This window comes from Saimiri boliviensis, chromosome 7 (genome assembly GCF_048565385.1).
Source record: "Saimiri boliviensis isolate mSaiBol1 chromosome 7, mSaiBol1.pri, whole genome shotgun sequence".
NCBI classification, from domain to species: Eukaryota; Metazoa; Chordata; class Mammalia; order Primates; family Cebidae; genus Saimiri; species Saimiri boliviensis.
The window spans coordinates 36,807,816-36,950,689 of NC_133455.1; the positions used below are offsets into that span (position 1 = coordinate 36,807,816).

The 142,874-nt window shown below is 42.1% G+C and overlaps 4 protein-coding genes, 1 long non-coding RNA gene, 1 other non-coding gene and 1 pseudogene across 11 annotated transcripts in view; 3 read left to right on the forward strand and 4 right to left on the reverse strand.

Moving 5' to 3' along the window:
* Nucleotides 1-10,668: 10,668 nt before the first annotated feature.
* On the reverse strand, nucleotides 10,669-10,740 carry TRNAD-GUC (transfer RNA aspartic acid (anticodon GUC)). Its single transcript has one exon. It is a non-coding gene; the product is annotated as a tRNA-Asp (tRNA).
* Nucleotides 10,741-11,168: 428 nt separating this feature from the next.
* On the forward strand, nucleotides 11,169-49,557 carry LTA4H (leukotriene A4 hydrolase). Of its 4 annotated transcripts, none has more exons than XM_003929587.4 (19): nucleotides 11,169-11,410; nucleotides 17,835-17,965; nucleotides 20,374-20,494; nucleotides 22,724-22,792; nucleotides 24,507-24,611; nucleotides 25,672-25,724; nucleotides 27,241-27,313; nucleotides 27,575-27,715; nucleotides 28,947-28,970; nucleotides 29,402-29,472; nucleotides 30,537-30,648; nucleotides 31,322-31,466; nucleotides 33,090-33,193; nucleotides 33,782-33,852; nucleotides 38,828-38,882; nucleotides 44,473-44,568; nucleotides 46,916-46,998; nucleotides 47,686-47,790; nucleotides 49,286-49,557. In XM_003929587.4, exons 1-19 carry the CDS (start codon nucleotides 11,252-11,254, stop codon nucleotides 49,401-49,403), a joined length of 1,836 nt encoding a protein of 611 aa, XP_003929636.1. In that variant the 5' UTR covers nucleotides 11,169-11,251; the 3' UTR covers nucleotides 49,404-49,557. The 4 variants fall into 4 exon arrangements, with proteins under 4 accessions (XP_003929636.1, XP_010338482.1, XP_074258491.1 ...); XM_010340181.2 differs by lacking the exon at nucleotides 11,169-11,410 and adding an exon at nucleotides 12,757-14,111; XM_010340180.3 differs by lacking the exon at nucleotides 46,916-46,998.
* LOC104651655 (uncharacterized) lies at nucleotides 39,866-53,815 on the reverse strand. Of its 2 annotated transcripts, none has more exons than XR_745094.3 (3): nucleotides 53,661-53,815; nucleotides 50,103-50,270; nucleotides 39,866-41,157 (listed from the first exon to the last, which is right to left on the reverse strand). It is a non-coding gene; the product is annotated as an uncharacterized LOC104651655 (long non-coding RNA). The 2 variants fall into 2 exon arrangements; XR_745095.3 differs by lacking the exon at nucleotides 39,866-41,157 and adding an exon at nucleotides 46,932-47,019.
* Nucleotides 53,816-53,963: 148 nt separating this feature from the next.
* Nucleotides 53,964-82,729, forward strand: HAL (histidine ammonia-lyase). Its single transcript, XM_010340179.3, has 21 exons — nucleotides 53,964-54,058; nucleotides 54,299-54,639; nucleotides 55,312-55,372; nucleotides 55,479-55,506; nucleotides 56,154-56,228; nucleotides 56,320-56,392; nucleotides 56,489-56,555; nucleotides 56,840-56,877; nucleotides 57,504-57,629; nucleotides 60,055-60,194; nucleotides 60,606-60,653; nucleotides 61,402-61,549; nucleotides 62,445-62,540; nucleotides 62,637-62,695; nucleotides 64,891-64,971; nucleotides 68,795-68,860; nucleotides 68,937-69,102; nucleotides 71,609-71,743; nucleotides 79,428-79,536; nucleotides 79,636-79,705; nucleotides 81,041-82,729. The coding sequence occupies exons 2-21, from the start codon at nucleotides 54,393-54,395 to the stop codon at nucleotides 81,179-81,181; spliced, it is 1,974 nt and encodes a 657-aa protein (XP_010338481.1). The 5' UTR covers nucleotides 53,964-54,058; nucleotides 54,299-54,392; the 3' UTR covers nucleotides 81,182-82,729.
* A 6,168-nt stretch (nucleotides 82,730-88,897) lies between these two features.
* Nucleotides 88,898-114,236, reverse strand: AMDHD1 (amidohydrolase domain containing 1). 2 transcript variants are annotated; one of them, XM_010340178.2, is made up of 9 exons: nucleotides 113,944-114,152; nucleotides 106,780-106,886; nucleotides 104,015-104,079; nucleotides 101,063-101,340; nucleotides 96,709-96,934; nucleotides 95,166-95,290; nucleotides 92,321-92,414; nucleotides 91,592-91,752; nucleotides 88,898-89,672 (listed from the first exon to the last, which is right to left on the reverse strand). In XM_010340178.2, exons 1-9 carry the CDS (start codon nucleotides 114,078-114,080, stop codon nucleotides 89,651-89,653), a joined length of 1,215 nt encoding a protein of 404 aa, XP_010338480.1. In that variant the 5' UTR covers nucleotides 114,081-114,152; the 3' UTR covers nucleotides 88,898-89,650. The 2 variants fall into 2 exon arrangements, with proteins under 2 accessions (XP_010338480.1, XP_003929635.1); XM_003929586.4 differs by having other exon boundaries at nucleotides 88,899-90,298; nucleotides 113,944-114,236.
* A 532-nt stretch (nucleotides 114,237-114,768) lies between these two features.
* The window catches only part of CCDC38 (coiled-coil domain containing 38), a 58,153-nt gene continuing 30,047 nt past the window's right edge, over nucleotides 114,769-142,874 (forward strand). The window contains exons 1-5 of the mRNA XM_003929585.2: nucleotides 114,769-114,933; nucleotides 122,249-122,299; nucleotides 130,051-130,151; nucleotides 132,044-132,209; nucleotides 140,354-140,418. Coding sequence (XP_003929634.1) covers nucleotides 122,263-122,299; nucleotides 130,051-130,151; nucleotides 132,044-132,209; nucleotides 140,354-140,418 — 369 coding nt within the window. The 5' untranslated portion in view covers nucleotides 114,769-114,933; nucleotides 122,249-122,262. The remainder of the gene's footprint in view (nucleotides 114,934-122,248; nucleotides 122,300-130,050; nucleotides 130,152-132,043; nucleotides 132,210-140,353; nucleotides 140,419-142,874) is intronic.
* Nucleotides 115,981-116,624, reverse strand: LOC101048221 (ubiquitin-conjugating enzyme E2 D3 pseudogene; annotated as a pseudogene).

A 142,874-nucleotide genomic window follows, 5' to 3' on the forward strand; every position in this document is an offset into this window, starting at 1 on the left:
AGCATTTTAGGTTTGCCTTTTCTCATGAAAATGTTATTTGTAAGCGCAAATAGGGATAACCTGCTCTGTTGGCAGAACAAGAGAAACTGGGCTCAAAGCCAATGAATATGACGCAGAACTAGGACTTTCGAAAGTGAAACACTGCAAACACTTATCAAAACCTACTTGTGCTTTAAGCTATCAGAACAAAGGTGTAAGTACCTGCTGTGATGAAATATCACTGGCTACTTAGTAGGAAAAACGTAAGTGGAGCTGGAATCTCTGAGTCACACAAAAAACTGGTATAGCAAAGCTTGCAATCAGGCTTACCTGGAAAAGCAACGGAAGTGAATGAGGGAAAATAAAACACGATTAAGGCCAGCAGCTGTAAATAACTTTTTCTCTTAACTTGAAAACAGCTTCCCTCCCTACTTCATCTACTTTTTAATTATTTTTATTTATTATTTATTAATTTTCCCCCCAGATTAGTTATATTGCATTATACTTCATCAGCTTTTAACCCCTACCCAAGCTGAGGTAGGAGAAGGGTTTGAATTTGTGTCAACAACTATAGAACCAGGTTGCTGCAATGCGGCGAATGCTTCTGGCCTGGTGCACGGGTCTTAAAGGAAATCTCCTGGCAGGGTGCAACTGTCTAAATGTCAGAGTAGCATATCAACACCCAGCTACAATCTGTTCACCGAAAGACGTGGACCAGAATGTCCATAGCAGCACCATTCAAAATAATAACTCAGAACTGGAAATCACCCGAATGTCCATCCACAGTTGAATGGATAAGTAAATCATGGTATATCCACACATGGAACACTATACAGCAGTGAGAATGCACACACAGCCCAGACGTACACAGAACATCATGGAGGAATCTCACAAAAGTAATGTTGAGCCAAGGAGCCAGGCATGACAGTAGATACTATATGTGTCTGTTTATGCAAAGGAAAGATAAATAGCCAAATAGGTCAAGGTAATATGCTATTGGAAGCCAGGCAGTGGTTACCCCTAGGAAGCAGGATTTATAGAGACTGAAAGGGAACTTAAGGGAGGCATCTAGTGGGGTGGTGGTAATGTTCTGTTTTTGATCTGGGTGCTGATTGCACTGGTATGCTCAATTTATAAAGTTCAATGAGCTATACACTTATATGTGTACTTTTATGAATGGAGAGTATACTTCAATAACAATGTTTTTAACAGTGTTTACCACTAGTGAGGGTGGGGCGGTGGGCAAGGGCATTCTATATCACAAACAAACATATTGCCTGGTGGCATCACAGGACAATGGTGGGTGCAGAAGGTGGCATTTTCTTTGCCCCAAAGTCAGCACAGAGTGAAACACTAAATACAAGGATACCTGGAACCTCATGTGAAATCTCATTGGCTCGTTTACATATTTGTTCATTCATACAACAGACATGTGCAGAGAGGGAGAACAGACAGTCTACCAGACACACCATCTAGCAGGAAAGGCTGACAAGTAAAATGACAGTGAATGCAGTGTGGTAAATGCTTTGTTGGGGATATCACTAGGGTATTAAGGGAGTACTGATTTGGGGGTCTGGGGCAGTGGACACCAAGAGAAGGAGTCCTGACATGTTTGATTAACACTTGAATGAATTTTCTCCAATGCCAAAAGTATTTCTTGAGCCTCTAAGGCAGTGATCTCATTTAAAATGCACACAGATCACCTGGGGATCTGGATAAAATTTGGATTCTGATCCAGTAGGTCAGGGCAGGCCTGAGATCTGCATTTTCTTTTTTTCTTTTTTTGAGATGGAGTCTTGCTCTGTCACTCAGGCTGGAGTGCAGTGGTATGATCTCGGCTCACTGCAAGCTCCACCTCCTGGATTGAAGCAATTCTCCTGCCTCAACCTCCCAAGGAGCTGGGATTACAGGTGTGTGCCATGTCTCAGACTCAGCCTCCCAAGTAGCTGTGATTACAGGCGTGCACACCACGATGCCCAGCTAATTTTTGTATTTTTAGTACAGACAGGGTTTTGCCATGTTGGTCAGGCTGGTCTCAAACTCCTGACTTCAAGTGATCTGCCCACCACGGCCCCTCAAAGTGTTGGGATTATCGGTGTGAGCCACAGCGCCCAGTCAAGATCTGCATTTCTGACGAGGCTTCTAGGAGGTGCAGATGCCGCTGAACCTCAGACCCACTCTGTGAGGCCTAAGAGAGAAGGCCACGTGACGGGGGCACTGGCTCCAACTCAGGACAGCCTGACAGCCTATTTGGTTCAGGCCAGCTCCTCCCAAGGACACAAGCAGGGAACCTGCATAGGAGGAGACACAAGTGGCTGGGGAGGCGTTCCAGACTCTGTCTGCAGTCAACCACAGCGTGGGGTGGGGCACCAGAAAGGCATCTGGGAGGAGACCACTTACACCGTTTTACAAAACTGGCAGAACTTTGTCCTTCCTTCATCTCTGGCCTTCCCAGCTGCCTAAACCTTTTCTTGACATGAAGAACAGACTGGAGATGTGAATATAAATATAGAATTCATGTACATAGTTGCACAAGGAAGAAGAAATTTCATAGAAGATAGAGAAACTGGTCAGGATTGCCTCAACCATGTTGTCAGGTGAATATAAAAAAGGCATCTGAAATCATTTCTTCTATTTGCCCACACATCGAAGGGAGGAAGAGAAGGGTGTCAGGCGCACCTTGTTCCCTTAGGGAGGGAGATTCTACTAGACTCTATCCTGGCTGAATGATGTGGGGGCTGAGTACTGAAGGGCAGGAGGAGAACCCTGGCAAAGTTGCGTGGAGGAAGAGTGGGGGCAGGAAGGGTGTGCAGGCTCAAGGAAGGGCAAGAGAGTGCGGAGAGGTAGGACAAACCTTGGTTTAGCACCGCTGACGCAGGGTGTGTAGAGCCATTCAAGTGGAAGCTGCAGAGCCCCGCGGGGCCCGTGGTAGACAGTATGACGTCCACAGGAAGTCAGCAAGCGCTGTTTTTGTTTGTGGTTTGGGGTTCCAGTAACCTTTATTTTTTTCATATCAATAAATAACCTTTGGACTCGGAAATATATTCACATTTAAATTCAAAAGGCTTTCAAGATGATTGAGTTGAAATATCTACTTCTCACCCCTGCTCCTTGGCCTTCCTTCTTCTCCATCCCCACAGGCAAACAATACCGTGAGTTTCTTGAAAATCCTACCAGAAATATTATATGTAGATATGAACTTTTTTTTTTTTTTTTTTTTTTTTTTTGAGACGGAGTCTTGCTCTGTCACTCACGCTGGAGTGTAGTGGCACAATCTTGGCTCACTGCAACCTCCACCTCTTGGGTTCAAGTGATTCTCCTGCCTCAGCCTAGTAGCTGGAACTGCAGGCATATGCCACCACACCCAACTAATTTCTGTATTTTTAGTAGAGACGGGGTTTCACCATGTTGGCCAGGCTGGTCTCAAACTACTGACCTCAGGTGATCCACCCGCCTCAGCCACCCAGAGTGCTGGGATTACAAGCGTGAGCCCCCCACGCCTGGCCTATATGAACAATTTTTTAGAATAAATTATCTTCCCCCTTTCTGCGCAAAACAGTGAGTTATCCATAGTCAGAATTTGGTCAGGCTCCCTGACCATGCTGCTCCTTTATTTTCCCAGATGTCACTTGTCGTCCAAGACTTGGACTTCCTTGGTTTTCCTTCTTCATGGAGGCCATTCCTTTCCAGTCTCCACGGCTAGTGTCTCTTCTTCCCCCTGTGCCATCCACATGCTGAACTCTCAATGTGTATCTCCAGCCCAGTTCTGGCTTTTCTTTTCCTTTTTTTTTTTTTTTTTTGAGACGGAGTTTCACTCTTGTTACCCAGGCTGGAGTGCAATGGCACGATCTCGGCTCACCACAACCTCCACCTCCTGGATTCAGGCAATTCTCCTGCCTCAGCCTCCTGAGTAGCTGGGATTACAGGCACGCGCCACCATGCCCAGCTAATTTTTTGTATTTTTAGTAGAAACAGGGTTTCCCCATGTTGACCAGGATGGTCTCGATCTCTTGACCTCGTGATCCACCTGCCTCGGCCTCCCAAAGTGCTGGGATTACAGGCGTGAGCCACTGCGCCCAGCCAGTTCTAGCTTTCCTTTTGGACTCATATTCATATTGACGAGGGAGACCCAGACATCTCAGATCAACTTCCCTTTTCCTAAGACTATAAACTTCCCCTTTTCACTCCTAAGACTGCAAACTGAAACCCTTTTCATATGTAATTTCTAAGACTGAAAACAGAGACCCTTTTCATATGTTAAGCTATGAACCTAAGATTCTTCCACGTGTAACATCTAAAGTATAAGCCTATATAAAGAAGGAACCTTCCTTTGTTAGGCGAGCTTGGATATTAGGCAAATATGCCGCCTGGCTCCCGGCCGAATAAACTCCTTCCTCCAATATTTGGTGTTCGAGAGATGCTTCCCGAAGCCACTCCTGCAACAGCACGTCCAACTGCCTACTCGGTACTTCCACTTGAATCACAGACACCTGAAATTTAATGCCTGAAAGACTGACAGTGGGCACAGTGGCTCAGGCCTGTAATCCCACCACTGTGGGAGGCTGAGGCAGGAGGATGGTTTGAGGCCAGGAGTTCATGACCAGCCTGGGAAACATAGTGTAGACCCCGGTCTCTAAATAAATAACTAACTAAAATAAGAGAGAGGGGAAAAAAAAGACTGAACTCCTGAACTTACCCTCCCCCACTCTGGTGTGCTTCGCCCACAATCTCTCCTTCTCAGCCAGTCCTACTACATTTTCCTGGTTTATTGGGTCAAAAGTCTTGGCATCATCCTTGACTCCTCTCTTTCCCTTATACTCCATATCTAAACTGCCAAAAAATCCTAGTAGCTCTGCCTTCAAAATTTATGCTGAATTTGATCACTTTTTACTAATGCTACTGCAGACTCTTGGATCAAAGCCACCACCATCTCTCACCTGAGAATCATTCTCCCAGCTGTTTCCCATAATAATCATCAGTAAAACGCTCTAAATGGAAAAGACCTACTTTTTTGTCTTTTAAAACAAGGGAAGAAGGCAAGAGAGTGCATGGGCTTGGGAATTTATTTTCTCGCCTTCTGTCTACACCACCTCTGATCTGTCTCTCATGCTACCACAGAGAAATCTTTCTAAGAGACAAGTACTGACCATGCATATCCTGGTTAAGAACTCAGTGACTTCGTGAAGTCTTGAAGGTAAGTTCCAAGCTCCTTCCAAAGGCATGTGAGGTTCTTTGGAGTTGAGTCCCTCCTTACCCTTCAGGTCGCCTCCTGGGTCTACCCGACATGTCCTCACTTTACTAACTACTGCAGGTTGCCAGTCAGGGCATTTTCTAGGAAGAAGGTGGAGAAAGCAAAGAGGAGCAGCATGTTTCTGGAGAAATAAGACATAAAGGAAGAAGTGGAGTTGTGAGATAGGCTGCTTTGAAGGTGCAGTCTGAGGACAGAGTGCTTTGTGGGAAGAATGAGGTATGAGATGGGAACAGTAAGCAGAGTCAAGATCCTGACAGACCTGCTGGCCACAATAAGACTGGTCACTTATCGGCCGGGCACGGTGGCTCACGCCTGTAATCCAAGCACTTTGGAGGCCAAGGTGGGCGGATCATCTGAGGTTGGGAGTTCAAGACCAGCCTGACCAACATGGTGAAACCCTGTCTTTAAAAAAAAAAAAAAAAAAAAAATTTTTTTTAAAAAAGACTGGTCACTTATCAATCATGAACACTGCTATGGACGAATATACAGAAATAAGTTTGATTTAGCTGGGCGTGGTGTTTCACTTCTGTATGTGGGTTGGGCTATTTCTCATGGCCCAATAATGAGATGCAGATGAACTGGAGAGGAAGAGTGTTTTTATTTCTGTAACCAGAGAGAAGGCCTGGCAATGATCACCAGACCAACTCAAATTTACAACGTTTTCCAAAGCTTATATACCTTCTAAGCTATATGTCTAGATTAAGTGTGCAATCATTAAAAATATAAGTAATTAACTTAATCTGTAACTAAGGTCTGAGTCTTGAAGACCTTCCTGTGGCGCCTCAGTAAATTTACTTAATTTAAATGGGTGCAGGTGCTGGGGTGATTGTCTTTATCTTGTCTCCTGCTAAATCATAAAGGTTTGGGGAGTTCCTTTAGACTCCCAATAAACTTGTTTAAGCATGGTTTAAGGTTCAGGAAAGTCCTAGGTAAAATTCTGGGTTGGCTTCTGTTACACTCCAGACTTTGTATAAAGGTACTGGTGTTGCAGGAGCGGCCACAGGAAACAGATCTCTCAGACACCGAATATTGGAGGAAGGAGTTTATTCGGACCGGGAGCCAGGTGGCATATTTGCCTACTGAGGAGTATGTGAGGGTGCTGTATTAACTTGGAGGATTTTGTACCTTCAGAATTGTTCTTTTCTGGCCGGGTGCAGTGGCTCACACCTGTAATCCTAACATTTTGGGAGGCCCAGGTGGGTGGATCACCTGAGGTCAGGAGTTCAAGACCAGCCTGGCCATCATGGTGAAACCCCATCTTTAAAAAAAGGAATTGTTCTTTCCCAAACGATCTCTAGTTCTGACCCCATGCCTTGATTCCTGCAAAGTCCACCTGAAAATCTGCCCACCTCCCATTCTCCATGCTCAGTCCTACCATTTTTCCTAATAATATTCCGCTCATCCTTCAAATCCCATCTCAAATGCTGTATCAGTCATGACGTTATTCTTGACCTTCCTCAAATAGAACTTGTCCCTCTAGAACTTCATGTATAGTTTTCCTTGGGTCTTGATCTCCTCTTAACACCATGTTGTTTTAGGCCATTAGTATAGCTGGGCCCTAGAGTATAAATTATCCAAGAGGTAGAACAGAGCCTTCCCCAATTATTTTCTCAGTAGCACAATGTAGTAGAATGCATTTAATAAATATCTGCAAATTACATTGAATATTTCAAGAAAGGAAAGGTATATGTAAAGGAAGGGGAGAAAATGTGCAGTCTTTTTGCCCTTTTAAGGGAAGTATTTGTGCAACAATTGAAATTTCCTGTAAATGCATTTCAAAACATGATCTTTGCTAATGTTGCCATGCCTTTTGAGAGGCCTAATTTGGTGTGACCTGTTTTGCTGTACAAACTGTGGTTGCTTCTCATTTCCCAGGTTGTCCTAAAAGCTCTTGCTAACACAAGGAAGAGTAACACTAAAGTTGATTAAAATAGACAAAATAAAAGCCAACAGCAATAATCATATTAGCTAACATGTAACAAATGCTCAAACTGTGCCAATCACAGTGCCAAGCAGTTCCCATACTTTATCTCATTTTATCTTTTCAACAACTCCACAGGCCACAGGTACCTCAATTATCTTGAGGGGATTGAGGGGCTAAGTAGCTTTTCTAGGCGAACAGCAGGGCTGGAATTATTCTTGTTCATATGGCTCTATAAATACAGGAATTAATTCTTTTCATAATATTTTATATATATCATCTTTTTCTTTTTCTTTTTCTTTTTTTTTTTTTTTTTTGAGACAGAGTTTCGCTCTTGTTACCCAGGCTGGAGTGCAATGGCGCGATCTCGGCTCACCGCAACCTCCGTCTCCCGAGTTCAGACAATTCTCCTGCCTCAGCCTCCTAAGTAGCTGGGATTACAGGCACGTGCCACCAGGCCCAGCTAATTTTTTGTATTTTTAGTAGAGACGGCGTTTCACCATGTTGACCAGGATGGTCTCGATCTCTTGACCTCGTGATCCACCCGCCTCGGCCTCCCAAAGTGCTGGGATTACAGGCTTGAGCCACCGCGCCCAGCCTAGATCATCTTTTTCATCTTAAAGTCTCCTTTGGTAGCTAGACTCTGATATTTTACCCTTCTTTTGGTTATCATTATTACTATTATTTGTAGAGACAGGGATTCACCATGTTGCCCAGGCTGAACTGCCTGCCTCAGCTCCCCAAAGTGCTGGGATTACAGTTGTGGGCCATTCTGCCCAGCCTTACCCTTCTTTTACAGATGGAGTGGAAAGCCTCACTTTTTGAAGCACTCTTCATTCACCATTGGATATCAATAATACTCCAACTGGTTGTAAATTGGGAATTTTGTACATTCTATATTTGGGGTGAGTGGTAGCTTAGAAAACAATTCCTACTGTATATTTATTTTTTGATGAATATATTAGTGGAAGAATTTATTTGTGGTTATCTGTGGATATTTTTATTTAAACACAAGTGGCATAAACTCTGTGGGTTCCTGGTAATCAATAATAGAAGATGATGATATTGACATTCTTTTTATTAAAACAAACTGTCCTTCTCCATACTAGATAAAGAAGGTGATTTGATTGTGTATTATTTGAGTAAATGAATTCTATGGTATCTATTGTATTTGTCACCCTAGATTTGGTGACCTCAAAAAATGTTTGCAGCTCTGGGTGGTGACTCACACATGTAATCCTAGCACTTTGGGAAGCCAAGGCAGGTGGATCCCTTGAGCTCAGAAGTTTGAGACCAGCCTGGGCAATGTGGCAAAACCCCGTCTCTACAAAAAATATAAAAATTAGCTGGGTGTGGTCATGGGCGCCTGTAGTCTCAGCTACTTGGGAGGCTAAGGCACAAGAATCACTTCAAGAGGTTGAAAGTGCAGTTAGTTGTGACTAAACCACTACATCCAGCCTGGGCAACAGAGCAAAACCTTGACTCCCCCACCCAAAAAGCAAAACAAAACAAAACAAAACAAAACAAGACCCAAAATGCAAATGTTGATCACAGATTCTTACACCCTATGAATTAGGACCTATGCATATGTAAGGTATTAGATTTCATAGTTTGGAATATTTTTATTTTGTTTTCCTTTGGCCTGCAGGGGCCAACACAAGGAGATGCAGAAATACAGCAGCTTTCTAATTGTTATTGCTGGAGCCAAATTTCACCACCTCTGATAGAGAATTGAACCATACTGGCATGCTCAATCCATCAACTATCCCTCACACCTCTGAAATCTTTACTTTCTTCTTCTTCTTCACTACCTTTTTACGTGCGGGTCGATCCTTCTGCAGAAACTTTCCTCTTCTCTAGAAGCCCTTTCACCTCTGTATCTAAACATGTTAATTTTTCTCTTGCCCTAAAAAGCAAAAATTAAAAAAACACTTTCCCAATGCTGCATTCCTTTCTAGCTACCCCTTAATCTTCCCATCTCACATTGGCCAAGCAACTTGACTGGCTTATGCTCCACCTCCCTCTTCTCTTCATTGCTCAGTCCACTGCTCTCTGGCTTTCTTCAACCAAATCACAACAGTCAACAAAACCACCACCTTCCCCACTCTCATCCCACTGCCAAAATCTAGAGAATTTTCACTTCTTACTTCAGTGGTCCTCTGGACTGCATCTGGCGTTGTTGGTTGAATCTTTCTGGTTTATTTCATGGGTTTCTCTTCTAGCCCTTTTAAAAAAATTGAATTCTAGTGTTTTCCCAGCTTCCGACCTGTTTTCCTTGCCCATCTCTTTACACACTCTTCTTGGGTTGAGCTTACCCATTGTCATAATTTCATCCACCACATTATGTGACGCTGTCTTATCCACCTGACACCTCCCCAGAGCTATGGACTTAGATATGCAAGTGATTCATGGACATCTCCACTTCGACTCCCATAGGTTCTCAAATTTCGTACGTTCAAAATTGAATTTAGCATCTTCCCGTTAAATCTGTTGGATTTAGTTTGAATATATGTCCCTACCAAATCTCATGTTGAATTATAATCTTCACTGTTGGAGGTGGAGCCTGGTGGGAGATGCTTGGGTCATGGGGGGTAGATCCCTTGTGGCCTGGTGCTGTCCTCGCCACAGTGAGGTCTTGAGATCTGATTAAGTGTGTGGCGCTGGTCCTCCACTCTCTCTCTGTCTCTTGCTTCTCCTTGGGCCGTGTAAAGACCTGCACCACCTTTACCTTTTGCCATGATTGTAAGCTTTCCTGAGGCCTACTCAGAAGCAGATACCCGAGCTATGCTTCTTATACAGCCTGCATAACTGTAAGCCAGTTAAGCCTCTTTTCTTATAAATTACCCAGTCTCAGGTATTTATAGCAATGCCAAGTACAGCCTAATATACTGCCCTCTTCATACAGACTACTATCTCTGGTTAATGACTACCCAGCCACTGAAGCTGGGCCCCCTTAGGCTCCTCTCAATCTGTGAATCCACCTATGAAAGTTTTCTTCCATTCATTCCTTACCCTCTATCCTAACTTACCTATGTCAGGCCTCCAGCATTTTCTGATTGAGCCATTTTAAGTTTCCTAAATCTCCTGCTTCCGGTTTTGATACTGCATTTTATAATATGAGTCTGACCACGCGTATCAGTCCCCTGATGAAAAGTCTTCAATGGGTCCCCCACTGATGCACCCAGGATTAAAAGGCCAGCTGTTTAAGGTTTTTCAAAACCTAGCCTCTTCCAATTTTTCCAGTTTTAATTTTGAGGCCCAACCCTAAAGGCAAGGCATCCTTCGGCCCTCCTTCACCTGCCACAAGGGGCCCAGAGCTCAGATAGATGTCCCACCTCTGCACTCCCATTGTGGCTGGTGCATAACTTTTATAGAAAATCTTTAGTTTCTAAGATGGGAATGTTGGCTTTCTCCGTTTGAGATCTGCAGGGTCTCGGTATGTATGTAATAAACACTTAAACTGACAAAGCAGCTCTTTAAATCTTGAGCTACAGCTGAAAGAAAATAACTGTCGCATCTCCCCGTCGGGGAATCGAACCCCGGTCTCCCGCGTGACAGGCGGGGATACTCACCACTATACTAACGAGGAACTGCCTGTTAGAAGGCCTTCTGAAAGACCTTTTCTACGTTTTCGCTCCGCCCCGCCCCGACCTCGCTAAACGCAACGACCAATGACTTTGATTTTCTTATGTTTGCCACTACATCTTCCACCCAAGTTGAACAGAGGCAAAATGGTACTGTTCAGTTTTATCTCCCTCTCTATGTCTCATCAATTCCCTCAGGCCACCCTTCTAACTGCCCTGACTCTCCTCCTCTTCTCCAGCTCCTGGAGCACTCTCAGCCCCTCCCAGCACCCCTAACAGACACGCTCCCAGGTAGCCAAGCGCACGCTTGCCGCGCTGCACCATGGAACTTGTAGTTCCTTCGCCGCCATCACCACAGGTTTCTCTGACTTTAAGAAACTTCCTTTCCCGGCGTGCACCGCGAATCCCTCCTCTTTTTTTTTTTTTTTTTTTTTTTTTTTAATCTCATTCCCTCAGGTTCTCTCAATCGAAGAGTTTTCTGGTGTGGGTCGCTGTGCGGCGTGATCCCCCAGAGCCATGCCCGAGGTAGTGGATACCTGTTCGTTGGCCTCTCCGGCTTCCGTCTGCCGGACCAAGCACCTGCATCTGCGCTGCAGCGTCGACTTTACTCGCCGGACGCTGACCGGGACTGCAGCGCTCACGGTTCAGTCTCAGGAGGACAATCTGCGCAGCCTGGTATGGTGGGGCGCCTGCCCAGTGCCCGCCTCTCCCGGCCCCCCCGCCCCTCGCCCATCGTTCTTCTTCCCTGCGGGCTCCCGGATCTCCGGCTCACCTCGCGGCGGTCCCTGCCCAGCCCCACGTCTACATCTGCTCTTCCGTAGCCTCCACCCAACTCATGTTCGGCACTTCGTCTTCAGTCCTCAGCTCTCCCACAGCAATCCCCTCTCAACCCAACTCACGCCTCTGCATCCCTCCCCTCACCCGCCCGTTTGTACCTAAGTCTCCTTAGCTCCTTGCCGGGATCCTCTCTCTAGTCCCTACGGCGCATCCGAGCGCCTAGTCCACTCCTCTCAACTCACCCAGCCCTTAGGTGTCACCTTTGCGGTATCCTCGTAATCCTAGTTCCCGGCTCTAATTACTCCATGGCCTCCTCAGTGCCTCGGCCTGCGGCCCACAACCCCCATCTCAGGCCCAGGAAAACCCAGCCCCCTGCGCACCTTCTCGGCCAACAGCCTTACCCAAGCCTCGGATCCCATGTACTGTCGATCCCTGATCCCACGGTTCCCTCCCTGGAACCCTTATTTCAATGCACAGTTATGCAGGGCACCACCTATCCGTCTCCTTCCCAGTTCCCTGGATCTCCCTGCTAGTCGTTCTCAAGCCCCTTAGGATTCCCAGCCCCGGGCAGGCCTCTTCTCTCCGCTCTGCTTTGAAACTTCAGTTCCTGCTTGCTAACTTCAGGGCGCAGCTCTTTCTCTTCAGGGTCCTTTTTACCTTTGACTCTTATCAGCTTTCTTATCTTCTGATAATTTAAGGACGGGTGGGACATTCAAGTTTTCTAAGGATGATTCAGTACGCTTTATTAATAGTTGGTTCCAAGGAGCCAAGTAGTTATTTCACTTAGAAAACACGTCTTTCTACAAACTCTCTAACCACTGGAATGAAGAAAGAGTGTCGATTCATGGAATGTTATTCAATGATTTTACCTGTATCATTTAACCTGTATTTAATATTCCTGCTCAAATTGTATTTGGTTTGTACCTTTCACCTGAAGAATTTCATAGAAGAGCATTTTAGAAATAAGAGTGTCATGAAAAGATAGCCAAGTTCGGCTTCTTCACCAGGGCAGGATGCTACACGTGTATTTTACACAGTATAGCATGGTGAAATCTCTTAAAGCACATCAATAAGCAATCAGATCAGATCAGGCAAATAAGAATTGGTGGGTTTCAGGCCTCTTTTTCCTATTTGTGTAATAGATCTGCAATTTGATTTCATTAATACGAACTAATAAGTACTTAACTTTCTTATTCTTTGTCCTTTAACATTTTGCTAAACTCATTTATTTGAAAAATAGGTTGATTCCTCTATATACTGATATGTAATCACCAAAAGTACTATACAAAAGAAAATAAAGGTATTATAAGTAAGAAGGTATCTATTTCCTTGAACATTGCACTTTGGTCTTCTTGAACTACCAGCTATCTTTAATTGCAGTAGCAACTTCGGGCAAGACTGAAGTCCTACTTCAATGCAGTTTCTCCTCATTAAACGAACGAACATTTTAATAGCTGTTTGCTGCTTAATATGGCCTCACACTCACCTCTGTTTTGTAAAATAAAAACCTTAAAAAAATTACTATTTGAAGTTGAGGTGTACATGTGCAGGTCTGTTATATAGGTAAACTTGTGTCATGAGGGGTTGTTGTACAGATTATTTTGTCGTCCAGGTATTAAGCCGAGTACCCATTAGTTATTTTTCCTTATCCTCTCCCTTCTCCTACCCTCCAACCTCCAATAGGCGCTAGAGTGTGTGTTCCCCACTGTGTGTCCATGTGTTCTCATCACTTTTGTAAAATAAAAACTTTCCCTCTATTCTATAAGTAAGCAAGAATCAGGATGTTTAAATTTTGAAAAGAATATCCCAATCTAAAATCCTGCTCATTGTTTTAACATTCCCCAAATCTAGAGAAAAGTAATATTTTAAAATTATGATTTCTGGTTGGCATGTCTGTTTAGCAGATTGAAGCCTGGAATTATAAGAAGTTAGATTTTATACAAGGAAGGCAGTTTATAGTACAAAATGACATCTGTTTATAATTGCTTGCTTACTTATGACAAAAATCTTAGACCAGAAGCTTATCCTTATTAATTAATATTTATTTAAAATTAACTTGTTTCTTTCCTCCAGTAAACTATGGACTCTTGAATGTAGGGACTGTTTCATAACTCTTTGTATCTCAAATTCCTACTATAGTCTATTTCTGGCATGTAGAGGACATTCAGAAGTTTGATTAATGGAGGAATTCAATTAGAAAACAGTGTTTAAGCTTAACATGGGCTACAATGATAATAGTGCAAGCTGTATTTCAGAGGTGAGATGGGAAGACCCATGCAGTACCAGTGCTGAGTGAAGAGAGACGTCATGTCTTCTTTTCCTCTCCATTCTTGGAGTCTGTGATGTTGAGGAATTGCTTAATCAGACAAATTCTCAGCTTTCTAAAATTCTTTTCAAATTTTGGTTTATTTACACTGACATTTGATCCTCCCAATTGATGATGACTTTGAAACATTTGTTTCTTTTCATTGAAACTTTCAGAAATATGTAGGTGTTCTTTTGGTTTGTGGCTCAAAGAGGTTTTAGTGTCACAGCCAAGGCAGAAGCCAGCAGCTGAACAATAGGTGTCTCTGACTGCAAACCGTCTTGTCTTCACTAAGTAAGTGGCTGATTGGGAATCAAATCGAGGTGGTTTTTAGTTTTAGTTTTGTGTTTCACCCATAAACCCATGTTTCCTCCCCCCTCCCATCATATCCCTGTGGATAGAAAGTAGAAAATGTAAATACAGACATCATAATGCGGCATAAAGCTTTTTTTTAAAAACTCTGCTTTGTTCTAGAAAGAATGGAGACTGCTTGAAGCAACATATATAGTATAAGATAAAAAATAATTAAATAATTTGGAGGAAGAGAGAATAAGGATAGGAGAAACAAAATCCACATCATAAAGCCCTCTATACATTAAAAGAAGTGGGCCACAGGGTTGACACGGAGCTTCCTACTAGCCTGTGCAAAAAAGGAATCAGATATATACTCCATCTGAACTGATCAGCTGCCAAGAAGTACAACTGATTTTTGGAGGGTTTGGGGGGCGGGGGGCAGTGTTCAAAGAGTATACTGTGAAATATAGCAAATTATATCCCATCACTAGTAGAGCTTTCTCTTTTAACTATATATCAGCATCTTGGCCTTGCACGTAGTTGATGCTTAACAAATGTTTCTTAAAAAGTACCAAATCCAGCCGGGCGCGGTGGCTCAAGCCTGTAATCCCAGCACTTTGGGAGGCCGAGGAGGGTGGATCACGAGGTCAAGAGATTGAGACCATCCTGGTCAACATGGTGAAACCCCTTCTCTACTAAAAATACAAAAAATTAGCTGGGCATGGTGGCCCATGCCTGTAATCCCAGCTACTCAGGAGGCTGAGGCAGGAGAATTGCTTGAACCCAGGAGGCGGAGGTTGCGGTGAGCCGAGATCGCGCCATTGCACTCCAGCCTGGGTAACAAGAGCAAAACTCCGTCTCAAAAAAAAAAAAAAAGTACCAAATCCAACTTGTCCACTCTCTAGTTTTCTGTATTTTTCTTTCTTATTATAATTTTTGACCAATTTTTAAAAAATAATGTCACTGAAATTTGAAGGGGAATTTTCAAAAGTAATTTGCAAATGATAGTTGAGGCTTAGGACTTGAGATATACAGCTTAAACATTGCATTTTTTCTTTTCTCTTGGTCTAGGATCTGCTTCATGCATTAATTGACACCTAGTATTTTTGAGACACAGTGCTAAAGCCTGTGACTACAGACCTAAGTAACATTCTCTGTTTTAGAAGCCTCAGTCTAATGGAAAAAGAAATCATTATAATGCAGTATAATAAGTCTTATAGGAAAGGGTAGGGCCAACTGCTATAACAAACACAGGGGATATCAAAAGGTTTCATAAAAAAATAGTTGTCCCTATGACACTGTGACACTTCTGATTCTGAACAGATTTGGAAAGTTAAGGCAATATAGAAAACACAATATGTTCCACTGGGAAATGACTAAGTTAATTTATCTATATAAGCATGAGTTGTTATAAATACAATGTACTCAAGTTTTTAAAACAAATTAGCTATTTTGAATAGCTATTCAGAACTAGGTATGAAGAGACTAGAGAGGTACTAGAATATGAAGAAGTAACCCTATTATTTTTAATAAGCTATAAACCATATCCTCTACTAATTTATAGTAAGGATAACAGATGCAGTACCCTAAAAGAAAGTGTCCTGAAATAAATAATTGCCCATTAGGAGGGAAACAGATGGTACTCTCATATCAACTTCAGCCTTCTTAAAAAAATAAAAAAAGGAAAACAAACCAGGATGAAAATTTCTTCCCAAACAAAAATTGTTGACTCCAGGGAGGTGGGAATCAAGTTTAGTGATTGTCCTTGTGACAATTTTTAAACTTATTATGCCTGGTTAGCTAATATAAAAGAGGGGCAGCTTGGAAATGGCGGGTTCTTGGCCTTATAGCCAGGCCAGATTTCAGAAAAGGAAAAAAAAAAATGCCAGAGGTAGGGAGATCTGATGGAAAGCAGTTCTACCAGTCCAGGGCCTGACCTGGGATAGCAGTGGAAGGAAAGGAAAAGTTATGAAGACATTGTGAAAGAACAACTTCTAAGTGGCTGCATGGGATTAGGAACTGGGATCATACCTTAGGTGACTGGAAGAATTCTTTTAACAGAATCAAGAAATCTGGGAAGGAAGCTGATTTAGGGAGTATAAAAGTCATGTTTGGAATTTTTAGGAGCCTATTCAATGTGAGGTGCTATGTCCCATGGGAATGTTGAGCAGGCAATTAGACTGCGGTCCTGGGGAGGGTATGCAGCTGTAGAAATAGAATGGCAGGCATCTTCACAGAGATACTAGTTGAAGATGTGGGCATGAGTAAGAGCTAGGGAGTGAAGGATATGGCAAGAAAATCAAAGGACCGGGCCTGGAACATTGGGATATAGCCATATTTGGGAATTGGAATAAATAAGGGGAAAGGAAAAAAAAAATAGACAAAAAACCATTTGTGATTTATGTGTCCAGGCAAAGAAGCGAAGGAAGGGGTTTTAACCAGATGACATGGTCCATAAGGGCTGTGAGTAGACAGAGGTCAACGTTATTGGACAGAAAATACTTTGTTGATTGGGGTGGGGGCTGCCCTTTCCCTAGCAAAGGAGCTAGAAGCCAGATTGAAGAAGGGGAGAGGGAGAATGATTGATGAGGAAGTAGAAGAGGCAGCCATAGATTGTCCTTGGAGGTTAAGAAAGGAAGGAGGGGCTGGACGGGGTGGCTCGTGCCTGTAATCCTAGCACTTTGGGAGGCAAAGTTGGTGGATCACCTGAGGTCAGGAGTTTAAGACTAGCCTGGGCAACATGGTAAAACTCCCTCTCTACTAAAAATACAAAAATTAGCTGGGCATAGTGGTGCATTCCTGTAATCTCAGCTACTTGGGAGGCTGAGGCAGGTGAATCGCTTGAGCCCAGGAGACGGAGGTTGCAGTGAGCCGAGATTGTGCCACTGCACTCCAGCCTGAGCAACACAGTGAGACTCCCGTCTCAAAAAAGGAAGGGGGAAAACTAGAATAGTTAGTGGGTAGATCCATCAAGTAGAATTTTGTTTATGGTTAGGAACCTCAGTCTTGTGGCATAGAAATGTTCAAGATTCTAGGATAGGAGATTAGTTGAGAAATAATTAAAGGTTATGATTTCTAGGGCTCAGGATTTAGGGGATAGAAATACTCCGACACTTATTGCCACTCCTGCCCAAAGCAGTTAGTTGACATTAATTGGCCATGGCAAGTAGATAGGGCCCCCCAACTCTCTGCAGAATCATTTGGTCCAAGTTGCCATACCAGGTTGGGCTTTTTCTAGATATACAGCAACAGTGATACACAGTCTGCTGATTTGCTTAACAAATGCAAAGGTTGAAAGTACACGGAAGTTGGACTACATGAGTTCTAGGAAGGAATATATTGTGTAGTATATTGAGGAGCCAGAGTGAAAGAAACTTAAGTTATAGGTAAAGTTTTTCGTAATAGAGAAAATTTTCGGAGACAGAAGCAAACGTATTTTGATTTAGATTTGACTGTTACTTTAAAGCCCCAAATTTGTGTGACTGTCCTAGGGTTACTTAACAATATATATGCAAATCTTAGAACCCCAAAATTTTCAGGACGCTTAGAGTCCGAAAAAATGAGACCTAGACTAACTTTTGACTCCTTTAATTCTTGTAATTTCACTCTGTATTTTACTCTCCACAAGCAACTAGTTGTTGTAATCTGTATCTAATACTAGTTTTTTTTTTTTTTTCTGGTAAATAAAATAATTTTCTTACTATTTAAAAATACTAATTTTAGGTTTTGGATACAAAGGACCTTACAATAGAAAAAGTAGTGATCAACGGACAAGAAGTCAAATATGCTCTTGGAGAAAGACAAAGTTACAAGGGATCGCCAATGGAAATCTCTCTTCCTATCGCTTTGAGCAAGTATGAATGTTGTGATCTTTCTCTTTTATAGCTAAATAGTGGGGGAACATATTTTTAACTAATATAGATGTTTTTCCTTTTTAAAATTTAGTTTGTAAATATGTAATGATTGGTATACTACTGCTGATCTGTTCGGATTACAGTTGGTACAGCAGTTACAATTTTATATACTGAGGATACTAAAAACATTGTTTGTCTATACTCCTCACAGCAACGACTTTGGGAACTGTTAGTTTTTAAATGATTCATCCTTTCAGTAATACCTAGAGTGATGGTGGGGGCATGCCTCGTAAGGAGGCATTTCAAGATAACCTGGGCAACTTTTTTGAGACAGAGCCTACCTCTTTTTTTTTTTTTTTTGAGGTGGAGTTTCGCTCTTGTTACCCAGGCTGGAGTGCAATGGCGCGATCTCGGCTCACCGCAACCTCCGCCTCCTGGGTTCAGGCAATTCTCCTGCCTCAGCCTCCTGAGTAGCTGGGATTACAGGCACGCGCCACCATGCCCAGCTAATTATTTGTATTTTTAGTAGAGATGGGGTTTCACCATGTTGACCAAGGATGGTCTCGATCTCTTGACCTTGTGATCCACCCGCCTTGGCCTCCCAAAGTGCTGGGATTACAGGTGTAAGCCACCGCACCCGGCCAACCTGGGCAACTTTTACAAGCTGTGCATTCCTTGCCCTTGCCGCAGAGGCCAGCTGCATTTATGAATGGGACAATGATAATGCCAAAGGTAGAACTGTTATGGTGTTGCAATCTTGGGATAAGTGCTTTAAATGCATTCTTTTTTTTTTTTGAGACGGAGTTTTGCTCTTGTTACCCAGGCTGGAGTGCAATGGCGCGATCTTGGCTCACTGCAACCTCCGCCTCCCGGGTTCAGGCAATTCTCCTGCCTCAGCCTCCTGAGTAGCTGGGATTACAGGCACGTGCCACCACGCCCAGCTAATTTTTTGTATTTTTAGTAGAGACAGGGGTTTCACCATGTTGACCAGGATGGTCTCGATCTCTCGACCTCGTGATCCACCCACCTCGGCCTCCCAAAGTGCTGAGATTACAGGCTTGAGCCACCACGCCCGGCCTAAATGCGTTCTTTTATCTGAGTCTTACAGTGACCCTGTTGGTATGATCTACACTTAAAGATGAGGAAAGGGAACCTTACAGAAATAACTTACTCAAGAAAGCAGCAACCAGAATTGTCCTGTATATGCCACTTCTTGATATATTGGGGAAGGGAAAAAGGGTGAAAACTAGTGGCCTAGAACAAGGGTGATCTACCCCAGTTATTCAGTGGCCAGTGTTTTCATGCCTTCTCTTTCCTTTTAAGAGAAGGGAAATCCTTAAGTCTAACTTGTGAGGTAGATGTTATTCACCCCATTCCACAAGGAAACGGTGGCATAGGGAGGTCAAATAATTTGCCCAAGTTTATAGTACCAGTGAGTGGTAGAGTCAGGATCCGAACATGGGCAGGGCTGCTGGTCTCTAAAGCTCTTGCTGTTACCTTATTATCAGTGCTTCTCAAGCTGTCTGGGATAAAAGACTAGTTTTTATCCTCTTCAATCTGCCATAGACTAATACTTTTGTAAAATGCAATAAAAATGAAATAGGAGGAAGAGATGAAATACAAGCACACATTTTTTAATTATTAGATTCAATGGACATAAAAATGACTCTGAAAGTTTTGCAATGCTGACTCTCAGTTGAATCACACTTTGCAGACTAGCACTGCTCTCTGTCATGCTGTGGCACCTGCTGCTGTGGTAGTTGAAACTCCAAAATGATTTCTTTCACTTTTCCACTCTAATAAAAGATTAAATGACGCCGGGTGTGGTGGCTCACGCCTGTAACCCCAGCACTTTGGGAGGCTGAGGCAGGCAGATTACAAGGTCAGGAAATCAAGACCATCCTGGCCAACATGGTGAAAACCTGTCTCTACTAAAAAAAAGAAAATACAAAAATTAGCTGGGCTTAGTGGCACGCGTGTGTAGTCCCAGCTACTCAGGAAGCTGAGGCAAATGAATCGCCTGAACCCAGGAGGTGCAGACTGCAGTGAGCCGAGATTGTGCCGCTGCACTCCAGCCTGGGCAACAGAGTGAGACTTACTACCAAAAAAAACCCAAAAAGATTAAATGATATCACAGATGCAAAGTAAGTGACACACAATGGGGAACTCAACCCACATTATGCCTTTGCTAGCAATTAGCATGGGAGATGTCAGAGGACCCAAAGGCAGGGATTTGGGAAGGAAAACTGAGAGGAGGCTTACCCACTGAGGATGCAGCATTTCTGGAGCTTACTGTCAGTCAGAGAATGCATACTATGTGACTTATATTATTCAGTGTATGTATTATGAGTTTAAATTTTAACTAGATGGAATTATACTCTACTAATACAGTTATTTGTTTCATACAGAAATCAAGAAATTGTTGTAGAAATCTCCTTTGAGACCTCTCCAAAATCTTCTGCTCTTCAGTGGCTCACTCCTGAACAGACTTCTGGGAAGGAACACCCATACCTCTTTAGTCAGTGCCAGGTAAAAAGGATTCCAGAATGATTTCTGATGCAGAAAATTCCCAGCACATAGGGTTGAATGAAGCAAAATGAACAGTGGTTTTATGTTATGTGGGTTTTACCTAATGTAATGTTTTAATTTATCTTACAAAAACATAGACAAATTATGTGTCTGCATTTTGTCGTTCACTGTGAATACACTCATGCATTATGCATTACTTTAAATAAGAAGCTTCTTTCAGTTTGCAAATATGTCTACCTACATTGGACTTTCTAGGTCTGCTTAGAACTTGGCAGAGAGTAGGTATTCAGTAAATAGTCAGAAAATGGAAGGAAAAAAATTAATAAATAACAGGTACTGGTTATGAAAAATGCTAATAGTAAAGAAATGGAAAGTGAAAGACTTAATTTCCAAACGTTTGCCAGACGCCATTGCCCAGAGGTAACCACCATTGAATGTAGTGGTGAATATGGTAACCACCATTGAATATGGAAAGCTATGGAATGTAGCTTTTCCATATTTTTCTTAAACTTTTACAAACATATTATATAAATATATTAGTTGTACCTTTAAAATTGCATGACTTGAACTACTTCTATTTTCTGTTTTAAAATTAAGGGTAAAGAGCCATACAATTAGAGACAAGCTGTCACAAGGATAATGCATTTCAGAGTGCCTTCTGAAAAAAAAAAAGACGTACTTTTCATAATAATCAAGTAATTTATAATTAAAGGAACTGACTTCATTAAACATTTGCTATATTTCCAAGCACTGTGCTAGGTTCTTTGTATGTTTCATCCTCCCAGCATTCCTGTGTGTTAGGCTCAAATTTGAATACAAGTCAGTTTTAAAAAGGAATTACCCAGAGTGAGACTCCATCAAAAAAAAAAAAAAAAAAAAAAGGAATTAGCAAATGAATCAGACCTGTTTACTTTCTGTGGCCACTTGAAACATCTTTTTAATGGAAGAAACCCTCAGTTTAATAATCTAAAAGAGATATAATGTTCTACATAAGATTGCACAAATTATACAATCTGTATCTCATGAATATCTGATTTTCAGGCAGTGTTTCTTAATAGAATGTCTATTAACTAAAGTTGGCAAGAAATGCAAGATTTGTGAGTCATAAAAATGTTAATTTTGAATATATTCCATTTCTTATTGGCAGCAATGTTGGCAATATTGGAAACAGATTTCAGCTCAGTTAATTATTACAGACCAGGTATAAAATTATAGGTTCTCTTTTTTTTTTTTTTTTTTTTTTTGAGACATGGTCTTACTGTGTTGCCCAGGCTATAGTGCATTGGTGGGAAATTGGGTCACTGCAGCCTGTAACTCCTGGGCTCAAACTATCCTTTCACCTCAGCCTCCTGAGTAGCTGGGACTATGGGGTGTGCACCACCATGCCTAGCTAATTTGTGTGTGTGTAGAGGTAGGGTCTCACTGTGTTCCCCAGGCTGGTCTCAAACTCTGGAGCTCAAGCAATTCTGTCATCTGAGCCTCCCACAGTGCTGAGCTCTCACAGTGATAGAACTAATGTTAATAACAGATTAGTATGGCAGTAGAGAAACACTTTGCCTGTGATATGAATGAATATGTCTAGATGGTATTGAGAGAGACTGTTCTTTCTGCCTTCTTTGCATCTTTGTTTTTACTTTCAAGATTTGCTGCAAGATTGAAGTGTCAAGACTATAGCAACATTTTTCAGGCTGTGTTCATTAGGACACTGGCATCCCGTTAGATGTTAAACCAGAGAGAAATGGGTTTTGTGTTAAAGTAAGTGTAAGAAACAGGTTTCTTTATTGTAGGTCTTTTCAGAGACTTCCGGAGTGTAATGTTCAGGGGCTCTGCAAGACATCAGTGCAGTATGCCATGCTTCTCAGATCTGTTTTACTGCAGAGCCCCTTTTGCTCAGGTTTCTAAAAGCTTCTCACTGGGCACTACTGTCACCCAGAGCACAAAGTAGGAAACACTGCTTAACAGTTTCTCCATGCTTCAGCTGAAATGTGAGAGTTAACCACAGATTAAAGTGGAAAATCTGATTTTGAAAAATCTAAGAATCTATTTTTGGACTTTAAAAGATCCCAAGAAATGAGACCTATTTTAAATAAATAAATAAATGAATAAATAAATAAGTGTGTGTGTGTGTGTGTCTAAGTGTCTAAGAACAATGCTGCAATTTTTAATGATTTCTTAATGACTTGATTTATAAGAGAAATAACTATTTCTTCTTGTTTCTCCCTCTTTCAGGCCATCCACTGCAGAGCAGTCCTCCCTTGTCAGGACACTCCTTCTGTGAAATTAACCTATACTGCAGAGGTAATTATTACAAATTATTAGCTGAATTAAATGATGCAAATCAGCAAATACAGTATAAATGATAAGCAGAGATACTAATTGAATTCTTACAGCTAGAATTATTTATTTATTTATTTTCCTATTTTCCTCCTCCTCTTACAATTATTTTTCTTAATGAAATTCTACTGAAATATATAAAAAAGAGGCTGTGGCAGTCATTCTGAATCTCTACTTTAAAAGCAGTTTTAAACATTTTAACTGTGGAAAAAAAGGAAATGGAAACCAATCTGACATTTAAAAAGGAATTCAAGACCTTGTATCTAAAAATAAGAACTTAGGAACAATTTTTATTTAACTTTTAAAAATTGACATTTGCAGGATTCAGGTTTCTATAAGTGCATTCTGTAGCCATATAAACCTAGTGGGCATATATTCCAGACTTGTCTGTATACAATTCCAACTTACTCCTTTGGTAGGTAGCACTAATCCTTTTTGGAAAAGGTGGACTGTAATTACAAAATAATCCATATACCAGAGGCTAGACCTACTTAGACCAAGCAAATAGAATGAGTACCAACCCATACTTATGGGGCCTTCTTACTTCCCAAATCATCCCACAACCAAATTACACCTAGGATAGTGCAATGATGTATTATACTTGGAGGCAAAGAATTCCAGAAGTTCAAGGCCAGCCCGGGCAACATAGCAAGACCCCATTTCTAAAAAAATAAATAATGATGTGACCCGTGAGCAAGTTTTATGACCTCACAACCTAAGTTGGCTCATGTATATAAGTATCACCACCTAAATGAAGGAAGGTGGCTAAACCACATTATTTCCTGAATGCTTTTGTGCTTTAGAATCTATAATTGTTGTAGCACTGGTTCAGGAGCTCCTAATTCTGTGCCTGCCTCATCAGAGTTTTGCATCCTGAGCCATGCAAAAAGAACATGAAACTCTAGCCCCTACTGGAATGTATTCTTGCTTGATCATTAATACTTGGGAGAGTCCTTTATTCTGGCATTCGTCAGAAATCAAACTTTCAGAATCATGGAGCTAGGATACACAGTTAAATGACCTATAAGGGTCTTTTCCATACAGATTTCCAGAGAAAATTGTTTGACAGTTTTTGGCAATAAATTTTAATTTTTCACAGCTACTACTTTTAAAAGGTTCCTCTATTTGTAACTCCAAGTGTCAAACAAAGTTGTTCAAAACTCTTCTGTCCTACAGTGAGTATAATGTCCTTTTGAATCTGTTTCATGAGTGTCGGGGGAGCAGGGATGGTGGCCGCCATTAATAGGTGTGGTGCTGGACTCTTATTTATTTCTTGCAACAAGCCTTTGAAGTTTTACACTTACTTGATGGGGAAACTGAGGCTCAGGGGATATATTTATTTGCCCAAGTTTGTTCAGTTAGTTAGTAGGTGGCAGAACTGGGATTTTAATCCAGTTTCTACCAAAACTCTGCTCTTAATGTACATGGGTGAATGGATAGAAATTCATGTTTGCTTTTAAAGAAGCCAGTTTTCCATATTGCTAATTTTACTTATAAAACCGATATATATATATATATACTTTTTGTATAGATATATATACTTTATATATATTTATATACTTTCTGTATTCAAAGTCTGTTTATTAGTCAAGGGCAGGAAAAGGTTATTTTACGTATGTAGTTTAAGACACATAGAAGCTTTTGTTTATTACTAGAAATGATTTGTCTCCTTGATTAGGTGTCCGTCCCTAAAGAACTGGTGGCACTTATGAGTGCTATTCGTGATGGAGAAGCACCTGACCCAGAAGACCCAAGCAGGAAAATATACAAATTCATCCAAAAAGTAAGGTCCTAGGGTCTAGATTTTTGTTTTCATTGGCAGTAAACTGCAATTAGCTTGTACACATCCAGAGGGCAAAATTACTTTTGAAATATTTCAGAATTTTGAGAAGAGCTTTTGGTTTTTATTTTCTTCATTTCTTTTTCTTTTGTGCTTTTAAAGGGTTTTGTCCTACTTACCGAGTGTTGCGTTGAAGAGAGGGTTTGTTGTAGAGACAGTAGGGAGCGTACCTGTTTTCATTTTCCCTCACTCCAGTCAGGGGCTGGCTTCCTGTTTTTTTGTGTTCTTACGCTTTCACCTACCCTGGTACGATGGTGTAGGCAAGTGGCTGTTGAGAGTGTCTGCAGATGGAGGAGTCAAGAATGAAAAAGCACTCAGTTACAGTCCTGGTAATTAGACAGGTATCTTTAACCTTTAATGAACAGCATGTGTATGGATGCGTGTGAGAGGGGGCGGAGGGGGAGAGAGAGAGAGAGAGAGAGAGAGAGAGAGAGAGAGAGAGAGAGAGAGAGAGTGTGTGTGTGTGTGTGTGTGCGAGTTTTCTTAATTGACCTCACAATGGATAATTTGGCTTCCACTGCAGCTTCTGTGGTTCCAAGCTCCATAACTTTGGCATCTAATTACTGTCAAGTTACTCTGTCTCTACAACATGCCAATAGTGCTTTGAAACATAAAGGAATTAAAAAACAAAACATTTTAAAAATCAGAAGGAAAAAGACAAGCACACAGGAAAAGCACAGTTGCTTCCTGTAGATTACTTTTTCAGACATGCTTAAAATGCACCTTTTAATAGTATGTGCGATCTTGTTTTTCACATGTGAGAAACTTTTGTTCTAAGTAGAATAAAAGGAAAATAGATGTTTTGAACAATGTTTTGTTATCACAATTTCAAGCTATATGTTACAAATGAGAACTATATGAGAAGTATAAAAGGAAAGTATCCCTACTAATATTAGAAGATTTGAAAGGGAATTTACTTACTTTTAAATCTGAATTGACTTAGCGCGTGACACTCATGAACACTAATGGAAGCCCGGCGTGTGCGTTTGCTTGCCCTCTTTAGGTGCCGATTCCCTGCTACCTGATTGCTTTAGTTGTTGGAGCTTTAGAAAGCAGGTGAGCTTTTGGAAAAATTTTCAAGTTTGTGAAAAGATCAAAACTTAGGCATCTTGAATATCTCTCAAGGTTAATTGGTTGATGATTTGCCTGTTTCTTCAGATAATCAAGCAGACAGCTCTAGAAAAATTCAAATCTAAATATAAAATGTAGGCAACAAATTAATTTTACATTTAAAAATCTTGACTAGTTACCCCTTAGATTTTTCAAGTATTGTAAAATGAGCATGCTGTTACCTTTAGTTAGAGATCTGGATTCTCTTGTAAGCTTCAACAAGTCACTCTTAATCTCTGTTTCCTTATCCTAGAAATGATAATGTCTTACATTCCTACCTCATAGGGTGGTTATGTGAAACAAATGAGATAAAATATATTAAAGCACTTGGAAGCCTACAAATATTAAAGATACGTAAGGTATTTTATTAATGTTTTACCAATAGCTAGAGTGTCCTTCCTTCTTCATTTTTTGTTTGTTCTTAGTTTTAAACACACTTAACTGTTAAGTGTGCCATTCAGTAGTGTTAAGTATATCCACATTGTTGTGAAACAGATCTTCAGAAATTTTTTATTTTGCAAAACTGAAACTCTGTAGCATTAAATAATAGCTCCTCTCCCCCACCTCCACCGCCAGCCCCTGACCGGCCACTCTATTTTCTGTTCCTGTGAATTTGACTACTTTAGATAACTTACATAAGTAGAATTGTACAGTATGATTTTATCTTTTTGTGTCTGGCTTATTTCATCTGGTGTAATGACCTTAAGGTTTATCCAAGCTATAGCATCTGACAGGATTTCCTTCCTTTTCTATTTGTTTCTTCTTATAGAAGAGTATTCAACCTTTAAGTGCATATCAAAGTTTATACCCCTTCCTTTTCTGGAATAGTCTTGCAGGCTGGGCTCAGTGGCTCATGCCTTTATTCCCATCACTTTGGGAGGCCAAGGTGGGGGGATTGCTTGAGCCCAGGAATTCGAGACCAGCCTGGGCAACATAAGTGAGCCCATGTCTCTACAAAAAAATCAAAAATTAGTCGGGCATGGTGGTGTATGCCGGTAGTCCCAGCTGCTCAGGAGGCTGAGGTAGGAGGACTGCCTGGGCCCAGGAGGCAGAGGCTGCAGTAAGCTGTGATGGTGCTACTACACTCAGCCTGGGAAACAGAGTGAGACCCTGTATCCAATAGTTTCTTATGAGTTGTGACTGGATTTCTATAATTGTGAGATTGAGGGATGAAATGAGACTCCCAAGAGGTCTTATAAGAGGCAACAAACTAATTGGGGACACTTTGCCTCTTGATTTTCCTGTGGCCTAGCCTGTACCTCCTTAGAGAGCTGCATATCTATTGCTGCATATACAACAGCAGGTTTGCCGCTCATGCCATTTAACCTCATCCCTTTCCCAGAAGCATGTGGTAAATGTACTCTCACTGTAAGGTTTTGTCTACAAGACGTTAAATACCTTTTAGAATCAGATGAACCATTTGCTGTGAATTTCTTTTTTATTAAGCTTTTTAATCTTGCAGGCAAATTGGCCCAAGAACTTTGGTGTGGTCTGAGAAAGAGCAGGTGGAAAAGTCTGCTTACGAGTTTTCTGAGGTTGGTCATGTAGTTTTCCTTTGTAACATTGTGATAGAGAGTAGATTGAAGATTTTCAGTGTGAAATGTGATAGTTTTAAGTGATATAGGGAAAAAAATCAGATTGTCTTTTATGTAGATTTGCAGTTGCTACATTGTTTTTATCCTTTTCATTTAAAGTAAGCATCAACTTGTAACCTTCATAGAAAGCAGTATATGATTTTAAGAAATGTACAATGGTGATAATTAAGAGATAGAAACATATATGTGTTGATTTTTCAGACTGAATCTATGCTTAAAATTGCAGAAGATCTGGGAGGACCATATGTATGGGGGCAGTATGACCTATTGGTCCTGCCACCGTCCTTCCCTTATGGTGGCATGGAGAATCCTTGCCTTACTTTTGTAACCCCCACTCTACTGGTAAGTGTAAATATTTATTCATTTGATTGAAATTGCCATCTTTCAAAAATAAACTTAGCTAGAAACAACCTTAAGAGTCCTAATAATATGTGTGTGTGTGTGTGTGTGTGTGTGTGTGTATGTGTATGTAAAGAATCTTAGAGTCCTAATAATGTATATACCTATAAAAATCTTTTCTCTTGTACATGTAACCCTTGTTTCTAATTTTATTGTTTATTGTGGTTATCACAATTTCCTTTCCTTTTTGTTTTTGTTTTGAGATGGAGCCTGGCTCTGTCGCCCAGGCTGGAGTGCAGTGGCATGATCTTGGCTCACTGCAACCTCTGCCTCCCAGGTTCAAGCGATTCTCCTGCCTGAGCCTCCTAAGTAGTTGGGACTACACGCACACACCACCACACCCAACTAATTTTTGTATCTTTAGTAGAGACGAGGTTTCACCATGTTGGCTAGGATGGTCTCAATCTCATGACCTCATGATCCACCTGCCTCAGCCTCCCAAAGTGCTGGGCTTATACGCATGAGCCACCACACCCGGCCTCAATCTCGTTTTTGAAAGGAAAATAATCAGGCCATTTGGGGAAGGAGAATATTATGTTCATGGTATTTGGGGATGTTGGGTATGGGGGTGCTGTGTAACAACAATTCATTGATAAATTATGTATCCAGACAAACAAACTAAACCATTTACACTTGGTAAATTTAAAAAAATTTAGATACAATGAAAAAAAAATGAGTACATCATGTATAGGAAAGGATTAGGCCCATGGCACACTGCTATGTTTAATATGCCTGTGAGCTACTTTAAATTCTTCCTAGAACCAAATGAGTGATGAATTAGCCATAAAATAAGTAAAATACACCACAGGACACACAGGACACTCTAAAGTTTTATTTAATATATTTTGGGTAATAGGAGAGAAAGTGATGGGTAAATAAGAGCAGATGTAAAAATGGAAGTAGAAGGAATGTTTCATGGAAGTTAGACACAAATAGACTGGCTCTCATTGTATTGCAAAAATTCCCTAGAATTAGGGCAAGAAAGAATGATGCTAATTTTTAGTTCTGTATTTTTTTGTGTTTTCACTTAATGTTTCTTTTAACCTCTTTGATGTGCTGTAGTAGAAATGCAGTGAACCACCAGTGCCAGCATACTAGGTGTTTAGGTAGGCAATGTTTTAGGTAGTTTGTAATTTGATTACTAAAATACTAACGTAATTTTCTTTTGTTGTAGGCAGGAGACAAGTCACTCTCCAATGTAAGTTTAACTTTTTCATTATGGCTTTACTGTCATGAAGTGTTACATCAACTGATTTTAAAACGCTCTTTGCATTTTTATGTTAAAGATATGGTTATAAAAGACAATTTGGGGACTCTTGTCACATTATTATATTAACAATTAGATTTAATAGATTTAAGGAAATTTTATGGTTTGATCTTTTCATATAATTATGAAATATATTTAATGCAGTGATTTATCTAGTATTTGCTAAGTAATTTTTGTTTTCTAATTTATGCCATATTTGTATGTGTGTCTTTGGTTAAATTAAAGATTTTTGCTGAACTAATTCCCTGAAAGTCTCAGCTAATATTTTTTAAAAGTTGAGTAACATGGAGTGTTTACAGAATGGGTTATTTTAGGTTAAGATAATCAGTCTTACTATTAATTACTTGCACTGTTTTCTGTAGGTCATTGCGCATGAAATATCTCATAGCTGGACAGGGAATTTAGTGACCAACAAAACTTGGGATCACTTTTGGTAAGATTTTTGTTACGATTTATTTATTGGTTCTTGTTACTGATTTTTTTTTTTCCCCCTGCCTCCTACCACTCAGAATTGTTTTGTGTATTTCTCTTGTTTTTCTTTGTTGTCATCTCTTTGGTAGGCAGGGATTTTTTTTTTTTTTAAATTGGAGACAAGGTCTCACTCTGTTGCCCAGGCTGTAGTGGGGCGGTGTGATCTCTGCTAACTGCAACTCCAGGGTTGCAGTCCTCCCTCCTCAGCCTCCCAAGTGGCTGAGACTACAGGCACATGCCACTGTGCCTGGCTAATTTTTGTATTTTTTGTAGAGATAGGATTTTGCCATGTTGCCTGAGCTCAAGCTCAAATAATCTGCCCACCTCTGCCTCCCAAAGTGCTGTTACAGGCATAAGCCACCATGCCCAGCCAACAGGATTTTTTTTTTTTTTTTTTTTTTTTGAGATGGAATCTCACTCTGTTGCCCAGGCTGGAGTGCAGTAGCATGATCTCGGCTCACTGCAACGCCTGCCTCCCAGTTGAAGCGATTCTTGTGCCTCAGCCTCCTGAGTACCTGGGACTACAGGTGCATGCCACCACACCCGGCTAATTTTCGTATTTTTAGTAGAGATGGGGTTTTGACATGTTGGCCAGGCTGGTCTCGAACTCCTGACCTCAGGTAATTCGCTTGATTGGCCTCCCAAAGTGCTAGGCTTACAGATGTGGGCCACCGTGCCCAGGCAACAGGGATATTTTTAAAAAATTCTGTAACACTTATTATACTGTTAGGTTCAGTCTAGGTGTTAGGTTTATGTTTATCTAGTTCCTGATACAGTCACACTTTTAACATACGGGCATGCAAGAGCAGAACCAGGGCTTAACTTTCCCTGCTGCCGTCTGCTGGGCTGGGCTTCCCATTGGTCTGGATTGACTGCCTGGGAGCCAGATTTGGCTTAGACTGTAGTGGTCATGCCTTAAAACTGCTTTCCTCTGTAGAAAAGCCAAAAAGAAAATATCTTCTTGATTGAAATGTCTTTTCCTCTCTGCTGTGTCTGTGTTTTTATTAAAACACTTTTTTTTTTCAGGTTAAATGAGGGACATACTGTGTACTTGGAACGCCACATTTGCGGACGATTGTTTGGTGAAAAGTTCAGACATTTTAATGCTCTGGGAGGATGGGGAGAACTACAGAATTCGGTAAAGGAGTCAAAGTTTTAAAAACCTTCATCTGAAGTTGTATAGGTGTTAAAAACTGAGTTTTTGTAAAAGCATCTTTACTATGTAGCAACCAGAAAGTTCTTCTTACAAGTGTGGAAAGTGAAGTCGATGCTGGTATAACCCTGTATTGATCCCATGCCATTTGTTGTTCTATGTAAGGTAGTTTTGATGACCTGGTCTAAACTGGGAGCTATGGGACCTCACTGGTCTTTGCTGTTAATATAGCTGTTTGCCTTCCTTTCTTCCTTCCTTCCTCCTTCCCTCCCTCCATTCTTCCCTCCTTTAAAAAAAAAAAAAATATATATATATATATATATTTACTGTGTTTGAATTTTATTTGGTATATTTATGTCATTTTAAAGTCCTGTTTCCTGAAAGTCGAATTTGCTGACCAGGCATTAAATCATTTTACTAGTCTTTTTCTAAGAATAAAGCCTATATTATTGAGCAAGAAATATCAGAACATTATGTAAGCATTCTATTAGATTTCCGGAAGTATATGCCAACATACCCTAGTATTCCAGTCTCCAAGTTTAAGTTCTAGATTCCCCTAAAGTTACGCCACTGAGTGAAGTAATACTTCCTTATTAGCTTATTTGTGTGGTGATACAGTCTTTGTATACAAATATCCGTCTAATTTCATGTCTTGCAGGTAAAGACATTTGGGGAGACACATCCTTTCACCAAACTTGTGGTTGATCTGACAGATGTAGACCCTGATGTAGCTTATTCTTCAGTTCCCTATGAGAAGGGCTTTGCTTTACTTTTTTACCTTGAACAACTGCTTGGAGGACCAGGTAAGTAGTGGATATTCTATGATTTTTTTATTTTTATTTTTGAGGGTAATGAGAATTAGGAAGAATTGTAAACTATTGTTTTGTGCCATTTAATACTTCCAATTCATTCTACATGTAGCTGCTGAAGAAATCTGTATTGTTTTCTAATGTTTCTCTCAACCTAAAACCATTAATAACCCCTAAGGTTTAAATTATGCTGGTTCATTTAAAAAAAAATCTCATTAGTTTTTGAAATTAGGATAATAGTATGTACTCCCTGAAAACATTTCTATGGTACAGAAGTTTATAAGAGTAGCAAGTGAGAGTCCATCAACCATCAACCCCTTTCCACTCCCCGGGGGTAACCACTGTTAGCAGTTTGGTATGTATGGCTCCAGATCATTTTTTTTTTTTTTTTTTGAGACGGAGTTTCACTCTTGTTACCCAGGCTGGAGTGCAATGGTGCGATCTCGGCTCACCGCAACCTCCGCCTCCTGGGTTCAGGCAATTCTCTCTCAGCCTCCTGAGTAGCTGGGATTACAGGCACACGCCACCATGCCCAGCTAATTTTTTGTATTTTTCGTAGAGACGGGGTTTCACCATGTTGACCAGGATGGTCTCGAGCTCTTGACCTCGTGATCCACCCGCCTCGGCCTCCCAAAGTGCTGGGATTACAGGCTTGAGCCACCGCGCCCGGCCCTTTTTTTTTTTTTTTTTTTTTTTTTTTTTTTTTGAGACGGAGTTTCGCTCTTGTTATCCAGGTTGGAGTGCAATGGCGCGATCTCGGCTCACCGCAACCTCAGCCTCCTGGGTTCAGGCAATTCTCCTGCCTCAGCCTCCTGAGTAGCTGGGATTACAGGTGTGCACCACCATGCCCAGCTAATGTTTTGTATTTTTAGTAGAGACGGGGTTTCACCATGTTGACCAGGATGGTCTCGATCTCTTGACTTCGTGATCCACCCGCCTCGGCCTCCCAAAGTGCTGGGATTACAGGCTTGAGCCACCGCTCCCGGCGGCTCCAGATCATTTTTAAGTGTAAATTAAGCAGACAAATAAATACATATAATTATTTTAATTACAAAAAAAGATCATACTATATATTGGTTCTGCATTTGTGTTTTGTTTTGCTCAATATTTCACATACATCCTATGTCAGTACATACAAATCTGTCTGACACTTTTTCATGCCATCATGCTATTTCATTACAAAGATATGCCTAGTTATGTACCCATCTCCCATTGGACATTGAGGTGTTTTCCTTGGTTGATTGACTTGGAAGGCTGTCTGTCACCTGGATCCATTCCACCTGTTGAGTCTTATTTTTCTCCTTTCTAGTCATATGAGGGTTAATTGCTTTTAGAGCGTGGGTTGTGCTTTCCTTTTCTGTGTCTTCATGTGTTACCCCCTTATCTATAATTAGAAGTTCTCTTCTCCCTTCCACTGAATTACGTATATTCTTCAAGGCCCAACTTGAGTCCCGCCTCCTTTTCTGAACATTCCTTCACTCTAAAAGTTTTCGTAGATTTCCTTATTCTCTGAATGTTCTCTGTTCTCTGTGGTTAATAGTACAATGCCAAACACACACACAAAATGTCAAATAACTACCTTTCTATTAATTGATTTCTTTTCTTTTATACTCTTAGAGGTTTTCCTAGGATTCTTAAAAGCTTACGTTGAGAAATTTTCCTATAAGAGCATAACTACTGATGACTGGAAGGATTTCCTGTATTCCCATTTTAAAGATAAGGTTGGATTTTAAAACCTTTTCTATTTTTCATGCTCAGTATAATCCATTTATTGACTGATTAGGTTAACTTGAATTATCTAATAGTAGTATTGGTTCAGAACTTGTTATAGAACTCGATCTCTTATTGCATATTTTTTCTATCTTAAATGTGATTGCAACTACGTGAACTGTAGAATTTTCCTATTTCAGAGAGGTCATCAACAATAGAATTTGATTGTAAGTCAATAAGTCTATCGGTCATTAGAATTTGATTGTCTATAAGTGCTTAATTTTCCTATTTTAATTATTTAACAGCACACTAGTGATTAATATAAATTTTAGAAGATAGATGAGGTGATGGATATATTAATTAGCTTGACTTAGTCCACATTGGATACATATATCAAAACATCACATTGTGTCACATAAGTATACACAATTATGATCTATCAATTTAAAATATTAATTTTTTTAAGAAATTTAGAAATTATCTTGATATGGCAGAGTAGACAAAATTATATATCTAAGGACTTAGAAGTTTGTTTAAATTTTTTTTTTTCAACAGGAAAGGGGATTCTGTTGTAAACTGTGAATTCTTACTATTCACAGGTTGATGTTCTCAATCAAGTTGATTGGAATGCCTGGCTCTACTCTCCTGGACTGCCTCCTATAAAACCCAAGTAAGTACTTAACTGCTAATGCTTCCTTCTCATTCTCCTAAATCCTAGAGCTGCTCAAAATATCAGAAAGAATAATATGCCTTCCTGAAACTGTTACTAGTTAATGATGAGAGCAGAGTTCTTCAGGTGTTTTGGCCTTAGCCCTGAGGCCTAAAGAATAATTCCCACAGTTTTTACAAATATGGTTTTTCACTTCAAGTAATTATTGAGTGGCTCCTTTCTGCACAAGGATTGTGAGGGCTTTAGAAAAGAATAAGCTATTGTTTCTTCCTTCAAACTTTTGCAATAAAAATATTTGTAAGTATTATGTTAATTACAACACTGTTGTAAGTTATTATCCCCATTTCCCAAGGAGATAAGTTAGATTTAGCTAGGTAAAGTATCTTGCCCTAGGTTGCATAGCTAGTAAGTAAAAGTTGAGACTCAAACCCTGGCAAATTTATTGCCTCCAATACCTCCTCCCCTCCCCTTCCCTCCCCTCTCCTCCCCTCCCCTTCCCTCCCCTCTCCTCCCCTCCCCTCCCTTCCCCTCCCCTCCCCTCCCCTCCCCTCCCCTCCTTTTTCCTCCCCCCTCCCCCTCCCCCTCCCATTCTGTGGCCCAGGCTGGCATGCAGTGGTGTGATCTCAGCTCACTGCAACCTCTGCCTCCTGGGCCCACGTGATCCTCCAACCTTAGCCTTGCAAGTAGCTGGGATCACTGATGCATACTACCATACCCAGCTGTTTTTGTATTTTTGTGAGAGGCAGGATTTTACCATGTTGCCCAGGCTGGTCTCGAACTCCTGAGCTCAAGCGATCTGCCTGTCTTCGCCTCCCAGAGTGCTAGGATTATAGGCATGAGCCACCGCACCTGGCCTCAATGTACTGCTTTTTATACCAAACCTTCTCCTTAAATCAGACCTGAACCCTGGTCTTTCACAAGTTGTGTGAGAACACTGACTATGGCATGTTCCAGCCTCTTGTTGCCTTTCTTCTGGATCACTGAAATTGCCTACCAGCTTCTCTTAAACAGGCCAATGTTTAATTGATGTGCAGGGGAGCAGCAGAAAAGAAGCTAGGAAACAAGGCCTAGTCATGCTTGTTTGTAAAGCACTTTAAATAGCCAGGCTAAGAAGGGTTTCGTTGAGAAGTTATTGGGAGTTCTGAGTTTGGAAGAGATGTGATCAGAGTTGCCCACTAACTGGGTGGTCCTGGTTATCACAGACTCTGATGGGAAACAGGAGCTCAGTCAGGGAGGGGTGATTACAATAGAATGTTTCGAATTTTGTTTTGGAAAGACAGGTGGCACAAATTATCAATAACCCCCTTTTTTTTTTTTTTTTTTAAGGATGGGGTTTCACCATGATGGCCAAGCTGGTCTTGAACTCCTGACGTCAGGTGATCCACCCACCTCGGCCTCCCAAAGTGCTAGGATTACAGGCGTGAGCCACTGCGCTCAGCCAAGTAAACTTTTTTAACATCTAAAAAAGGTATCAGCAAAAATAATACTTTAGTTTTTTTTTTTTTTTTTTTTTTTTTGAGACGGAGTTTTCGCTCTTGTTACCCAGGCTGGAGTGCAATGGCGCGATCTCGGCTCACCGCAACCTCCGCCTCCTGGGTTCAGGCAATTCTCCTGCCTCAGCCTCCTGAGTAGCTGGGATTACAGGCACGCACCACCATGCCCAGCTATTTTTTTTGTATTTTTAGTAGAGACGGGGTTTCACCATGTTGACCAAGATGGTCTCGATCTCTTGAGCTTGTGATCCACCCGCCTCGGCCTCCCAAAGTGCTGGGATTACAGGCTTGAGCCACCGCGCCCAGCCCTAGATTTTTTTTTTTCCTAGCACTTCAGTGTTTAAGAAGTGCTGTACATTGTCTTGTTAATTCTTAAAACAGCCTTACCAGAGATTATGAGGACCTGAAGTAATACAAAGGCAGTGGGAAAAGAAAGGAGTAACTGAGAGAAGAGACGTTTGGGGGTTAGAATCTGTTGGAAACTGGCCATGGGGAGAAAAAAAGAAATTAAAAATGACTGAGCAGAGATATTGTAAAGATTCAGCTCAGTCCAGCATACGTTTCTTATCAGGCACTAATATGATGAATAAGAAACTCACAGAGTGAACATGTATGTATCAAGTAATTATTAATATAAAGAAAAGTATTTTAAAAAATACCTAGTAAGTGTTGCAGGTGAGGAAGCTATTAATTTTAATGGTTATGGATTTGGATATCGTCTTGGAGATGACTTACAAAAAAGAATCAAGAAGTAAAGTTTAGAACCTTAGAGGATCTCCATTTGAGAGCTAGGACAGAGGAAAGATACTAGCAAAATAAATGGAAACTTAAAAAGAACTTTCAAAGGTTAGTTCATTGTTAAGAAAGCTGTGGGAAGAAATACTTTAAAAGTGGTACAGAGAGTTGTCCGCGGTGCAGTGTGCTGTACAATTATGTAAGGAGTCTAAGAATAAAAGCATAGAATTTGGAGTTTGGAGTCTTTTCAAAGACGCTAACTTCAGGGACCTGATAAGGGCAAAAGACAGTTCCCGGAAGTTTTAAGAGTAGGGAGGGCTTTGACCATTGCTTTTAAAATTAGAGAAATCTGGGTAGAAAATTAGTTCTTCAAAAGGGTTTCTTTGATATTACTGCTGCTAAGGGATCCTTTCTGGGCCTTGGTTCATTCTAGATTCTTTAAGATTGCTTTCAAGTAATACCAAAGTGCTGGAGGAACCCTGGAATCATTCCTGTTCCCAGGAATTCTGTAAGGAGAGAGTATCTTAGAAAATCTCAAACCACAGAAAATGCTTTGATCCATTACAGCACGGAATCTTGGCTTCCACGATCTTCTTTTTATGATGCTCTCATCATTTGTACATGTATTTAAATCTCTCTTGAGTCTATCCACGTCTCTCCGTTGCTGCCCCCACAGTTCAAGTTCACCAGCACTTCAGTGTTTAAGAAGTGGATAGGTCAATTTAATATTTTAGATGGATCTCACGTCTTCGCATCCTGGAAGACTGTTCTGGCACCCAAACTGGGCACTTGCATCTGTTCTGACTTAGCCACTCTCCACATTAAAGCTAGAGTAAACCTTTAAAAGCACAAATGTGTCATGGTGTCCTCCTGCTTAGCAGTCTCCACTGATGTCTCTTTGCTCTTGGGCTAAGACAAAATCCTTTAACGGGGATTCTAAGTTCCTAACAGTTTAGCTCCCTTTGCTTCAGTCACACTGGCAGTTTTGTGATTTCTTGAACTCTCCGTATGGCCTCCAACATAGTACCTGAGCATGCTGTTCCTTCTACCTAGAGCCCTTTGCCCAGTTCATTCCAATCTCAGCTTAAGAACCACTTCCTCATGGAAGCATTTCTTGACATCCCTGCCCGGGTCAAATCTTCCATTCTAGGGCTTCTTAGTGCTGTATCCTCTCTTCGCAGCATTTGCACAGTTCTAACTTTACATTTATTTGTGTGATTAAAGTATTTCCCCTTCGATATACTGTAAGCACCGTGAGAACAAGGCACATATCTGGTTTTGCTCTTTACTTAAAATTTTAAGACTTTGCCATAAGTAGGGTCCTTTCCCAGGCTAATTCTTAACTTAGTACTTTTAATTACACTAATAAAGAAGTTTCAGGACACTAAGAAACAGACCAGCCAAAGGTTTTCTACTTTCCCATTTTTTTTTTTCTTTGAGACAGAGTCTCACTCTGTCACCCAGGCTGGAGTGCAGTGGCATGATCTTGGCTCACTGCAACCTCTGCCTCCCAGGTTCAAGCAGTTCTCTTGCCTTGTCTCCTGAGTAGCTGGGACTACAGGTGCATGCCACCACGGCTGGCTAATTTTTTGTATTTTTAGTAGAGGCGGGGTTTCACTGTGTTAGCCAAGATGGCCTTGATCTCCTGACCTCATGATCTGCCTGCCTCGGCCTCTCAAAGTGCTGGGATTACACGCGTGAACCACTGCGTCCAGCCTTTCCTACTTTTTTTTAAAGAAATCAATGCTGTTGTTTTAGTTGAAGGCAGTGTACTGCCTGAGCAGCCACGGACCTCTGATCCCACCTGTTCTTGAGGACAAAATGGCATGCCTGCCATCTACAACGTGACACTTCATGTAATAAACTGGCAGCTGCTTCGAGGTGGGAGCTGTGTTGGCCCCTTTATTGTCTCCTCTGGAGAACAAATGGAACAAACAAGGAGTACCAGTCACAAGTCTCTTAAAGGGACGTTCAGTGGTAACTTCTAATCAGAACTTACTTCATTTAGGCCATAAGGGGAAGGTGCCTCTCTATTCTCTAATACAAGTATTTCAGAGTAAGCAAGCATGATTTGTAGACAAAGAGGGATTTTTTTTAGAATTTTGCACATACTATGTGTTCTTTCCCGTTGTTGCAAAATATATGACTTCCAAGTTAAGAACACAGAAGTGTTGGTATAATTTGCTTTGGTTAACAATGTGTTAATTTCATTTTCTTCTGAAAGGAAAGGAACAAAATCATTACACAATGGTATCAGACTCTCTCAAAGGTCTAGAATCTAGAACAGTGCCAGTCATGTAGCAGGTGCTTGCAGGTTTGTTAGATGATTAGATGTTTGGAACAACAAAGTAAAATCCATGAGAACAAGGACTTTGTGTTGTTCATCATGTTGTCTTGAGTGCCTAGAACTGTTCCTGCCATACAGTAAATATGCTCAACTGATTTCAACTACTTTAACATATACTACTTTAGCACATGACAGTCTTTTACTGAGGTGCTTTGGCATTCTCTCTAAAAGATAGACAGGTGTTTCATTAGTGTGGATTAATCCACTTGGATTTGTGAGTTCTTGGATGATGGCAGTAGTATGTAAGTTAGGTAAAATAGTTCCTATTTTCATCACTTTGGAGTTTGTTTTCCTTATTTAAAAGGGACTTTAAAATTTATGTACTGTAGCTTTAAAACTGCATTTATGCAAAAGCATGGGCATTTTTATACAATTTAATCTTTAACTTTTATCTTTGCAGTTATGATATGACTCTGACAAATGCCTGTATTGCCTTAAGTCAAAGATGGATTACTGTAAGTAATAATGTGTGATTTTTTAAATTCCTTTTTGAATTGTGGAAATGTCTTTACTCATGAAGGGGGAAGGGTAATTTAAATCACAAAAAGTTGTATTTGGAAAGGCTGTTTGAAAGTCAGATTTATCTAAGGTGATACTCTATCTATTCTCAATGTAGAAGATTAAGAGTTTGTTTTGAGACAGGGTCTTGCCCTGTTGCCCAGGCTGGAGTGCAGTGGCGCGATCATGACTCTTGCAGCCTCAACCTCCTGGGCTCAGTCAGTTACCCCACCTCCACCTCCCAAGTAGCTGGGACTACAGGCATGAGCTACCATGCCTGGCTAATTTAAAACTTTTTGTATAAACAGGGTCTATGTTGTACAGGCTGGTCTCAAACTCCTGGTCTCCAGCGATTCTCCCACTGTGCTGGAGTTACAGGCACGAGCCACTGTGCCCAGCCTAGAAAATTAAGTTTTATGGGAGGAAAAAACAGATATTGAGGGCATTAATCCTGATGTTTCTTGCTTCTTAACTCTTAAAGTATGCACAAGTATTTGTATCTTTCTTCTTTTCCTTTTAAATAATTTATCAGATACTGCTTCCAATATAGCAGTTACACATACCACCTAAATGTAAAATGATCTTGGGTGACCAACTGCTAATGCTCTTGGTGATGGGAAGAATCCAGGCACTTTTGCTTTGTCAGTACTTTGTTCACTTTCTATGAAGCTTCTTCACATACGTACTAAAATATAACCCTTTACTGAAGCCAAAGTAAGGATGTTCCCTGGATAATCCTTTAATGAAAAGATAACAAAAAATTTAGGAATAATTTCATTGCTATTAATTTGCAACAGTTATATATAACTTTTTTTTTTTTTTTTTGAGACGGAATTTCGCTCTTGTTACCCAGGTTGGAGTGCAATGGCGCGGTCTCGGCTCACCGCAACCTCCACCTCCTGGGTTCAGGCAATTCTCCTGCCTCAGCCTCCTGAGTAGCTGGGATTACAGGCATGCGCCACCATGCCCAGCTAATTTTTTGTATTTTTTAGTAGAGACAGGGTTTCACCATGTTGACCAGGATGGTCTCGATCTCTTGACCTCGTGATCCACCCGCCTCAGCCTCCCAAAGTGCTGGGATTACAGGCTTGAGCCACCGCGCCTGGCAGTTATATATAACTTTTAAAGTGATTTCAACTTTTAAGTTTGGGGGCATACGTGCAGGTTTGTTGCATGTGCACATTGTATGATGCTGAGGTTTGGGGTATGATTGATCCCATCGCCCAGGTACTGAGCATAGTACCCAATAGTTTTGCAATCCTGGCCCCCTCCCAGTAGTCCCCAGTGTCTATTGTTGCCACTTTTATGTCCATGCGTACCTAGTCGTTCAGCTCTCTTACATGTGAGAACATGCTGTATTTGGTTTTCTGTTCCTGTGTTAATTCACTTAGGATAATGGCCTCCAGCTGTGCAACCAATGTAGCTGTTGCCTTTTTGAAACTTGTTTCTAAAGCTTACTTGACCAGTATTTCTTCACATATTACTACGTACAAAGTGCTGCATCACACATTATGAAAAGTGAGATGGATTTGCTTTTGAAGCATCTATGGTTTAATTAAGACATTAGATCCATACAGGAATAATAAACGCTAAGCAGCAAGTGATGAGCAGCATGAAGTTGATACAGGTGAAGTAAGAGGTCGACAGAAGGAGCCATTACAGAACTTCTGCCTGGGGCTGGGGGAGTTGGAACTGGCTGCAGCCTCAGAGAGCACTTCTTACAAAAGCCAGCTTTGAAGATGGTTAGGTCATAGATGAGGTGCGGGAGGACCTTCCGCCGAGAGGAACAGTGCTTAAGCAAGGGATTTTATTGTAAGCAGCAACAAAACTTAGTATTTATTAGAAATTTTTATTTTGGCACTCCTGTTTCATTGGTTTGCCTATGATTTGATAAGGTAAGATTTCATAATTAGAGATGCAGCTGACATAAACACATCTGGAACAACGCAGCTGACTTAGCATAGGAATGAACAAGTGGGAGCAGAAGAGCCACAGATACCAGAGGGCAGCCTACCTGCTCTGAGGGTCAGCACATCCTGGCCGTCAGTCAGCTGATTACCCAGAGGAATGGAGAGGAGGGGTTTATCTGATGGGTCTGTTTTTAGGTTCGTTTAAGAAAGCTTTTACTGTGTTTGTTTCCTTCTTTGTTTCTTCCACCGGACCATAAGCTTCTTGAGAGCAAGAGTTGTTTTTATTCACCTCTCTATCCTCAGGGCTGTCCATGTTTATTCACTGTTGGATGAATACATGAATTAGTAGAGGGAAAACAAGGTTGGAAAGATAAAGTAGCTCCCTATCACAGAGGATTTTGTCACGCTGAAGAATTTAAAACGTAATGTATAGGCACCAGTGGATCCTTGAAAGGTTTTTGAATTGCAAATGAAACAGAGTTGTGTAGTAGGACCATTAGTCTGGCGGTGTAGCATATATGATCGATTAAGATGGAAAAAGCTGATGCAGTGGCTCACACCTGTAATCCCAGCACTTTTGGAGGTCAAGGCGGGCGATTACTTGAGCCCAGCAGTTCAAGACCAGGCTGTTTCTGAAAAAAGTACAAAAATTGGCTGGGCGTGGTGGTATGTGCTTGTGGTCCTAGCTACTCAGGAGGCTGCGGTGTGGGGATCACTTTAGCCTGAGGCAACAGAGTGAGACCCTCTTGAAAGAAATAGGGAGAGAGGAGGAGGAGGGGGGGAAGAAGAGAGAAAAAGGGAAAAAGGGGAAGGATGAAGCGAAAGAAGGAAGAGAAGGGAAAAAGAAAGAAAGGAAGGATGGAAAAGTTAGAGTTAGTAAAATTTTAGTTAGAGTTAGTAAAAAGGCCACCTAGGAGGGTATCAATAGTAGTTCAGGTAAGAAAACTTGAGGAGTTTGAAATTAGAATGGTACAGGAGGGAATATTAATAGAGTTGAAGCTGGGCCTGGTGGCTGGCCAGGTGTGGTGGCTCAAGCCTATAATCCCAGCAATTTGGGAGGCCTAGGTGGGCAGATCACGTGAGGCCAGGGGTTTGAGACCAGCCTGGCCAACATGGCAAAACCCCATGTCTACTACAAATACAAAAATTAAACAGGTGTGGTGGTGCACAATCTCAGCTACTCCGGAGGCTGAGTCACGAGGATAGCTTGAACCTGGGAAGCAGAGGTAGGTTGCAGTTAGCCAAGATCACACCATTGTACTCCAGCCTGGGTGACAGAGCAAGACTTTGTCTTAAAAAAAAAAAAAGAAAGTTGCCGGGCGCGGTGGCTCAAGCCTGTAATCCCAGCACTTTGGGAGGCCGAGGCGGGTGGATCACAAGGTCAAGAGATCGAGACCATCCTGGTCAACATGGTGAAACCCCATCTCTACTAAAAATACAAAAAATGAGCTGGGCATGGTGGCACGTGCCTGTAATCCCAGCTACTCAGGAGGCTGAGGCAGGAGAATTGCCTGAACCCAGGAGGCGGAGGTTGTGGTGAGCCGAGATCGCGCCATTGCACTCCAGCCTGGGTAACAAGAGCGAAACTCCGTCTCAAAAAAAAAAAAAAAAAAAAAAAAAAAGTTGAACGATTTTTGAGGTTTAATTTTGTAACTATTTAAGAATCTGAGAACTGATCAGACGTGGAGAAGAAGAAGGGGGAGAGAAAGCTCCAGGTATCGGCAGAACATCCTTAGAGCCGGAAGAAGGAAGAAAACCCAAATCAGGAGTAAGGCAAATCAGGAAAAATGGAACCAGAAACCAAGAGAAGCAACACTCCAATTTCAAATAAAATATAAACACCTATTTGGAGACTTTTCTAACATCATAACAAAGAACATTACTAATTACCGTTTGGACCTAAGGTCAAGCCTGATTGTTGCTGGTTTTTTTTCCTTTTTGGAAGGAAGGAATAAGATCTTCTGGTAGCCACCTATCGGAGAGTAGGCTGGTTGTGCCCATAGATAAGTCGCCTGTCAATACTTGGCCTGGAGTAGTGCTGAGTTCACGTTGGAGGAATGGTTTAATTGTGTGCTCTTTCAAATAAGGCTTAATTATTTCTGCCTAAGAGAGGAGTCTGGTAACACATCCTGCTACAGACAATGCCTTTTTCTTCTGTAATACCTGCTTCTTAAACTTTGTTTTCTGTAGTTCACAAACTTGTCATAAAGAAAAGTATAAGAGATTTCTGTGGGAAAGAGGATTTCTTAACAGTGTGAGTGTATTAGAATCCTCTGTTTCAGCTTGAAAAATGTATTCCAGCTTGTTTGGTGCTAGTAAAACTGCTACTAATTTCTGCGCAGATACTCCTTTAGGCCCAGCAGTTAAGGTAGATAATGAGCAACTCTTCAATATGAGTAGAAACAGGCAGTGTTAGGAACAGACTCAGGACGTTGTGTTCACTGGTGCACTCTTTTCCTTCTGCATTTTATTTCTCAGTGAATTTGTCTTAAATAGTAAATAAATGCAAAAGAATATTTATATTCATAAGATGTAAAAAACGATTGTGAAACAATACCTTTGTGACCCACCACTAGCATAAGTAGTAAAATCTTACTGGTACCTTTGTAGCATCCCTCCCCATCTGACCCCCTCCCTCTCTACCCTCCTTGCCAACATCCAGGTAACCATTGTCCTGAATTTTGCTTTATCATTCTCTTGCTTTTTATGTTTTTACCACATAAATACATCCTTAATTAAGATATAGTTTAGATTTGCAGGTTTTTGCACAGAAAATGAGCTGGAGTTGTAGGTTCTCACATTAAGGAGAAGTTAAGGGGAAAGAAGTTTTGCTATTAAGGAGCATTCTGAAAGTCGGGGGCAGGGGGAAGATGGGAACTATTTCTTTAATAGTATATATACCTATGCATTGGATTTTGTGGAAGGATGTACAGAAACAACTCATACTGGTTACTCAGGAGTAGGACTTAGAGACAGGGAGCAAAACCAAATCTGTCCAATTTGATTTTTTTATTATTTGCACATATTTCTTCTAAAGTAACAAAAGCCCTAATTTAAAAGAATGTAAAACTAGTTTTAAAAGATTTAAAAATGCTTATTTTGATAAGCTTTATTGAATATTACCTAATCATGTTTTCAAAAGATTTTTGAGAATAAATCTAAATTTGAAAAGTACAGACTCATTTTTCTTAGGTGGTTTCTAAGATTAAGTGGGGAAAACGGAATATGTGGACATGGAGGAAAACATTAGTTTATGGCCTTACCAATTTATTAATGTAATATTTAAAAATACACAATTTCATTCTTTTCCTATATTTTTGAATTGGTCTGTAAATTAGTCGACATGCATACATTTCGAAATGTTTCTTTGCTTTGGAAATTTCTATACCTCGAATGGTACAATGGATGTCAAAAGTTTCTTCCACTCTTCCTACCCACAATCTGCTTTTTCGTAAGTAATATAGATTCTAGGAGTCCTATCAGCTATTTAAATTACAGTAACTCAATCTCAGGATTACTTAACTCAGGCTTAAATTAATTTTTGAATAATCCATTCATATGGTTCTTAATTTTTACTTTTATGTCAGATTTATTAAATTGTAAATGAACAAAAATAACTAGGTAACATTTATTTTAGGCCAAAGAAGATGATTTAAATTCATTCAATGCCACAGACCTGAAAGATCTCTCCTCTCATCAGTTGAATGAGTTTTTAGCACAGACGCTCCAGAAGGTAAGTACTAGCTCAAAACCTTATAAATTAAAATGGATAGAAAGGCACAGCATTTATGTTCTACCCAACTTGGCAAAAGAGTATTCATGTGGAAATTAATGGGGAAGAAATAATTTATAAAATTCATTCATTTCTTTAAAAAAAAAGCACTGAATGCTTACTGTATTCTGTATTGTGCTAAATATAAAAATATGTAAGAATATAGCGTATCTTCAAATAGTTTATATAATAGGAAGGGGAACACATGTAAAATTTAGCAATAAGCCAGGCGCGGTAGCTCACATCTGTAATCCCAGCAGTTTGGGAGGCTGAGGCAGGCAGATCACTTGAAATCAAGAGTTTGAGACCGGCCAACATGGTGAAACTCCGTCTCTACTAAAAATACAAAAATTAGCTGGGCATGATGGTGGGCACCTGTAATCCCAGCTACTTGGGAGGCTAAGTCAGGAGAATCACTTGAACTGGGAGGCAGAGGTTGCAGTGAGCTGAGATCACGCCCAGCCTGGGCGACAGAGCGAGACTGTCTGATAATTTTTAAAAAAAAGCAATAAAAGGAGATATACTTTAGGTATCATTTGGAAAAACTGAAAGACTGTCTTCCAACTGGGGGCATCAGAGAGGGAATTTTGGAGGAGACTTGATTTGCACCCCCAGGGCTAGCAGGGAGGAAGAAATTCAAGATGGAGGGAGCAGCAAGGGCTGGAACTCCTCTGCAGCGTTACCAGAGTAAACAGTGGCACAGGGTAAGGAAGTCAGTGAAGATAACACTAGAAAAGCTGGTAGGACCAGATGTGATGACTCTTGAATGCTAAGAAATTTTAGATCTTATCCTGGTCAGTAGGAAAGGATTTTAAAAATCCAGCCGGAGAGTTAGGGGATGCAATGCTGGGTTGTGACAACCAATCTGGGACCATGAAAACTGTGTGGTGGTGAAGTTATTAATTGGGAGACGCGCAGGAATACAGGACTTGAAGTGAGCTGCGGAGAGAGGAGAGAACAGGACAGATGAAAAAGAGGTTGCACGGGGTGAAAGCACAGAGTTCTGTGACTGACTGATTACGGGGTTAACAGAAAAGAATCCAAGCAGATTTTAAGCTTTCAAATCCAGGCAGTTGAAAAAATATATGAAACAGAAAGGAGATGCTGTCTTTTGAGACAAACCAATGACTGGATACTTAAGACTTCCAAGTCTTCAGGCTAAGGATCTTGAGAAGGAAGGAAAAGATTTGGAAAAGAATTTCCTGTGGAATTGATGCAAAAATTAGGAATAGGATTTTGAGTCAACAACGGCAGCCCTGTCAAAGTAAGAGAATCTATTTTTAGTGCATCAGGTCATCATGGTTTCATAAATTGCTCTACCACTGCCGGGTGGCCTAGGGCCACAGAGAGAGGGAACATGGTAGGGTGATTCCAGAATGGGTATGGTAAAACTTGGGGAAAGTCAGGGAGCCTTGGCGATGACCTTAACCAGTTGGTCTACCAGCGTGGACTTGGAGTTGCATGTGTCCATAAGGGGCGAATGGACTAAATTATTTGCAGCAGGGCTAGTAGTTCATGAGAGCAGAGATGGTTAGTGAGTGCGGACTCCTGTAAGGTAAGGAGGTCGTGGCTGGAGGGGAGAGTTAGTGTCTACCTTGAGGCACCTCTGCCTCTACTCAAAGGCACTGCAGACTCTGCTTGTTCACACTGAACTCATCTTTTTTCTTTCCTTCATTCAAACTTGTCTTCCCTTTTAGGGTGAGTTAAGATAGGGATAGGATGCTTATGAACCCCCTGAAATTGTATACAGAATTTTGTATTCATGCAGTAGGTGTATATTCCGCCCTAGGGAAAGAGTTCACATTATTCATCAGATTCCCAAAGAGATCTAGAATACATTGAAGAACTGCTATATTGTAAGGATGTAGATAATTTAAGAGGGATTTCAGAGGAAATATATAAAAATAAAGCTGGGGGAATCAGTGAGGCAAAAATAAAGGAACTATGATTTAATCTGGAGAATGGAATGCATTTAAGGTATAGAGAATAACTAGAAAACCTCTAGGAAAGGTCTGAAAGATAATAGTTATTTATACATGCTAAAAAGTCTAAGAAGAGCAATTCTCATTTAATTATCTGAGTACTTCACAAAGTACATTATCCCTGTGCTTTCCCAGTAGAATATCCTCATCCAGAATAAGTTGGCACAGAATTTACTTTAGTGTGCAATTTGTGTCGTTTATTTTTATCTTATTTCTATATTATCAAATATTTAGGATTTTAATCTGGCTATGCATTTCTCTCCAGCTCCTTTCTTCCAAGGAATCCTGTTGAAATGATACGGTATACTTCTTTATTTTGCTCTTAGGCACCTCTTCCATTGGGGCACATAAAGCGAATGCAAGAGGTGTACAACTTCAATGCCATTAACAATTCTGAAATACGATTCAGGTACATCATTTTAACTTGTCTCTGTGGAAGAAAGCAGAAAACCCCTTTGAAAGGTGGAGAAAGGGAATGCAGAGTATGAGACATACTTGAGTCTTGAGACGTCCTTGTCAAACTGACTGCTTCTATATAAATACTTAGAGTGGTATTCAAGGAATAGTTGCAATGTGTAAGCTGACAGTATTAATCTTTGTTAGACTTTGCTGTAAAGCTCACCCGCCTTAAAAGAAAAAAAAAATTAGCATGAAGGATTCTGTGGTAAATAGGCTCTCTCCACAACCAACTAAATCTACTTTGAAATGGGAATAGTTAGAAATATTTTATTCTATTCTATGTTAAACTTTCTTAATTCAAATTTGTAATCTGAGGCTTAAACCAAAGTTTAATTCCTTCAGAAACTGCATTTATAAGGCACATGAGCACCTACCTGATCCAGACCTTTTGTGATCTTTTTCAAGAACCAGCTCTTCTTCCTTCTCTTCACCAATTATTAAATTGTATATATAAGGATTTAAGAGTCTCAGAATCAGGACATACCGTAAAGCGGTGTAGAGTATAATTATAGTGCAGTTACTCATCAGTACGAAAATAATATCCAGATACACCTGTCATATCCTGCCCCTTCTTCCTCACTTTCTACGCCTTCTTCCTCACTTTCTACCCCGTGCTCTCCCAAAACCCTCCTTGTAGATGGCTGCGGCTCTGCATTCAATCCAAGTGGGAGGACGCAATTCCTTTGGCGCTAAAGATGGCAACTGAACAAGGAAGAATGAAGTTTACCCGGCCCTTGTTCAAGTAAGAACCCACCCAGACTGTGCTTTGAATTCATCTAAGAAATAGGAAGAAAACTCAAATGTTTTTGTTAAAATACATTGTAAAACGTAATCTATATGATAGATATTTTTTAATTTGTTAAAGTTTATCAGTATAATTTTGGAATAGGGATTCACACTTCTGAATATTTAAAATTTGAAATAATTTCATTCCTTTTTTTAGAAGCATTATATATGGATTACCTATTATGGGCCAAATAGAGTTAGACACTGATGAAATGGAAATAAATCAAAGATAGTCTTACAGACTTACACAGAAAAATTTCTAAAGGCAACTAGAAGATAATTGGTGGGTAGGTATGGACAAGAAAATGAGTCCGAAGTTAAATGTAAAAACTAAGCAGAGAACACCAACTCTTTTTTGTTCAGTGTTGCAAAGAGGTCAAGGGTAGGTTGCTTGACATATAATAAAGGAATGCTTGGTGAGAGGGGATAAGTTGTGTCTTGGCAGCAAAATATAGGTTAAGAATATCTCAGTGAAGTTTTTTATCTATGAATTTTGCCTAAATTCTGGAGGGAAAAAAATCATGCCATAAACATCCATGATGACTTCTGTTTGCTTTTCATTTACTTCACAAGTATTTAGGTTGGTGCAAAAGTAATTGCGATTTTTTGCCATTAAAAGTGATGGCAGTATAATATCATAAAGCTTGGCAAAATAAGTCAGTCTGTTTTGATGTGACCACAAAATTAATTTCTAAGTATATTTTATATGCTTTCCATAATTAAAACCCATCTAGCTTTCAATTGAGTAAAGTATACTTTAAATAGGTTTTAAATAAGAGGATATCTTTTGTTGGAAAAGTAAGTATTTCTGTCTTATTTGCAAATAGTAGTTACATAAAAAAATGGCTAATCCTACTTTGTATGGTAGGTCCTATTTATTTAATATAACATTATTGATATTTCACTGTGGTCAGGATTTTTACTTTCTATTTGAAGTTTTCAGAAATTCTATTTATAAATTTAGTGTTTTCATACTCTTAAAATCTTGACTAAAAATTTTATTTTAAAAAGCATTTTTTAAAAAGAAAGCCTTTGAGGCACACTGTCACATACAGGGCTGATATTTAGGCAATAGATGAGAGGACACTGTTCAAGTAATAAAATACTTCCATGCTGCTTGGTAAACAGCCACTGGTCCCAGCCACTCTAGCCCTTCCCTGTAACTCCCGCAAAAAGTCTGATCTGCGTTTAAGAGCCAGTTTCTGGTACAGAAGGAGGCCTCAAGGACCCTGCGGCGGGACCATATCCATCTGATTGGCTGGGACTGGTGCCTTATTTGGGTGACATTGGCTGTCATCCCTACTAACATCCTTTAATTTAATTTTGGGTATTGACTTACGTTCTTACTCTCTTTCTCCTTCCCGTTTCCCCTCTTCTCTCCGTCCCTCTGTTTCTCCTCCTCTGTCTTTTTCACATCTCTTTTCAATTTTTTTTTTTTTTTTTTTTTGCAGGGATCTTGCTGCCTTTGACAAGTCCCATGATCAAGCTGTCCGAACCTACCAAGAGCACAAAGCAAGCATGCACCCTGTGACTGCAATGCTGGTGGGGAAAGACTTGAAAGTGGATTAGAGATCTGCCTATTGATGGTTTTAAAGATTTCTCTTTTTTTTAATGGAATTCATAAAGAAATATAAAACTTCAGCTCACAATTAAAATTCTTTTTAGTTTTGACTTTTTATTGTTTTGTTGGTGATTTTACTAAAATAAAGTTGATCTTCTTATAGTGGCATGTTCTTTGTAAATTTTAACAAAGTTATATCTTTTGGTTTATCAATTTAAAAATTTTAAATTAGCTTTATATTAATTTTTCTCCCAGCATGATCACAAAATATGTCAAGGTACTATTTTACCTGATATTTGATTTAAATTCATTAATTTGAATCTACTGCAGACCAAAAATTCAACATGATTAGGATTTTGCTTTGCTTTTAAAATTAACCTTAAACATGAGTCTGGGCGTGGTGGCTCATGCCTCTAATCCCAGCACTTTGAGGGGCTGAGGCGGGTGGATCACCTAAGGTCAACATAGTGAAACCCTGACTCTACTAAAAATACAAAAATTACCTGGACGTGGTGGCATGTACCTGTAACACCAGTTACTTGGGAGGCTGAGGCAGGGGAATTGCTTTAACCCAGGAGGCGGAGGTTGTATTGAGCCGAGATGGCACCATTGCACTCCAGCCTGGGCAACAGAGGGAGACTCTGCCTCAAAAAAATAAAAAAATCACCGTAAAGCCGAATGCTGAGTTGGATTTGTGCACCACCTACCTGGTGGACAGCAGATGAGCTCCTTACCAGCATGTGTCAACCTTAGCAAAAGCTCTCAGCTCCCTCCTCCTGGACCCCTCCGGCTCGTCCAGTGGGCTTGTCCTGGTCTCCTGTCCATCAGGGGTCAGATGGCCACCTGGAGCATCAGTCCTTCCCATCCCTGACGGTCTGTTCAAAAACACCACAACAACTTGAACCAAATAAAAGACAAATATAACAAAGTGCCTTTGCCAATGCAACATAGTGTCCCAGGGCACCTCAGCACACATAGCTATATTAGGTAGGATCAATTGTTAAAGTATTAGCTGTATTAGTTAGAATTAATTAGAACCATAGCTGTCTTAGAATTCTTTGATTGCAATTAACAGTAATCCAAGTGACCCGAAGCCAAACAAGGAAAAAGGAAGATTAAGGATACAAGGCATGGGGAGATTATCAGAACCTGGAATGGACAGAAGGGGTCTGACGACCCAGGACTGCAGCACCTTCAGTGCTCTTGTTCCTCACCTCTGCCTCTCTAGTCCACGGTGGACAGGCTGGCCACCCTCCAGCTTTACTATTGCAAATAGCTCTTACCACATGGGAAGGCTATCACAGTTCCAGATTCCCACAGGTGAGACTGTAATCCACGTTGGGTCCACCTCTGGCCAAATAAACTCTATAAGAGGAATGGTGTCTTAAGACTGTAAGTGTCGGTATGGGGTGGGGGTGGGGGTGGGGGTGTCATGACCAAATAAACCCTCAAAGTGCTAATGCAGTGACCAAAGTTACAATAGGAGCAAATACCCACGGTGGGGAAGGTATGGAAGAGACATATTCCTTCCTGTTCCTGGAATTCTGACTTCTTCCTGGCTCTCACTCTCCCTAGCAGTCTTTTTTTTTTTTTTTAAGACAGGGTCTTACCCTGTTGCCCCGGCTAGAGTGCAGTGGCATGATCACGGCTGACTACAGCATAGGCCTCCCAGGTTCAAGTCATCCTCCAACCTCAGCCTCTGGGGTAGCTGAGACTACAGGCATACACCACCATGCCTGGCTAATTTTTGTTTTATAGAGACAGAATTTTGCCATGTTGCCCAGGCTGGTCTCGAACTCCTGGGCTCAAGCAATCTGCCTGCCTCATTCTGTCCTCTTGGTCACTTACCCTACACTGCAGTGTGATTTTTTTTCTCCAGGCTCTGGAGTTCAGTTCCAATCACTGGCATATGATCCCGGTCTAAGTGATTAGACTTCAGCAAATCTATGCACCCAAATACTGCTTTTTAAGGCTTCTGCTCTATGAGCTTATGAGACAAGCTCTAAGTTAATGCCATTTTTAGTTGTCACTTAGAGATACCGAAAGTTAATTGGGACAAGGGATGCTTGAAGGGTGCTGTGGAAGGGTGCTGTGAAGAAGGTAGAGGGCGCTAAAGACCATCCTGCTTGCTGGTTTGCCTGGGGGCCAGCTCAGTGCAGTTCACATGTCTCCAGTGCAGCTAGTAAGCATATGCGAGTGTCTTTGTGGCAGGTCGGATATGTACGTAATTATGGATGAACACAGACAGATACTTTCTAGGTAATACTAAAGAAGAGGTATGCTAAAGCATCCCAGAGAAGGGCCATATAACCCAACCGAAGAGTTTAGGGAATGCTTCCTGGAGAAGAAAAGGCCTAAACAGGCTTAAGGAGGAAAAAAGATCTAGCCAGGCAAAGGAATTGGAAAGTGTGTTCCTGGAGAAAGAACACCCAGGAAGTCTCTGCTCCACAATGTGCAGGGCCTGAGTTTAAAATCCTCAGGCTGCTAGGGGGGTGACTTCCATGGCTGGGAGCTGGTATCAACTGGAAGCTTCTCCTCTCACGTGTCTGATGTCTGGGCTGGAATTACTCAGAAGCTGGGCTCAGCAGGGACCGCCAACCAGAGCACGAAGTTTGGGTTTTCTTGCAGCATGAGGATAGTTAGACATCTTATTCATCTTTGTACAGCTTTATCCATCACCAGACAGTAAGCACCATGAAGGTAGAGTGTGTTTATTTCATTCCCAGCACTTCACATAGAGCTTGTTACATAACAGGTGATGAGAAAATGTTTCTTAAATGAGTCAATGAATGAATGGTGGGCGGGGGGGCAGAAAGTTAAGGTGGTTCGCATTTGGGGACCTCAGTTTTCTCACAGATGTAGGAGGTAAGATCTCCCTCTGAGAATTAGAGGAGGCAGATGTTGCAAAGGTCCTGGCAGAAGGGTGAAAGTTCTGGAAAGTCACTGTGGGCTGGAGGGAATAAAAGGGCAATATCATGAATCTATGTGATCACAGGATTTACTCCAGCAATGTCTTCTGCCTGGGTGAACAGAGAGGGCAGTCCCCCTCCCCCCGCCTTTTTAAAAAATTTTAAACAGCGTCATGATCTCGCCCAGGCTGGAGTGCAGTGGTACAGTCATAACCCATTGCAGCACCGACCTCCTAGGCTCAAGCGATCCTCCCAAGAGAAAGTTATTTTTTGTGACGACCAAGGGGATGGGTATTACTCCAAGTGTAGACACAGGTTTAGGGATGCAAAGCAATCTCAAGAGTGCTTAAGGAAGAGTGGTCCAGTGAGGAACTAGGGAAGCAGCTTCCTAGGAAAGTAAGTGAGGATGCCGGTGGGAAGGGGAGGGATGGAGAGACTGACTGGAGATCAGGTCCAAGGCTGGCAGTGACTGAAGTAAGGGGGGAGCTGGAAGGTCACGGTCAGAAGGTGGAATATTGAAATTTCAGATTTCTTAATTGTATCAAATTCAGGTCATGACAAATTCCAGGGTGCAGTCAGGGTGTGGGTGGCTGAGGAGCAAGTTTCAATAAGGGTTGAGGAAGGATAGCTATTCGTATGATTCATGGGAAGCTGTCAGAGGATGAGAGGGACTCTGGGTCTGGGTATGTGCCTTTTTCGTGAGCAACCATGTCTCTCTTCCCAACCGAAGTCTGGTTTAGTGGAAATAGACTTTTTAGGATTTTTCTAGTGCAATCACCAAATCTCTAAAAACTGGCTTACGATGAAAATGCTGCTTAGTCAAAATAGCATCCGCATTTCTTTGATGCCTTAGCCATGCTATCCAGAGTTCCTTAATACCAGTGGTAATGAGGTGGGTGCAGGGAGCAATTATCTATGGTGAAGAAGCTTAATTGGATGAGGGATATCCATGTGCCAAGATGAAAGACTACGTATGGAACATTATAGCTTTTTAATTCATGCAGAACCTTTATAAAGCATTATAGTTACATGGAGTACTAACACCCAGATACTAGTAATCACAGACACCTCTATAACATTTCCACCATGCCAGATGCTGTGTTGAGGGCTTTACACATACATATACAGACCGACTTAATCCTCCCCATAGCCCTTTGACATAGATACTATCATTATCATTATCTTCGTTTCACAAATGAGGCAACTGAGGCCCAGAGAAGCCAAATCACTTGCCTACAGGTCACACACTTAGCAAATGGCAGAGCCAGGATCTGATCCTAGGTAAATCCTGCACATGCTGGAGGGAGGCAGTCAGTCCCTGCTCCTTCTGATAAAGAAATGGAGGGCAATACTCACCTGATCAAGGCTAACAAGTAGTGGAGCTGGTGCCTCATCCACAGCTGTCGGAGTCCCTGATCGCCAAGCCACGGTGGCTCATTTGTTCAGATGATGACCTTTGGTTCTGAAAATGATCTGTGGCCTTTGAAGTCTTCCCTGGTGGAGAGGAAGCTTCAGGAAACCTTACTGGTGACAGGGAGTAGTTGCTCAATACATATCTGTGGAATAAACAAATGAGTGACGATTGCCACACTCCTGGTGTCACATTTGGCCAGCAGGACACATTTTACAGTTGAGTAATTCCAGATAAAGACAGGAACATGGTGTTTATAAGCTGCCCTTAATGGAGGAGAACACAGACAGAAACAAGAGCAGAGGGAGAAATTGGGGACCCTGAAGAAAGGGGCCAGCAGCAGGTAGGTGCCATCAGGGACAAGAACAGCACCTCCCAAGGTGGGAGACCCCAAGTCTTTCTGGCAGCAGGGCTGGATGACAGGTGGACAGGAAGCTCACCCCCCTGCATCCTCTGCTTCTGCCCCCACTGGGCTGCAAAAACCAAAGGGACACTGGGGGCCTCGATAAATATTTGTCCAATGCATGAATGAGTAAAAGCAAAGGAGGGGGAGTGTTTTGAAAGTCTACCCTTGTCCTTCCAGCTGACCACACCCCGGTAGTAGTTCCTACATAAAGCTCTCCCCTCCCGTGACTGCCACCAGCTGAGGACCTCAGGCTGCAGGCTGCCGTGGAGCCATGCCCAGGTACACAGTGCACATCCGTGGGGAATGGCTGGCCGTGCCCTGCCAGGAGGCACAGCTCACCGTGGGCTGGCTGGGCCGCGAGGCCGTGAGGCGCTATATCAAGAACAAGCCCGACAATGGTGGCTTCGCCTCCATTGATGACGTGCATTTCCTCGTGCGTCGGTGCAAGGGCCTGGGCCTGCTGGACAATGAGGACCCGCTCGAGGTGGCCCTAGAGGACAACGAGTTTGTGGAAGTGGGTGAGTGGCCGCACGAGAGGGCTGCAAGCAGGTGCACTTTGGCCTGGCTTAGTCCTTGCATGCATTGAATCCCCACTCCAGAGAAAATGATGAGCAGACCTCAAGTTTTGCCAAGGCTGGCTCTGGGCAGGTGCATGCCATGCCTCCGGGGATTTTAAGTGTCACACAACCCTGGGAGATGGGTAGGATTCTCCCCCTTTGACAGCCATGGAGAAATCAGAGAGGAGGTAACTTACCCAGACTCCGGCAGCTAGTAAGTAGCCAAGACTAGACTCGTATTCAAAGCTGCAGGTCTGAATCCCCTTGCAGTGACTGAATCATTTTGAAGGTCCTTTTGCTTTTCAAAAGAACCCCCCACCCCATCCCAGGCTGGAGGCCAGCAGCATAGAGGCATCTGTTCAGATTTAAAAGAAAATAAAGCTGGGAATGGGGATGGAAGTGGCAGCTCCGTCTTGAACTTTCATCTAAACCCCTGTTCTCTGCCCTGACACCTACCTCTCTGCTCTCCTCCTACATAAAGATGCTGAGACCACATGAAACTGTCTGAAGTGGTTTTCAAGCAACCATTTCTATAGAATTCACAGGCCATTGATGGGCCCTTTCTTGGTTTAACAGGGGGTGTGCAGCTGTACAATGTGGTCTGTAATGAGTCTCTGTGCATTCTTGTTTTAGTTATAGAGGGTGATGCCATGTCTCCCGACTTCATTCCGTCTCAGCCGGAAGGAGTTTACCTGTATCCTTTCCCACAGGCTCCTTGATCTGCTCTGGGGGCGGCTCCTGCAGATGGTGGGGCTAGGGTTTTTCCACACCACCCTAGACATTCCTTTACCTGGATACAGATACAGCAAGTACCGGGAACCTGAAAAGGTAAACTTCAAACCACTTTCTTTTTCTTAAGAAAATTCAGGCCCCTTATTTTAGAGGGAGGAAGGCCAGTAAAACTTCTGAGTAAACACTATCAATTAGAACAGGGCTGGCCAGGCACAGTGGCTCGGGTCTGTCATCCTGGCACTTTGGGCAGCTGAGGTGGGCAGTTCACTTGAGGTCAGCAGTTTGAGACCAGCCTGGCCAACACGGTGAAACCCTGTCTCTACTAAAAATACAAAAATTAGCCAGGTATGGTGGCAACCCCTGTAATCTCAGCTACTCGGGAGGCTGAGGCCCGAGAATCGCTTGAACCTGGGAGGTGGAGGTTGCAGTGAGTTGCGATTGTGCCGCTGCACTCCAGCCTGGGCCGAAGACTCTCTCTCAAAACAAACAAATAAACAAACAAGCTAACAAACACCACAGGGCTTTATCCAGCTCTGCAGTAGGGAAAGGGGGCCAGGAAAGGCGTTATGCTTTTGCACCACTCCGCCTCCTCTTATGCAAGCTGGCTTTTTATTTAGCATGTTCGTGTTTCACACACTGATCAGGTCTCCGAAGCATCCGTTTGGTTCTGCTGGAGGTGTCCCCTACTCTGGCGAGAATAATCAAGCTGTTCAGACTCACTGAGATCCCTTTCTTTTGTGCAGTACATCGCCTTAGATGGAGACAGTCTGACCACAGAGGATCTGGTCAACTTGGGAAAGGGACGCTACAAAATAAAGGTAGAGGAGGGAAGGGTGGAGCGTCCTCTGGCCATTTTTGCTGCCTGTGGAAGTCTTTAACCTGCTCAGTTCTGACCAACAATGTTCCTAGCTCACCCCAACTGCTGAGAAGAGGGTGCAGAAATCCAGGGAGGTCATAGATAGCATCATAAAAGAGAAAACAGGTATCCTTCTCTTTTTCTGTTATAATTTTTTTTTTTTTTTTTACAAACAAACAAAAATCCCCGCATCTAACTGCATAATGTCTGCTTTTATCCTAGTCGTTTACGGTATTACTACGGGTTTTGGGAAATTTGCCAGAACTGTAATTCCCATCAATAAACTACAGTAAGTCTGAAACACACATATGTTTGCGTTCCACCAACCCCCATCTTTAAAACATTTTTCAACAAGGGAAATAATTCACATTTGCCCCAATTTACAGATCAGCAGGACGAGGCTTGGGTTAACTTGCATGTGAGTTGGTGTTGAAAACCCAGGCTGGCTGGTTTCCTCCATTGCCTTCCTTCTGTCCCTCCAGGGATTTGACCATGATTCCCTTCATTTTCCCAGCTGAGGGAACATTTTCCCACTGCAAGGTATTTAAGAGGGTTTTTACCTTTCTCTTGCAGGGAGCTTCAGGTCAACTTAGTACGCTCACATTCTTCAGGTAAGTCAAAGCGCTGGGTGCCTCCTGATCTCATGTGATGAGATGAATAAAGCACAGCACTGTATGGGTCATCCAGTAATAGTCACAAACAGCTCGTTTCTTGAAACGGCATTTCAAGAACTAGGGGCTGAGGTGGGAAGGGATGCAGAATCAGCTGAGCCTCAGAAAAAGGAATGGGCCAGGTGGAGGGATGGGGTTGGGATGAGAACACGTGTCCCATCTGTGGAGAGAGTGGTGCATTCAGGAAAGGAAATACATCCTGGAACTCAGAGAATGAGTTAGGATGGGCATAGTGAGACAGGAAAGACTGTCACCAATCAGCGCCCATCAAATGGTAAAGAAGTTGTGCTAAGGATGCTGGATGCTAAAGGTGGGTGGGAGGTCAGGGGTTCACCGAAGCTTCCCAAAAAGGGGACTTGAGAAGGCAAAACTGGGGTCTTAACTTTTGTCAGGAAGATGGGGCTGGGACAAGCCAGACAGGCAGGAGGGAGAGGAGTCCAACTCCCTGAGCTGAGAGGAGAAGGTGATAGAGTCTGGACTGCATCTGGGGAAGATTTGAGGAAGGGAGGTTGTCAGGAGACAGGAGTTTGCTTTTCTTGCAGAAAAACATCAATTCTGTTTTGTAGGTGTTGGGAAACCACTAATTCCTGAGAGGTGTCGGATGCTCCTGGCTTTAAGGATCAATGTCTTAGCCAAAGGATACAGTGGCATTTCGCTGGAGACCCTCAAACAAGTTATCGAAATGTTTAATGGTAATGCAATGGCTCCCCACACGGAACCTGTGGAGGCTAGGCATCTACCGCAGGGCAGACTTGACTGACCAGATGCTGAGGAATCATCCCGGATTAGAAGGCGTGGAACAATTGAAATGAGTGGGAAATGTGCTTGGGGAAAATAACGCTAGTTAGGTGGGGGAAGAGAAGAATACTGATCAGAGATGCTTACTCCTGTGAACTTTAACTTACTCGACAAGACCCTTTCCCTAGCATTTGTCATCTTTAAGACTAGAACAGGACCCTTAAGTCTGCCCTTACGTTCAAGCCTGACTAGAAGAACCTTGGTTTCAGTGGTGCACGAATATGGTTAAAAAAAATTGCGTAAGAATTTTGATGTCCATCTCAAAGACCAATTCAAAGTTCTCGCTGGTGCCAGAAAATCTGAAATCATATGCGCCCCAGGTGATCAAACAGCCAGACTTGCACACTAAAATCCAACTTCCTGCAAGGGTAGACCACCAATGCAAAGGGGTTAATGACTGACTTGTAATCATGAAGCCGTGTAGTGGCAGGATATGATGGAACTCACCTCTTTAGAGCTTTCTTCTGGTATAGGAAAATTCTAATGTGGAGACCAGATTTGCAGTGCTTGGAGGTAATGTCCCTTCTCACAGATAAGGGCAAGCTTCAGTTCTGAGTCTTTGCGGGGGAGGAGGAGAAGAAGCAGAGCCTAGGCAGTCACAAAGAACAAAACACATTCTTGAGTTCCCACGTTATGGACGCAAGTGACACTTAATAGGATATGCCAAGGAGTGGAGAGCAATTGGAATGAACAATCTATCATCTATAGGGCTGTGCCGAACAGACCATAGCGATTCCAACACCTATTTCTATTCCTACCTTGGTCTGCCATACTACATAGCCCTAAAATCCCAGACGGTAGCACTCCAACCTTGAACCCACCTGCACTTTGTGGGTGAGTCTACGGCATCTCTGAGAACTCCCCAAGGTGAGCTATGAGCCAGAAGGTGGTTTGCGGATGGCACTACCACACCCTACTGATATTATGTAACATTTGGAAAGAACACCACTGTCGGGAATCTGATTTTATTTCAGAAGAATGAAGCCTCTTTTTTGGTAGCTTTTGGGGAATTTCTTAGAAAATAGGATGTGTTGATTGATAAGGGGCAGTGGGGTGGTAGACTGGGTGACTGGCAAAATGAAAAGAGCAGTTGCCTGTAACTTGTCTTCCCTTGTGAATGCTTTGGTCACACCACTTTCTTCTGGAACATCTGATATTACTTTTCCAATGTCTCCAAGCAGTTTCCAATAGCTTGGAATGGCTAAATTTGGTCAAATGAATGTCCTTTAATTTTATATTTAGAGAATTTCTAACTTTTTGTTCCTATCATGAACAAATGAACTATTACAAAAAACAGCTAGGCCGGGCACGGTGGCTCACGCCTATAATCCCAGCCCTTTGGGAGGCTGAGGCGGGCGGATCACGAGGTCAAGAGATCGAGACCATCCTGGCCAACATAGTGAAACCCCCATCTCTACTAAAACACAAAAAATTAGTTGGGTGTGGCGCACACCTGTAGTCCCAGCTACTCAGGAGTCTGAGGCAGGAGAATTGGTTGAACCCAGGAGGTGGAGTTTGCAGTGAGCCGAGATCATGCCGCTGCACTCCAGCCTGGTGACAGAGCAAGACTCTGTCTCAAAAAACACACACAAAAAAAAAACAAACAAAAAAACCCAGCTAGTTCCTGATTGCATCTTTAAGATACACTGCTAAAATTTCTACAAGTGGAAGTAATAGGGCAATTAGAGCATGCATATGTTGAGGGCTTTGCTTCCAGAAGTGTCCTCCTTCCTTCTACTTTCTTATTTAGGAGATAGGGTCCTGCTCTGTGGCCCAGGCTGGAGTATAGTGGTGCAATCTCAGCTCACTGCAACCTCTGCCTCTCGGGTTCAAGTGATTCTCCCACCTCAGCCTTCCCAGTAGTTGGGACTACAGGCACGTACCACCACACTTGGTTAACTTTCGTATTTTTCTGTAGAGATAGGGTTTCACCATGTTGCCCAGGCTGGTCTCGAACTCCTGAGCTCAAGCCATCTGCTGCCTCGGCCTCCAAAAGTGCCGAGATTACAGGCGTGAGCCACTGCGTCCGGCCCTTCTTTCCTTCTTGCCATCTCTCCCTCCAGCCCTTCTTTCTTCCCTCTCTCCTCTTTTCCTTCCTCTCTTCCTCCCCTCCACCCCAACTCCTCTTTTTCTTTCTATAGCAATTCATCCAGGTCCCTTACACATTAGCTGGGTCTGAGGAATTATCTTTCCCCAGGTATTTATGCCATCAAGTGATAGATACTGGAGGCAGGGCGGAGGGCGTGGGGTGTTCACCGACAAAGCAAGGAGAGTCAGAGTGCAGTTCTCTAGAACTAACGGCTGCCTACCTCTCTCCAGCCTCCTGCCTGCCTTATGTTCCAGAGAAAGGAACCGTTGGTGCCAGCGGAGACCTTGCCCCGCTCTCTCATCTTGCTCTCGGGCTAATTGGAGAAGGGAAGATGTGGTCTCCAAAGAGTGGCTGGGCCGATGCTAAATACGTAAGACTTACCACAGCTTCCATCTGCAGCGATTGCCCGAGGCTGGACACCAGCTGTGCTTGTGGCACAGATGCATGTATGTGTGTCAGGAGGCAGCAGTAGAGAAGGTGAACCGCTAAGGTGGAAGCGGAACACAAAGGGCCTAGAAACCAAGATGTTGGGCTGATTCTGTAGACAATGGAGCCCCTGATTTCACGGCAGAAATTAATTGAAAGATAAGTCTGCTTTCATGACTCAAGAACAGAACTAGAGAATAGACAAGAGAACATAAATAGAGCCGGTTCCTACAGGTCTCATCTTTTATAAGATGGATTTTTGGATGTAAAGAGCCATTATTGGATTCCATATGATATTGGAAATCGGCTCGTATATCACTCGATACCCATTTTCATATTTTCAATCATTCTATAGGTCCTGGAAGCCCATGGATTGAAACCAGTTATTTTAAAACCAAAAGAGGTAAGGAAACTCAAGGAAAATGTGTTCATAGTGCATATACCTTTATTTATGCACAATTTTCAGTTTTAATGTCAGTTTCAATGGTTTCAATGCAGCTTGCATGTTTGAAGAAGGGGCACCTCCATTATGAGAATTTAAGATTCCTTATGGCAGGCATGGTGGTGGATGCCTGTAATCTCAGCACTTTGGGAAGCTGAGATGGGTAGATCGCTTGAGCTCAGGAGTCTACACTCCAGCCTGGGCAACAAACTAAGACCCTGTCTCAAAAAAGAAAAAAGATTCTTCATGCCACAATGCACATGAGATCTCTTAGGAACTTAAAACTTCAAATCCAAGTTCTGTTAGGATCTCTAAGAGAGATGTTCTCAGCCAAAATTCCTTAGAATGCTCTAAGCTAAGAGTCTTGGACCAGAATTGGGTTTTTTGGATATCTCATCTATCACAGTGAGAATTTAAAAAAGAAATGCAACCTAATGAACTAAAGATTTTATGTGCTGTCTACACTCCAGAGCTGCATTGCTGCTTTGGGAATGGGGATACTTAATGAGTATTTCGTTTGCCAGATTTATGCTAACAAGTTCACATATGCTAACAAGTTCAAGGGCTTCAAAAAGCATTACTTTCCTGTGCTTTAGAAAACATAAACATTAGCTGACTGGCTAATTTTTCTCTTATGAAAGCAAAATCCACTGGTATGTAGGTTCGTTACAATAACCACAGAAAGAAACTTTGCTCTCTACCCCCACAGGGCCTGGCACTCATCAACGGGACGCAGATGATCACGTCCCTGGGCTGCGAAGCTGTAGAGAGGGCCAGTGCTATTGCCCGGCAGGCTGACATTATAGCAGCCCTGACCCTGGAGGTGCTGAAGGGTACCACCAAAGCCTTCGACACTGGTCAGCAGGGTTCTTCCTTTCGCTTGTTATTCATTCAACCAGAGCTGGTGGGGCAGGGTGGTTGAGGTCTTTAGACACGGGAGTGGTGGAGGCAGGTGGTAGGGAAGGAAAGAACCCGAGTGCCTACAGCATACCCAGTGTACTGCATCTTCATCTAAGCCATGGCTGATAGCTTAGATCCTTGAAAGAACCGCAATTTACAGACAGTCCCTGGGAGTTGAGTGACCTGCCTCAGATCACTCGGGGATCTGGGTGTGTCAAGCTCTGTGTTGTCTTTTGGAATCTTTTCACAGGACTTTAGAACTAGAGGACGATTAGGGTTGGTCCCGACTAGAAAATTAAGAAAGAAAAACTATTGAATTCATAGCTTATTTAGAAAGTAGTGAACTTTAACAACCCCCCAACTATAATAGAAAAAGGGCAGAACATGGTCTAAAAGTGACTGAGTTAAATTAGGCCACTGTAGGGTTCCCTTCTATCACTGGCCCCATTCCTCTAAGGTAGGCTCAGTGTCTTTAGTGGAATTCCCAGTGGGTTCAACATGCAGTTTGCTCTCAGATATTTAAAGTAGAAAGAATCAAGTCAATAAGGAAAACTGTGCTTTTGGAGTTAAGTTTCTAATCCTGAGTGGTGGCTAAGGACCCCTGGGAGTTTTGAGGGCTGCGTCAGCACTGTAGATGGTTCTGAGCCACTGATGGTCATTTATTCTAATATCAGAATTATTCGACCTGGTATGGTGGCTCATGTCTGTAATCCCAGCAATTTGGGAGGCCAAGGTAGGAGGATCGCTTGAACCCAGGAGTTTGAAACCAGCCTGGGCAATGTAGTGAGACCCCCATCTTTAAAGAGTAAATGAATGGAATTATTCAGAGTTTTTCTCCTTCATCAATTTCAGACATTCATGCTCTTCGTCCTCACCGTGGGCAAATTGAAGTTGCTTTTCGGTTTCGGTCACTCTTGGACTCAGATCACCACCCATCAGAAATAGCAGGTCTGGGCATGTTTATGGGAGTGACCTATTTGGTTATGGGTTTTGTGGAAAGAATCAGTAACATGATCTGTCTCCTCCCTTCCACCTCTTCCACAGAAAGTCACAGGTTCTGTGATCGCGTCCAGGATGCATACACCTTGCGCTGCTGTCCACAGGTAAAAACAAACAAATCAATAAAAAAAAATGGCAATAAAGTTTCTTTTCTTTCACCAGGTTCAGGATAAAAAATTTTAAAGCAGGAAAGTGTTAGAAAAACATGTAATGGTTAACTATAGTCCAAATTTCTGACTGTCTCTATGAAAAGTTATGTATATTTTACCTTTATGTGTACAATAATTGTAAAGTTTTTATTCTCTGTGGTGAACTATTTGTTTTCGTTTGATTGCTCAACCTACTTTCAGAGGACAACCTTTTTTTTTTCCTTTGGTGAGACAGACAACCAACAGAGAACCTCTTGTTTTGGAGACAGAGTCTCACTCTGTCACCCAGGCTGGAGTGCAGTAGCACGATCTCAGCTCACTGCAACCTCCACCGTCCAAGTTCAAGTGATTCTCCTGCCTCAACCTCCTGAGTAGCTGGGACTACCGGTGTATGCACCATGCCTAATTTTTGTATTTTTAGTATAGACAGGGTCTCATCATGTTGGTCAAGCTGGTCTCAAACTACTGACCTCAAATGATCCACCAACCTCAGCCTCCCAAGTGCTGGGATTATAACAGGTGTGAGCCACCTCACCCGGCCCAGTCAACCTCTTACGTTGATTCAGTGCCCTAACTTTTAAAAATTCTTAGTAATGAAATTGCCATAACAAGTTAATAGAGTTGTACTTGTTCTCCCTGTTAAAACTTTAACCAGTTAGTCAGAGGTGTTTATAGGAAAGTCTAATTGTATCATTTTGCAACTTAAGTGCATAGTAATGGTTACACCTTACTTGCATTTTATGGGCAATGCAAACAATTGTAAATGAACTTGTGATGCTTAAGTTTAAATTAAAAATGAAGATGACCTGGGTTGGCATTACGCATTCTGTATTGCAGATGTATAATTTACATAATTGCCATATGTAATTAGCAATAAACAGTATTTCAGTCTGTGCCAAATTTCAGTCTATGGTGTAATACAGAGTCCTCCCTAGAATAAATACACTTATCTCCCTTTACTCAGCAAGTTATCTTTCTAGTTAGCTTATTAAACAATAGATCAAAAACATCTATGGGAAAGAATTAGATCCGCTAGAAGAATAACTCCTGATGTAAGTGTTCCCTGATATTTTAATAATGATAGCAGATTCCAGGTGACAGGTACCATTATCACTCTTACCTGTATTAATTCATTTAATCTTTCCAACTATGAGAAAGATCCTCTTTCTCCCATTTTGCAATGGGGAAACTGAGGCACAGAGTTAAGTACCTTCCCCAAGATCACATAGCTGGAGTATTACTTCCTTGATTTCCGGGAGAAGCCAGAAGGCAGGTGCTGCTTTAAAGCACTGTGGGTGTCTTTGGGCTTGGTAGAGGGTAGCTGCCTTATATGTGAGCATTTTCTATGTGAGACCTTCATGCTTCATGAACTTTTCCTCCTTGGATAATAGCTACCATTTGAGTAATCTGAGTCACATCTAAGAATTTGTTTGCATTATTTTATGTACTTCTCAAAAGCCATTAAGTGCGATTGTCTGTTTTCTATGTTGTCTTATTTATTTTTTGAAATGGAGTTTCACTCTTGCTGCCCAGGCTGGAGTGCAATGGCGCGATCTCGGCTCACCAAAACCTCCGCTTCCTGGGTTCAAGTGACTCTCCTGCCTTATCTTCCCAAGTAGCTGGGATTACAGGCATGGGCCACCACATCCAGCTAATTTCGTATTTTTAGTAGAGACGGGGTTTCTCCATGTTGGTCAGGCTGGTCTCAAAGTCCCGACCTCAGGTGATTCACCCACATCGGCCTCCCAAATTGTTGGGATTACAGGCGTGAGCCACCATGCCCGGCCTTCTCTTTTAACTATGGAAATAAGGAACTTGTCTGAGTCTGACCACTAACCTGGGAATGAATCCGCCTGTGTCTAGAGTTGGCATTCTGCCTCCCACACCATGCTGCCTTTTATAGATTGATCTAATATGAATACAAACGATCATGAATTTATTCTAATTAGTTTCAGTGAAAATCCAAAAGATTTGTAACAAAATTATCTTCATGTTCGAAATGAACAGAGTATAATTTCCATGGTTATAACTTTAAGATCTTCTATATTCTTTTAAGACAAGATCTGTCCCCACTTTCCCAGGAAAGACAGAATATTGGCACTCTTCAGGTAATCAAATGGGTCATATATCTTATTTTGATTGTATTTTAGGTCCATGGTGTGGTGAATGATACAATAGCATTTGTGAAGGGCATCATTACCACAGAACTGAACAGCGCAACAGATAATCCTGTATCTTTTGGTGGTCTACTAGCCTGTAATTATAGAATTACAGCTGGTAATTTTAGAATCTACTGAAGCAATCATTTTGTGTAGCTTCTCAGTTCCATTGCTCCATTTCACAGAGTAAACAAATCAGTAAACAAACCAACCTGAGGCCCAGAGGTTAAGTGACTTTCTTCAGGTCAGAGCTGGTAAGTGGCAGAAGTGGGCCTGGGAACTTTCTCTCAGGTTCCAAGTCTAACATGCTGTACTTAACTTTTTTTTTTTTTTTTAATTGTACTTTAGGTTCTGGGGTACATGTGCAGATTATGCAGGATTGTTGCATAGGTACACACATGGCAAGGTGGTTTGCTGCCTTCATCCCCCGTCACCTCTATCTGGTATTTCTCCCCTCATTATCCCTCCCCGCCCTCATGCTGTACTTTCAAAATAGACCCATTCAAGATTCAAGAAGCTACTTCCAGCACTGGCTGACATGTTTCCTGAAGACACTTGCCCTAAAACCCACTGCTGAGGTTGCTGGTGGAAGGATGAAGATCTAGGTTACAAATGTAACTGCAGAGGCGCTGGACAGTTTATGCAGGCCTCTCTGCTTCCAGTGAGGGCAGTTTGTGCTACACAGAGGTCAGCCTACACTTACCAAAGTATTCATTAAAGAGTTATGGCTTCCCCATCCTGAGGTTTTGGCATTTATTATTATTATTTTTTTGAGAGAAGTCTCACTCTGTCTCCCATATTGCTCAGTGGAACAATCTTAGCTCTCTGCAACCTCCGCCTCGCAGGTTCAAGAGATTCTCCTGCCTCAGCCTCCTGAGTAGCTGGGAGTACAGGTATGCACGACCAGGCCCAGCTAATATTTGTATTTTTAGTAGAGATGAGGTTTTGCCACATTGGCCAGGCTGGTCTTGAACTCCTGACCTCAAGTGATTCACCCGCCTCGGCCTCCCAAAGTGCTGGGATTACAGGCATGAGCGACCACACCCGGCCCCCATCCTGAGTTTTTATTTTTCACTTTACTCAAATTAGTCCTTTTGCATTTGTACAGAGAAATAGTAAGACTGTTTCCGTTTCTCAAGGATGGAGCTCCTGTCTTCCTAACGGTGTGGCTGATCTCAGAGCCATCTGAATTTTGCTATGCAAAGTTCCATGATGGTTTAGTTCTCCAGATGTTGAGGTGATCAGTCAGGAGTCACACCTGCAAAGTTTTCACAGAGACAGCACTGCTTTGGAAGACAAACCCCTTTGGAATCTATTTTTCCTATTCCACATCCCTTAGTTCGAATCCCTGAGAAAGTGCTGAATCAGCAGCCCTGAAAGCAGGTCACGCCTTGGGCTAGCAGAGGGTTATGTGATAGCTGTGTAAGGTTTCCCATGAGATGGTTTTCGTACATCTCGTGGGAAAAGCAAGCTTTCACACAAGCTTACTTCAGAAAGTGTGTTTTATGTTCTTCACATTGTTTTACAGTTAAGTCAAACACACACTAAATAAGCCTCAGGAATTGTGGGTCTCTCCGTTTACCTCAACACCACCCTATCCCCCAAACGGAATAGTAGTTTTTATGAACTCTATGTAGTCTTAGCTCACGTACGAGTCTTTTCACTGTAGGGAAGAGGTATCCATTCTTCATTGACATCATGTCTTTAAAGAGTATGCCACAGTGTTTTTAGAAATTACCATTCAATTACTGGATATGGGGAAGAGGGGTTAATTCCCCACCGAATTCTTCTGCTACCACTTGCCTCAGCAAGAATTTCAACCAAAAGTTCTTTATTTTTTCAATTAAAGATTGCTAATTATTGGTCATGCACGGTGGCTCATGCCTGTAATCCCAATACTTTGGGAAGCTGAGGCAGGTGGGTCACAAGGTCAGGAGTTCGAGACCAGCCTGGCCAACATGGTGAAATCTATCTCTACTAAAAATACAAAAATTAGCCAGCTGTGGTGGCCCAAGCCTGTAGTTCCAGCTACTCAGGAGGCTGAGGATGGAGAATCACTTGAACCCAGGAGACGGAGGTTGCTGTGAGTCAAGATCATGCCACTGCACTCCAGCCTGGATGACAGAGCAAGACTCCGTCTCAAAAGAAAAAAAAATGCTAATTATTGATAAATTTCCAATAGGCTAATATTTGGGAGTTCTCCTGCAATAGTGGCATTACCTGAAATAATATGTTTCTCAATTTTCTATTGCAGATACAGTGCCCCATCACACCATGATGAATATTACGGGAGTTAAATTCAAATTGTTTTAGTCTAATAGCCAACAAACAAACTTGGAACAACCTGAGGACAATAAAACACATTTAAGTTCTAAATTGATGCAGAATTCCATTGCCACAGGGATTGAGAGAATGAAGAGGGGCCTGGGTCCGAGGAGCTAGGTTCAATGGGCTCACAGTGAGACATGCAGAACAGAGTAATCCACACCTGATGAGGTTAATGTAACACATACATCTTCAACTCTTTCAAAGTCAGAACCTTTCTTGCACACAGCAAGTTCTCAGTTAATAAGTAAGGAATATTCTTTCGCCCAGGAGACAAAAATTTGTTCTTTAGAACCAGGAAGGAGCATCTGTTACTGCCTTTTCCTGGGTGCTTGCTGGTTTAAGTAAAGTGCATGGTAGAATAGAATTATCTCAGGCTGGGTTTGGTGGCTCACACCCGTAAATCCAGCACTTTGGGAGGCTGAGGCAGGGGGATCACTTGAGACCAGGAGTTCAAGACCAGCCTGGTCAATATGGGAAAACCCTGTCTCTACTAAAAATACAAAATTAGCCAGGCATGGTGGCACACATCTGTAATCCCAGGCACAAGAATTGCTTGAACTCAGGAGGCAGAGATTGCAATGAGCTGAGATGGCGCCAATGCACTCCAGCCTGGGCAACAGGGTAATACAGAAAATTTTAAAAAATAATTATCTCTTGAGAGGAATAATACTCAGCAAATCTAAACTTGTCATTTACTTAAAATGGATTCATGAGGACATATTGGCCACCATCTGCTGTTGAACGCTGCCACCAGATTACTGAATAAAGAATTTGAAAATTTTCCCAAAATTGATTATTCCAGACATTTGGTAGTTGCTCATCAGCAGAGTTTTCCATTCAACAGATTCTTCTATGGAACCCAAGTTTGCAGTGCCCATTGAAGAAATAGAATTTTTTTTTTTTTTTTTTTGAGACGGAGTTTCACTCTTCTTACCCAGGCTGGAGTGCAATGGCACGATCTCGGCTCACTGCAACCTCCGCCTCCTGGGTTCAAGCAATTCTCCAGCCTCAGCCTCCTGATTAACTGGGATTACAGGCACGCGCCACCATGCCCAGCTAATTTTTTGTATTTTTTAGTAAAGACGGGGTTTCACCATGTTGACCAGGATGGTCTCGATCTCTCGACCTCATGATCCACCCGCCTCAGCCTCCCAAAGTGCTGGGATTACAGGCTTGAGCCACCGCGCCCGGCCAGAATTTGTTTTCAAACAGATTTTTTGGTCTCTGTTTTTAATTTCAGGTTATACACTTTTGGAGGGCAGGTACTAACCACCAGGTCAGTACAGTTATGGTGCTTGAGACTCTAATCTCAAGAGAAAACATCATTTCAAGTTTCATGTTCCTTCTGCTTCCAATTGGGTGTACGTAATCCGCCTTTAAGGCTTTTTTTTTTTTTTTTTTTTTTGCTTTTGTGCCCCTTTATGTCTCTTGCAGGAAGACTTGTTTCTTTCCCTCCGCCCCACATTTGTACATGGACTGCCACCTCCACGTTAAAATGAGGGCAGGAAGGGGTTGTACTTGAATGGGCTGGCAAACGTTATCTTCAAGCCTTAACCTCTTTTGAAAGATGGTCTTCGCCAGTAGGGGAGAGACGATTTCTGGAGGAAACTTCCATGGTGAATACCCGGCCAAAGTAAGCTTTTTAGAACTGCTCTTGACCCAGAAAGCACATTCCAATACAGGCTGACTGAATGGAGACCCTCTTTCAGGCCCTAGACTACTTGGCTATTGGCATCCATGAACTTGCTGCAATCAGTGAGAGAAGAATCGAACGGCTCTGCAATCCCTCCCTCAGTGAGCTGCCTGCCTTCCTGGTGGCCGAAGGTGGTCTGAACTCTGGGTTCATGATAGCCCACTGCACGGCAGCAGCCCTTGGTAAGGACACCATCCTTTTCCCAGAACACATGCCTGTCCGTCTAAGGGTCTTTCTGTTTCGCCTACAAGTATCAAATGTGGTCTGTGACTGAGATCTAACTTTTCATCACTTTTCTTTGCATTCTAGCTCTCTCGGAGAAAAGGTAACAGGTTAACGCTCATATTTTTCAGAAAAAATATTTTAAAACTTTAATACTGTTATATCAAAATATAATAATTCAATAATTATATTTATTGAATTATTATATTTCAAGATAATAATAATAATGGATAATAAGGCTATAATGGATAATTTCTCTGTGGAATGCAATTTGACATTGTATATGAACTTCACCTCTATAGCTTTTTTCCAAATCTCATTTGAAGAGGATCAGAGAAAGACTAAGATGCTTATAGTTAATGGTGAAACTTGAACCAACCTATAATTAAACTTTGGATACATTTCACTAGATATACCAACCACTAAAAACAAAAAGATATTATTGCAACATACAAAAATGCTTATAAGAAGTGAGATAACGTCTATGAAGATTGAGCTTCAATATAGATGATTTCTGATTCACAATTGTAAGAGAAGATTAACACATCAGAACAGTGCCTGGCACTAAGGGCCTCATTTAAGTTCATTCACTTAATTGTCACAACTGTCACCCAAGGTAAGTGCCATTATTGTAACTATAGATGAGTATCTGAAGATCTGAGAGTTAAGTGACTTGCCCAATCTTGTACAGCTAGCAAGATGTAAAGCAGAATTCAAACCCACGAATTTTGACATGCAAAAATGTGCTCTTACTTCGATGAATGAGGATCTCATTTTAATCGATACTTAATCCTAAAATAGGGTTGTCAAATTTAACAAACAAAAACACAGGATGACCAGTTAAATTTGAATTATTTGGGACACACTTATACTACGAAAATTAGGTTTTTAATCTAAAATCAAAATTTAACTGGGCATTCTGTACTTTATCAAACAACTCTACGCTGAAAGGCAGGATAGCGAGAGTCATTATGTGCAAAGACATAATGATCTTTGACATTATGATCAGAAGCCCAGTGCTGTTATTTACTAGCTGTGTGAGCCTCTTTAGCCTGCTGATCCTCAGTTTACCCCTGCATAAAATGGAGATGATACATTTACTTAAGGGGGTTGTTTGGAGGATTAAATGAATTGATGCATATAAAGCCTGGCACATCGTAAGCACTCAATGAATACTAGTTGCTATTAATATTATTCCCAACCAACACAACCAACAAAGAGCCACTCAATCCACCTCCTCTGACCCAGTATCTTCATTTGTTCACTTGCTTATTAATAAAATACCCCTTTAAGAGTAGAAACTTCTCACAATAACACGGTAATAGGGGAGTAGTCATCGATTTCTAGAGAACATGATGGACATTGGGAAGACTCATTTGAATATGTTTTAATTTCCCAAGCTGCCTATTGAGGTTGTGTGGCTTGCTTTCACTGCAGTAAAATTGGATTTTTTTCTTGGCCCCTGTAAGTTATCTTTCTGAACAAGCCTCACCACAGGTTGCTTATCCATACAGTCCTCAGTTTAGGGTCCAAGGACTTGGGACTTACAGTGCTGAAATCTGGAAAGTCCTTGGAAACCAGCATGACCATGATAAACTAGCATGGCCCTAGTTTAAAGCAAGATCATCTTAGGATACGATCCCATACAGCATGGAAAACAACCGAAGCTTCACTCATGACCACCCTTAAAGCCTGAGAAAGAGGAGAAGAGCCTTTGAGTCTGACCTTTCCTGACTTCTAAGCTAGGGTGAGGAAACTTCATAATCTAAGTCCTTGCTACTTAGAGTATAGTCCTCAGACCAACAATATGGCCATCACCTGAGAGTTTGTTAGAACAGCAAAATCTCAGACCCCACCCAAAGCTCAGTGGCTTTGTTATAACAAGGTCCCCGAGTGATTCATGTGCACAGGAAAGCTTGAGTCCCGAGTCTTGGTCCTCCCTAGAATCCCCCCACCTCCCAGATATTTCTGGCAGTCATTGAGCCCGTTTAAACCCCGAACCCCCACTTACAACATCCTTAAACAGTCTAATGTGTTAAATCTTCTTGCCCAAGATTTGTGGGTCCAGCCTCAGTCGCTAAATGCCACGCCTGAATTCTGGTGACACAACAAATTGATCTCAAGCTCCTGAAAGTGGCCATCAGGTCTCTTTCTCCCCTAGTCTCCCTGGCATGCTAAATGCCTCCCAGGTTTTCAGCTCGGCTTTTTTTACATTAGAGTTCCCAGCTCCCCCGTCCTGGTCTTACCTCAGAACTCACTATTGCTTTAGAGTTCTCACTTGGGGTAAAAAAAAAAAACCAACCTGCTTCCTTTCCCCAAAGCAACTTTCCACCATCAGTGCTTGGATAATGGCCAAGATCTTCTGAAGAGGGTATCCCAGACTGTGGAGATTCTGTGGAAGCCACGGGTCCTTTTGGCAGCTCTTCCCATGAGGAACACTTCTTAACTGGCACTGGTCTCTTGCAGTTTCTGAGAACAAGGCTCTATGCCATCCCTCGTCTGTTGACTCCCTCTCCACCAGCGCGGCCACGGAGGACCACGTCTCCATGGGAGGATGGGCAGCGAGGAAGGCCCTCAGGGTCATTGAGCACGTGGAGCAAGGTAATGCTAATGAGTCCGGGATGGTGAACCTCCCTGATAGACCACTGTGCCCGTGGTTCTTGAGAGAGATTTCCGGCCAGCAGCATCAGCATCACCTGGGAACTTGTTAGGAAGGCAGACTCTCAGGCCTCCTTCCAGATGGCTAATTCAGAAACTCCAGGACGAGAGGGGAGCAACCCGTGTTTAACCAACCCTCCAGGTGATTCTGATCTTCACTAAAGATTAAGAAACAGCCATGCAGAACTTAGCTGGTCCCTTGGCTGGCATTTTTTGGAATTTTTTCTTTTTCTTTTTTTCCTTTTTGACAGGATCTCTGTCTGCCACCCAGGCTGGAGTGCAGTGATGCATCTGTAGCTCACTGCAGCCTTGAACTCCTGGGCCCAAGTGATCCTCCTTCCTTTGCCTCCTAAATAATTGAGCCCACAGGCAGGTACCACCACACCTGGCTAATTTTTAAATTATTTGTAAAGATGGGGTCTTGCTGTGTTGCCTCGGCTGGTCTCAAAATCTTGGCCTCAAGCAATCCCCTGACCTCACCCTCCCAAAGTCCAAAGTGATTTTGCTTTTTTAAAATGAGATTTTTAAAACATCCTCCATGTGGAGAGAAGCATACCACGAACTCTCACACACCCCACCTTGATTCGACAGCACGTTTGCTTCATTTTTTTCTTTTTCTTTTTCTTTTCTCAAATTACTTTCAAGCAAATCCTCAACATTCTATCATTTTATTTCTGCATATTTTCTCTCTTAAGTACGAATGCCTTCTAATTTATCATGATGCCATTATCACACCCAACAAAATTCAACAATAAATCCTATGATCACCACTAAACACATATTCAAATGTTCCTCATTAATGTCTTTACAGTGAGTTTGTTCAAATCAGGATTCACGGCCCATGTTTCAAATTTGATTATCATGGTTTTAAGGGTCTTTTAATCTAGAATAGTCCCCCTTCTCTCTTATTATTTTTATTTTTATTTTTTATGTCATTGACTAGTTAGAAACCCAGGTTAGTTTTTCTGGAGAAAGACTGATATTCTGGATTGACATGTTGGTTTCCTTGTGATATCACTTTTTAACTTGTTCTTTGTCCCATGCATTTCATGTACATTGCAGTTGACCCTAAGAAAGTGGTAAGATTTAGATCCAACCCTTTTAGCAGAAATACTTCAAAAAGAAAGTTGTGGTAGGCCAGCCTCTCTGCTATGCTATCTTCATTGCTGCTTATTTTGTGAATCTTTTTTTTTTTCTTTTTGGAGACAGTTTTACTCTGTCACCCAGGCTGGAGTGCAGTGGTGCGGCCTCAGCTCACTGCAACCTCTCCCTCCCAGGTTCAAGTGATTCTCCTGCCTCAGCCTCCCAAGTAGCTGGGACTACAGGTGCATACCACCAAGCCAATTTTTGTATTTTTAGTAGAGATAGGGTTTTACCAGTTGGCCAGGCTGGTCTCGAACTCCTGACCTCAATTGATCCACCCACCTCAGCCTCCCAAAGTATTGGGATTATGGGCATGAGCTACCATGCTGGTCCTGTTTGTTTTGCTTTTTAAGGAAAGAGAAATGGCTTTCCTTTAGGCATTTTTCTCTAAGTTTATCCAATAGTATTGGAGGCAGATGGCTGATAAAAGAATATCTCAATTTGAAGATAAATGTGAGAGTTGAGTCCTTTTTTTGGTAATGGTTGTATTGAGATATAATTCACGTACCTTTTTTTTTTTTTTTGAGATAGAGTCTCACTCTGTCGACAGGCGCCAGGCTGGAGTGCAGTGGCACAATCTCGGCTCACTGCAACCTCCACCTCCTGGGTTCAAGCAATTCTTCTGCCTCAGCCTCCTGAGTAACTGGGACTACAGGCGTGTGTCACCACGCCCAACTAATTTTTGTATTTTTAGTAGAGACGGGGTTTCACCATGTTGGTTAGGATGGTCTCGATCTCTTGACCTCATGATCCACCTGCCTCGGCCTCCCAAAGTGCTGGGATTACAGCACTTTGAGCCACCGCGCCCAGCCGATTCACATATCTTATAATTCACCCACTTAAACTGTACAGTTTAATGGTTTTAGTATATTGACAGAGTTATGCATCCATCGCCACAATCAGTTTTAGAACATTTGCATCAGCCCACAAGGAAACCTGTGTTTCCTGTATTTCAGGTCTGACCTCCCTGTGCTCCCTACTCCCCCGTCCTAGTCCTCGTCCGAATCTACTTTCTGTCTCTGTCTTTGTTTTTGTTTGTTTTCCTATTCTGGACATTTCAGGTGAATGGAATCCCTTAGTCTTTTGTGTCTGGCTTATTTCAGCTAGTAAAATGTTTTTCTTTTCTAATTTTTCATATAATCTTGCTCCTTCTAATGGTAAAACGTGTTCAAGGCTCATTCATGTTGTAGCATGAATCAGTTCATTATTCCTTTTTATACCAGAATAATATTCCATTATGTGAAGATACCACATTTCATTTATCCCATTGTATAGTCGATTTGTTTCCACCTTTTGGCTAATAGGAATAGTCCTCTATGAATATGTACAAGTTTCCGTGTGGAAGTATGTTTTCATTTCTCTAGGGTGGAATTGCTGGGTCATATGGTAACTCTATGTTTATCTTTTTAGGAGCTTCCCGACTGTTTCTCAACGTGGCTACACCATGTTCTGTTCCCAGCAGCAGTATTTGAGGGTTGTGATTTCTCCACATCCTTGCCAGCACTTTTTTATTTTTTTGAGACAGGGTCTCCTCTGTCACCCAGGCTGGTGTGCAGTGGCATGAACACGGCCCACTGAAGCCTTGACCTCCTGGTATTAAACAGTCATCCCACCTCAGCCTCCTGAGTAACTGGGACCACAGTCATGGGCCACCCTGCCCAGCTAATATTTTTATTTTTTTGTAGAGTTGGGGTCTTGCTATGTTGCCCAGGCTAGTCTCAAACTCCTGGGCTCAAATGATCCTCCTACCTCAGCTCCCAAAGTGCTGGGCTTACAGTAAGGGGCCACCACGCCTGGCCTAGCACTGGTTATTATCAATCTACCACAATATGTTCCTTATCTTTAATCTTCACATGGATTCTCTATTGAACATGTTGCTCTGGTCTAAAGCGTAGAGTCACCCTTATCCAGTTCATTAGCAAATCAATTCTGCCACCAAATCCAGCCTCTGCCATCTCCTTCTGATAGGTCCCGTTGTTTTCTTAAAATTATTTTTTAAATGGCTCTTGGTTACTCTCATTTTAATTTTTTTCTTTTTCTTTTTAGATGGATCTTAGTCCCCTTCTTTTCACTACTGTTTCTCTCTAGTCACCACACACAATAAAGCAGAGTGAGCTTTTGAAAGGACGATTTAGACCACACCAGTCCCCTATGGAAAACTACCAGTTACTTTCTATTGCTCAAGACAACATTCAGCCCCCTTACTGAAGCCAAGGGTAACATGCTGGCTACATGATCCAGCTTCTGCCTCTCACTGCAACCTCTCTCCATCCCATTTTCAGTCCTGGAACCCCAGTGTTGTTCTTGCATCTGCCAACAAATGCATCCCTACCTCAGCACCTTGCTGGACTGCTTGCTTGCAGCACTGGTCCCAAGGACTTCACTCGTTCTGTCTATGGAACTGCCTAGATTTCATCTGAGATGCCTCCCCTGTCTTCCCCAGCTAAAGCAGCGGCCATTCTTTCCTCTGTTTCTTGTTGTTTTCCTAACAGCACTTGGTATAATACCTGTGATACACTGAGGCTTGTCTTTCCCAGTAAAATACAAGGTCTATGGGGCAGGGATCTTGTCTGTCTTGATCACATCCCTAGATGGACCTAGAACATCTAGAACAGTGACTGGCCCATATGTTTGGACGATAATAAAGTTAGCACTGTAGGTCCAAATTATAGATCCAGCTTGTCCAATGTGGTTCTCTACTTTTAGAGAGGTGCCGTTGGCAGGTATGTTTATTGTTACTTAAGTATGCTTTGTCTGCAGATATTAAACAAATACTATAAATCCTGGAATCCGGCAATGCTGGATATAGAGCATATTGCGGTGCCTAGTGATTCTGTGTTGCACGGGTAACTAGTGTGGGAACACAGAAGGAATAATTCCACCTGATTGGGCTGGAAAGACATCCAGCACTTGAGCACAGTGGATTAAACAGTGACTGAGATGTACTTGGCCTCTGCCCTCTTAGAAAAGTAAGTCTAGCCAGAGAAGTGGATATTGGACAACACAGTAACTTTTCATAGCACGTAACAAAATGATAAGAACAGTTCTAGGAGGAAATAACTTAACCTGATCTAGGCTGAAGGAACCAGAAAAGGTATTGCTGAAGGAGTATTTAAGATTAAGGCCTAAACAGAAAGTGGAGCCCCCTAGTGTTTGTGTGTGTGTGTGTGTGTGTGTGTGTGTGCGCGCGTGTGTGTGCATGCGCGCATGAGTAAAAGTGCCATATTAGTTTTGCAAGGAAAAGGAAAGGGGATGTGCACAAAATAAATTGTCTTGGGATATACTGAGATGGGACATCCAAGTACAGATGCCAGAGCTCAGGAAAGTCTTGAGATCTCCCCTCACCTCCTGTCCCCTCTGCTCCCCTCCCCTCCGCTCCCATCCCTTCCCCTCACTTTCCCTCCCCTTCCCTCCCCTCCCTTCCCTTTCCCTCCCCTCCCCTCCCCTTCCCTCCCTTCCCCTCCCCTCTCCTCTTTCTGTTTGCACTTTTTTGTCGCTCTGTAATCCAGGCTGAAGGGCAGTGGTGCAATCTCAGATCACTGCAACCTCTGCCTCCCGGGCTCAAGCAATCCTCTTGCCTTCAGGGTAGTTGGACTACAGGCATGTGCCACCAGTGGGCCCAGCTGATTTTTATGTTTTTGGTAGAGATGGGGTTTTGCCATGTTGCCCAGGCTGGTCTCGAACTCCTGAGCTCAAGCGATCCACCCACCTTGGCTTTCCAAAATCCTGGGATTGCAAGCGTGAGCAACCGCACCCAGCCACGTTCTGGGATTACTGGTGAAGGTCAGCGGTCTCTGCACAGAGGCAGCTGAAAACTACTAGACATAAGGAGAGAATACCAGGAAAGGAACCTTGCATTCCAGAGAAAAGGCCCTACCTAATAGCCTACGGAAGGAGGGAGGGAAACCTTTTCAAAGGGAACAGCTTCAAGAGCTCAGGGTAGCAGAGGTCTGCAAGGTCAAGAGAAGCATCTCTTTTTTTTTTTTTTTTTTTTTTTTTTTGAGACGGAGTTTCGCTCTCGTTACCCAGGCTGGAGTGCAATGGCGCGATCTCGGCTCACCGCAACCTCCGCCTCCTGGGCTCAGGCAATTCTCCTGCCTCAGCCTCCTAAGTAGCTGGGATTACAGGCAAGCGCCACCATGCCCAGCTAACTTTTTGTATTTTTAGTAGAGACGGGGTTTCACCTTGTTGACCAGGATGGTCTCGATCTCTCGACCTCGTGATTCACCCGCCTCGCCTCCCAAAGTGCTGGGATTACAGGCTTGAGCCACCGCGCCCGGCCGAAGCATCTCTTTTTTAGAGAAAGGAACACAGGTATAAATTAGCCTCAGAGACAGATAAAATGAATAGTGTTCAAATTTTAAAACTTTGAGAACATATTTGTAATACCATCTAAGTAGAACATATGTTTGCAATATACCTAAGTGGTACCATTATTTATTTGCTTAGGATTGTTTTAATTCATGTGACTTATACTCCGTTAAGGTGAAGAAAATAATCATATAAAATTAGAAGGTGTATCCACGGTTCTTCCGATATGTGTTTTCAGTGTGTTCAAGGATGTTTTCTGGAGGATTGAAGATGGTTATTAGGCCACAGAATATCAGCCTATTTCAAAATAAATGAGAGCCATTTGAAATATATCCAGCAAAATCAAGATGCATCACACCCCTTGAATTTCTAACAAGGAAGTGTCAGTTAAAAATTCCAGTTGATGGATTCAGGGAGAACTGCTGGTTACAAATAGCAACAAAGAGCATTTAACCAAATGTTGCAGAGGTAGCCACATAAGGTTTTCCTGACAGGCTTTACATTTATCTTGCAGTTTTTTCTGTCTTCGACATTGCTTATCAGACCATGTTTCTCTTGAGGTAACATCGTATCACCAACACATATTGAACATTTATTGTGTGCATTCAGTCTTTCAATTCATTTAACCTGAACAATAAGCCAAAAAGGTATGTACTATTATTCCGTTTTATAACAGGAAACTGAGGCAGAAGTTAAATAACGTGCCCAAGGTTGTGCAGCTGATAAATGGCAATGCTAGAATTGAATCTCAGGCAGTTGGCTCAAGTTCACTGTCTTAACCACTCTGCTCTGCTGCCATATGGATTCCAAAAAATGAACTAGCATCTTCATGAGCGAGTGGACGTATCTGCAAGATTGCTTCGTATGTCCTGTGGAAGTTATGTCAGAATGAAATCTCTGTGAGTTGGGAGTATGCCACTTTAGTCAGATCTCTATAATACCTGTGAAGTTTGGGACTGGGGAATAGGGCCATTGTTTGGCAATAAGGCAGGATTTATTCTAGTCATCGAAGTGGCTTTACATGAATAATATCTCTTCTCACCCACCAACTCCTCACTCAACTTCTTTGATCAAGATGGATGACAACTGTTTCCTATTTCCACCTTTATGTAAATTTCAAGTTGCTTTGAGTTTTGCTCTTCTCTTTGGCTTGAAATACTTGGCACATAGACCTCTGTCAAGGATTTGAAGGAGTCAGTGAATGAGCAAGTGAGTCTTTAGTTGCCCGGAAACTAACTCTGTAATGTCCGTTTCGAGCCTTCAAGCTTAAAGGTTCTCAAGTCCGCTAAAGCAGAAGTTCTAGAAATTAGGAATCTGTGTATTGTCTTTCTTTAGCTAAGAACACTTACTAAATGTGCCATACCTGCAATAAATTCTGAATATTGAAATCTGTATTTCTCTATATTTGTCCCAGTCTAGGTTATGAAGAGGTTTTTATTGAAATACAATTCAAGGTTAAACCACTTTGGATTCCGTGATTTGACAAGAAAATTCATTTAGAAGCTTAAAGTTGATCAGACTGTCTAGGTGGTTAACTCAAATAGAGTATTAAAAACATTTGACTTCTTGTCTTTCAATTTATAAAGTACATTATGAGCTCTGGTGAGTGCAGACAGGTCACAATGGGAGACAATGAACTTGTGGAATTCATTGTGGATCTGGAAGTAATTTTTCATCTTCTAGTCCAATATCCCCACCCTGCAATTCGTATGGAATTGGAAACCATGAGAAGTTAGGCATCTCGATGAAATGCATACAATTAGGTAATAGAGCTGCTGCTCAAGATGAGGATCAGCTATTCTTTTTGACTTCCTTCCCTACCCACATAACCCAAACTTGGCCAGCAAACCTTGGTTAGAGGATGTTAACAGGGGACATGGAAGACTTTGCTAGCACAGATGAATGCGCAGCTTCCTGGGTAGGTGTGCAGGTCTGGTAATTATTCAGGTAAATGTCTCAATTCTTCCGGTTCTCAGCATTAAAGATACAGTCAGGGGGTTAGAAAACAGATTAAAATGGCAAATAAATACCAAAGCAACTTCATTCTATCCATAGACAGAGAGCAAACCATCTGTTAGTTGGCTGGTGATGGCTGTCAACTTTGGGAAATCCACATTCTTCAAGCATGAAGTTAGACTTTCGTCAGCTACCCTCTTGGAATTTCTTGTTTCAGTGCTGGCCATTGAGCTTCTTGCAGCCTGCCAGGGCATAGAGTTTCTACGTCCCCTGAAAACAACCACTCCGCTGGAGAAGGTCTATGACCTAGTACGCTCTGTTGTAAGGTAAACTCAAACAGGTCTCTGAAATTTGCATCATTTCAGCACCGTGAACCTTGGCAGGGCTTACTGTTTGGCTGATGGGTGCCTGTGCTCTCTCTGTAGGCCCTGGATAAAAGATCGCTTCATGGCCCCGGACATCGAGGCAGCACATGGGCTGCTCCTGGAGCAGAAGGCAAGCTGTCCCTTTGGCTTGTTTCTTAATTTTTAATTGTTATGTAATCCTAGCACTTTGGGAGGCTGAGGCGGGTGGATCACCTGAGGTCAGGACTTCAAGACCAACCTGACCAACATGATAAAACCCCGTCTCTACTAAAAATACAAAAAAAAAAAATTAGCAAGGTGTGGTGGCAGTCACCTGTAATCTCAGCTATTCGGGAGGCTGAGGCATGAGAATCGCTTGAATCTGGGAGGTGGAGGTTGCAGTGAGCCAAGATTGCGTCACTGCACTCCAGCCTGGGGGATAGAGTGAGACTCTGTCTCAATAAATAAATAAATAAATAATAAGCAAAGGGGTTGGTGAGTGGGAGGTAAAAAGTAACCAAGGACCTGAGGCAGTGTCTCTCTAACATTAATGTGGATGTGAATCTGCTGGGCATCTTTTTAAAATGCAGGTGTGAATTCAGTGGGTCTGGGGTGAAGGCCAAGATTCTGACTTGTCCCAGGTGATGCTGGTACTTCGGGGGCACAGGCCACACTTTGAGTAGCAGGGACAAAGGAACAGAGCACCTGTGGCATGGAAATAGGACAACAGAGAAATTCAATTCACTGCCTTTTATCGTTTAAGGCTTGCTTTAGAAAACACACAGGTCCAGGCCATGTGTGGTGGCTCACACCTGTAATCCCAGCACTTTGGGAAGCCGAGGTGGGCAGATCACTTAAGGCCAGGAGTTCGAGACCAGGCTGGCCAACATGGTGAAACCCCACCTCTACTCAAAATACAAAAATAAGCCAGGCCTGGTGGCAAGCACCTGTAATCCCAGCTACTCAGGAGGCTGAGGCACAAGAATTGCTTGAACCTGGGAGGTGAAGGTTGCAGTGAGCTGAGATCATGCTACTGCATACCAGCCTGGGTGACAAAGTAAGACTCCATCTCACAGAAAAAGAAAACACACACACACACACACATACACACACACACACACACACACACACATCCTGTTAGATGTTAGACCCTGGAGCAATGTCCCTTCACTATGTCCACACTGAATTCCCTGGGTTTTGTTTGTTATTTGCTTGCTGGCTTGTTTTGCTTTGGAAAAGTATGCAGCTTAAAATCTTTATGATGACTTTAGAAAGTTTTAGACTTTGTATATTTAAAGTCTTTAAGGCAACCAAAGACTAATTGACACAGGCCATGTGTCAAATGGCTTAGAATAAAAGCAAGCAAACAGCAGCTGTGTGTCCAGTCCTCTAGAGAGGAAGTTTTGACTTCGGATGAAGTTGATGTTTAATAGCATGTGGAAACAAGGTCGTCGATATTTCAACGTTGTTTTGTCCTTGCTTTCAGGTTTGGGAAGTAGCTGCACCCTACATTGAAAAATACAGAATGGAACATATTCCAGAATCCAGACCTCTTTCTCCAACAGCCTTTTCACTGCAATCTCTGCGCAAGAAATCCACCAAAATCCCAGAGTCTGAGGATCTTTAACGGGCTTTGTCATGGAGTGGCAGATCAGAGGGCAGTTTGTTTAGCACAAAGCAATACTAGGCTGAAGGAGAGACCTGAGAACTTTCCTAGGTAGATCAATCCATTGTATAATTCAGTTCTTTTAACACCTGCTTTGGCTAGGCTGATGGTAGCATTATAGTTGCTAAATTCAGTACTGTGTTCTTGTCATGGTTAGAGACACACCAGGTATTTTCAGATTTTAGGAATTTTTTTTTCTTTCTTAACAATTTCAATAGGCTACTCACTCTTTTTTTTTAAAGATGGGATTTCACCATGTTGGTCAGGCTGGTCTTGAACTCCCGACCTCAGGTGATCCACCCACCTTGGCCTCCAAAGTGCTTGGATTACAGGTGTGAGCCACCATGCCCAGCCTAGGCCACTCACTCGTAAGGGTGAGAAGAATAACCACACTTGTATGTGTCTGTTTTTTGCTTTCAGCATTAGATGAATTCATATTTGGAAACAGATTGATAGTATTGTTTTTCTAAAAAATTAGACTTTAGTTAACCTTATTATTATTTTTTAAATTTGCTTCACCAAGCTCTCTACCAGTTGATTTTCTTTGGCTGATTTGACTTTGCATGCTATGCCTTCATATGCCTTCATAAATCACCATTTCAAGTCATAATTTGTCCTTCAGCTGCTTTTTTCTTCTATTAATTGGAATAGTCAGTAGGTCTTAAGCTATCAAATAGAGATGAAAACCAACAGCAATTTCATGTGCAAAGGAGATAAGGAATGAATATAAAGATTGCTATTTGGGCGGCTCTTATTAAACTGTGCATTTTGTATTTATCACTACACATATCCCTAAAATGCTTGCACTGGAGTTTGAGGTTAGCATTTTCACTTCCTGGGTGTTAGTACTCTATTCACATTCTTATTGCAACCCTCCTCATTTCACAGATTAGGCATCGCTGGGGATTGACCCACGTCCTTTCTGTAATGGTAATCATTAAAAGGAGTCCTACTGACAAAGGTCAGATGGAGCCCCGAATGTATTACCCAATCTGCTTTTTCCCCCAAGAAGAAGATAAAGGACCTTCAGGGACGGCTTAAGTGTTATCTGTCCAGATGAAGGATGGGTCACATGTCCTCTTGGCTTCCCAAGGCTAAGCTTTGTGACTTTGCACCCATCTGTGCATCTGTGCGCAAGGTCCTCCAAGTGGTCTGAAACCATGGCTCTAAAAAGTGCAGCTGGTAGAGACGAGGACAGACACACTTGCCAGCTTGCCTGATTGCTGTCTAAAATGGGCCCAACAGTGGATTTCACAATAGCATTTTCACTCTTTAGATTTGCAGCTTGTCCACAGGAAAGGTGGAAACTGAAGTGAAAACTGCTGCCCACAGCAATTCAGGGAGCAGAAAGTGCTGAGGAGCCTGTTTACCTAAAGGTTATTCCTGGTACTATTCTTTGTCAAAATGTGGACACACACGGGTGAGATTTGTGCATGATCATCCATGAGCTGCTGTTGAGCCAGTAAACCCCAGGGAACGCTGGATTCTCATGGCCTCTGCGGTCCTCTGTGTCAAAACGACACTGTGGCCAGGCATGGTGGCTCATGCCTGTAATCCCAGCACTTTGAGAGGCCAAGGGGGGTGGATCAGGAGGTCAAGAGACCGAGACCATCCTGGCCAACATGGTGAACGTTGGTCCCGTTTCTACTAAAAATACAAAAATTAGCTGGGTGTGGTGGTACATGCCTGTAGTCCCAGCTACTCAGGAGGCTGAGGCAGGGGAATCACTTGAACCCTGGAGGTAAAGGTTGCAGTGAGCCGAGATTGTACCACTGCACTCCAGCCTGGTGACAGAGTGAGACTCAGCCTCTAAAAAAAAAAAAATGACACGTTGTCACTGAGTTTTCTACATAGCCCTATTAGTAACCAACAGCACATGCCTTCAAAGGAACTTCAAGGTAAACATGGAATAAACTAACTCTCAATTGTCTCATGGTGCCCCTTATTCTTAGGTTTTTATAGCAAAGTTTAGTGCCTCTAACAGCAGTTAATCAAGCTCCTGAAGGATTCAGCTGACGGATGTTAACTGCCTTTAGAAATATGCTTGACTCAATACACTCTTTCCCACTGAGTAGTAATGAAAGAATTGGAGGCATCAGGATTTCCTCCCCAGCCCTGCAGGCTCACCTGGGCTTCATCACAAGTTGTCTCAGGGCAGCCAGAAGAAGCAAACCCTAAAGCCCAAGGGCTTTTCAAGATCCTGTTGTGTCACATTCGCTAACATCCTGTTGGCTAAAGCAACTCATATGCCAGGCACAGAGTCAATTTGGAAGAGTACCACTTAAGGGCATGGGTGTGCAATTTGGTGTGATCCATGAGTCCATATCTGCCAATCTACCACATGCATAAAATCCCATCGCAGGATGGGGCAGTAGCTCCCGCCTGTAATCCCAGCGCTTTAGGAGGCCACGGCAGGTAGATCACGAGGTCAGGAGTTCGAGACCAGCCTGGCCAAGATGGTAAAACCCAATCTCTACTAAACATACAAAAATTAGCTGGGCATGGTGGCGAGCTTGTAATCCCAGCTACTCAGGAGGCTGAAGCAGGAGAATTCAAGCAGGCTTGAATCCAGGTGACAGAGGTTGCAGTGAGCCGAGATCGAGCCACCGCACTCCAGCCTGGGTAACAGAGTGAGACTCCATCTCAAAAGAAAAAAAAAAATCCCATCACAACCTGTGAAATTCAAAAGCAGATACATTTCATACTGCTTTAAACCTGTGTCTGATTTTTGGATCTGGTCACTGGATTGCTTTTTATTACACTTTATGGTCATCTCATAAATAGCATGATCATTTTGCATTTTTTTTTTGAGACAGCGTCTTGCTCTGTCACCCAGGCTGGGATGCAGTGGTGCTATTTCAGCTCACTTCAATCTCTGTGTCCTGGGTTCAAATGATTCTCCTGCTCAGCCTCCTGAGTAACTGGAATCACAGGTGTGCACTGTCATGCTCAACTAATTTTTGTATTTTTAGTAGAGACAGGGTTTTGCCATGCTGGTCAGACTGGTCTTGAACTGACCTCAGGTGATCCACCTGCCTTGGCCTCCCAAACTGCTGAGATTACAGATGTGAGCCACTGCTCCCAGGCCATTTTGCCTTTTTGCTTACTTTTGTTAAGAGTATTAACTTATTAAATGTAAACAGCAAAAATATACCAAAAAATAAGTTGGAGAACATTAGTTTCAGCCCAGAGGGTAGACTTCATTAGTCTAAAGATAGCCCCATTCCCTAGAACTTAATGAATAGTTCAAGAAGGGGCTGGGATTGCAATTTGGGTCAATGAGACAGTGAAGAGATTTACTGGAAGCTTCTGAGAAAGTGTTTTCTCTCTTGGGAGGCCTGGGAAGTCATTTTTCTCCACCTCCTGCTTGACGTGAATGAGGATGCAAAAAGCGCCTATGGCTGTTGACAGCCAGCCAGACCCAGGGCAGAATCCAGCCTTGGGATAATGTTAACTGGATGGCAGAACAGAGGGAGGGAAGGCTTCCAGGCCTTCGATATCACTTAGCTGCTGTATAAACCAGTCCTGGAGCCTGCACTACCTCTGAATTTCCAATGGTGAGCTAATACGCTTCCTTATTGTTATTATTATTCTGAGATGGGATCTGGCTGTCGCCCAGGCTGGAGTACGGTGGTGGGATCCTGGCTCACTGCAACCCCTGCCTCCCAGGCTCAAGTGATCCTCCCATCTCAGCCTCCTGAGTAGCTGGGACTACAGGCATATACCACCATGCCTGGCTAATGTTTTGTATTTTTGAGGTTTCCCAGGCTGGTCTCAAAAGCTTGAGCTCAAGAGATCCACCCACCTTGGCCTCCCAGAGTGCTGGGATTAGAGGCATGAGCCACCGTGCCTGGTCAACTTCCTTATTTTTTAAAGTCAATTTCAGTCAGATTTTTGATACAGCCATTAGCACTCTAGTCACTGTATTTGTGTGGTGTTATATCCAGGCTGTGGCGTATCAACTATCACATGCAGTCCTGTATTCAAGGACTTTCCATCGAATTGGGGACATAATATGACAATTAATGTGCCAAGCATATATCCTCAAGGAAGGCAGAACAATTGCAGTGTACTGGATCATCAGGGAGGCCTCCTGGAAGAGGTGACTGAGCTGAGATGTGCAGGATGGGAGTCAGAGAGAGAAGGGAGAAAAAGGTAGAAATGTAAGCTAAATGTCAGTGCCAGAAGACACTCATGCCTGAAAATCACTTCTATGTTTGGTCAATTTTTTTTAAATGGAGTCTTGCTCTCTTGTCTGGGTTCAAACGCCTCCAGGGTTCAAGCAATTCTCCTGCCTCTGCCTCTCAAGTAGCTGGGACTACAGGCGCTCTCTACCACGCCCAGCTAATTAAAAAAAAAAATTTTAGTAGAGATGGGGTTTCACAAAGTTGGCCAGGATGGTCTTGATCTCTTGATCTCGTGATCTACCTGCCTCAACCTCCCAAAGTGCTGGGATTACAGGTGTGAGCCACCATGCCCAGCCCGGTCAACTTCTATCATTAAATAAATGGTAACCAAAATGTCTCTGGTCCTTGCACTCATTGTTTATTGCCCAGGCAGTGAGCTATAGATGTAAACAAATAATAACCCCTTGTAGAAGGATTGCGGAGAGGCTGGGAAGTAGTTAGGGGTCAAGCCATGGAGGGCATGACAACTCCTGCTAAAGGTATAGCAGGAGATGCAAAACTCCAGCCACACAGGGCGCCTCTGAGATCTGGAGGGTGCATGAGCAGCTTCTACCAACTGGGTGCCAGGCGTCCAATGTCTACAGTAGCTTTGGTAGAACCACTTGGAAAATAACATGGCCTCATATTTTTGAATCACTTCCCATCAGAAAAAAAAAAAAAAAAAAAAAAAAAAAAAAAAAAAAAAAGACTCTCCAAGAAGCTGACATTGGCTTTGCCCTTCTACTGCTTACTGCTATAAAGCCCAAGGTACTCATGCTTTGGGGAAAACCTGGCAAAACTATTTTAAATAAGAAAATTCACATGTTTCACTAGAGTGCTATTCTTTTAAGAGAGCAGGCTGTTAATACTATCTGGCACTGATTCTACTCTTTTTTTTTTTTTTTTGAGACGGAGTTTCGCTCGTTACCCAGGCTAGAGTGCAATGGCGCAATCTCGGCTCACCGCAACCTCCGCCTCCTGGGTTCAGGCAATTCTCCTGCCTCAGCCTCCTGAGTAGCTGGGATGACAGGCACGCGCCACCATGCCCAGCTAATGTTTTGTATTTTTAGTAGAGACGGGTTTCACCATGTTGACCAGGATGGTCTCGATCTCTTGACCTTGTGATACACCCGCCTCAGCCTCCCAAAGTGCTGGGATTACAGGCTTGAGCCACCACGCCCGGCTTGATTCTACTCTTTAATGTCCATCTTACTGCCCTGAATGGATTGTAAACTCCCTGATGGCAGGGTTCAGTTTAGAAACAATTTCAGAGATGGAGGGGGTCTAGCCTCTACATTTTACAGATAGATTAAGAGCTTGGGATGAAATTAAAGCCCAGGTTTGTGTCTGCTTCAGCATACAATATTCCCTGCATTGTCTGTTTCTCACAGCATCGAATTGCATGAGTCTTCAATTCAACACGGATGATAGCGTCCGTAAGGGGGCAAAAATTGGTTCTTGGGAGGCAAAACAAAAACAAAAACAAAACTTACACATTATAGTGATTTGCGGTTCTTCAAAGCTCAACCCTACCTGACAAAACCTTACTTCCTAAGGAGAAATGTAATTTTTCTTCTGTGGGGGAACAATAATTTTGAAAGTTTTAAAAGGTTGAGAAAAGAAAAGTTGATGCAAGAGCCTTCCCCCTGACTCTAAGCATCTGATACCTCTCGGTCTCTCCACCAAAGGACTTGGTCAGTTTTGTACGTATCTTGTCAGAATCTATTCACACCACAAACATCTCAGTGCCTACTATCTACACTAAAGCCAAATTCATCTTTCTACAGCACTCTTGTCCTGGTCCTACCCTGTTTAAAAACTTTCAATGGCTTCCCCTTGCCTTAAGAATGAAGCTCCAGCTATAAGCCTGATGTTCAAAGCTATGGAAATCTGACCTGACCTAACTTTGGAACCCTAGCTTCTCACTGATTTCTCTACACAAGAGGACTCATTGCCCATTGTAAGGTCTTTTAGGCTGACCGATGGCACCATGGATGCCATGGTAACTTCTGTGACCTGCACAGACACTCCAGATGAGTTCCTAGAACTAGAAAGTCTGAAGTAACTGGAAGACCATGAAAAGAAGAATAATGATAAACCCCTGCTGAGCGTAATAAACTTGAGACATTCTTCTATTGTTCCTTCTTCCTGCCTCAACTGATAAGGCAATTGGACTTTGTAACCAACCTTGGTCAACCTCATGACTCCAGACCCTACAACCCCCTCCCAGCTTGCAAAAACCACCTTAAACTGTAATTTCTGTAACTTTCCACTGCCTACCCCAAACCTATAAAACCAACTCCTATCTCACCACCCTTGGCTGATTCTTTTCAGACTCAGCCTGCCTGCATCCAGGTGAATATACAGCCATGTTGCTCACACAAAGCCTGTTTGGAGGGGTCTCTTCATTCAGAGCACATGTTTAACACCCATCTTCTGAACACTTCTTGATATTCCATCAAAATCATACCCAACCTACAAAGCTGAAATGGCAGCCTCCTTCCCCACACCTCAGCTTGGAATTGCTTCTTTGGTTTTACTCACCTGTGAGCATCATTCTTTGGCATTCTGTGAAGGAATTCATATGCTCTTTCCCATCCACAGAAGAAGTATTTTGCTTAGTACTGCACCCCTGGGTTGGTCTGCTCAGCAGTGTATTTTGATAAGTAATTTTTACTGTGACTATTTGTATGTTTGTACAGTCATTCATTAATTCATTCAACTGATCATCTGCTAGGAATCGGTCACCTTACTAGATTCTGGAGACACAATGGAGTCCCTGCTGTCTATTAACTTGCAACCAAGTGGAAAAGACAGTTAAATTACAAGGCCATAGAAGTGTGCAAATGTGAGGAGGAGCAGCCAGCTCCAATTTCCCACGTCAGGAAGAGAAGGAAAGCATTCCAGGCAGAGGGAACCGCGCTCAAGGCCCTGAGCAGCTCACTGTCCCATAAGGAACAGTGTGAATATTGGTGTGACCAGGGCTTAGAACTCGGAGCTGCTCAGACCTTAACGTGCATGTGAATCACCTGGGGCTTATTAGGATGCAGATTTGACTCAGCAGGTCTGGGTCCAACCAGAGGTTTTGCATTTCTAGCAAACTCCCCTGAGTTGCATGGACTTACAGCACACGGGCCTGGGAGAACTAAGGCAGTTTGGGGTGGATGTCTTCTTCTATCTTGAATCAAAAAAGGCATGAATGCTATTTGTTTAAAGTGAATACCTCCTAGTTGAGAAATCAGATGTGCTTCACCTTCTTGTTTCTTCAACAGAAGGATATAACCTTGTGTTGCTTGAGTTCCTGGGATGAGTGGAACACTTATTTTGGCTTTTATGTCTATCTCCTGCATCCCAAAGGCCTACAGTGCCTAGGTGACTGGTCACAGGAGAGGCATCACACACAGCAACTGTGTGCCCCCACACTCTCTCAATCACACGAGGTTCAGAGCTCCAGAGACCCCACTGTAATGACAACAATGTGCAATGTTACCCTTAACCTTCCAATAAAGGGCATTTTGAGTTGCTTTATATTGACTACAGCAAAGCCTCATGCATTCAGGTTCTCTGAACCTGAAGTTAGTGATCATTTGGAGAGTTAATCTTTACTTCTCAAATCATTTCTTCCTAAATAGGAAGAAATGATTTTGAAGATGATTGAAACATTTAAAAGGATTTCAGATATACTTTGGGAGGCCAAGGTGGGTGGATCACGAGGTCAAGAGTTAAAGACCAGCCTGGCCAACATGGTGAAACCCCGTCTCTACTAAAAATACAAAAATTAGCCAGGCATGGTGCCATGTACCTGTAGTCCCAGCTACTCGGAGACTGAGGCAGGAGAATTGCTTGAACCTGGGAGGCAGAGGTTGCAGTGAGCCGAGATTGTACCACTGCACTCCAGCCTGGGTGACAGAGCAAGACTCTGTGTCCAGAAAGATTTCAAATAAACTTACATGGCTTTTAAAACACCCCTTTATATGTAAATTATTAGCCATTCTTTACAAATAATTTTGTAAATTTCCTGAAAAACTCTAATAAAAAAGTTGCTGATCTACTTCCAGGTTGAAAGGAAACAACAATAAGAGTGACAGCAAATATTTATTGAGAGCTGTAAAATGTGTTTTACCCAACTGTAATGTGAAGAATCAAAATTTCTTTTAAATTTCCAAAAAAATTTACATGATTGTATTTGGTAAAAATCATCTATTTCAGGAAGGCCCCTAGGCCTGTGTATAAAATGATGTATCTTGAGTGTTGCTGGGAAGCTCTATTGCTGAGATTGAGAAGACCTTAGAAACGAAACAACATTCTTCATCAGAGGACATTAATTCATTTGAAAAGCATCTAGAAAATAAACTACTTGGGGAAAGGAAATACTATTTGCTTAACAGAAGACTACATTTTAGCTTCATTGGGGCATATCACTTAGATTTCTTTCTATCCCTCAATATTCACCAAATATAGTTTAAAAACTGGAAAGTTAAATACAGATACAAGATGGAAATTTTAAGCCTAGCCTATTTTTTACCACAAAGGCATTTTTGTGATATCCCATCATATTAATCTACAGAATATTTGTAAACAATATTTGTGAAATAATTGGATGTTTTGTGATTTTAATCATAATAGGTTTACCTGTTTATATGTCAAATGCATGTGTTAAATGAAAATAAATCTATCCCTTGGGTTTTTTGAGTGACTTAAAAAGACATTGAAGTATATTTAGGTTTAAGTGATATAATTCTGGTAAATACTAAGGTGTTAACTTTTAATGTAACTATATAGACTTATTTCATATAGTCAAAAAGTCTTTTCTTTTCAAATCTATCATGTTTTATAGATGACTTTTCCTTTAGCTATAACATATTCAATTAATTCGTAATGGCCTCCAAACTGGTAAATCAAATGCTCCCATCTAAAAAAACAAAAACAAAAACAAATATTACTTCAATGTGTGTGAGTAAAAATTATCACTTTATCAATAAATGCTAATTTTAAAATGCATCCCCTACACATTTATTTACACCCAGCCAATGGTATTTGGGCTTTCTAAAAAAAGAGTATATAACTAACTGGTCTATGGTAAATCAAACATTGTTTAGTAATATCATTTAAGTACTTGATCTTAAAACATTTGCTTCATTAAATGATGCATAAATGTCACTATCAGCATTACATTCAATACAGGGAATGGTTTCTGATCATGGAGAGAATTCTAAAGCAGCTCTCTCTGGAGGACATGAGGTCTAAGGGCTAAAATGGGCTGATAAGAGTCAAGTAGCCATAGGATTTACAACTTGTAGATTTAGAACAGTAAGACCCTGATATGGTTTTGGCTGCTATGTCCCCACCCAAATCTCATTTTGAAACCATATCATGTTTTGGCTGCTATGTCCCATAATTCAGCTCCCATAATTCCCACATTGTGGGAGGGACCTGGTGGGAGTTAACTGAATCATGGGGGTGGTTCTTTCCCATGCTGCTCTGGTGATGTGAACAAGTCTCACAAGATTTGATGTGTTTATAAATGGGAGTTCCCCTGAGCACGCTGTCTTGCCTGCTGCCAGGTAAGACATGACATTGCTCCTCCTTTGCTTTCTGTCATGATTGTGAGGCCTCCCCAGCCAAGTAGAACTGTGAGCCAGTTAAACCTCTTTCTTTTATAAATTGCCCAGTCTCAGGTATGTCTTTACTAGTAGCATTAACAACAGACTAATACAGACCCAAATTATTGCACTGGAGGCCCAGGTGGCAACAGACTGTGGGTGAGTGAATGATAAGCCACCAGGAACAGGAAAACTAAGTTTAAGCTCTTGGGATCCAGTCGGCACGAGCCATCAGAGAGGGAATGAATCAGAACCAGGGTGACAAGACAGAGTTGGGATCAAGCCGAAAACAGAAGCCAAGCAGAAAACGCAAACACATGCCAGAGGGCAAATATGGCCAAAGTCCAGGTAAACAGAGCAGAAACCTGGAAATCTATGACAGATACAAGACAGATGAAGAGATCTGGAAAACTTGGTCTACCCTGTAGTTTAGGACCTGTCAGTAGCCTTGCTCACTGGAAAGGGATCAAGATAGAGAGGTCAGGGTAGTGTCTGAGTCCAGACAGAGCCTGACACTAATAATTAGTGGAAAAGGGGTTTAGGACTCATCTATATACTACTGTGGGCATAATATAAAAGAGCTAAGTTGGGAGCACACTCACTGGGATGAATTGATGATAATGAGGTCTCCCTGTTTGCCAACTTCCAACGATCCGTGGGTATGAGACTTTCCCAGTGCATAAGCTGCATTGATGGTGGCAGCAGCCAAGGCCTCAGTCATGGACATTCTCATGTTTACACAGGCCAGATGCATGACCATTGGCTAAGGCAGGAATAGAAAAGCATTGGAGAAAAGAGACATATGGCAACTGCAATTTAAAACATTTCTCAACACAGTACAAGAAATAAAGGCACTTAAAGGTACAGGAGGAATTGGCTCAGTTGCAATGGGAAAAATCTAAGTTTATACATAAAGGTTCTTATACTTTGGAAAAGATTCCTTTATTATAGGGATTGTGTATTTAATATTTATTGACAACTTTTCAAGACAACTTACTACACACAATGAAGTTCACTTCCACCCTTACTAAGACCTCTTAGAGTTTATGCTATTCTCTGAGGAAAGGAAATGGGTTACTATAAAACCACAGTGCTCAAAGCTGAATCGGAAAATGATGCACATAGAAGCTTCTCTCCTCTCTCTATGCCTGCAGGCATTTACGTGGGGCAGAAAAATCCAATTACAATGCTGTCACCCCATTTTTTCTTGTTCCACAGAAAAATATTTTTAGATCTTTTAGACTGTTTTAATAGCTAGTGAAATATTTTGAAATTATTTATATGCTTGGTAAATACTCTGCTCAGAAAGGCACATGCAAAAAAATAATTACCATTGAAAAGCAATATGCATTGGGGTTGAAGTCACTGCCCAGAGCAACTATTACTCCTTCATCTAACATCTTTCTGGCTCGAGGTTGTTTCAGTCTAAAGGGAGGAAGAAAATATATCAGTCTCTAGAATTTGAACTTTTGTAGAACAGCTGTTCAGAATAGAAGAGACCATGAGACAGTTAACACCTTCGTATTCTGGAAGAAGCAGAAATTCAAGGTTAAATGATAAGTGGTAGAGTTACATTTTATAATCCCAGGACTCCTGATTTTTATCACTCTGCTTTGGAAATTACTTAGATATGACTAACATTTAATTTATGATTGTTTATCTCATCCATCTTTTTACATATTAAGGCATTTTTGCAAAGGAAGGAAAATATAGCTTACAAATGGTTTTGAAATTTAATAAGCTTTTTGGTGACTCCAAAATTAAACAATAAATGAGGTTACATTATGCTTTTTTTTGAGATGGAACCTCCATCTCTCACCCAGACTGGAGTGCATGCAGTGGCGTGATCTTGGCTTACTCCAACTTCCACCTCCTGGGTTCCAGAGATTCTCCTGCCTCAGCCTCCCACGTAGCTGGGATTGCAGGTGCATGACACCATGCCCAGCTAAGTTTTGTACTGTTAATAGAGACGGGGTTTCACCATGGTGGCCAGGCTGGTCTCAAGAGCGAATTCGCGGGAGAGCAGGGGGACTTGCTGGTCTCTCCTGATGCAGAGAACAGAAAAATACAGAAACGAGAAGCCAGAAAGAAGAGTGTGGCCTCACTTTGACTCCCTTGTGGTCCTAACAGGAGGCTAAACCTGTCTGTGGCAATGGCAGATGACAGCCTTTGCTGGCAATAGGAACGAAGTTCAGACTTTTAATGCTGAATTGCCTTCCAGTACCACAAAGTCTTGGGATTTTGCTCCATGTCACGAGATTCAAGACAAGTTGAAGAAAGCATTTTTTTTTTTTTTTTTTTTTTTTTGGAGATGGAGTCTCACTCACTTTGGTGACCAGTCTGATGTGCAGTGGCATGATCTTGGCTCACTGCAACCTTTGCCTCCCGGGTTCAAGTGATTCTCCTATCTCAGCCTCCCGGGTAGCTGGGACTGCAGGCATGTGCCACCATGCATGGCTAATTTTTGTATTTTTAGTAGAGGTGGTGTTTCACCATGTTGGCCAGGCTGGTCTTGAACTCCTGACTTCAAGTGATCTGCCCACCTCGGCTTCCCAAAGTGTTGGGATTCCCAAAGCGTGAGCCACCATGCCTGGCTGAAGAAAGCCTTTTTTTTTTTTTTTTTTTTAAAAAAAAGAAAGAAACAAACAAACAAAAAAACTTCTTTCTTTCTTTCTTTCTTTTTTTGAGATGGAGTCTTGCTCTGTCACCCAGGCTGGAGTGCAGTGGTGTGATCTCAGCTCACTGCAACCTCCATCTCCCAGGTTCAAGAGATTCTCCTGCCTCAGTCGCCCAAGTAGCTGAGACTACAGGTGCGTGCCACCACGCCTGGCTCATTTTTTTTGTATTTTTAGTAGAGATGGGGTTTCACTGTGTTAGCCAGGATGGTCTCGATCTCCTGACCTTGTGATCCGCCCTCCTCAGCCTCCCAAAGTGCTGGGATTATAGGCATGAGCTACCACACCAAGCCAAAAAAACTTATTTCTTGGGTGGTAGGGAATTAACCAAATTAAATATTGATTGATGACTTAGATTGATGACACTGGAAATGTATAAGACATTGGTCATACCAAAAACAGTTATTGCTATTTCCTGATTGTAGTCTACATTGTGTTTAATCTTTAAATTAAAAGAACAGTAATAATGATAGAAAGGTATAATTTCATACATGTGTGTATAAAATCATAGTGGATTTGTGAAAAGCACTGAAGTATTCCCTTCTTCGCTCTTCTGAAAGTGACTCGGAGCCTGGTCTTACCTAACCTCAGCACAATTCATGTCTTGGGCTGGATGATTCTTTGTTATGGGTAGCTGTTCTGTGCAATGAGGAATGTTTAGCAGCAACCTTGGCCTCTACCCCGTAGATGCCAGTAGCATCCCCTACTTGTGACAACTGAAAATGTCTCCAGACACTGCCAAATGTCCTTTAAGGAACAAAATCACCCTGGGGTTGAGAACCACTGTCTTAACTGCAGAATGACTCCCCATACAAAAGACCACGTATCCTAGCTGCACAGAAAGCACCTAGTCCTAAGAGAAGATAAACTTCCTCTTGACTGTTGGCCTCCCAGATCACAAACTTGGGGGCTGTCATGTAAGTAGGTGGTACAGTGGGAAGGGTCAGAAGACCTCAGATCTCATATTGGTTAGAATTAGAGCAACAGATGGACTAAGGGTACTCAATTCATAGCCAGCATACAGCAAAATATCTGGGGAGATTTTACAAAATATGTCTCCTCTTTCCTACCACCCCCAGGATTTATGACAATTATGGTACCCACTAACATCCCGTTAGAAAACAGCTCATGCAGATCCTGAATACTGCTAAATATCCTTAATATCTTATGCATATATTTAAAAGTATAGCATCTATTTCATTATTTACTAATTATAAAAGTAATGCATAGTAATCCTTTTTAATTGGAAAATTCCAAAATCCAGGAATAATAATCCTCAATAATCCTCCTACCCAAAGGCTATCTGGCTTTAAGTTCCTTCCTCAGGGAAATTCATTTATGAACACGAGTCTAGGGTGGTATCTTCACGAGCTGAATTTTCTTCATCTGCATTTTTGAGGGATTTTTAAGGGCAATGAAATAACATCCCGGCACTTTGGACGCCTATGTCTTCACAGCCTGTACTTGCAGCTCTTGGGTCTGGGATGAAAAACGACCTTACCTCAGCATGTAGGCTGTGGTGGGCAGAAGGACCGCAGAGCACCTGGCCGTTGCCATGGCAACAATACCTTCATCACTCACTTCTTCCAGGTGGCTGATTGCCTGGGCTCCCAGTTCAGCCCCAAGCTAAGGAGAGTGGACAGAGAAGGAAAGATTTAACAAACAGCAACAAGGAATCGATGAAGTTCCATTAAATTGTTTTTCCTACAAAGAGAAACAGCGTTTTATTGTCAAGATTCCTTGCCAACCCACTGTTGTAAACTCAATCCCCCCAAATGGGTGAAAGGTTTGTAATGGGCACTCATCTAAAAATCAGCTGCTGCGCTGCTTCAAAAACTATTCGTAAACACAAATACTTTCAGACATTTTGTGAAACAGAAAATTTCATGCATCTTATGGGTCAGAGGTGAGAGAAGGGGATCTAGAGCTATTTGGGAGAACTGGGAGGACTTGGTGGTTGGATGAAATGTGGTAGGTAAGGGGGAGGCGGCAGTCAGAATGATATCCAAGGTTTTGACTTAAACAACCGACAGGTGATGGTGTCATTCACTGAAGCAGAAAATGGGACGAGAATTGGAAGTGACACTAAGAGATCAAGCTGGATATAAAGTAGTTGAGAGGAGTGCAGGTGGAGTATCTGTATCTGTATTTATGCCCCAAAGGCAGTTGTTTATTTAGGTCTGAGGCTTTAGAGAGAGAAGCCTAGACTCATGACTGCAGGGACTTTGTCTTACTGTTGAATGCTGAATGCCTAGAACGGTGTCTGGCACACAGTATTCATTTTTGTTGAAAGGATGAATAAGTGAATGAGTCTGAGCAAAGATATATGGCTTTGAAAATCACCCTGTGGCTATTTGTGGTGCACTCCCCTAAAATGATGTGGATGCTGCCACAGAAAGATCTGAGAAGGTGCAAGTGAAATTAATATACTGTGCTAGTGTGGCTTTGTGTGCCAAGCAAAATAGATTAGAAATTTAGTAAAAGAGGCCGGGTGTGGTGGCTCATGCCTGTAATCCCAGCACTTTGGAAGGCCAAGGCGGGCAGTTCACCTGAGGTTGGGAGTTTGAGACCAGCCTGACCAAGATGAAGAAACCGTGTCTCTACTCAAAATATTAAAGTAGCTGGGCACGCTGGCGCATGCCTGTAATCCCAGTTACTCAGGAGACTGAGGCAGGAGAATCATTTGAACCCGGGAGATGGAGGTTGCAGTGAGCCGAGAACATGCCATTGCATTCCAGCCTGGGCAACAAAAGCAAAACTCCGTCTCGAGAAAGAAATTCAATAAAAGAGATCACTGAGGTAATTCTTTTTCTATTAATACTAACGTTACCAGCAGATGATAATGAAAGTAAATGATCAGCAAAAAAGTAAGTTTTTAATAAGAAGTCAGGGTTTTCAAGGCTCAGCCAGACCAGTCTGTACATTGTTCAAACAAATTTCCCCATTCCGTATCTTTTCAGAGGGCTTTGAGCAAACTAAGTTTCCCATGACATGAATGTGCAAGAATGGATGTTGACAAGGGAAAAATTAAAGGTCAACCACACCTCCGCAGCCTTCATCGGGTGGAGTTCATCCCCATGGAAGTTAATCTGTAACCCTATATCTTTTCCACTTTGAAGAATCCTTCTGGTGGAATCGAGATCAAAGACACCCTTCTCACAAAATACGTCGATATTGTCCACATGTATTTCCCCATTTCTGCTCAGTTCCTTCAGCTTTGGGAGGTGGTTATTGATGATGTCATCAACAGCTTCAGTAGCAGTTTTTCCTCTGGGGGGCAAAAAATGAGATTTCCATGGGCAAATATTAAAAACAAAACAAAAAAAAGAGGTAAGGATATCTGGCACTTGAAGAACTGAGGAGCAGTATAGGTACATGAACTCAAGCCTCAGAAAGGTAGAGAAAGACTCAAAGCTGTACCTCAGGACTCTTCACTCTCTGAGCCATGTCTATATAGTGGAGGTATTGACAAGTGCTCTGTATGCACTGACCCTATACACAGAGACTCAAATGGTTCATCCATTCCGGCAGCCCTGTGTTATCTTTGGGGATGCCAGCAAGAATACCTGGTGGAAAAGCTTCATTTGGCTGGTTGCAGTGACTTATGCCTATAATCCAGCACTTTGGGAGCCCAAGGCAGGCAGATCGCTTGAGGTCAGGAGTTTGAGACCAGCCTGGCCAACATGGTAAAACCCCATCTCTACTAAAAATACCAAAATTATCCAGGCATGGTGGCGTGCGCCTGTAATCCCAGTTACTTGGGAGGCTGAGGCAGGTGAATTGCTTGAGCCAGAGAGGTGGAGGTTGCAGTGAGCCGAGATCTCACCACTGCATTCCAGCCTGAGCAACAAAGCAAGATCTGTCTCAAAAAAAAAAAAAAAAAAAAAAAAAAGAAAAGAAAAGAAAAAAGAAAAGCTTAATCTTTCTGTCAAGGACATTCAGAGGGCATTCTAGATACTCCCCCATGATAACCCACCTGTGGTCCCCTTACCTGAACCCAGCTACCACCCTACCCTTTTCTTCCTCTGCAATGTTTCCCAAAGCACCTGCCTTAGGTTTTCTGCTTCACCATCTGGGAACATGGGGGAGGAAGATGGTAGGAAGCTCTGAAATTCTCTCTAAAATTCTGGAAGAGTTGGGCATGGTACCTCATACTCATAATCCCAGCAACTGGGGAGGCTGAGGCAACAGGATAGCCTGAGCCCAAGAGTTTGACGCCGCAGTGAGCTATGATTGCACCACTGCACTCCAGCATGGGCAACAGAGCAGGGCCCTGTCTCAAAACAAAAACAAACAAACAAAAATTAAAAGAAGAATAGATAAAATAAAGTTCTGCAGTAGTTATATGTTAGAAAAGCCTGGGCTTTTAGAGTCAATAGACATGGAGCTCTACCACATGGCAGCCACGTAACTTAGGAGATGCTCTTTAGCTGTTATTTGAGCTCGGGCTTTACCAGTGGGAATCAAGATGTAGACCTCAGAGGCTCATTGGCAGATGGAGAACATTTCTGTGAAACTTCGGCCCTGTCTTTGGCACACAGAAGGCTCTCAGCAAAACCATTTGGGTAGATGGGTAGGGGTGGACTATGAGAGACGGGCACTTACACAAGTTATTTCTAATTCTCAAGACAGTCACATAGAATAGGGTGGTATTTAGCTCTGTTTCACAGATGAGTAATTCATGTTCAGAAAAGTTACATCATGAGCTCAAAATCACCCAGCTGGAAGTAGCCAAACTGGATTCAAACCCAGATCTGGCATCACTTCCAACTGAGACTTTCCACCACGTCACATTATCTTTTCTACTGAAAAAGAAAGCAGACCATTATACACTTTATATTCTATTTGAAAAGAAAAAAATCTGCTTTCTATAGAGAATGTCTCAAGAGTCTTGGTGAAATTTTAAACTTTAATAATTCTAGAAATATCTTAACTTTTTTTTTTTTTTGAAATGGGGTGTTTCTCTGTCACCAGGCTGGAGTGAAATGTTGCAATCTTTGCTCACTGACTCCCTAGTTCAAGCGATTCTCCTGCCTCAGCCTCCTGAGTAGCTGGGATTACAGGCACAGGCCACCATGCCCATCTAATTTTTGTGTATATATATATATATATATATATTTTTTTTTTTTTCGAGATGGAGTTTCGCTCTTGTTACCCAGGCTGGAGTGCAATGGTGTGATCTCGGCTCACCATAACCTCCTCCTCCTGGGTTCAAGCAATTCTCCTGCCTCAGCCTCCCGAGTACCTGGGACTACAGCGTGTGCCACCATGCCCAGCTAATTTTTGTATTTTTAGTAGAGATGGGATTTCGCTATGTTGACCAGGATGGTCTTGATCTATTGACCTCGTGATCCACCAGCCTCCGCCTCCCAAAGTGCTGGGATTATAGGTGTGAACCCCTGCGCCCGACTTTGTTTTTTTTTTTATTATTTTTTTAGTAGAGATGGGGTTTTCCATGTTGGACAGCATGGTCTTGATCTTCTGACCTTGTGATCTGCCCACCTCAGCCTCCCAAAGTGCTGGGATTACAGGTGTGAGCCACTGCGCCCGGCCTAATTCCAGAAATATAAATGCTAAAACCTTACAACAAGGATCACTGGAAATATTAAATACTTATGTTTCTTTTCTATATAACTAGTTTTGTGAATTTTGAATAAATTTTAATGTTACTTTTTTAGTTCCTCTGATTGAAGATGATAATTAACATGAAGAGGTTAATTTTTATTAACATTAAATATTTACATTTTTCCATAACACAGTGACTATAGCTAATAGCAATGTATCGTTTTCTTAAAAATTGTTAAAAATAGATTTTAAGTGTTCTCACCCCCCACAAAAAGTTACAAGTATGTGAGGTAATGCATATATTAATTAGCTTGATTTAGCCATTTCTCAATGTATACATATTTTAAAACAACATGTTCTACACGATAAATATATTATTTGTCAATTTAAAAAATAATATATAGGCTGGGCGCAGTGGCTCATGCCTGTAATCTCAGCACTTTGGGAGGCTGAGGTGGGTGGATCATGGGGTCAGGAATTCAAGACCAGCCTGGCCAAGACAGTGAAAACCCGTCTCTATTAAAAATACAAAAATTAGCCAGGTGTGGTGTTGTGTGCCTGTAATCCCAGCTACTCAGGAGGCTAAGGCAGAGAACTGCTTTAACCTGGGAGATGGAGGTTGCAGTGAGCTGAGATAATGCCACTGCCCTCCAGCCTGGGCAACAGAAGAGGACTCCATCTCAAAATAATAATTATTATATCTATATCTATATATATATGCACATATTTTTTGAGATAGAGTTTCACTCTGTCGCCCAGGCTGGAGTACAGTGGCACAATTTCAGCTCACTCCAACCTCCACCTCCCCGGCTCAAGCGATTCTCGTGACTCAGCCTCCCGAGTAGCTGGGATTACAGGCACGTGGCGCCATCCCACCTGGCTAATTTTTGTATTTTTAGTAGAGACGGGGTTTCACCATATTGGCCAGGCTGGTCTCAAACTCCTGAGCTCTAGCGATCCACCTACCTTGGCCTCTCAAAGTGCTAGGATCACAGTGTGAGCCACCACACCTGGCTTCAAAAAGAAATTTATATTCTGGAGTTCACAAAATCAGATAAATGTAAAAGAAATTTAACCAATTAAATTTGCAAATGATGATTGTAAATCTGTAGTATTAAATTTATATATGTAAGTTATCAGTGCTTCAGATTGCACTAAGATTTTGGTGGCATCTTACGCATGTTCAAATCCTATTTCTTTTAGATCGTTCAATTAGGTCTTGGAACCATGAGCCTTCCTATTTAGAAATTCCAGGACCAAAAGGAACTCTGGACAAATGAAATGCAACTGCAGAAAGGAACAGAGTTCGCTACATAAAGCCATGTAGGAGAAACTTTTAGATAACGGGGAAGGCTAAAAATGATTTACAACAACAAAACAAAAATGTTTGCTGTTAAGTAAGCGAACAGATGAACAAAAGAGAACCCCTCTGAATCACCTAGACCACAAGGTTTGAGTTACCTCCTGAAGAGTGTTACTGTTAATTTCTAAAGTGCTTTTAGAAATGCTAATTAATTATCATGGGAAATTATTCAAATTAATATGTGTAATTTTAAACGACATACAAGGGTCCATTTCTTTTTCTTAACCCAAAGAGCTCGAGACATCTCTTCTGTCATAATTAAAGGACTACCAGACTGATGGAGCTAAGGAATCTCCTTCCTAAAACCGAGTCTGCAGGATGTGTGGCCATTATTAAGGTCTTTCCAAATACTTTCCCCCATCTCCCTGGATGAGCTAAAGTGCTAATGGACCTCCACCCCTGGGGAACGCAGCCTCCACTTCGTTTTCACTGCTCTTGAGTTAAACCCTGGTCCCACTGGCTGAGATTACTTAGGCACTGAATGAGCCCCGCAGTAGGTGGTCGAGATGCCCACGTTCAGCTCCCGCCGGGCGCGCTCAATCACACGCAGCATCTTGAGCTCGGTCTCCAGGTCGAGGCCGTATCCGCTCTTGCACTCCACCAGCGTGGTGCCAGCCCTCATCATGCACTGGAGCCGCTGCTGGAAGGAGCCGAACAGCTCCTCCTCCGAGGCTTGGCGCGTGCGCTCCACGGTGAAGTGGATCCCTCCTCCAGCCTGGTGAATTTCCATGTAAGTGGCTCCTGCCAACTGAACACACGCTTCATTAGGCCGGCAAATGCAAGGAAGTTGCAGGCAGGTCTGCTACCTCCGGGGGCGATATTACGTGATGATTAAGAAGCCATATGGCACGGGCACCAACTCATCAGATTAGAACGGTGCTGGGATACACAGTCCTGGAAGCCCCTAGTCTGCCAGACACTGGATTGTGGGGAGCTCTGAAGGGGTTCCGGAAGAGACTGGAGTGGTAGAGATGGAAGATGAGGTGGGTGGTCTGTTGGGATCTCAGGGCAATGGCAATTAAAAACTGGCACAGAAGTATTGCAATCTTTTAAAGAGTCGATCAGCCGGCAATCAGACTTGCTAAGTCTCAGCCCTCCCTGTATCTCTCAGCTTGTTTGAGAAAACAAAGCTTAGGCAACTCGGGAGTTGCGGGGAACCCAACTGCAATTATTCAAATCTCCACTAAAGCAGCCCGGGAAGTTTCCTGGTCTCAAGCTTCAAACTCTATTTGGCCATCAGAGTTTGGAGCTTGACCTTTGTCACTCAGAGAGGCTCTTCCTGGGGTCCCACTGGGCTCCAGTTACTCTGGGCAGCAAGGAGTGCGGCGGAGAGAAAGGATGTAAGCCGGGGGTCTCCTGGCCAGAGTTTTTTTTTCCGGCTTCTGCCATCCTCAAGCTGGTGACCCTAGTCAACACCCTTCCCTTCTCTAGACCTGGCTTTCTCCATCTACATAATGATAGGATTGGACTGTAAATCTCTTTCTCCATTGATACAATGAGAAAATTGGACTGCTTTAGGCGCTGAAATTCTGTGATTTAATAAAACAGTCATGGGCTGGGCGCGGTGGCTCATGCCTGTAATCCCAGTACTTTGGGAGGCCAAGGCAGGTGGATCACGAGGTCAAGAGATCGAGACCATCCTGGTCAACATAGTGAAACCCCATCTCTACTAAAAATACAAAAAATTAGCTGGGCATGGTGGCGCGTGCCTGTAATCCCAGCTACTCAGGAGGCTGAGGCAGGAGAATTGCCTGAACCCAGGAGGCAGAGGTTGCGGTGAGCCGCGATCGCGCCATTGCACTCCAGCCTGGGTAACAAGAGCGAAACTCCGTCTCAAAATAAATAAATAAATAAATAAATAAAAATGATAAATAAAACAGTCTTAAAGACCGCTCCAGTTTGTAGTTTGTTGAAGAAGGTATATGCCATCTGAAGAAAAAGTTGTTTTTTTTTTTCTTTTCCCGAAATAAGCCAGTTTAGCTGCTAGGAGGCACTTTTTTTTTTCTTTTTAAAAAAAACTTGTGAAAATGACTCCAACCAGAGATTTAGTAGTTGGCTACAGCTAGTATATGACTAACACAGATTACATTTTGTGATTCTTTTTTTTTTTTTTTTTTTTTTTTTGAGACGGAGTTTCACTCTTGTTACCCAGGCTGGAGTGCAATGGCGCGATCTCGGCTCACCGCAACCTCCGCCTCCTGGGTTCAGGCAATTCTCCTGCCTCAGCCTCCTGAGTAGCTGGGATTACAGGCACGCGCCACCATGCCCAGCTAATTTTTTTTTTGTATTTTTAGTAGAGACGGGGTTTCACCATGTTGACCAGGTTGGTCTCGATCTCTCGACCTTGTGATCCACCCGCCTCGGCCTCCCAAAGTGCTGGGATTACAGGCTTGAGCCACCGCATTTTGTGATTCTTAATAAGTCTCGGTTTTCTGAAAAAGAGAAAAATACAAGACATTTTATTTTCCTGATTAGTAACATGTTTCCAAGCTTTACTTCAATGAATGACAATTTTCAAACTAGTCCTTGAAGCCCTCTCAAAGCCTACTAGAGATAGTGAGTTGGAATAGAATGCAGGGAAGGAAAGAGAGGGAGCAACCAGTGGGCAGGAGCAGCCCTGTGTATAATACAGTGATTTGGGGGTAGCTATAAATAAGTTTTATTGTCATTTGTTTGCCATACCCAGGCAAGTAAAAATATCCATTAAAAAGGTATGTTGGCCAGGCGCAGTAGCTCATGCCTGTAATCTCAACACTTTGGGAGGCCAAGGCAGGTGGATCATGAGGTCAGATCGAGACCATCCTGGCTAACATGGTGAAACCTGTCTCTACTAGAGATATAAAAAATTAGCCAGGCATGGTGGTATATGACTATAGTCCCAGCTACTCGGGAGGCTGAGGCAGGAGAATCGCTTGAACCTGGAAGGTGGAGTTTGCAGTGAGCTGAGACTGTGTACTGCAATCCAGCCTGGGCAACAGAGCAAGACTCCATCTCAAAAAAAATAAAAATAAAAAAAAGGCTGGGCGTGGTGGCTCATGCCTGTAATCCCAGCACTTTGGGAGGCCGAGGCTGGTGGATCATGAGGTCAGGAGATTGAGACCATCCTGGCCATGGTGAAACCCTGTCTCTACTAAAAAATACCAAAAATTAGCTGGACTTGGTGGCGTGTGCCTGTAGTCCCAGCTATTCAGGAGGCTGAGGCAGGGGAATCACTTGAACCCAGAAGACAGAAGTTGCAGTAAGCTGAGACCATGCCACTGCACGCCAGCCTGGCAACACAGCCAAAAAAAAAAAAAAAAAAGTTTCCTAAAAAAAAAGAGATATGTTGACATATGTTGCAAAGCTTGATAGCCTACTAACTCTTTAGCAAAAGACTTTATGTTTGTGCTTTATTTTGATTTGCCGTGATTTGTTGCAGTTACCTTCATTGCAAACTCGTGAACTCTTTCACCAGCCCATACTGGATGTGTGTGTGCATCCACCAAACCTGTAATCAATAAATCAAGTCATCTTACAATGAACAAATGGCACTTAGACAGCAGGCAGACAGTAGCACTCTACCCTGCTGCTCTGGGGAAAGGGTGATGGTGGCCATCCATTTAGAGGGAGTGTGAAAGGAAGAATTTGTCTGGTTCCCTTGACAGAGAGGAAAGAAGACTGACTTGTTGTATGGCTGGTCTAGAAAGCTCTAATGAAGGAGGTGATGCAACACAATGAAAATATCCCTTACAGAAATATAGCCCCTTTTGCTCAATAAGTCTATGCTCACGAAATAAGCTTTTATTTTAATTAATTAATTAATTTTTGAGAAATCATCTCACTCTGTTGCCCAGGCTGGAGTGTAGTGGAACACTCACGGCTCCCTGCAGCCTCGACTTCCCAGCTCAAGCAATCCTCCCACCTCAGCCTCCCTAGTAGCTGGGACTACAGGCATGCACCACCACACAGGCTAATCTTTGCCACATTTCGAAGTCTGGTCTTGAATTCCTGGGCTCAAATGATCTGCCCTCCTCAGCTTCCAATGATCTGCCCAACTTGGCCTCCCAAAGTGCAGGGATTACAGGCATCAGCCACCTCACCTGGCTCAACCAAACTTTGAAATCAGGTTGTCAAACCTGCTAGTTGAGCAAAACCATGAAATTTATCACCAAGGAATAATCTGGGGATTAAAACATAAGACTACAATCCCCTCCCCCTGCAACTCTGAGAAGGGAAGATATGAAATCGGGAAGATGAATCTATCTTGAAGAAAGACATGTATTTTAATGAAAGAGATACTGTAAGACAATCACTTGAAACTTTTTTTTATCCAGGGGCAGTTCAGTAAAGTGTGTCTTTCCAGAATGTATTAAATATTTTATGGGCCGGGTGCAGTGGCTCAAGCCTGTAATCCCAGCACTTTGGGAGGCCGAGGCGGGTGGATCACGAGGTCAAGAGATCAAGACCATCCTGGTCAACATGGTGAAACCCCGTCTCTACTAAAACATCCAAAAAAATTAGCTGGGCATGGTGGCGTGTGCCTGTAATCCCAGCTACTCGGGAGGCTGAGGCAGAAGAATTGCCTGAACCCAGGAGGCGGAGTTTGCAGTGAGCCGAGATCACGCCATTGCACTCCAGCCTTCCAGCCTGGGTAACAAGAGTGAAACTCCGTCTCCAAAAAAAAAAAAAAAAAAAAAAATTAATGGATTAAATGACTCATAATTGGCTCTGATTGGGCTAAGATCAAAAGCCCCTACTCAGTTTGCTGTCTGCTGTATTCCTCTTTCTCGTAACACTTCACCCTGACTTTGTCTCCTGACCCTCAAGAATCATAAGGAAAGTCAGCACAGTGGCTCACGCCTATAATCCCAGCGCTTTAGGAGGCCGAGACCAGAAGATCACTTGAGGGCAGGAGTTTGAGACGAGCATGACCAACATCATGAAACCCTCTTGCTAATAAAAATACAAAAATTAGCCAGGCATGGTGGTGCACACTTGTAATTCCAGCTACTTGGGAGACTGGGGCACAAGAATTGCTTGAACCTGGGAGGCGGAGGTTGCAGTGAGCCAAGATCACACCACTGCGCTCCAGCCTTGGTGACAGAGTGAGACTCTGTCTTAAACAAATCAACAAATGAAAACCCGTTAGGTAGAAGCTCTGTCGATGTATGCAGTAAATATTTAAAAGTATAAAAATTTTATATAAAAATATAAATAGGCAGCCCTTACGTTTGTGTAGAGCTCAAAGTTTGTGAAACTTGTTTTGGATGATTACATGAAACCATACAACATAGTTAATATAGGAGATAATGGTTAATAAACTGATTCTGGGCTGGGCGCGGTGGCTCACACCTATAATCCCAGCACTTTGGGAGGCTGAGGCGAGTGGATCACGAGGTCAAGAGATCAAGACCATCCTGGTTAACATGATGAAACCCTGTCTCTACTAAAAATACAAAAATTAGCTGGGCATGGTGGCACGTGCCTGTAATCCCAGCTACTCAGGAGGCTGAGGCAGGAGAATTGCTTGAACCCAGGAGGTGGAGGTTGCGGTGAGCCGAGATCGCGCCATTGCACTCCAGCCTGGGTAACAAGAGTGAAACTCTGTCTCAAAAAATAAATAAATAAATAAAAATAAACTGATTCTGTTGTCAATCTTTAAAGATACAAGTGAATTGCAGTGAAAACTCTAGGATTTTTTTTTTTTTTCTGCCTAGAGCTGGATCCTTTGTTTCACACGCTATACAAATTCAGAGTATTTCTGGTATTAGAGGCAGCAGCTGCCTTGCTTGCCTCTCCTATGCCATGGATTAACGAAGTTCTTTTACTGTTTTTGAACCTAAACGCAGCAGAGGTGGTTTCTCTTCAGCATGTGAGTGGGAAGAAGTGGGGTCGAATGAATGGGCTTGATTGCTAGGTTGCCTTTTTCCTGTTTAGCACTGTGGAGTAACACATTTCACCCTTCACCTTCAGTTTTCTAATCTGTGAGGTATAATGACACTCCCATATGGGGCAGTTACCAGGATCCAAGGTGAAACCATGTTTGAAAGCAGCTAGGCATTCAATAATAGAAATTCAATACATGGAACTATTATTATTTTTTAATATTATTTTGAGACTTTAAAACAAGCTGTTACTCTATCTCTTTACATTTCTGGAGCAACTATTCAAGCTACTTGTAGAGCTTTACAGAAAAAGAGATAAATACCTGGTAGAATACATTTCCCAGAGCAATCAATTATTTCTTCAAAAGTTTCTCCAGAAAACTGTCTTCGAATATCATCGGCAGGACCAATAGCTTTTATAAGCCCGTCTCTGAAGAAAAATCAAGGAATAGTTACTAAAGTTTGGGGAAATTTTGTGAGAAATCTGACGAGTGACTTAAATATGTTTTCAGATGCTTTGGTGTTAGTCAATATTTACTGTGTTTCTGTCTTGAACCTGAGTTTTTGAAAAAGCATCTCTAGCCACATTCAAGACAATCATGAAAGACCTAGATTAGCCAAAGCCGTCCTCAGCAAAATGAACAAAACTGGAGGAATCACATTACCTGACTTCAAATTATACTACAGAGCTATAGTAACTAAAACAGCATGGTACTAGCATTAAAAACAGACACATAGACCAATGGAACCCAGAAATAAGTTCATACATCTACAGTGAACTCATTTTTAGCAAAGATGCCAAGAACATACATCAGGGAAAAGACAGTCTCTTCAATAAATGGTGTTGAGGAAACTGGTTATCCATATGCAAAAGAATGAAATCAAATCTAAATGGATTAAAGACTGAAATCTAAGACCTTAAACTATGAAACTACTCAAAAAAGACATTGGGAAAACTCTCCAGGATATTGGTTCAGGCCACAATTTCTTAAGGGATACCCCATAAGAACAGGCAACCAAAGCAAAAATGGACAAATGGGATCACATCAAGTTAAAAGGCTTCTGCACAGCAAAATAATAATAATAATAACAACAATGTGAAGAGACAACCCACAGAATGGGAGAAAATAATTTGCAAATGACCCAATTGACAAGGGATTAACGACCAGAATATATAAGGAAAAAACAACTCAATAGGAAAAAGCTAATAATCTGATTAAGAAATGGGCAAAAGAGCTGAATAGACATTTTTCAAAAGAAGGGATGCAAACAGGTATATGAAAAGGTGCTCAACATCAATCATCATCAAAGATATGCAAACCAAAACCACAATGAAATATACTCTTATCCCAGTTAAAATGGCTTTTATCCAAAAGGCAGGCAATAACAAATGCTGGTGAGGATGTGGAGAAAGAGGAACCCTTGCACACTGTTGGGAATGTGAATTAGTATAGCCACTATGGAGAACAGTATGGAAGCTCCTCAAAAAACTAAAAATAGAGCTACAATATGATCCAGCAATCCCACTGGTAGGTCTATATGCAAGAGAAAGGAAGTCAGTATATTAAAGAGATATCTGCTTCCCATGTTAATTGCAGCACTATTCAATTGCAGCCCTTCCACACTAAGTGCTGGAAGCACACTAAGGGCCCATCCCAGGATGAATGGATGAAGAAAATGTAGTACATATACTCAATGGAGTACTATTCAGTGGTGAAAAAGAGTGAGATTCTGTCATTTGCAACAACATGGATAGAACTGAAATAAGCCAGGCACAGAGAGACAAACTTAGCACATTCTCATTCATCTGTGGGAGCTAAAAATGAAAACAATTGAACTCGTGGAGATAGAGAGTAGAATGATGGTTACTAGAGGCTGAGAAGAATAGAAGGGGAGAGAAGAAAAATGGGGATTGTTAATGGCTAGAAAAAATATGGTTAAATACAGTGAATAAGACCTAGTATTTGATAAAACAACTGGGTGACTGCAGTCTGCAATAGTATGTTGAACATTTTAGAGTAACTGAGGGAGTACAATTGGAATGTTTGTGACACAAAGAAATGATGAATGCTTGAGATGATGGAAACCCCATTTGCCCTGATGTGATTATTACACATTGTATGACTGTTTTAAAATAACACATGTACCTCATATGTATATGTATATATATATATATATATATATATATATACACACATACTATGTATGCATGAAATTTAAAATTAAAAATAATTTTAAACATTAAATATATGTAGCAGAAAATGGCCATTTGTTCCCCAAGATCAATGTTCCCTTTTCTTACACTAGCAGAGCCCTATTTTTGTTTATTTATTTATTTATTTATTTAGAGACAGAGTCTCACTCTGTCACCCAGGCCAGAGTGCAGTGGTGTGATCTCGGCTTACTGCAACCTCCACCTCCCAGGTTCAAGCAATTCTCCTGCCTCAGCCTCCTGAGTAGCCGGGATCATAGGCATGCACCACCACACCTGGCTAATTTTTGTATTTTTACTAGAGACAGTGTTTCAACATGTTCAGGCTGGTCTCGAACTCCTGACATTGTGATCTGCCTGCCTCGGCCTCCCAAAGTGCTGGGATTACAGGTGTGAGCCTCCGTGCCAGGGCTAAGCCCTAAATTTTAGTTGGACACGTGACCACCCAGAATACAGACTACATTTCCCCACCTCCCACCAGTCAGGTATGGCTACGAGACTCACGTCTAGCCAGTAGGATTGCCTGCTCTTTCTCTTCTTACTGGCTGGAACGCAGACACCGTAGGGAGAGATGCAGTGGCCATCTTGGGTCATGGAGAGAGCGTAAGAAAGTGGGCAATGCACGGGAGAGCAAGGCAGCAGGGGGCCGGCTCCTGAGGACTCCATGGGGTACTGCAATCAACTAGCCCTGCATTCCTACATTTAGATTTTCACATAGAAGAGAAATAGACTTCCATCTTGTTTCAGCCACTGGTTAATTTGGGTCTTGGCCACTCACAGCAAATTCGTGCTTCCAACATGGAGATTCAGGGCTATAATCCTGAGAGTTGGCATGTGTTGTTAAAAGCAGGTTAGGATAAGGGATTCAGAACTGGGACAGAAGTGGTTGGGGTAACCTAACAAAATGTTAAGAGTGGAGGAACAGAAGAAACTGGATGTAAAGAGTTGGTGTTATGAAAGGAAAAGAAATAACAGTAACAATTCTTTATCATTAAAACCTTTATCTGGCCCGGTTAGATTATCTACCCCGTGTGCAGTGAATCTGGTGATGGAAAGGAGCAAAAGGATTAGAAATTGACACTTGAAAGGGAAAGAACAAAGAGAATGGCTCTTATGCAAAGAGTGAATGACTGCCACTGCTTTAAGAGAGGTCGTTTTAACAAAGTCAAACCTAAGGAATAAATCTCTAACATTCTCCGTCTGTGTGGGAGGAGAATTTTGAGGAGCACTGGGTCCTCTTCCTGACCCCACTAATCCCATGCTTATCTACCTTTTGATAGTGTGGTTCTCTCATTCATCGCTGGACTCCTACCTATGTTGGAACAAAGGTTCATGTCCAAGGATGGTATCAAAGGAAACTAACAAAAGGCATTCCCCCAAAAGTGTTTTTTTAAGGTAGCTGTTAAAATTATAAAGACATATATTACTGCTGTGGTAAGATTTTCACTATTTATTATTAAGCGAAAAAAACCTGGGTACAAAACAATACATGTAGCTTCCTTTTCTAAAGCATGCACATTTATATGATTCTATATGCAAAGGAAAACATCTGACAGGAGAAGCACTAAATCTTGGCGTTAGTTCACCTAATGATGGGGTTTGAGTGACTTTCCTTTTGTTCATCTGTATTTGCTTTTCCTACAATGAACCTATGTCACATGTACTTTTTTAGGGGATAAAAATAACAGACATGTGTGGTTTTATTTACTTTCTATTCTGAGAAGTTTAGGAAGAATCTTCTGAAAGTAAAGCAAATTAGCAAGCAAGACCCCCCTTGAGGAGCTAAAGTATAATGATCATAATGGAAACAGTAATGAAGATGATTTAAGGAGGATGATGCTTCTTTGAGTGGCTCTCAGGGTGCTTTGTGAAAATTCAGAATCGGCACAAACACTGTCTCAGTTACTAAAACCTAAAAATTGGTCTTTTTTTTTCAGATGGATAAATCTGAAACCTCTTCTGATTCTCCCATTGGTTCAGGCACTCCTCTGTGCCATCTCTTATAATAAGCCTATGTGCACACATCTCTCTACCTTTGTGCTTACCATACTGCATTATAATTATCTTTTCGTGTGTCTTGTTCCCCAGTAGACTTTGGGCTTTTTGAGATCAGAATGATTATTAGTCATTTTTGCATCCCCTGAGCTGAGCACATATTTGTGAATGAATGAAAATGTCCTATTTTAGGTTCATGGTCTACCTGACTCTTTTATTGGCTTCTAGGAAGGAAAATAAAAACCCATCAATTTTTCTTTCAACATTTTCCATTTTTACCTTTCCTCTGAAGTGCTAAAACAAATGGTCCTTGTGTGTGAATCTATATTTTAATTCTTGTTTGTTTTGTTCATTTAGACATCATCTAGGTTTTAGCCTTTGGATGGGACAATTGTAAACTAGGTGACAGTTTGTGTTTATTTTCCACACCTGGGAGCTTCTTCAAGATCAACTACAACCTACACACATACACACACATGCATGCGTGCACATGCATGTGCACACACACACACACACAGAGAGAGAGAGAGATTGACAGAGAGAGAGAGAGAAAATTTAAGAATGACATAACTTTAAAGACATAAATGAATGACTATAATGGTTACAATGGTGGAATTATACCCTATGGCAGACAATCACTGAGATATTTATTTTTAGGAGGGGGGAATTTCTTGTGCCCCTCAAATTATATTTTTTTCCAGGACTCATTTATATATCTATAGCATATAGGGGATTGACTATTAGTTGATCTCACTGAGGTTCATTCTAATCAGGACATACTATGGTATGTATATACTCAAAAAAAAAAAAAAAAAAAAAAGAACACACCATTAAAATCCATTCATTTCTGGGCTTTGAAATGGAACTTTCTTCCACTTCTCTGTGCTTTTAATCAGTACCCCCTCCCTACACACCCACCCACAGCTTATATTCTTCTCGTCTACCAAAAGGAGAAGCAGGATCAAGTTGTCTTTGAACACACAAGTTCTACATAAGGGAAGTGATGTGAAAATTTAAGACAATGACCTAAATAATTCACCCTGAAAACACTTTTACCTTAAAATATTCAGATAATGACGGTGGAAGACATATTTCAAAGCACCTCAGATCACCAGATAGTTATTCCAATTCTATACTTGTGTTTTGCATCAACCTGATATATAAGATAGTGATGGTAGTAAGTGAAAATAAAAACAACACCGTCCTGTACCAAGCTAATCATATTTGAACAGCGAAGTTCTCAATATTCTTGTAAATTGATTTCAATGTAATAAAGCCAACAAACTGAGAACAATGTAATAGATTTGAATGAAAAGGCCCCACCTTCCAGACCACAAGTCAACTCTCTCCTTTTTTTCCCTGTACTTTTTGTGGTTTTGCTGTGAACATAGAACACGTGTTGGAACCCAAGACTTTATGTTGGTGCATTGGTATAATTTTTTTTTTTTTGAGACAGAGTCTCCCTCTGTCACCCAGGCTGGAGTGCAGTGCCATCTTGGCTCCCTGAAACCTCCGCCTCCCAGGTTCAAGTGATTCTCCTGCCTCAACCTCCTGAATAGCTGGGATTACAGATGTGGACTGCCACGCCCTGCTAATTTTTGTATTTTTAGTAGAGACAGGGTTTCACCATGTTGTCTAGGCTGGTCTCAAGCTCCTGACCTCAGGTGATCCACCCACCTTGGCCTCCCAAAGTGCTGGGATTACAGGTGTAAGTCACTGCACCAGCTTCATTAGTATTTTTATAGATACTCTGGTCCCAACCCAGGTAGATATTTTTCAACTTTCTAAGCAAATTTTTAAACAATATTGTATAGTAAATCTGGAATGTTTTCATCCCTTTGTTAATTAAAAATAAACCAACAGGCTGGGCATGGTGGCTCACACCTGTAATCCCAGCACTGGGAGGGCAAAGCAAGTGGATCAGTTGAGCCCAGGAGTTTGAGACCAGCCTAAGCAGCATCGTGAGACCATGTCTGTACAAAAATTACAAAAATTAGCCTGGCATGATGGCCTGCGCCTGTAGTCCCAGCTAACTCGGGAGGCTGAGGTGGGAGGTTGGCTTGGGTCTGGGAGGTAGAGGTTGCAGTTGAACCTGGGAGGTGGAGCCGAGATCATGCCACTGCACTCCAACCTGGGAGACAGAGCTAGACCCCTGTCTCAAAAAAAAAAAAAAAAAAAAAATAGGTGGGGCGTAGTGGTTCACGCCTGCAATCCTAACACTTTGGAAGGCCGAGGCTGGTAATCACTTGAGGTCAGGAGTTAGAGACCAGTCTGACCAACATGGTGAAACCCCTTCTCTACTAAAAGAACAAAAATTAGTCGGTCATTGTGGAGCAGCTACTGTAATGCCAGCTACTCTGGAGGCTGAGGCAGGAGAATCGCTTGAACTCAGGAGGCAGAGGTTACAGTGAGTGAGATCACACCATTGAACTCCAGCCTGGGTAACAGAATGAGAGTCAGTCTCATAAATAAATAAATTAATTAAATTAAATAAAAATAAACCAACAGTCTCTTAAAAGCTGGGCTCTTGCACAACCCTAAACTGCCTCAGACAAGCCGTGGTCAGTTTGTGAGACTCATTCATCATGTGCAATTGTGGCCCCATGGCGCCCTTCAGATTCAAATTCTCATCCAACTTCCCTTGCTACCACAGGTTGCCCTCAAACTTTGTTCTCTTAGTCACATCTGGCAGAAAACTCAGATGAGTAAGAGAAATACCTTGTTTTCTGGTGGCCAAATCTTGATTTCTTATCACTTGGGGCCATTATTGACAAAATGTTCTCCGTAGTTCTAAAGCTTTAGTGTACGAGGCCACGGGGTTGTGAAAGGTACTTTTGAAAAATTCAGGTCTCATAACTCCAGCCCAGTGATGCTGATCCTAAAGTTCTAGGGATAGGGAGTTGGAGAATGCAGGTGGAATCAGAAATCTGCCTTGAGAATAAAATAACCACAGGCCACCCTGACAAAGGTGGTCTCCCGGCCTCCCTTTAAGAAGCACTGAGAACCCCAACCTCTTCTGATGGTTGGACAGTGATACTTTACCAGCAGAGGCAGGACCCCGTATGCGTTCCAATGTGATATTCCTCTCTGAGCTCTTTAAACGGAATGACAGCCCAAGCCGTTGGGCGTGTTAGCAACAGGTGCCCCAAAGGCTGGCTTACCCATGTGTCTCTGTGCGGGGAAGCTTTCAGGGCGTCGCTTCCCTCCACAGCGCACAGTGAGAGGAAGAGCGGCCAGCTCCGCCCGTGGCGGCCCCCACCCTGCGCGCCCCGCCACTTACTTGCCCACCACCAGGCTGGCGCCCTCCAGCACCGCCAGGCTGCGCAGCGCGTCCCGCGTCAGGAAGCGCTCTCCACGGGCGCACACCAGCACCACTTGCCGCGCGTTCTCCAGCAGGAGCCTGTGGCCGCCTGCCATGTCGCTGCTCGCCGAGGGTCGCCGGGAGGCCACCGGGCTCGGGCCGTGGGCAGGACGCAGTGGAGGACGAAGAGCCGCGGCCTGCGCCGCCCCGGGCGGGGAGGGTGGGGCGGGGGCGGGCGCTCGAATCCGCTGCCCTTTGCTCGCCTCCCCCAACCACAGCGATGAGGGCGGTAATCATTCCAAGAATGGCAATGAGGAATAAACCTGATGAGGAATCTTTGTCGGTCGTCTTGTCCCGTCCTGAGTCAATGAGATGGAGACTAGTGTTCCTATTTTTCGGATAAGGAAACTGCAGCTTGGTCGCCCCGACAGTTCAAAGTGGGCTGTTGACCAGTTGGTTATGTGGAAGCACGTCAAGGGGATGGGCGAGGGCGCCCGGAGTGTTCGGGAGTGAAAGGCGAGAACCTGGGGTAGAGCTCCGAAGGAGGCGCAATGGCGGAAAGCCTCAGCCCAGGGGGTTGGGCAAGAGCCTGGAGGCAGCGCTCCTGGAGAGGGCAGAGTAGGGGCAGGGACTGGAGCTTGGAGGTAGAGCACGGGGAGAGGACAGAGTCAGGGAAACCTCTGCCCAGAGGGCTGGGGAGGGAGCCCCGGACGCGGAGGGCCGCGGACGAGGGAGCCTGGGGGTAGGGAGGAGGGGATGCGGCGGGGGAGCCGCTCTTGGGTCCGCGCGGGAGGCCGGTGCCGCGCACTTATCCGTTGGGCAGCTGCGTTCCGGGATCCGCTACCAGACGGGCCCTGAGATGATCTGGAACCGGGCTGGGGGACGGTAGAGCAGAGACCGGAGGATCGATTGGCATCTCCACCCACTTTCCCCACATCGCGTTCCCGAAACGGATCCAAACTCATTGAGGTAAATCAGGTGTCAGCTCACTGTCTGCCCCTGCCCCTCCGAGTGCTCCCTCCCCGACTCAGCTGTGTCTGGTGGGGTCCACAAGCAACATGCGACCAAAATTGGAGACGGACTGAAGTTTATGGAAAGATGGTCTGTGATTCTCAGCCACGTCGCTTCCCGCCCATCAGTTGCTATGGAAACACTGCCCGTCATAGGCTTTTGTTCTGATTCCTTAATTACTTGATTTCGTTTATACATGTTTATTATAAACCCTGTTTTAAGCCTTGTGGAACATACAAAGACAGGAAAAGCACTTTCCCTGCCCAGCAAAGACTTTACAATAAAAATGATAGAAATGGACACAAATAATATACTATAAAAGCAGATCGAGCCTGCAAAACCACAAAATATAAAAGTTAATTTAGTGTCTTTAAAAAAACATAGAACAGAAAGCAAAAACTCCTTTAGATGACCACGATAAATAAGAATATAATTTAGCTTCATATTATGGTCTATGAAAGAGAGACCATTAGGAAAGACAGAGGGAAAAAAAAAAAAAAAGAAAAGAAAAGAAATAGACAACGTGAGTGAAAAAGATCCTAAGCGTGGGGGGACATCAGAAGATTATTCACAGCTTACATACTCAACCACGAACAGGTTGTATGTGTGTGTGCATAGCTTTTTTTTTTTTTTTTTTTTTTTTTTTTTTAACAGTAATTTAAAGTTTATTCCATCCGGGCGCGGTGGCTCAAGCCTGTAATCCCAGCACTTTGGGAGGCCGAGGCAGGTGGATCACGAGGTCGAGAGATCGAGACCATCCTGGTCAACATGGTGAAACCCCGTCTCTACTAAAAATACAAAAAATTAGCTGGGCATGGTGGCATATGCCTGTAATCCAAGCTACTCAGGAGGCTGAGGCAGAAGAATTGCCTGAACCCAGGAGGCGGAGGTTGCGGTGAGCCAAGATCGCGCCATTGCACTCCAGCCTGGGTAACAAGAGCGAAACTCGGTCTCAAAAATAAATAAATAAATAAATAAATAAATAAATAAATAAATAAATAAAGTTTATTCCAGCTATAATGCAGGTTATTCTGACTTTAAAGTAGCATCACATGGCATACTTCTGAGTCCATTCCCGAGATATTCTGTTGTACTTATCTCTGTCTGTTTTATAGATCCGTGCAATCTTTGGCACTAGGGGGTCATCTGGATTTGGATCACATAGCAGTGAACAAATGGATAAAAGAACTTTAGGAATTGTTAAAGCCGGCGACCACTGTGATCTTAGAATATCGAGACAAATGCTGCCATTACTGTTAATAGTTGGATGATAAATTCTTGTTGTAAATGCAACCTTAGGTGGTTTGAAGGGGTAGTCTGTAGGAAAATGAATTGTCAAAAAGAATACACCGCCTTGATATGGGCTATCATTAGGTCCCATAATTGTGGCTTGCCAATGAAACATATCATCCCCAACTGGATCTGCAGAACATTGTGCTGGAGGGTCACAGGCCAAATCACTAAGTTCCTTATTAATCCATTTCAGCGCCATAGTGTGTGCTTGTCGTCTGGCTCCTCACTCTCTCAGTGTGTGCTCAAAGGTCAGGCCAAAACTCTTGATTATCCCGGCGGCGGGGTAGGATTGTCTGGTCTCACACCAGCTCTGCCAGACACAGGCGCTTGGTATTGAGGCGACGACTCTGGCGAGAACTTCGTGGCTGGCTAGTGCATAGCTTTTAAAAAGTTTATGCACATATATATTTCTATGTCTTTAAAAAGAGAAGTAGCAATAGTGGGGAATAGAAACACATAAAGTCACTAACTCACAGAGAAATATTAAAATTTTATATTATAAAATTTCTGCTAAAGACTTTAATCGGTTACATTTCGCAATTTTAGGCATATTTGCAGAACTATGCAATTATAGGTATAACGGATGGATTAAAATTATAGAAAAATAGAAAGCGTTCAACAAAGTTTTCTTAGTCTCACTTCTGTTTTCCTACGAGCTGTTTGGGAAATTTATTTATGGTAATTTCCCAAGGCCTCAGTTTTCTCATCCCTATCATAGGGATAGTTGTTTCTACCTTGTGGGCTTGTCTGTATTTTAAATAAAATAAAATGTAAATCAGTGTCAAGCTCTAAACAAGTAATAGGTATTAGTAGTAGTAGTAGTTTTTTTGTTTGTTTGTTTGTTTTTTGTTTGTTTGTTTGTTTGTTTTTGAGACCGAGTTTCGCTATTGTTACCCAGGCTGGAGTGCAATGGCGCGATCTTGGCTCACCGCAACCTCTGCTTCCTGGATTCAGGCAATTCTCCTGCCTCAGCCTCCTGAGTAGCTGGGACTACAGGCATGCGCCACCATGCCCAGCTAATTTTTTGTATTTTTAGTAGAGATGGAGTTTCACCATGTTGACCAGGATGGTCTCGATCTCTTGACCTCGTGATCCACCCGCCTCGGCCTCCCAAAGTGCTGGGATTAAAGGCTTGAGCCACCGCGCCTGGCCAGTAGTAGTTTATTTTGATGCTGCTATTTGTCTTTCTGACCAGTTAAGGATTAGATTTCAGCCAATAGACCATGTACTTAAAGCTTGCAGGTTCTGGGTGAGTCTAAAAGAAATTATATTTCTTTTTCATAGATATTTATGTCTGTGGGTGAACTGTGCATCTGATTCACAGTCCAGACAGATACATTGAGAAGCTCTTGCAAACAGGAGGTTTGCAGCAGCAGAAGGGATGAGTGAATTTCTCTCCTTGGTTACTGTTCAGTAGTTAGAGATGGGTAAGAATGACACATTTTTGCTTGGGAATAACCAACATCCCAATAGCAGCTCTTAAAAAGTACTTTTCACATTATCTGACACGCATTTGTTGACTCTTTAACCTGTCCTTTCTTCTTAACCTCCAGTTTTTTTTTTTTGTTTGTTTGTTTTTTTTTGTTTTTTCCACTTCGCAAAAGGGGCAGTCAGAAAGGTCAACAGAAAAGTCCCTACTAAATAGCCTGACGCCAGCAGTGCCTCAAAGGTCAAGCTGAAAGTAATTTCCTCATCATTGTGCTATGCTCTGACCCAGTCAAAAGAGGCTGTGTGCGGGTGAGCAGGCCAAGGACCCAGTGGCTCCTGGCTTTTAGGTAAACAAAAAATTGCTAGCTCTGATCTCTCCACACCGTGCAAGGACACAGTTCACAGCCCCTTTTCCTAGTATTTGTCCAAGGTGGGTGGAGAGGAGGTGGAAAAAAAAGTGGGAGTGTACTGGGTCTGGGAGAACCGGTCTGAATCCTCATATGGATGCGAAGATAAACACTGCTTTTTATCTCATATTGAGATCATCTGGAAATCCGTTTTCATTGGGTTTTAGAGGGTGTTGCAAAAAACAAATAAATGACTTCGAATAATTGAGATCATCTGGAAATCTGTTTTCACTGGATTTTAGAGGGTGTTGTTGCAAAAAACAAACGACTTCAAATAATATCTGGCAGACAGTGTTATTCATTTTACTTAGAGTTGGTTTAGAACCTTAGGCCTGGGCCTTATAAAACTCCACTCTCCTTTCCTCACTTCCCCTGGAGCTTGGAATGTTAAGAATCTACACGAAGCTGATTCAGGTCCCTAACATTTGCACTGATATTGTTGGTAGACTGCTCTCCAATGACCAGGTTTCAAGAACTTTGGGAGTTTCTTAGGAAAAGTAATTGTCAGTTACGCTTCCATTTCAAATGGCGGCAGTTATTCACAAGACAGACTGGGCCAGAAAGAGGAGGATCTGGACAATATCTACTTTGAAGAAAGTATAAGTGATCACTTCTTCACAACCTACTACGAACAGGCACTTTGCATGTATTATCTGTGTTTGAAAATTCCAGCAAGCCTGTAAGGAAGGTGTTATTATTCATACTTGATAGACGATTCTATGGTACATTCAGCCTAATTCTCTAGACCCTAGAGAAAGAGTGGATAGGAGTCAGAGGCAGGAGTTAAAGCTGCCTGCCCCCAAAGCCCAGAGGTCTTTCCACAGTGCCATTCCTACTACCCTTGCAATGACACTTGTCAAGGGACCTGATTCAGAAAGCACATGTAATTGTATAGATATTAGAGGAATACAATAATTAATTAAATCAACCATCATGGTGTTTGCTTGAAAGAACAGTATACATTACACTCATGCCTCTTTGGATATATGATACATACCTCACATTTCACACGTCCCAAAATGAGCCTCTGATCTTCCCAGCTGCCCCTTCCCCCACTGCCGTCTCTGTCTCCATTTATGGCAACTCCATCCTTTCTTGCCTCAGTTCTTTATCTCATACTCCACATCCAAACGATCAGCCAATCTTGTAGGCTCTACCGTCAAAATATATCTAGAATTGGACCACGTCTCACCACTTCCACTGCTATCCCAAGGGACCCCGCTATCTCTTGCCTCCCAGTGGTTGTAGTCTCCTAGTAGATCTCCCTCTGTGACCCTTTTCCCTTTCTGCAGCCTCTTCCCAGCTCAGCATCAGAGTGATTCATTGAATGGTTCCATTTCACTGAGAAAATGACCTACAGGGCCCTAGCGATCTTGGACTTGTCTCTCTGGCCTCATCTGGCATTCTCCCCTTTGTTCACTGTGCTTAAGGACCACCAGTCTCCTTATTGTTCCTGAAACACATCGGGCACATTCCTCCCTTAGAACGCACCTCTCCATGTGCTTACACTCCCATAGCACTTACTATGCAACTGATGCCATCCAAAGGCTGGACATGGTAACTCACCTAATAATCCCACAAGGTAGGCACTCTTTGCATCATTCCTCTTGAAAGATGGGGAAATTGTAGTGTGAGGATTAAGGGACATAGAGTCTATGCTCTTAATCGTTTAGTTCATGTCACCTCTGAAAAGGATGACTGGCAGTTCCACACCACCATTTTACATTCCTGATATTTCTGAGCTGTTGATCTTTTTCATCTATTGGAAGTAGAATTTGAACATGGATTTAAGGTGGGAATTTTCAGGCATTTGCTATGCAATCCAATTACATTTTCCCTCTCTTTTGGTACAGAGCCTTTGTTTAGCCATCATGCTATTTTTATTTTGCACCACAAAGACGTCCACTGACTTTTAACATTTTTTTTTCTGATTGGAAAGGGGATTTTATAATCCCTTTCTAAGAATAACTGGTTCTGTTCCTCTCCCTCCCTTTTGTTTTTCACCAACCTTTCATTCATCAATAGGGGAATTCATACATATGGAGGTATAGAAGTATAACAACGTCTAGAGACTGCTGGTTGTATGAACTATGTAAGAGATGGAATAAGAGCAGATATCTGCTCTTAGCAATTGGCTTAGAGGAACAGAACTTTCAGTTTTTCTGTGAGTGACAAAGTGCTTGAACCCATGGATAAAAATGCTCATTGCAGAAAGACGTTAAAGATAAAGGGAACGGGAGTGGGAAGGGGAGTGAATTTAGATAGATAGACCAACCAAAGGAATGAAAATGTAACAAGAAAGAGGTGAGCAGAATCTTAAGAGTGGAGATGAGTACAGAGTGTAAAATTAAGAAAATCCATAAACCTTTCATATTATCCATTCAAATTCCAAATACTTATTAACCACAGGTTGTCACCAAATTTTTCACCGATCCTTCTTCTCCACCCACGAGAATGAATGTAACGCCTGTAAAAAAATGTACAGTCATTTGAAAAGGTATAATATCAATGTCATAAGTTTTTATTCATTTGTTTCTCTTTTATAATCTTTAACACAATTTTTAAAAAAATCTTTGTTTTTATAACCACTGGAACTAAAATTGGATGCTAATTAGCAAATATTAGCACATAATAGTTCCCACTTACTGAGCTGGTCTGTAAGCCAGGCACCCTACTTGGTTAAACCCATTGCCCACTGAATTCTCCAGGAAGCCTTAAGAGGTGTGTCACTTTATGAAACAGGAAGCAGAGGCTCAGAGATGCTGAGTAATTAAGATGTAGGCTCCATGAAGACAATGGTTTTTGTTCTTCTTTTTTCGCCTTTTTAAAAATTGCCCTGTCCTCCACATGTAGAACAGTGCCCGACACATAGCAGGTACTAAATAGATGTTTTTTGAATGATACATGAACTTGCTCACACGTAAGTAAATACCAAACCAAGGTTCAAAAATCAGGCTTGCCCGAAGTCTACGTTCTTAATCACATGCTGCTCTGCTTCCAGGATATTTCGCTCTTAAATATGGCTCTTTGAGATTCCCGAGGCACAGATTTAAATGGGAAGCCCAAAATAGGGTGTGTTTTCCATTGTTTCTGCTGTGGGCACACTTCTTAATATAAACAACTGGGTATCTCTGATCCCCAAAATGAATATATCTTTTGTTTTTCTCATTGTAAGAGTTACACCAATTCATTGAGAAATTTGAATGATACCCAAAATATAGAAATCAGAACAAGGATTAGGGTAAAGCCAGTGAAGCTCTAGCTTCAGGCACAAAATTTAAAGGGGAAAGCAAAAACTCAGTAATCAAAATAAGCAATATTCTAATTCATTAGGTAAAAAAAATGTAAATTAAAGCAAAAAAATAATGATAAACAAAAAACCAGAATTTTAAATAGACAAGTTCTGTGGGCCAGGATTTGGGTGAGCGGAGTAAGGCACTGGCTCTCACGGTCACACAAGTACAGGGTCGGATACTGTCTGTATTCGCAATTTCGACATTTTGTTCATTATAGACTTCCCTGCATTTATTTAGAATTTTAAATATACATATTGCCTTAACATTTAATTTATTGTGATAACTGAAGGGTTTTTTGTTTGTTTGTTTTTGTTTGTTTATTTTAGCAATCCTTAAGTTTTGCAGCTAAGGTTGAGTGCCTCAATCACCTAACCCTAATCCCAAACCTGGTAAAAATGTGAGATTACACCAAATCACAGATAATCACGTTTGGTGAACGGCATTTCAAACACCCCTCAGATTTTTCCACACATTTTTCAATCCACACTATCCATACTCTTTTGAATTTTTTTTAAACCTATATCATGGACAGAGGTCAATAGTGACTACAGCATCGTGTTAAGGGGCCAACTGGTCATTCATTTTATGGATATGCCATAGTTATTTGGTCCACTCCGTATTTATGAAATGACAATGGACAAACGTGAGTGCACATGCTCTTTTGGCTGCTTGTGTGATTATTTTCTTGACATAGGAAGATACTAGAATTGAAATTGCTGGGTCAAAGAGTATGTGTGTGCACTGCTTTTAAAAGCCGTAAGGACCGTTAAGGAGTTATTTATTTAATTTAGTCCTTTTATGTAATGTTCATAGAATTTTAAAAAAACGTATTTTATTTTCTTTCAACAGGGCCAGGCGACAAAATGTCCTCAAATGCACTGCCGACACTGAATTCTGGAGGTAAAAAAAGATCAATCAATATACCCTTGCTTTGTGCCTAGTAGTGCTAGGCTCCATAGCAGATTATGAGGGTCAGACAAGGAGAATGTTCCACAATAAATATAAGACATAAAGAGTTTGTAAACTACCTGCAGAGAAGATAATGTTCTACTTTTTAATTCAGAAAAAATCTTCAAATCAGAGGGTGCATTAAATGATCATATTTAGCTAGATTGCCCCAGTCTCTCATGACATAAAATAATTAACTCAATTATTTGTCATAGTCAAGAATATACATAACTAAACTTTATGAAAATCTACCCTCTTCTTTCCTTTACTACCCCTTCTCGTCTTATCCTTCTGCTTAGTTTTTATTTTTATTTATTTTATTTATTTTTTTGAGACAGAGTTTTGCTCTTGTTGCCCCGGCTGGAGTGCAATGCCATGATCTCGGCTCACTGCAACAAGCAATTCTCCTGCCTCAGTCTCCCGAGTAGCTGGGATTACAGCCATGCACTGCCACACCTGGCTAATTTTGTATTTTTAGTAGAGACAGGGTTTCACCATGTTGGCCAGGGTGGTCTCAAACTCCTGACCTCAGGTGATCCATCCACCTTGGCCTCCCAAAGTGCTGGGATTACAGGCATGAGCCACCACACCTGGCCTTCTGCTTATTTAGAGCACACAAGGAATTAGGATTTATTAGTATACAAGGAATAACAATTTCACTTACAAATTTGGCAAAGATTTCACAACTGGGTAACACTTAAGAGTTTGTTATAGGTAACAGGCATTCCGGCAATCTATAGGCATTCTCTTTAAAGGAATATTTGGCACTATTTGTATTTACAATGTAAAAGTTTGGCTGCAAGTGACAGAAAACATAAAACAACTGTGGCTTAAACATGATAGAAGTTTGTTCTCTCTCAGGTAAACAAAGTCTGGATACAAGCTTTCCATATGGAGGTTCACATTAGGGGCCCAACTCTTTCTTGCTTGCTGCTGGGCTATGTTCTTGGTCCAAGTCGGGGGCTTCTGCACCAGTGATCACATCCATATTCCTGGCAGCCAGGAGAAAAGGGGAAGGAGGAACACGCTCTGAAGTTGTAGTCACCACTTCTGCCGACATCCCCTTGGCCAAAACATAGCCACATGGTTATATCTGCCTCCAAGGGAGGCTGAGAAACGTAGTCTCTACTCTGTGTTCATTTCGGGTTCTATTCCTATGGAAGAATGTGTTGGATATTCACCTCAGTATAAGATCCTCAAGAGCAGCCACCTTTGTTTTGTTCACCAGTGTACCATTGGTGCCTAAAACAGTACCTGGCACATAGTTGGGGCTTCATAGGTATTTGTTGAATGAATGAATGAGTGGATGAATGAATTAATGAATAAATAGAAGAATTAGGACCAGACAAATAGAGTATCAGTAAGGGGCAAGGCTAAGAAAGGAGTAAGACTGTGTGAGTGTGGTAGACAGAATAATGTCCCCCAAATATGTCCACATTCCAATCCCTGGAACCTGTGAATGCATTACCTTACATGGCAAAAGGGGCTTTGCAAACGGGATTAAGTTAATTACCTTGATATGGGAAGGTTATCTGGATTAGCCGATGGGCCTAATATAATCCAAGAGTCCTTATAAGAGGAGCATCAAAGACAGAGAAGGTGATGTGACAACGGAAGCAGAGGCTAAAGTGATGCGCTTTGAAGATGGAGGAAGAGAGCACAGACCAAGGCCCGCAGGCAGCCTCTAACAGCTGGAAAAAGAAAGGAAACTGGTTCGGCCGGGCGCGGTGGCTCAAGCCTGTAATCCCAGCACTTTGGGAGGCCGAGGCGGGTGGATCACGAGGTCGAGAAATCGAGACCATCCTGGTCAACATGGTGAAACCCCATCTCTACTAAAAATACAAAAAATTAGCTGGGCATGGTGGCACGTGCCTGTAATCCCAGCTACTCAGGAGGCTGAGGCAGGAGAATTGCCTGAACCCAGAAGACGGAGGTTGCGGTGAGCCGAGATCGCGCCATTGCACTCCTTGATTTTATGCTCAAAGGACTCACGGCAGACTTCTGGCCTCCAGAAGTGTAAGCAAATACATTTGCATTTTTTTAAACCACTAGGTTTGTGGGAATTTGTGACAGAAGCAGTAGGAAACTAACACAGTGAGGCAGTGAAGAGAAAGGCTTCTCCCAAGGTTGTTAATTAGTAGTGGCAGGGATTTGCAAGGCAGCTTAGAGAAGAATATAATATTTACAAAAGGGAGAGAGTTTTAAATAACCGGGATGGAGCTACTAGAATTTGATTTGTAGAACTAAGCAGACCCCTTATTGCTAAAATGGAGTGTTGGAGAGAGGTTGAGCCTAGTGTCCAGTTTGCTCAAGAGTTAGTGGAATGAGACTCTTTGGTGGAATTTGAGGTACATTGTGGGTATGGGGTGCTGTAAGGGGTTGACTGCAGACCCCAAAATATATTTCCACCAAGAGCCTGAAAATGTGACCTTGTTTGGAAAGGGAGATCTAAGTAATTAAGCTAAAGATCTCAAGATGAGATCTTGGATTTAGGACAAGTGTTAATCCAATGACTCGTGTCCTTGTAAGAGAACAGAAAGGAAGATTTGAGATACAGACACACAGTGGGGAAGGGCATGTGAAGAATGGAGGAAGAGATTGGAGTGACAGTTCTGCAACCCAGGGAATGCCAGGAATTTCACTACCGAAAGCTAGGTGAAAGTCACAGAATACATTCTCCCTCAGAGCCTCCAGAAGGAACCAACGCTGTCAACACCTTGATTTTGAACTTCTGACTGCATTTCTGCTGTTTTAAGCCACCCTGTTTGTGGTCATCTCCTACAGCAGCCCCAGTCCTATGTGACTAGGAAAGAAATACAGGGAGAAGCATTGCCTAGGGGCTAGTTCATGCAGTGAGTTTATAACAGGAAATTTGGTGTAGTAGTTTGAATGGTGGCCCTCCACAAATGGTTGGCCTTCCTATTCTAACCTCTGGAACCTGGGAATGTGGTCATATTTGGGAAAGGATCTTTGCAAATATAATTAAGATACAGATCTCAAGATGATACCATCCTGAATTTAGGGTGGGCCCTAAATTCAATGATAAATGTCCTTATAAAAGAAAGAAAAGGAGAAGGCCATGTAGTGTTGGAGGCAGAGGTAGGAGTTATTCAGCCAATGAATGTTTAGAGCCATCAGAAGCTACAAGTGTTGAAGGATTCTCCTCTAGATGGTTCACCAAGAGAAAGTGGCTCTGCCAACACCTTGATTTCAGATATCTGACCTCCAGAATGGAGAGAATACATTTCTGTTGTTTTAAGCTATGAATTTTGTGTTATCTTATTATGGCAGCGAGAGGAAACTACTATACTTGGTGTTCAGAAATTTAGTTTTCTTCTATTTCTCTATAACTGAAATAAACTCAGCTTTGAACTTGGAGGGACAAAAATACCATCTTGTCAATTCCAGGACACTTAAACTTGGTCAGCAGAGATTTTAACTCAGGCATTCAAGATTTTAAGACACTTGGGATAGGGCAGAATCTAAGTTTGTAGGGTTTATTTGGGGAGAAAAGAAGGCTGGGTGGGGAAGAGGTGTCCAGCCCACCAATAACTCACCCTCTGGAGGACAACAGTGGCTCCATATTGGAATGTCTGGGGTCCAGCCCTGACCTGCGAGTGATGGTATATAAGCAATGGGTCCATGGACTCTGGAAACACCACTGTATTAAGCAGAGCTCTGCAGAAAAACATAACCAATAGGAAGGAGATTTACTATGAGTAATTGGCTCATATAATTATGGAGGCTGAGAAGTCCCGTGATTTGCCACCTACAAGCTGGAGACCCAGGAAAGCTGGTGTTGTAATTCAGTCTGAGTCAGAAAGCTTGAGAAGCAGGGGAACTGATGGTGTGAGTTCCAGTCTGAGCATAGGAGAAGATGAGATGAGGTGTCCCAGTTCAAGCAGTGAGGCAGAAAAGAAGGGGTGACTTTCTATTCCCTCCGCCTTTTCTACTCAGACCCTCAAGAGATTGAATGAGACCCACCCATATGGATGAGAGCAGTCTACTTCACTGCACCTACCAATTCAAATGCTAATCTCACCTGGAAATACTCTTACAGACACACCCAGAAATCATATTTAATCTGGGCACCCACGGCTCAGTGAAGTGGACACATACAATTAACCATCACAGGTACCTGGCCCCAGGTCCTTTTGGGTCCTCGATCTCTGCTGCTCCCTCCTACTCTTCAGCCTGTTGGCTTTGCTTGTCCACACTTCTGCTGTCTCAGAGTCCAGATGCCTGGACCCACCTTTAACTGTGTTTACTTCATGTTTTCAAGGCCTAAAATTTTATGTGCTGCCTTGACACAGTTCAGCCTCACAGAGCCCCAAAGGTCTAACCATAAATCCTCCTGCTCTTGTCAAATATGACCTCCACCTAGCAGGAAAATCTCCCTACCTGACTAGTTCCCCTATCAAATGGACCAGCTGCATTCCACCTGATCTTCATCCTAACGGGTTTCACTGCACTGCCAGCCATAAAATTATTCAAACAAGTCAATCACATCCTCCTGTGGGGACCAGGGAACACCTCACCCTTTTGTCACTACAAAGCTTGCCTCCCACGACTGGTGATTCACTCTGCTCCTGAATGCAGTTCCCCTGTGGCACTGCATTGCAGGCAGCATTCTCCTCCCCCAGGCTATGAGTATATGTGACTCATAACCTGCTCTCAGTCCCATCTGTCCAGTATCGGGTATCATGTGTTCAAGCCATCTCATACTATTTAGGATGGGGGAACCCTCCATCACCATCAGGGTGAATAGGAGATGATCAGAGTACTCTGTGTTCAATCTAAGACTTCCACTCTGCAATTTTCTTTCTCTCTAACCCATGACTTACAAAAAAATGTATCTGGAGTTTCTATAACCCCAACCATTCCTACTTTCTACACTGAATCCTTGGGCAAATGACTGCTTCTCAGGTAGACGTTAAGCTCCATTCCACTAATTCCTTAAACTTTAGTCCACTAACTCTTAGCCCTGGATGTACATTGCAGCCACGTGGGGACTCTTAAAATATTCCAATGCTGATGTTGACTTGACCAATGAAGTCAGAATCTCTGGAGGTGGATGGAGACAAAGTGATTCTAGTAATTTTGGGGTGAGAAGCACTGAGTTTCTTCACAGGCCCTCTGCTTGCTGGGAGGATGTGAAGTATTTTTGTGAAGTTGAAGTTGACAAGGGATGTAGGGTATGGGTTGGGGAATCTGCTGCTTTTCTCTGATTTAAGGTGTCAACTCCAGGCTCCCAGTACTCTTGGTCATATGGTTTGGCTCTGTGTCCCCACCCAAATCTCATCTCAAGTTGTAATCTCCACATGTCAAAGGAGGGACCTGTAATCCCCACATATTGAGAGAGGCAGGTGATTGGATCATGGGGCATTTTCCCCAATGCTCTTGTGATAGTGAGTGAGTTCTCACAAGATCTCATGGTGTTATAAGTGTTTGGAAGTTCCTCCTCCACACTTCTCTCTCTTGCCACCTTGTGAAGAAGGTGCTTGCTTCCTCTTAGCCTTCTGCCATGAGTTTCCTGAGGCCTCCCTAGCCATGCAGAACTGTGAGTCTATTAAACCTCTTCCTTTATAAGCTATCCAGTCTCAGGGAAGTTCTTTATAGCAGTGTGAAAATGGATAACTATACTCGACCTTGACTATTGGTTTTGAAAGCTAAGATTTCCATCCTGCCACCTCCCAAGAATTAGAAAGTCAGAAATAAATATAGAGAAAGAAAGATTTTTTTGTCATTTCAAATGTTATAATTAAAAACAGGAAGTCCATGAAGAAATTAAACTGACTTTTCTTTCACTTTTTTAATGGCCAGCCTTCATTTATTAAGTGTACAAATCCATAGTTTTTAGTGTATGCACATATATATGGAGCTATCACTACAGCCAATTTTAGAACATTTTCACTAACTCAAAAAGAAACTTGCATCCCTCAGCCATCAATCCCTAGGCCCCATCCACCTTCCAGCCCCAAACAACCACTCATCTGCTTTTTATCTCCATGAACATGCCTATTCTGGACATTTTATATAAATGGAATCATATAATGTCTGGTCCTTTGTTACTGGCTTCTTTTACTTAAAGTGTTTCCAAGGTTCATCCATGTTTTATCATACATTGCACCTCATTCCTTTCTCTGGGAAAATAAGAGTTTCTTGTATGGATATACTCCTTTTTTTTTCTCATACATCAGTTGATGGACATTGTATTAGTCTGTTCTCATGCTGCTAATAAAGACATACCCAGGCTGGGTAATTTATAAAGGAAAGAGATTTAATAGATTCACAGTTCCACATGGCTGGGGAGGCCTCACAATCATGGTGGTAGGTGACAGAGGAGAAAAGTCATGTCTTACATGATGGCAGTCAACAGAGTGTATGCAGGGGAACTCCCCTTTATAAAACCATCAGATCTCATGAGACTTACTCACTATCACAAGAACAGCATGAGAAGGAACCCTCTACCATGATTCAATCACTTCCCACTGGGTCCCTCCCATGACACGTGGGAATTATGGGAACTACAATTCAAGATGAGATTTGGGTGGGGACACAGCCACATCATATCAGATATCTAGGTTGTCTCTGTTTTTTTGGCTATGATAAATAATACTGCTCTAAATATTCATGTACAATTTTTTGTGTGTACCTAAGCTTTCATTTCTCTTGCATATATCCTAGCAGCAGAATTTCTAGGCCATGTGGCAATTCTATATTCAACTTTTTAAGAAACTGCCAGATTGTTTTCCAAAGTGACTGCCCCACTTACATTCCTTCCAGGAGTGTATTTGGGTCATATTTCTCCACATGCTCTCCAGCACTTTTTATTATCTTTGACTTTCTTTTTTAAGACTCCCTAATCTGGACAGAGACTCTCCCTAAGGGTAGTGGCTGTATCTGTTGCTGTTGAAATGGTGGTGTAAGGGTAATGGTGGTATATGTATAGTAGTGAGAAGAAACATATTAATGTCTCAAAATTTTATCCTACTATTTTGTTAAAGATCTCCTTATTTTATCAGCTCATTCCTCTTGAAGCAATAAGAGCTATGTCAGTACTGTGGGAAACAGGCAGAGGAGCTGTGGCTCCTACCCAGGAGATGGGGAGGCAAGGCTGTCTGCATCCTACTGTTAAAGCAAGCTAAATATGGCCTGAGAAGGACTCCATACTTCTATATTTGAGTCCCTGTGAATGAACTGCAACCTAACTTAATAGGTAGACAAAACAGAAACCCTAACTTAGAAGTACGCCCTGTAACCATAGCCGAGTCTTGGCCTAATCCCAGCAGCCATACTTCAACCACTCATACACTGCTGAGTGTTCAAACTGTGCTCAAACTGTATTCGAATAAGGCAAAAGCCAAGTTGTAACCAATCCAGCTGTTTCTGTACATCACCTACAATTTCTGTACCTCATTGCCCCCCTCCCTTTTTTTTTTTTTTATAAATTTGTTCTAACCATGAGGTATCCCTGGAGTCTCTGACTCTGATGTGATTCTGGGGGCTGCTCGATTCACAAATCGTTCATGACTCAATTAAACTCCTTTAAATTTAATTCAGCTAAAATTTTTCTTTTAACACTACCTTCTCAGAGACTCCTGCATCCCATTTGCTCCACCCTGGCTGGCAGGAGACAGACTGTTCTGGTCAGCAGACGCAGGATGACAGAATTCATTCATTGTTTCTTTCTTTGTTAACAGATAAAGTAAACGATGGCTCAAACAAAGAGGACAGGCCTTATAAGATCTTTTTCAAAGATCTCTTTCTTTTCAAAGAAAATGAAATGGCAGAAAAGAAAAGGGTAAGGTTTCATTCAAATCACAACGCTGATTAATGTTAGAATCATATCCACTTATCCGTAGCTCTTATGAACTTTGCCGGGTTAAGACATGGAGTCAGCTACTGACACAGGTGGCGTGTGCCCCACACCACGATGGGGAGACAGTGTAAACACATACGACGGAAAACCATCCAGCTGACGGTAGACACTGTGAAGATCGCCACCTAACGGAGGAAGAGAGATACACCACTGCAGTCCTGGAGGGCAAGGATGTTACACGGTCCTTCATTGATTCCAACAGCCACAATTTCACATTTCTGAAATTGGTATCCAGCTTACATAGAAGAGACGTCATACATCATTGGATGTACATAAAATAGTAGTGTATCTTACAATAAATGACATCTCAGAGTGGAGGAAATACAGTAACAGAGGCATGCCAAGGAAATCTAGAGGAAGGGGTCTTCATCTTTGCTGGTGAGAAGATGGAAAAAAGTATGTTAGTGGTGAGGAGATAAAAGAGATGAGTCTTCAAGGATCAGATATGGATAAGACGATGTATATGTGTGCGCTGGGGAAGGGAGAAGGGATGAAAGTGGAGGAGGGGGCGTTGTTTTCAAACTCTGTGGTGTGAAGCTAGATCAGCGGTGAGGCTCTTGTTCCCACCATGCCTTGCAGAGTTAATCTCACTACTTGTGTGGCCGGCATACCTACATCACCTGGTTCACATTTCAGTCGATTTACTTTCATTCTTCCCAGAGGTAAAAGTTGATTACAGAACTTTGTCTACCCTAATTAAGAGAAGGAAATTATCTAAAAATGCTCAACAACAGGTTCATCGGTGTGTGATGGTTCTTCAGCACGTGTTGTATGGTTTTGTGGAATGTACTTAAATTGAGAGAAGATGAATGAAATCACAGGCCTAATTTTTAAATATCTACTGGGGTGATTGATCCCTTTCCTCTTAAGTTTTTAATTGCACAGAACCAACCCTTGGAATTTCCAATTTTTGTTGTTGTTGTTTGTTTGGTTAGATGGAGTCTTGCTCTGTCACCCAAGCTAGAGTGCAGCAGTGCAATCTTGGCTCACTGCAACCTCTGCCTTCAGGGTTCAAGCAATTCTTGTGCCTCAGTCTCCTGAGTAGCTGGGACTACAGGAGTGCACCACCAAACCTGGCTAATTTTTGGTTTTTTGTTTTTTTTTGAGACGGAGTTTCGCTCTTGTTACCCAGGCTGGAGTGCAATGGTGCGATCTCGGCTCACCGCAACCTCCGCCTCCTGGGTTCAGGCAATTCTCCTGCCTCAGCCTCCTGAGTAGCTGGGATTACAGGCACGCGCCACCACGCCCAGCTAATTTTTTGTATTTTTAGGAGAGGCAGGGTTTCACCGCGTTGACCAGGATGGTCTTGATCTCTTGACCTCGTGATCCACCCACCTCGGCCTCCCAAAGTGCTGGGATTACAGGCGTGAGCCACCGCGCCCGGCCAATTTTTGTATTTTTAGTAGAGACGGGGTTTTACTGTGTTGGCCAGGCTGGTCTCGAACCTTTGACCTCAGGTGATCCATCCACCTTGGACTTCCAAAGTGCTGGGATCACAGGCGTGAGCCACAGCACCCAGCCCAGAATTTCCAAATTTTAACTGCATCTTGAGCAAGACGAAATTGTGAAAATGAAGCTGGGAGGATATTTTCCAGTCTTGTATTTGTGATGCACATATTTAATAAAAGTTAAATGGTCTCACTTCGTATAAGAAGGAAATTAAAACAACACACATTTCTTCAAAGAGAAGAACATGGGGTTGCGTATTTCATGCTAAGACTTTGTTGCAAATGTTATTTTATGTATGATCACTAATTTTAAGATAACATATTTTTGTATATTAAAAATTCTTTTCAACTTTTCCACTTGGGCAGGAAAAACTTATGAACCAGAGCAGGAAAGTCTACCAGAAAACGACCGTTTCATCCAGAATGAAGAGCCGTTCATTCCTGAACAAAGTAGCTTTCTACCCTAAAAGGAGTGGCGGGACATTTGACAAGTTTGGGTCAGATACCATTCTGATTCCTAGATTAATAGAAGGTGAGTCTAAGCTACTCTTTAAGAACATCATTTTGACTATTTACTGTTAATGCCAAGTTTGGGAGCCTTGTTGGAGGGTGATTAAAACAGATAGTACGCTCTCTTATAACGGTAAGGGGGGTTTAGTAAATGCGGATTGAGAGTTAGGAGAAACTCTATGTTAAGTAAGAAAACATTCTTTTCCAAGATGACTGTTAACTCATTTTCATGGCTCCCAGGAGGACAGTTACTGCAGAAAGAATGTAGTATTAAAGTTTGCAAAAGTGGATAAAATATAGAGGTAATAGCTCTGGCCATTCATACTCAGTTCTAGATGTCAGGCTTATAAATTTTCCAGATAGAGAAGCTTTGATATCCAAGGCATAGAACTCATGCATCCAGAATCAGGAAGCTAATAAAATTAAATACGCTTACCTGATGTTGCAAAAACCTAATCTGGTTTTAGTGACCTTTGAAGGCAACACGTTACAATACTATAAGATGATAATTACTACTCAGTGAAAGAAGACAACCTGATTATCAAAAATTTATGTGTGTATCCTACTTGTCAAACCAAGTAGTGCCTGTAAATGAGATAGAAAGTAGTTCGAAGTTAATGAAAATAAAGTGATTAATGCTAGGATGGTGGAGTCATGAATTCTTCCCCTAAATGAATCTTTTCCAATTTTTTAAATTAAAAAGTTTAAAGGAAGGAAGGAAGGAAGGGAGGGAGGGAGGGACGGAGGGAGGGAGGGAGGGAGAGAGAAGGAGGGAGGGAGAGAGAAGGAGGGAAGAGGAGGGTGGAGGGGAGAAGGGGGAGGGGGACAGGGGAGGAAGGTGGTGGGGAGAAGGAAGAAGGGGGAGGGAGGGGTGGGAGAGGGGGAGGGAGGGAAGGGGGAAGGGAGGGAGGGAGGGAAGGACATACGTCATGCTGTGATAACTTAAAAAATTTTTTTTCTGGCTCCCAAAGCCCATGCACTTTCTCAAACTGTCAGAAAAATTTTTCAGAAAACAAGCAAACCACTTAGGGAGGGGCTTTGGATTCCATAATTAATGTAGGACAAGGAAGCCATGTTAACTTATTCAGAAGATCTTCCAGGTGCATATGTAATTGGATGTAGAAGCAGGAAACGATAGGCAGCAAGGTGATGCCAGTGACTGTACCACAAGTCCTAGGGCCTACCTACGTTCAGTCGTGTGCCTCATAGTTCACCTCTATAGAATGGTAAATTTTAGGTCATCGAGAGCATTTACAGTTACATGTGATATGTTTTAGGAAGCATTCTATACCAAGTGGAGTGGCTGGTTTAAAACATCCAGGACACTCCAGCAATTCTTAAATAACTGGAGAGTATGGCTTTGCAGATGACCCCATTCGACACCATTGCTGTTTAATGGAGAGGTTACTGGTCTCTTAAGAGTAGATATCAGGCCGGGCACGGTGGCTCAAGCCTGTAATCCCAGCACTTTGGGAGGCCGAGGCGGGTGGATCACAAGGTCGAGAGATCGAGACCATCCTGGTCAACATGGTGAAACCCCGTCTCTACTAAAAATACAAAAAATTAGCTGGGCATGGTAGCGTGTGCCTGTAATCCCAGCTACTCAGGAGGCTGAGGCAGGAGAATTGCCTGAACCCAGGAGGCGGAGGTTGCGGTGAGCCGAGATCGTGCCATTGCACTCCAGCCTGGGTAACAAGAGCGAAACTCCATCTCAAAAAAAAAAAAAAAAAAGAGTAGATATCTTGGGTACTAAGACAATAAGTAGAATTTTGGGTACTAAGGGAAAAAAAGTGGCATGGGATCAACTCTTCAAAAGGAAACAGTGAAATTATTTGGCCTTAGCTAAGGCAATTTGTGCTCTGTCAGCAATGGAAACAAGGTTGTCAGTTTCTGCTGACTGCACAGATAAGCAATTCGGCCATTTTAACTTAAAATATAGAAGTTACCCACAGACTGTATTTCCAGTCAGGAGCTGATTTGAGTGAAACCCTTACTCCTCAACCTTGCATCCCCTGCCTGAATCCCGACTGAAAACAAACCTACATGAAAGCAAAGTAAGCGAGCAACCACACTCTGGGAGGTTAAGTTACTTTATTTTTGTGTATGCAGTAGCGGCAAATTGCTAGGTCCCCATCAAAGAAATCACATGCACAGCTAAGTGTCAGAGACAGATCAGTTAGCCTGCATAATAGAAGTGTCATTTCCATCTTTGCACAGCTAGCAGCCTGACTCTGGTTTTGCTCTCAAAGCACAACACCTGGGATGGTTGCAGGACTCTCCGTTGCAGTATTCCATGGCCTCAGATTGCTCAAACGGGCCTTTACATCCCCAGTGAGTGGTGGAGGCGCTCTCAGGTCTAGGAAGGCTAGTGCTTTGGGCAGGACTTTACTATTCACGGCCTCTCGGTTCAAAGATCTGCCTGATAGCTAGAGTAGCCAAAATGGGAAACTCACTGTAACGAGTCTACTTAAAGAATAAAATTCCATTAACTCAGCCAGATAGTACCATGTCAAAGTAGGGTGGAATGGTGACCATGGCTCTAGTATTTAGTAAGTTGACAGCACAGGATTTTTTTGGAGATTGAAGTTTATTTTCAATTCAGCCAACCCATTGGACGTGATCAAATGAAAGCTATATAGTACTTTAATTCTTTTCTTCTATTAAAAATGAAGAACCTGCATCTAATTGAAACTGCATCTAATCAAGTAAATGTGAGGATCGAAGACCACGTTAGATAAAACCATGACGGTACAATATATCAGATCTATGATATGGGAAATTTTACAGAGAAATTGACCTCGTTTCTTGAACAAATGAATGGCATGGGGAAAAATAGTGTGTGTAGGGTGTGGGAAGAGGGGGAGGCTGCTACAAATTAAAAACAGACTTTAGTGGTGGCTCACACCTGTAATCCCAGCACTTTGGGAGGCAGAGGTGGGCAGATCATGAGGTCAGGAGATCGAGACTATCATGGCTAACACGGTGAAACTCCATCTCTACTAAAAATACAAAAAAAATTAGCTAGGCATGGTGGCACGTGCCTGTAGTCCCAGCTACTTGGAAGGCTGAGGCAGGAGAATCGCTTTAACCTGGGAGGTGGAGATTGTGGTGAGCCAAGATAGTGAGACTCCGTCTCAAAAAAAAAAAAAAAAAAAAAAAAAAGAGAGAGAGAGACTTAGTATCCTTACCAGAAAATGTTTAGATTTTAATTTTTAAAATTCCAACAAGGTATTTTTAAGACAACCGGGAAGACTTGAACGTAGACTGGGTATAAAACAACACTAAGGAATAGTTCATTTTGTTAGGGGTGATGGTGGTATTATCCTTATGATTTAAAACTTTTTATCTGCTAGAGTTACATATTAAAGTACTTATGGATGAAATGATACAAAGGCTTGGATTTGCTTTGAAATATTCCAGGGAGGGAGACATTAAGGAGGGTGGCAATAAATGAGACAAGATTGGTAAAATGCTGATAATGTTGAAGTAGGTGACAGATATACAGGGGAACATTGTATGGTTCTCTACTTTTAAGAATGTCAGTGATTCCTGTAATTTAAAGTAGTTTTGTTTTGCTCTGTCACCCAAGCTGGAGTGCGGTGATGCAATCTTGGCTCACTGTAACCTCTATCTCCCAGGTTTAAGCAATTCTCATGTCTCAGCCTTTGAGTAGCTGGGACTACAGGTGCATGCCAACACATCTGGCTAATATTTTTGTATTTGTAGTAGAGACGGGGTTTTGCCATGTTAGCCAGGGTAGTCTCAAACTCCTGGCCTCAAGTGATCTACCCGCCTTGGTCTCTGAAAGTGCTGGGATTACAGGCATGGCTTGCCACACCCGGCCTAAATTTTTAAAATCTATTCAAAAGACAGCTGTGTGATAAGTGCTGATTGATTTCATATGCATTTTATTTAATGCCCAACAAAACATTGTTAAATATTTTTGCCTCCTTTTTGTGTCTGCTGAAAGTGACTCACGGAGTCTGTCACTAATTTGAAGTCTCCCAGTGGGTGTAGCATTCAACCCAAAACCTGTCTGACTCCAAAACTTGTTTGCTACCTCCCAATTAACATTTATTAATGATTCTAATAATCATTGTTGCCATAATTAACTTTGAGAAATTAAATGATTACTCATCCCACTTGTATTGTTTAAATCATAGCCGCTAACACTGATTAAGAAATTACTATGTGTTTTTGTAATATATTGTATCATTTCCCTCTCACAACACCACTCATAGTAGAGTAGTGAATCTGCCCAGGCTTACTTTGCTTTGGTAATAAACCACTCCTAAATTTCAGCTGTTTCCAGTAACAGAGGTTTAATTATCTTTCACTTAACAGTGTGGGTGCCTTTCACTGGGTCTTCTGCGGAAAGAACAGTTCCTGCCTAGGGTGTTGCTAGAGTTACAGCAAAGGAAGAAAGGAGAAAAACAGGTGGTGGTTCTTGAAGCTTCTTCCTGGAGGCAGTGTAAATCCCATCCAATCCCATTCCCTGGGGTGAATCTTTCAATAGGCAAGCCTGACGCCGACTTAGTGGGGAAAGAGAATCCTCTCACAGAGAGGGGCCGCATGTATTTGGGAACAATAACATAGTTGGCCATAGGCAGTATCCTCATTTCAGAAATGAGGAAACTGAGGCATAGAGCAAGGGTAATTTACTCATGTTCCCACAGCTAGTAAGAGGTGAAGGTCAAATATGACCCGGGCAGACGTGGGCCTCCCAGGCAGCACAGGTTCACTGGTTACTTGGAAACACTGTTTTCTATTTCTACTTGCATTTTTTTTTTCGCTTTTATTATTAATTTTTGAGAGAGTGTCCCACTTTGTCACCCAGGCTGGAGTGCAGTGGCGTGATCATGACTCACTGCAGCCTTGATTTTCTGACTCGAGCAATCCCACCTCAGCACCCCCTCCTAAGTAGCTGGGACTACAGGCACCTGCAGCCTCACCTGGCTAAGTTTTGTATATTTTTGTAGAGACAGGGTTTTGCCATGCTGTCAAGGCTGGTCTCAAACTCCTGGGCTAAAGTGATCCACCTACCTCAGCCTCCCAAAGTGCTGGGATTATAGGCATGAGCCACTGGGCCTGGCTCTGCTTTTATTACTATTTTTAATTGACTCATAATAATCATACGTATTGATGGGGAATGGTGTGATGTTTCAGTACATGTATAGACTGCGTCATAATCAAATTGGAGTAATTATCATATTCATCACCTTAAACATTTATCATTTATTTGTGTTGGGAACATTCAAAATTCATTCTTCTAGCTATTTGAAAATATGTAACAAAATTATTAACTATAGTCATTTTACAGCGCTATCTCACACTAGAACTTACTCCTGCTGTCTAGCTGTATTTGTGTATCTGTTAACCAACGTCTTCTTATCCCACCCCCATCCTTCCCTGCTTCTAGTGACTACTATTCTACCCTCTTCTTCTATGAGGCCAATTTTTTAGTTTCCATGTAGGAGAGGATATTTAAATTCTTAAACTTTAGATTCAGGGGGTACATGTGTAGGTTTGTTACAAGGGTATGTTGCATGATGCTGAGCATTGGGCTTCTATTGATTGCATCACCAAAATAGTGAACATGGTACCCAATGGAAAGTTTTTCAAGCCTTGCTCCCCTCCCTTCCTCCCTGCTTCAGGAGGCCTCAGTGTCTATTATTCCTGTCTTTGTATCCATGTGTACTCAATGTTTAGCTTCCACTTATAAGTGAGAACATAAGTATTTGCTTTTCTGTTTCTGTGTTAATTCACTTTGGAGAATGACTTCCAGCTCTATCCATGTTGCTGCAAAAGACATGCTTTCATTCTTTGTTCATGGCTGCATAATATTCCATGGTGTACAGGTACCACATTTTCTTTATCCAGTCTACTGTTGATGGGCATCTAGGTTGAGTCCCTGTGTGTGCTAAGGTTAACAGTGTCGTGATGAACATACACGTGCAGGTGTCTTTTGGTAGAACAATTTATTTTCTTTTGGGTAGGTACCCAGTAATAGGATTGCTGAGTTGGATAATAGTCCTATTTTTAGTTCTTTGAAAAACCTCCAAACTGCTTTCCACAGGGGCTAAACCAATGGTGCATTCCCATCAACAGTGTATAAGCATTCCATTTTCTCTGAAACCTTGTCATCTGTTATTATTTTACTTTTTAATCATAGCCATTCTTACGAGTGTGAGATGGCATCTCATTGTGATTTGGGTTTGCATTTCTCTGATGATTGGCAGTGTTAGGTGTTCTTTCCAATTTGTTGGTCACTTGTATGTCTTTTTTTTTTTTTTTTTTTTTTTGCCTACTTATTAGTGTGTCTGGTTTGCTGTTCTTGTTGGTGATTTGTTTAAGTTCCTTATAGATTCTAGATGTTAGACCTTTGTTGAATGCATAGCTTGCAAATATTTTCTCCTATGCTATAGGTTGTTTGTTTAGTCTGTTGATAGTTTTTTTTTTTTTCTGTGCAGAAACTCTTTACTTAAATGAGGTCTGAATTGCCAATTTGTATTTTTGTTGCATTTGGTTTTGAGAACTTTGCCTGGGCCAATGTCCAGAAGAGTATGACCTAGGTTTTCTTTTGGGATTTGTATAGTTGGAGATCTTATATTTAAGTCTGGAATCCCTCTTAAGTTTTTTATATGGTAAGAAGGAGGGGTCTAGTTTCACTCTTCTGCATGTGGCTAGCCAGTTTTCGCAGCGTCATTTATTGAAAAGGGGATCCTCTTCCCATTATTTATTATTGTCAACTTTGTTGAAGATCAGTTGGTTGTAGTTGTGCAGCTTTATTTCTCAGTTCTTTATTTTGTTCCATTGGTCTGGTTTATTTTTGTACCAGTACCATGCTGTTTTTGTTACTGTAGCCTTGTAGTATAGTTTGAAATCAGATAATATGATGAGTTCAGCTTTGTTCTTTTTCCTTAGGATTGTTTTGGCGATTTGGGCTCTTTTCTGGCTCCATGTAATTTTTATGAATTATTAATTTATTTAGAGACAGTGCCTTGCCCAGGGCTTTATTTGGCTTGGTAGGTTTTTTATTACTGATTCAATTTCAGAACACATTATTAGTTTGGGGTTACAATTTCTTCTTAATTCAATCTTGGGAGGTTGTGTGTTTCCAGGAATTTATCCACTTCCTCTAGATTTTCCGGTTTGTCGGCACAGAGGTGTTCATAACAGCCTCTGAAGATCTCTTGTATTTCTGTGGAATTGACTGTAATGTTACCTTTGTCATTTCTGAGTGTGCTTATTTGGACCTTCTCTCTTTTTTCTTTGTTAATCTAGCTAGTGTTCTGTCAATCTTGTGTATCCTTTCGAAGAATCAACTTTGGTTTCATTGATCCTTTGTATGATTTTATTTTTTAGTGTCAGTTTCATTTAGTTCTGCTCTGATTTTAGTTATTTCTTTCCTTCTGCTAGCTATAGTTACATTCTTATTAAGAGATTTTATTTTATGCCACATTCTATTGGTTTTTATGAAGCAAACATTATTGAAACGTAGCATATGTGTACATTTCTAGAATGAAAAAAGCTTGAAAAGAAACATTTGGTATTTTCTATTGCTAGATGGTAAAACTAGTCGTCATCTTTTCCTTTCCTGACATAAATTTGGTTTATGATCCCAAAAACATTTTGCCTAAGAGCTTTGGTTTCCGGTATGCACTGGCCAAACACTAAGATTTCAAATAGTTCAGTCGTACTTGGTACAGCACGGGCGTAGGTTCGCTGTGTGACCTTGGATAAGAATTTTGACAACTCTACACTTCGGGACTTCACAGACAGGATGGGGATAGTAGTATGTACCTTATTCAGGTTGTTGTTCGGATTAAATAATGTGTTTAAAGTGGCTAATGAAGTTTCCAGAATATGGTAGACATAAATTGTAACTACTATTATTAAATTCGTTTGAGTGGTTAGGAAAAGGTTTTTTGAAGGTGTGGTATTTTTTGAAGATCAGATGCATACTCACTCTCTGACCTCACTCCTCCCACTCCTTCTCTTGTCCCAAAAGACAACTACCCACAATGCCATAATCCTAAATGTTGAAATCCTGAAAGATCAAAATCAACGAAAATAATTTAATTATAATGGCTTCTATTTTATATTTTATATAGCATTTTTGAGGATGATGAACTAAACTTAATTCTATTTCAACTTTCTTCCCAGGTTCAGACACAAGAAGGACTATCCATGAATTTATTAATGACCAGAGAAACAGGTTTCTGCTCGAGGTAATAAAAATTACTTTTCTCCTCTAGCCAAACGGAAGACTTCTTGCATAGTGTCAAATGTTTACCTTGACATTTTGCTTTTTTATTACCCATCCCAAATCTTTTGGTTGAACAGGTTGATTTTTTCATGTGTTCATTAATTTGAAAAATATTTACTGAGAGTTTACTATGTGCCAAGCAGTAAACAAAGCCAAGACCTGCCCCTGAAAGGATTTACATGCCTTGGGCTAGCTCCCAAGCATGCATCGCTGGCACGGAAGGTTCCAGGAAATTATCCTTGACTCGTTTTTACAATCCACATCCACATAGATCTTCAAATATCCAAATGTTCTTTTTCAAAATATATCCATAATCAGACTACTCTTCCTGACCTCCACAGCTACCACTTCAGTCCAAGCCACCAACATCTGTCGCATGTATTATTGTTATAACTTCGAAGCCTGGGTCTCCTGCCTCTGCTGTGGCTGCCCCGCAGTTGCTCTGTTCTCCACACAGTGAAAGGATCATGCCCTTCCTCTGCCAAAGCTCCCCAGCTCACTCTTTAACGTCGCTCCTACCACTTTTTCTCTTGTCCCAAAAGACAACTACCCAAAATGCCATAATCCCAAATGCTGAAATCCTGAAAGATCAAAGTCTCAAAAATAGAGTTCTGAAAAACATAAACTTAAAAATTCTTTAAAAGACATTTATTTACATTTTTAAAGGGGGATTTTTTTTTTTTTGAGAACGTACGACAACATGACAGACCATCTCTTAAGCCACTTTACACAATGAAATAGGCAATAACAACATACGTATTTTTGCCTGTACAAATACACAGGCATTCTAACAACAATTGCACATGCGTAACGATTATGAACAGACTAACTATATGCAGAAAGAAATAGGTCCAAAAGCAAAATGTATAAATGGATATTGCTTTGGTTGGTAATTTATGCACCCAGCTTTATAACTGCAGTCATCAAATAAACTTTATAAATAACACATTGAAATTCACTTTTAGAAGCCTTTGATTGTCCCCTAATTCCAAATCTGTCATTATGTCAAATTCACTTTGATCACCCCTAATTCCAAATCTGTCATTATGTCAATATGTTGTCTGGAGACTCAACTGAAGTCCGTTTTCATCTGAATAAAGGCAATAACAAGGTAATAGGTGTGTCTCACACGATGCCACTATCCTGTGATTGTGATTCTCGGGATTTTAGAATTTTGATCTTTCAGGATTTCAACATTTGGGATTATGCCATTCAGTATTGTGTATTAGAGGTTATGATTCAAACCCTTTCTGTTTCTCTTGCTCATTCTGCTCCAGCCTCAGTGGCCTCCTTGCCGTTCCTGGGATACACCAATCACTCTCTTGCCTCCGGGCCGATGCCATGGAGGCCCTTCTTTATATCAGGTTGGTGCAAAAGTAATTGTGGGTTTTACTATTTCAGTGACAAAAGCCGCAATTACTTTTGTACCAACCTAGTAGGAGGAATAGTCCTCCCTCAGAAATCCTCGTGGCTGGTTTCCTGCTTCCTTCCAGTCTCTGTTTAATTCTCACCACATCAGGGAGACTTTCCTTGGCTGTTCTGTACATGATAGCAACCCCTTGCCCTTGTCCACAAGCACCCCATCCTGCTTTCATCAGCTTCCTTCCTGAATGGACACTCCATGCAAGCAGTTATGTTTCTTTGGATCGTCACTCAATTTACAACCCCTAAAACAGTCCTTACGCACAGTAGACACTCAATAAGTATTGGCGAATAAAGTCATGATTGAAGCATTTTTTGTTATAAACTTGGAGGGTCTAATTATTGGTTGTTATTTATTTTAAATTATCTCACGTCCATATTTTAAATTCATTTATATTATAAACATATGTGGCCTTATTTATGATTTGTTTTTTTCCTGCATGGCACTAAAAACCCAAATGGATCTGAGTGTGGTGGCTCATTCCTGTAATCCCAGCACTGTGGGAAGCCAAGGCGGACGGATTGCTTGAGCTCAGGAGTTTGAGATCAGCCTGGCTGACATGGCAAAAATCCTAAAAATACTCTACTAAAAATACAAAAATCAGCCAGGAATGGTGGTGTGTACCTACAAGTACCAGCTACTTGAGCAGCTGAGGTGGGAGGATTGCTTGAGCTTGGCTGGTTGAAGCTGCCATGAGCCAAGATCACTCCACTGCACTCCAGCCTGGGTGGCAGAGATCCTGTCTCAAAAACAAATCGAAACAAAAAACACCAAGTGGATTCTTATATTCTGTACTTAAAAAAATAGAAGTAAATAGAAGGCAGATGTCAAAGTTGTGTTTGAGGATCTAAACAGGCCTCTTCGATTATAGTTAGACATGGCACCCTTGGGCTGGCTCCCAGGGATGCCCCACTGGCATGGCAGAGTTACTGCGTTCTCCCATGGTCTTCTTATTGGTGAAGCTGGCAGCTTTTGTGGCTGCAGACAGTCCAGTT

Bases quoted from the DNA above. Each gene is read 5' to 3' on its own strand.
- LTA4H (XM_003929587.4), top strand. From the start codon at position 11,252: ATGCCCGAGGTAGTGGATACCTGTTCGTTGGCCTCTCCGGCTTCCGTC. The intron at 17,966-20,373 runs GTATGAATGTTG...TGTTTCATACAG, and splicing joins CTTCCTATCGCTTTGAGCAA to AAATCAAGAAATTGTTGTAG. The intron at 27,314-27,574 runs GTTGGTCATGTA...TTGATTTTTCAG, and splicing joins CTGCTTACGAGTTTTCTGAG to ACTGAATCTATGCTTAAAAT.
- HAL (XM_010340179.3), top strand. From the start codon at position 54,393: ATGCCCAGGTACACAGTGCACATCCGTGGGGAATGGCTGGCCGTGCCC. The intron at 60,654-61,401 runs GTAAGGAAACTC...CTACCCCCACAG, and splicing joins TTATTTTAAAACCAAAAGAG to GGCCTGGCACTCATCAACGG. The intron at 71,744-79,427 runs GTAATGCTAATG...TTCTTGTTTCAG, and splicing joins CATTGAGCACGTGGAGCAAG to TGCTGGCCATTGAGCTTCTT.
- AMDHD1 (XM_003929586.4), bottom strand. From the start codon at position 114,080: ATGGCAGGCGGCCACAGGCTCCTGCTGGAGAACGCGCGGCAAGTGGTG. The intron at 92,415-95,165 runs GTAAGGTCGTTT...TCCTCCCTTTAG, and splicing joins ACCACAGCCTACATGCTGAG to ACTGAAACAACCTCGAGCCA. The intron at 90,299-91,591 runs GTGAGTGTGCTC...TTGTTTTTTTAG, and splicing joins ATTATCATCAATTCATCCCA to ATGGGAGCATTTGATTTACC.